The following is a 144,179-nucleotide window of genomic DNA, read 5'->3' as shown; positions in this document are numbered from 1 at the left end:
ACTTTCATCCCTTTCGAACCACTCCTTCTGGGTGTTGCATTTGCTCTGTCAGTCAGTGTATCTTCTGGGCAATGGAGATGATATCAGCAAGCTCCTTGATGTTGGAAGAGATGTGAAATCCAACCGGTTTCCCCAGGAACTTCTCAAACTCTCCATCTTTGAGTGCTCTTATTTCTTCGTCACCAATTTTACGCACTGAGTTCCTTGTTCCTACTGGGGTCATTCCAGACAGATATAAACTGAAGGACTTCGACGCTTTATGTTTGATGTTAATCTTCTGGGATAAATTATCGATGACATTAATATTGTTTTGTAGCTTAGTCGGATCATCTGACAATAGAACAATGTCATCAGCATATGCGAGAATCTGGTGGTCTGAGTTCTCGTTCTGAATACTTCTTATAATGGGGTCAATCACAAGGTTGAAGAGAAGACTGCTCATTGGGTAGCCTTGTCTTACGCCACATTCGATGGAAATGTTCTCTGTGACCCCATTACAAGTCTGTACACGGGTGGGAGAACCCGTATACATATCCTTAATTATCTTCTTCTATTTAGCGCCAGCACCAATTCTATCAAGCGCAGCAAAGATAGCGTCATGCGGCACGGAGCCAAATGCATTTGAGAAGTCCAGCCAAGCTGCCAAGAACTGTCCTTTCTCACATCTTGCTTCATCAAACTTTGTTTTGAGCGTGAAGTTGTGCTCAAATACTCCATCATGAGGCAGAAAACCCTTCTGCGCTGGCGCTAGAATTTTATTGTCCATCATCCAGGTAGTAATCCTTTTAGCCAAAACACCTGAATATAACTTGTAGATAGTCCGCATGATGGCGATAGTTGGTGATGTCATGCGGATCGCCTTTCTTGTAAATTAAGATTGTGACTGACTGCTTCCAGTCACTGGGGATCTTTTCGTATTTCATGCAGATGTTAAATATTCGTGCCAGCAGTGTACAGGCCGGATCAACCATCTTCCAGTGTTTGTAAGTAAGATGGTCGTCCCCTGGAGCTGTATTCTCACATTTCTGAAGGCGACTTTGTACTTCCATAGGCGTGATCCTAGAGATGTTCACGCAAGGAGTATTCTCTGGAGGCCGAGAATTAATATCTGATAAGTCGCTCCTTTTACTTTCAGCTGTTTTCTTGAAGTGAGCAGTCACAATCTCATTCTCAATGTTACACCTCCGCCCATCCTCTCCCAGGATAAGCCGCATAGCTTTCCTTCTATTGTTCCTATAAACAGACTTAATATACTTCGGGTCCTCCGAGTCTTTCTTCTACTGCGTTGAGTCGCCTTGGTGTACAGGGATTTTAGCTATGTTTTGTGCATCCTCGGTGACTTTACGTAGAATCCCTTCGAATCTCTGCCAGTTGTTACGAGAGATTCTTTCCCGAAGTATACTATCAAGTGCCGGAACATGGACGTGGAGAGGTGACTTATCCTCCACGTCAATAACAATGTTATCTTCTTGATCTGGCTGATTGTCACCGACTGGATCTTGAGTAGCGTCATTATCAGCCAAAGGGTCAGAACCCTCTCGAGGAAAGGCGTTCTCCTCGGAGGCACAAGAAGATGGGAGAGTCTGAGACTCAGGAGGTGTACCACGCAACTCCCTCTGCATTAAGTCAAGTATCAGAAGAGATGGAATTATCTGAAATACTGACAAGAAAGTCAATATCAGTGTGACATTTAGAATAATGTCACCGTCATCACCAATAATGATGTCATTGGTGTCACTAGAGGGAGCCGTGGCCGGTCCAGACATTTTCGGCACCGGGTGGCTGTCACTAACACAGCCCTTCTGTGTTGACTGGACCACAGGAACGTTGCCCGACCCGATGTCCACAAGATTGGATGGGCTCGGGATTGGTGCGGGCACAGCTCGAACTACAGCCCGTTCCGTTGCAGGCACAGCAGAAACTACAGCCTGTTCCGGTGCGGGCACAGCAGGATCTTCAACCCGTTCCTCAATCCTCGGTGCGGGCCCAGCAGGATCGTCAACCCGTACAGCAACCACCGGTGCGGGCACAGCAGGATCATCAACCCGATCTGCCACCACCGGTGCGGGCACAGCTGGATCATCAACCCGATCCGGAGCCTGAGCACCACCGCCCCTCGTTCTACGAGACCTCCTCGTAGCAGGTTTCGGGAGAACTACCTCATTCTGGCTGCGCAACTCCTGATCTCGATGCCACTGAAGATGGTTCCTAAGTCCCCCGGTGGTCGGGAACGTCTCCTCACATTGGGTACAGGCGTAGGCGAAGATGGCAGTACTCTCACGAGCACGCCGTACAGCCTGCGGAGTAGAAGATCTACAACAGTGGTTTGTTGGACGAAGGCCTAATTCACGTCTACATTTACAGCAGATATTTATAGTAGATGTGATGCGGATGCCGTGGTTCCGTTCCAGGTGTCTCTCCAGCGACCTCCGCGTGGCCGTCCAGTCCTTAGCTTTGAAGGTGGACCTGCAATTAGACTCAGTACAGTCAAAAAAGTCAGCAGCCGGGTGTCGGACAAACAGCGTAGACCCCCTACGCCGGACAGGAAGGAGAAGTTCTTCATCAGAGACAACATCATGGGCACGATCCTGAGAATCACACATTTATTAATTAAATAAGGCTAAAATAATAATAAAATGTGATACTTATCGGACCGGCGCATACTACAGCTGAGTGAACAAAGTGAAAGGCCGTTACCAAGCAACCTCGTGCAGGCGGGCAGCACTCACAAGTCAAGGCAATGGCTGCCTTGAAAGGCCGGCTGCTAGGTAACTAAGCAACCCCGTTAATTCTCCATCTGTATCATAGTTTCCATGGAATCTGAAATAAAAATGAAATGGCGGGTTTTAAGGGTAAGCGAGTTCCTAAGCAACACAAGTTATCTATGGACTATAACGTAAACAAACAAAATGGAGGACTTAGGGCAATAAAATAAAGCAAAATAACACCCTTAAAAATAAATTAAACCACCACGCACACACAAGATAACACTAAACGCAATAAAGCACCCTTAAAACTACACAAACACTCCCTGGAAACTATGAATAAAGAATCAGATCCCGTATAAAGCACTCAAAAAGCACAGAGCACAACTACACTAGATCTTCACGGAGCTTCTACACTTTGATCTTAGCCAAGAGGCCGAGAAGCGATACATGCATATTTATTCCAAAATGGTACCGAATTGATTCTGAATAGCCTGCTCATGCGCAGTAGGTACCAAATATTATTGGCACACCTAACGTTATACATAAATTCCAGACAAATAAAGGTGATGCCAGGACACCGATATATTTATTGCAATATACATTAGTAAATATAAAGTTCTTCGAGTATAATTGGTTTCTCACAAAAAAAATAACAGTTTACATCAGTTGCTCTACGTATGAAAAACATATTGACATACCTATAGAGAAATTAAATTAAAGACTCTGTAATTCGCAAAAGTCAAGGCAAGTTTAGTAGCCTGTGTGCATACCATTGGTACTGATGACATTTAGTAGACGTCTTGGCATGGAGGGAACCATGTTGTGAGTTTTCAATTTTTTTCTCCATGTGATTCCAAAGATGCTCTATTGGGTTAAGGTCAGGGCTCTGTGTGGACTGAAAACTCTTCTTGGTGCTTTATATAGCACCCACTCCCCCGTTCGAAGGAGGGTATGTTTCGGGTCGTCGTCTTGTTGAAAGTAAAAGATGCCATCAAGACCCAGTCTCTGTGCACTGCTACATAAGTGGCCTCGCAACACATCGGTATATTTACGATGATCCATGAAACCTTCAATAATTGTGAAGTCACCAAGATCAGAAGTTCCCATGTATCCCCAAACCACTATGCTTCCTCCCCCATGTTTTACGGGTATGGTCGCTCATAAAGGGGCTGCTAGCCCAGGGCATGTTGCGATTTGAGCTCTGTACTTCGATCGCACCACACTCTTACATTTCCATCAGATCCAAAGAAGTTAAACTTTGATTCGTCAGAAAATATCAAAATAAACGGTTTCTTTTTGGGAGATCAGACATGAATATGAGCTGCGTTCAAAACATTCCTAATAGTTTGATGATGATGCTTGTTGTTATAAGGGGCCTAACATTGAAGGTCATCGGTTCGCCTAATAGTTTGAGGACTGACCTGTTTGTTGGATGTTGACTGGATGTACGATACAATCGACCCTGCATTTTAAAGGGTTCTTTTACTGCAAGACGAACTATGCTTCGACACTCCCAACATGTAAGAACTCTTGGACGTCCAGATCTGTTGTACCAGTCTCTTGAAATATCTTGATGATTGCCCGCACTGTTGAATAAGTATCAGAAAGTTCTTTACCAATTTCACGGTAACTTATACACTGTGAATGCCTTCGCCTTAGGATTCATCGTGACAAGTGAATGACCCATACACTGGCGTCAGGCATGCAGCTGAACTGTTTGTCAACTCCGATTGCACAAAACTGGTATGCACGGCGCTGTCTATAAAGCTGAATAACAAATAACGTACAGTGTGCCAATACTTTTTTGAGCAAGAGAAACCCCTAATTTAATAGATTACAAGTGTTTATGTTGTGTTTATAAGAAAGCTCATTATACAAATTATTTCTTTTACTGAGTAAGTGTTAATGGTATACATGTAATGTTCCTAGTGTTTATGCAATTGTATTATATCCAAAAAGGTGTCTGTGCCAATAACTTTTGGTGCCAGTGTACATGCTGTTCCAAAAGAAATTCAGAACTGCTTCAGAACTGTGAGTTCCGAATTCATGCTGTTCTAACTACATTCAGAACCATTTTAGAGCCAATGCCTTCAATACGAGGGACTGCATGTTCTATACATACACATTTGACTCGACCAGTAAATGGTGTGACTGCATGCAGTACATCTCATTGGAATAGTGAGGTCTTCCATCATCCATTGTTTAATGTTTCATAAGAATCCGTAGATGGCGATGATATAGTTCAAAATTGCCATTTAGCCTACTAATTCCGACAAACTATTATTAACAATCAGTTGTGGAAGCATTCTTATTCATAGCCAGTTCAAAACTGATTGTTGTAACGAAGTAGTTTATAGCCAGTTCAGAACTGTTTGTTGTAATGGACATACCGTACAGTATTTAATGTAGCGTTAAGTAATGGTTGCAACTTTTTGGATAAAGTTGCCCATAAGTACCTGGCTATCCTCTATCAAATCATTTGTTAGATCAATAAGAAATCTGGCTAAACTGCTACTGAATTCAACATATTGTATGGTCGCTCATAAAGGGGCTGCTAGCCCAGATGAGTACTGTGCGTCGAGAGAAGAACTATGTCTGTATCTGTGTAAGAAACTGGCTTATTAAAATACATAAGGCACAGGGCTTACCCACAATTTACATTAACATCCAGGCTCACTACTTAGGCCTACTAACCGAAGGTTTGTGGATTGAAAACAAAACTGAATGTACTATATCAGAACATCCTAATAGTGAATTTCAAGTTTTTTATTCATAATAGTGACTTTAAATTTTATATTCATAGTAGTGACTTTCAAATTTTATATTGTATCTGAATCACTGCTGGACTCTAGTGTAAAGAGAGTGAGGGTTATATTGAGCAGTACAAAATGTACATGACCAATAGAGCTAGCGCAGGTGTAGGAAAGGATTGGGATTCAGAAGGAAGTCGCAGCCCTAGAGACAATTTTATGTGTTTTCCCATTTTCGCACCAATGAGATGCTGGTTCTCTACCTAACTCAAGGCCACAGTCACTTGCTTTCCACTCCTAGCCATAATGCCATAAGTCCTATCTGTGTCAGTGTGATGTCAACAAGTCATAAAAAAAGAAGGTACAACAAACCAGTCATTAGACCCCCGTTGTAGTGGGTGATATGTAAGTTGCATAGTCTCAGGCTTTTCATAAGGGACGTGCAGATTAATCCCATTCTTTGGGTGTGGGATGTTCTTTCACTGAAAATGTTTATCCCTGAGGTTCAGTTTCCAGGTAAAACTGGAGGTCCTGTGGCTATGAGCACAATATCAACAGTCACCTAAAACTACATACTTGACTATAAAACAGCAATAATAATGTTTGTTGCTCATGTTACAGTGCGACGGCTGTTGAAGTAATCTACGTCCCAAAACCGTCAATACCTTCAGACACTATTTAAAATGGACTTGGAAGTAAAGATCAAGGAGGAACCTATCTGCTTTGATGAAACATCAAATACTTCATGTGTAAGTATTATTTCAGATAACTTGATAGTGATTACAATTATATGAGGACCTTGCTGTCAATTCTTGAGGCACATATATTATTGTATACTAAGCTCAAATTGGCCGAGTATATTTTTTGGGATTACACAAATGCAGAATTTACAGGTTTGGATCTTTTTTTTTGGCACAGAATATCTGAAACCTGAAGAACAAATGGGATTCTCTTCTCTCTTTGCTTGTAACTCTTGTTAGGAAAAATGGCAGTCTGAGTATCTCAGGTTGTGGAGGGCTTGCCTTCTGGTTTCAAGTTGGTATATTAAATCTTTTATCACCCTGATGGTATTAAAGGGGCACAAATATATTTGTCTCTTGCGGGAACGATTTCTGTCATCTTAGTGTGTCAAAACCTAAAAAGCTAGTTTGCACAACATAGAATCAATAAGTGTTACGCTGGTGAGCAGGTAGCCTTCCTTTGCTTCGATAATTTACAATAAGGAGAGGAAGTAATAGCCACGAATTCAAGGACATGACGGGAGGTTTGATCCGCTCTGTGGAAATTCCAGCCCAACACCAACATAGAAAGATTCTAGCCTATCTGATATGATATAATGAATTACACGTTTAGGTCTTAAGGAGTCAAATAATTGAATGGTAAACCAGTTCATTCTAGAAAGTGTTCTAAGAACAACAAGGCAAAAATGTTAACAATGGTAGTATAATAGTTAATTTTTTAATAGGTCTACGTTTAAATGGGCTACACCACAACAAACAGTAGCAAGAAACATTTTATCACTGATTGATTTTTCTAAGGAAACAATCTGACATATGTATACATGTTTCATAGTGTTACATAACATAAGAATAACCAGTTGAACTATTTATAAATATTCTAATGTGTTCCATTACAACAAACATTATCACGAAATGGTCATTATGTGTGTATGTGTTAAGGATAATGTTATATATTGATGATGTCTTATGCATAGATGAATAATGTTAGATCTTAAGAAATGAGGAATATTGATTTATGATGTAGAAATCGATGATGAAGTGAGTTAGTTGGGGCTCTCGAAACATGTACGTGTGAAATAATTGTACAAAATTAGAAACTGATAATATATTGATAGGGCTGACCAAACCATCATCTGTAGTATATTGTATGTTGGATGACATTCATTGTTATGGAAATAGTGGATAGTTGTTCTCATTGGAACCCTGTATTCATTATTTTTCCCCATGGATAGTTCAATGATTGGTTACATAACATTTATCATTTTCAGTGTAAATTAACTGAGCAGGCCCTATTCCTTAAAGAATGAGCACCTTTATCTTACCTACAAGGCCCCAGTAATATTTCCAATCAGTTTGAGATATCAGTACCTGAAACTTAGTGCTGATTCTGGATCCTACCAGTGCTATGGAATTTTCTTCATTAGGTAAAACTACTACAGTGACATTTAGGTTATTGTTCATTATAATATTACTAATTGTGACTGGTCGGTTCCTTTTCGCCTAATATCATGAGGGGATCGAGTATATTAATGCAGTATTGATAATTCTATATTATACTCTTTGGCACCAATAGATTGAAATTATCGTTTGTGTGGGGAGCTATGTCATTATTGATTTTTACTCATCTTTTCTCCTGATTGAAAGAAAAGATTTTATAACATTGATGTTTGACTGTGATAATTGGATTTTTCACTGTCACAATACGCTTTAGGCTTCCTAAAGTGTTGTTTTTGAGATTGTACAGAGGGATAAATCTAGAGGAGTGCTATACTATTCACATGAAACAGTACGTGCTGTCATATTACCACTTTGAGGAGTCTTATGATTCAGACTCTTCATAGGAGTGAAAGCTACTGGGACATTCTTCAGCATCCTCCTTGGCAGTTTCAGATTTCACTGATGTCACTCTTTCCCACAATACACTTCCACCACCCTAGTTAATGGCCTGTCAATCCAGTTCTTCCCATCAGCTGCAACCGGCAACACATCCCCTTCTCCAGTGTTTATAGACATTTTATTCTGCTTGTGGATCAACTGACTTAGGTACTCTTCTCAAAATCTCCTTGATAAGTTCACATAATCCAGTTGGTCTAAATCTAGTATACCCATGCAGACATCATCTTGCAAAATACTTGAAATTGAAAGTTGGTTGAGATCTTCAGGCAAGTAGGTAAATGGATGGGAATTAATGATGACTTCAAACTCACACAGTAGTGTCTCTTTGCAACACAGTGAAGCTCTCCCAAGGACACATCTCAAATTTCTTTTTACTATCTGAATCAGTCTTTGCCACCAACCACCCCACCAGCCTGCTGTGGGAGGGTCAATCCTCTGCTGTATTCCCTGCATTGTTGACTCTCTTTCTGTGTGGTTTTAGTCAGCTGTCCAAAACAAATTATCTGTACCAGTGAGATTTGTTCCATTGTTGTGGTAGACACTTTTGGTCAGCCCCATCGAGTGATGAACTGTTGAAAACTCAGTAAAAATCCATTCGTTATGAAATTGCTCACCTGTTCCAAGTGCACAGCCCTATACACAGCAAATATAAAGAGCATAAACCACTCCTTTCTTTTTACTTTCAGTGTCAAGAGTCCAGCAAAGTCTACACCTCTCACCTCAAATACCACAGCATCTTTTATTCTGTTTTCCGATAGAGTTCCAGAGTCAGCATCCACCTTCTTAGCTTTGTGCCGTTTTTCTTCTCACACATCTTCACACAAGTGCAACAGTAACATGCGAGTGCCAACATGTAATATTCCAACACCCACTGGCCTCTCTCGAAAACCTGAACAGAACAGATGGAATAAGTTCAATTAAGTTTGGACCTTCAGTTACAACTCCCTCTTCCTTTTACTGGATGCGTAAAATATTGCCCTAATTTGCATTGTTGCACTGTCCTTAAATACACCCTGTTGAGGTGGAATGTAACTTTTACAGCTAGCTTCTTCATAATCACTCTCTTCATCAATACCGTCATTAGCCCATTCTTGCAGTACAGCATCATACTCATCAAATTAATTCTCAGGAATGCTTTTGTCAGTCATAGAAAACAGACTTTTTGCTGCAACATCGCTCTGTCATATATTACTTGCATTCCTTGTTGTTTCTCAACTTTTGTGTCAAGAGGGTAAGGGTGTTGGTGAAATTATTCTTAAGGAATTTGAAAGGATGGTAGATAAACTCCATTGTCATAACACAGCAAGAATAAATGAAATTAGACCTGAAATGTTGAAGTATAGTGGGGAGGAAGGGTTCATAAAACAAGCACAGTGCCGATGTGCACATTTGTCTTCATACTCTCCAAGAAGTTGCTCCGTACTACATTTACGTATTTGATCTGTGACTTCTTCATGTTTTTGCAACTATCAACATGCAGTGCTGATCCCTAAAATAATATAGTGCTTCACAAACTACAACTGAAAATATGTACTTTATCCTATACTTCTTCATAACATTGAATTTCCAATTCCCTAAAGTATTATGGTACTTCTTAGACGGCATCCGACAGAATTTTTAAATAAAATTTATTTACCTGTGCATTGTCTTTTACCCTTTTTAGTGTTCAGCTGAAATTTCAACACACAGTGCTCCTTAAAGAGTTTTAGTGCTTCACAAACAGCAACTGAAGGAATTATTTAAACTTCACATTTTATTTACCTGTCTTTTGTAATTTGTGATTGGCTGATGATCACCAAGAATAATGGTCAAAACCGGTACCAATTATAATTAAGTAGGAATGTAAAAATTACATTTCTTATTTTAATAGTATTGAAAGGTTAAACCATGATATACCTTCTTTTAACTTAATAGTAAACTCATCTCAATATGGAACACTATGAAATTATTATCTCTTAATATTTTACACCCTGCTTGCAATATAATCAACATATTCACTATATAAAGAAATGACTACATAATTGGTGACTTAATATTGATCAAGTCTGTCAAAATCAATTTCTTGTTGAATTGTCCGTACAAGACCAAGGTTCAATGAAACAGTACCTTTCAAAAACACTTATTAGAATTACAAGATCTGACTGGTCGATCTGACCAGTAAAAATATGAAAAGGCATATGCTTTTAGTTTTGGGAGTGTTCAAGGACAGGCTTCACTCCCCAGATGCAGGACTTTTGATTTGACACCCATAGGCGACCTGCACATCTTGATGAGGATGAAACGATGATGAAGACGACACATACACCCGGCACCATGTCAGCGAAATAAGCCAATTATGGTTAAAATTCTCAACCCTGCCGGGAATCAAACTCGGGACTCCTATGACCAAAGGCTGTTAACCATTTAGCCATAGAGCTGGACAATCTGACCATTGAGACACTTCCTGTATGCACCTTTGTGTTGACCAGAATTTTGTATCCATCTGTGTTCCACATATGAGAGGATGAATTCCAGGTGATCCTGGCTTAAACTCCATGTGAGGAGGTATCTTAGTACAAAATCCTCTCCCCAGACATATGTTTCTGCAAGACCTTGCACAATTAACAAATCTGAAATGATACCATTATTTCCTTAGAGTTACAGAGGGACGAATAATATTATCAGGATAACTTGTGCATTTTTCAATATCAGAACTGATTTTGGCCTCGTTGGAATATCTGTTTGCAGCCTAGGTTTGGCTACATGTAAGATGGCATGAATTTATTAAATCAAATGCAAGATTTAGGAATATTGCAAACTTAATGGTGCTTTCACAGTCAGTAAACACTTCAAGACCCAGATCACTGCAAATGGTATTAGCCGCAGAATTACTGAAGGTTTATGCAAAATTTATCCTTGAATTAGTTACACTGAATAATGCAATCATATGCTGAACATGGGGCTGGCATTCTTGTGACCATTTGACATTTTGCTTCTCAGTACATATGAAGTCCTGTCACAATGCACAGTATATCTATATTGAGCAAGTGGCGATGCAGTTAGGGTCATATAGCTGTGAGCTTGTATTTGGGAAATAATGGTTTTCTTTGGTTTCCTGTTTTCATGCCAGGCAAATGCTGGGACTGTACCTTAATTATGGCCACAGTCACTTCCTTTTCACTCCTAGCCCTTTCCTACACATCATCATAAAACACCTGTCTGTGTGGGTGCAACGTAAAGCGAGTTGCAATATCCCTGTCAGCTGACCATATGTACCCATACCTTCACAAGGAGCACTGATGTCTGGCATACAGGCCCTCTATGATATTGTAGATAACCTATAGGTTATGGTTCATGTTGTTTAGGGTTTATGACTTCCATATGAGCTGGTCTAGCCTAATCCATCTCTGATGCTCAATGCCTGTTGTCTTCTGGACTGGCCCAGAACAAGTTTGTCACTTGTATTTTGGGTCTCAGTCTAATCCTTGGCTCTTACGATATGAAAGTGACTGAGATACGAGAAGTATGGGTAACACCATTCCTAATACAGCCAGATCCTGTATGAAAAGGTGTGAAATTGACGTTCATATAGCTGGTCTGTGTGTACATTTCAGTGAACATGAGAGACTGGTATGTAACAGCACTGTTTGGTTCGAAGAGGAAAGCAATGGAAAACTACTGTACTCTTCATTTCCTTAGTATGCCTCCTCAGTGACACCTAGCTCTCTATGGCAGCTGATAGCAGTGCTATTGAGGATCCTCCCTGCCTTCAGGCTGAGCATTTCATATACAAGAGGAGATATGGAAGATAAATTTTCCTGCCGAGTTGTATTTGGTGGTACATGATGTGAAAGATAACAGTGAAAAATTTTGAAGTTCTTAATATTTCAGAATTGTTTTCTTTGTAACGAGCTGTTTATTTGACCGGGCGAGTTGGCCGGGCGATCAGGGCACGCGGCTGTGAGCTTGCTTCCGGGAAATAGTGGGTTTGAATCCCGTTGTCGGCAGCCCTGAAGGTGGTTTTCCATGGTTTCCCATTTTCACACCAGGCATATGCTGGTGCTGTACCGTAATTGAGGCCATGGCCGCTTCCTTTCAACTCCTAGGCCTTTGCTGTTCCATCATTGCCATAAGACCTATCTTTTTAGGTGTTACATAAGGCAACTAACAGAAAAAAGCGGATTATATGTGTGTCTGTACATTTTGCTGATCATTTGGTGTTATTTTGGAAGGTTTTAAATTATATAGTTGTTCTAATCTTCAAAAATAACTCTGAGCATTCAAACAGGACATTTCTCTACTCCTGAAGGTCTCTTAGTTGTTGTGCTTTTATGGATATACAACATGAAGATTTTCTGACAAATGATAATGAAGATTTGAAACTGTCTCATTTACTAGAAATGATGAAATGTTAAGCCCACTCGTATATAAATACATTTCCAGATGTGTCTGAAAATTTTGCCTAATATATTAACTTTTCCACAGAACAATTACGATATTATATCAGAAGAGATGCATTTGAAAGGAGAGCCAAAATCAGAGTTGGCAGTACCAAGAGAAACACAGGTGCACACATTTGAAATAATCTAATATTTTGATGACATTTTTCTGATAATGGAAATTTTAATAAACTGCTGAAGAGACTTAATTGAGCAACTCCTCATTTTAAACCAGACATTTTGAAGATACTTGGAAAGATGTATAGTGAGATTTCCAATATTTTGAAACAATTTTCATATTTTCTTCATGTAGTTCAAAATTTTATGCTAGGTAATATTGAAACAGGAAGGCCCGTACTTCAGCTTTGTGGAGAGCATGAATAACGTCAAGGCGTGTACGGATCATGCTTTAGAGAATATGTAAGATGGGTAGTGAAATGTGTTCATATTTAAAGTAGAACTTGCAGTTTATTAAAAAAATGCATAGAAAGTATATCACCTTTTACAGATGAATGGTTTGAATGTCCTCAAAGATGTGGGGAAAGCGTCGTTCTGCAGCGTCGGCGTCGTCCCACAGTGGTTGTTAGCACTTGATATTGAAGGAGACTCGAACGTGGAGTGGTCGTCTGATGATAGTGCAGCGCGGAATAGTTGTTTAGCTTTGTATTCCACTAAGTCCCATGAAAGGAGCAGAGAAATGTAAAACATTCGCACAGAATGTCAGTAGAATCTGACACGACACTTCTCTGCAGGACTGCACTGGAAATTATGGCGAGACACTGTTTACTGGCAAAATAAGTTCAACTATAAATGGTGTTGGATGCACATTTGAAAAAAGAGATGAATTCAAAGTCACAGTTCTGTGCAATAGTCACTGTTGAACTTGAAGTGATAAGCAATGAAAATAATTTGGAACTTTCTGAGATGCGATGGTTTACCACTTCACTCAATCTCAGTGCAAAAGTAGACAATTAAATCCTTCGGACACAGTCTCTGCACTGTTTGTAATGTCCTAGCACACACACATGTAGAATTAAATTAAAGTTTCTGCGGAGACAGGAAAGAAATAATTTATGACACAGTCTTGTGAAAGAGAACCAAGTTCTGTTACGACTCAGTCTTAGCAAAAAGAATCACGTAGTTTCTCAGGGATAAATTTTCCACTGAGGCATATTTTTACACGTAATTTAATACAACTTTTCGGCCGTAAATGTAGACACAGTCCTTTATGAGGGGAATTAATATAGTCCCTTGAAAAGAAATAAAGGTACCGTACTTCACGGATCAGCACAATCCTTGACGGGAAATATTGGCACAGTTTTATGAAAGTAAATGGTAGCACAGTTCTGTGAAATAGATTGACACAGTCTTTTGAAAATAAAGGTTGGCACAGTCTGTAAGAAAAAAAATGTCGACACTGATTTTTCATGACATGACACTGTCTTTAAAAGGAAACAAATTGACACTGTCTATAAAAAGAATTGTACTTTCACTAGGGCACAATTTTATGAAATAGCCGAACACAGTCTCTTGTAGAGGAAACAACTAAAGCACAGTCTTTATGCCATACGTCCTTTAAGCACAGTTTCATAATATAAAGTGATTACTGTACAGCTTTGCTTACACGCGAAGTTAGAGTCCACAGAGAAGGCTTTCAATGCTCGTATTACGTACTTTCAAAGTCCGGTCCTTAGTCGGGTAGAGTAATGAACTGTATCACATCAGCGAGACGACTGGTTCATGACGAAGTAGTGTGACACACTGACACACTCTGGTCTCCTCGAGGCTGGCAACCCCCTTATATGGCTCAAGGTCGGACGGCGAGACTGGAAATATGAGCTTCAACAAAAATTCATATCTCGTCCATCATTCTGCCAATTTTAACGAAATTTTGGGTATTAGCATTTGTTGTACAGGCCTACAAGGTGACATTCTCGAAATTACGATTTAACCTTCTGTTCGTGATGAAATGCCATAGAATCGAATAGAATTTTCGGTGTGACATCACCAAAGACTATCTCATCAAGAGTTTTTACGTGACTTCACAAAGATTTTACTTGTCAATATGAGCACTTATGTTACTTTTATCATAATTCGCAAATTTGGTTTTTCACTTTTGTCTGTCATTCCACCACCATCCCATCCTTCTAGATCCTCTCTCATTTCTCCATATTATTTTACTTTATTTTATCACTATGTCTTTTACTGTTGTAATTTGGTTAGGCTGATGATGGTCCACAGTGGACCGAAACTAGTACCAATTAATATCATTGTAATGTTTTTGTAAAAATATCAAATGATTTTTTAGTATTGAGAAGGCGGAATATTAAAATATTGTATTTACTTTAAGCATGAAATCACTTGGCCTTGGCTGGTGCACTGTAGCAGGGCTTGCTTGCATGCAGTCCATCATGATGCCTGCGCGCTCGTCGCTCGTTTTGATTCCATACAGTCGGGTGTTAGTGCGTTCTTCTCAAGAAATACATGAGCGCGAATGCTTGGAGGGCATTCCCGTTTCAATATATAGCAGTTATTATTATTCAAAATCCGTCCACTGCATGACACCTTGTGGTGGTTTCTTCACTGTTACTGCTACCTTATCCTAACCGGATTTAGGCTACGAGCATGGCTATCTTCCTTTTGTCATGTGCCAAAGAGCTCCAACCCATTTCCTCAAAATTTTCATCCGAGATGTCCGTCTTCTATGCACTCTTTTGCCTGAATTTTTTCCTCAATATATTACTTGTAACAGACTGTTCTTTTTAGGATACATGTGATACATTAGTTTAATTGTCTTGATAAGCTCAGGTCGACAACTCATTGTGTTGGGTACCCCACTGTCTGCAGCCCTGAAGGTGGTTCTTATCGTTTCCCATTTTCATATCATATTATTAATATGCTGTGCCTTAATTGAGGCCACGGTTGTTTTCTTTCTACTAGCTCTTTCCTATACTTGTGTTGGCATAAGACCTATCTCCATTGGTGCGACATGGGAATAACCCACAGGAATTACACAATTTGCCATTATATATCCACATCTTGAAAGTTTGGATTCTCTTTTCTTTTGGTAATATAATATATAGGCCTCTACAGTTTTGAATAGGGTGGAGAGGACACGGCACTTTGTTATTCTCTTTTTGAGCTTTATTCTGAGATCGTTTCAGGATAGGAGTTGCCACATGCTAATGAAGATGGACTCTGCTTTCTGTATCCAGCATTTGATTTCAACACAATGGTCCTGTGTTACTACCTAGATATATCATACTTTTAACTTGTCTGCCTGTATGCTGTACATCAGAATGATTTCTGATGGTGTAGGTTTCCTTTTTACATTGCCGGCCCCGTGGTGTAGGGGTAGCTTGCCTGCCTCTTACCCGGAGGCCCCAGGTTCAATTACTGGCCATGTCAGGGATTTTTACCTGCATCTGCGGGATGGTTCGAGGTCCACTGAGCCTATGTGATTAAAATTGAGGAGATATCTGACGATGAAATAGTGGCCCTGGTCTAGGAAGCCAAGAATAAGGGCCGAGAGGATCCGTCGGCCATGTCCATTCAGGGGCTGTTGTGCCATGGGGTTTGGGGATGGGTTTTGTTGTGTTGATGACAAAGTCACAATCTTTGGGTACAGCTTTTGCAAATGGTGAAGAACACTCATTTAAGTACAGGACAGGAAATTGCTGTAGTGGAAGGTGACAAGGACTAGGTTCGAGCATACATAGGAGAGTATAAGTGAGGATCTTATACAATGCATGCTTTATGAAACATACAATCTCATTGTGAATTATAGTATTCCTGTTAAGAAGCCTTTCATAAATCCTTCCAATAATTATACACATAACTGCACATTACACATAACTCAGTATGTTAATCACTTGATAGAAGACTATGGATCATTGACTGTCACTGTATCTAGGCATACTAAATCTCTTAGAGAATGCCCCTCCCACTGTTTCATCATATTCTCTACCCATGCCTATTTAAATTCCGCTGGCAGTGTCTGTCGTTTTATTACCACTTTCTCCTGCGGTTTCAGTATTGCTTCCATCAATGTCACTATTTCTTTCGATTTCACTTCCCACATTTATGTTTACCATGGTCAAATAAAACTTCTGTTGAAATTACTGATCTTCAAATTTATTTACATTCTCACAAATTTTACTTCCAGTCCTCACTTGTAATAGAAGCAATTTGTTCACCATAAATAATAGAAATGCTTCTATTCTGAACATCATCTTTTGTTCAGAAATACCATTCTTGACACTTGCCCATATCAGCATAATGAGATTCAATTCTGGGTGATATGGAGAAAGCTGTAATACAGTATGACCTTGTTTGGCTTAAATACAGTCTATTTTATAACTGCACTGGACTGGCTTGTTCATCTTAATTAATGAATATAACCGGGCTCTCAGCATGTCCTCTTGGAAACAAATTGCAGTCTCTGTTAACCAGGACACAATTTCTCACATGTTATTGTTTGAAAGTCATCAGTCCAAAGACTGATGTAATGCAGCTATTCATGTGCCCCTATCCTGTGGTGTCTTTTTCATCTCTAGATAACTACTACATCCTACATCTGCTCTGATCTGCTTGTCATATTCATATCTTGTTCTACCTCTACTGTTCTTACTGACTATAATTTTCTCAAAAACCAACTGAACAAATCCAGGGTGTCTTAAGATATGTTTATCATTCTATCTCTTCTTGTCAAATTTAGCCAAATTGATCTCAGCAATTTGATTCCGTATCTCTTCGTTCGTGATTTGATCTATCCAGCTCACCTTCAGTATTCATCTTTAACACTATATTTCAGGAGCTTCTACCCTCTTTTTTCCTGAGCTAGTTATCCTCCATGTCTTTCTTCCATACAACACCATGCTTGTTCAAAAATATTTAAGTAATCCATTTATCACTGTTTGAATGATGCAAATTTGCTCGCAAGCTAAACACAGCAAGTGCCTGCATCCCATGTTCCCTCAGCTGTATTTGCCCTGTTATAGTGTGCAGAGTGTAGCCTCATGGTGATCGTGACAACATGATGGCACAACAACGCCATTTGGACCCTGTTTTGCAGGGTAGAATATTCGGCCGCCTTGAGGCAGGCCCAACACAGACCAAAGTCGCCGTATCTTTGAATGTGCCACGAAGTTTCATTTCCAGGCTTTGGAGACAATTTCGAGACACAGGAGATATTATTCATAGGCCACTACGAGGTCGACCAAGGGTAGCCACCCCACAGCAGATCCGATATTTGGCCTTAACCACCCGACGAAATCGCAATGCATCAGCAAGAAAATTGTCTGTGGAGCATTCAGCTGTCTCAGGGGCGCTGTTTCCTGGCAAACTCTGTACCAGAGGCTCAGAACATCTTGGCCATTTGCTCGACGTCCAGCGATGTGCGTCCCACTCACTCCAGCACAGAGACGGGCCCGTTTACTGTGGAACCATCAACATCGAAACTGGCCAATTAATGGATGGAGGCATATGCTCTTCACAGATGAATCCCATTCAGTTTGCAGAACCATTAATCGCACATTAATCTGGAGAGCACGAGGTAGCCGATACAACCATCGGAACATCGTGGAACAGGACCAGTATGGTGGTGGTGGTATCGTGTGGGGCGGCATCATGGTTGAAGGGCCGTATGGACCTGCACATCTTCATGGGTAGTCCGGGGAACACTGTTAGCTCTTGGAGAGAGAGGGATGAGGTACATGTTCAACTCTTCAGACGTGTGGTTGGTCCACACTTGCAATTAATGGACGATTATGCCGGACCCCACCGTGCTGCTCTGGTGGATGAAATTGTGGAACACTGTTAGCTCTTGGAGAGACAGGGATGAGGTACAGAGGCCACATGTTCAACTCTTCAGACGTGTGGTTGGTCCACACTTGCAATTAATGGACGATTATGCCGGACCCCACCGTGCTGCTCTGGTGGATGAAATTGTGGAACACTGTTAGCTCTTGGAGAGACAGGGATGAGGTACCGAGGCCACATGTTCAACTCTTCAGACGTGTGGTTGGTCCACACTTGCAATTAATGGACGATTATGCCGGACCCCACCGTGCTGCTCTGGTGGATGAAATTGTGGATGGGGAAGGCATTCATCGCATGGACTGGCCAGCGATGTTTGCAGATCTGAAACATATAGAATATGCCTAGGATGTATTGGGGAGCAAATGCATCCTGTCAGCCTCCACCAAGGACCCTTCAAGACCTTCGCATTGCCCATTCAGAAGAAGGGGATTGACTTCCACAGCAGCTCTTGCACCATCTATTACAGAGCATGCCACATCGCTGTGAAGCATGTGTAGCCGTTAGGGGTAACCATACATCCTATTAACAGCATATTTTGTTGTGGAGGACATTGCCGAGTGTTGTTAGTTGTTGGCAGTGGTGTACCTTAACTATTAGAATCTTTTGAAACAGTTTTTTTGGACAAGTTGTGTGACATATGGTTTGTGATTCAGCTTCCGTTTGTTCAGCAATCCGTCTGACATTCCTATCAGGCGGTATGGGCTCGTTAATTGTTATGCTTAACATTTAGATACTAGTGTAGAAGTTTCACTGAACTTCAAGGAGTAATCTGCATGCAGCACAAGACTTATCATTTGCTAGTAACTAAAACTCAAAACTATTTTAGGTTGGTACGGAACAGTTCCGTATGTCAGTGTTCAGTTCAAATTGGTGGCGTAAGGAACGGTTCCGTAAGTCGGCGCCAATGAGTTAATGCCAAGGCTGCTTCCTTCCAACTCCTATCCCTTTCCCAATCCCATTGCCATAAGACCTATCTGTGCCGGAGCACCATGAAGCAAGTTGTGAAAAGAAACTTATTGGGTTGGAACTTAAATAGTAGCAAATATTCAATTACCACTCATACAAAAGATATGAATGTTATACCATGATTTACTGTCCTTTAGAGTAGCATTGTAAACATCTTGTTACCAATGTTGTGGACATCATAGTATATCTGTTGCAGCACCTGTCATGTTGATACTTAGAATGGAGCAGTTTACTGCATGACCAATCTCTGAAACAGTTCTGGAGCGAAGGCCCTGAAGTGGTTCCTTCATCTTGTGAATGAATTCCAGGTCACAACGGCCTAAATCTGTGGACTATAGTATATGGTACAGCAATTCCCAGCCCCATCGACCAAACAAATCAGCCACATTTGCACTGTATGCAGCCGTGCGTTTTCGTGGAGAATGTTGGGTAATACACATTGATGGTATGCTATAGAGGAACATAGTGCATTAGGATAAATCCATCACAGTCATACATGATTATAACAATAACTTTTGTATGGCTGGGGTTCTCACGAACTCTCAATCCTTGTGGTTTCCCGTAATGATGGCATTATTTCGGTGAGCATTTCAGCTTGTGGCTCATACAATTTAGCCCATGTCTCATCCAACATAATGATATTGCATAAGAATGCCTCTTCTTTGTACTTACAATACTCCAAATGATTACGAGCAGCATTGTATTGTAAAATTTCTGCATTTCCCTTGAATCATGATGAACCCATTTTGATGAAATTTTCCTCATGCCCAGAGTGCCTTCTAATATGTAGCACAATCGTATTCGCTAACCCGGTGTCTTGGGCCAGCACACATATCATATGACATCGTCCAGTGTCCATTAACATGGCAAGAACATGCACTTCTCATTCACTGACACTAGGATGACCTGGCTAACACACATCTGCCGCTTATTGTTGTCCCTTGTTAAAGACTTTTACCCACTGTGCCCCTATCCCGTAAGGCTATGCAGTTTTACTGCAAGCTTCTTGCCAGCTAACCCTAGGCTGTGTTCATTATGCCAGTTTCCATGCATGTGATGTGAGGTAAGGTAGGTATTAAACTAATGTGTGCTGTCAGTGACATTATTAGATTCCATTGCATGGTGTCTCATCAGCAGTGTTGTCACTCTTAAAGTTCCAACCATCTTATCTCCCGTACTTCATTTTGCCTTCATTTTCTACAGCTAATTGAGGATCATTTCTGTTTTCATCCACCTGTGGCCTACTTAATCTTCATATAACCATTTCATTGAAGATATTTTATTGATATATCTGGAGAATCGCCTGTTTCCAGCATGTTTCTTCTCATGAAGTTAATATAGATTGTTGTTTAAAGCTTTGTTGTTGTGAACAAATGGGTTTGCCTTTCCGGTATAAAATTGTACATTAAGTTAATATGATTTTACATGTGCTTCGTGGCATATCCATAGATGCAGCCGTTCCTAAAGAGACTCATCTGAGAAGAATTGAGCCTTGAAATTTTCCAGGCAAGTGTAACCCATGTGCTTCGAATCATTGATTTTTGTTTTTTGCAACATTTGCTACACAGAAAAATGGGAATTTCTTCTCTTTTGCTGCTTGTTAATTTCAAAATATATGACATTAGGTATGTTCCTTCAACTGTCATTAATAAGGTTTCAGTTGATGAATTCTGTTGATAAAACATTCAGTGACATTTAACTTAATTGAATCCTTTCACTTTTGTTAGAACAGTGGAAGGTTCACTTGTGAGGAATTAAAGTGTAAGGTTTCTCTCTTTCAAAGAACCCGAGAGATAATATTAATCTAACATTTCATACAAAGTCAAGTGTAGACTACTTCAGTTGAATGATAATTTTTAAAAATGGTTAGGCTGTTCTGGTCATTTTTAGAAAATATACTAGGTGGCTTGAAACTCTCTGAAGACAGTCCTTTTTAGACCAAATCAAAACCTGTGGCTCTAGAGCTCTGATGAACATTAGGGCCTACAATGTCAAATGACCCCTGATCAGCCTGATGGCCTGCAGTTTAAAAGTCGGTGTATGGTGAGCAAAACAGATTGACTTGGCCATTATTCTTGGCTTTTTAGACTAAGCACTCTAACCTCTCTATCAGTTAACAACTTCATTGTTGTCATACAGCCTGACTGGACCAGCAACTAGCCGTCAGAGTCTGACAATAATCTCTGACTTGTCCGAGAACCAGTTCTGTGGCTTCTGGGAATGTGATGTACTTCATATCCATAGAAAACACGGCCAGCATTTTCCTTTAAAATCTGAATGTAAATGTTGTAAGTCTATATTAATAAAGCCTTCAGATTGTCTAGAGTCAATGAAAAGTCCAACAACTGACTATTTGTTGTACGAACTTGAACGTGGTAGGCAAGAGGTAGACCTTTCTCAGGTTAAAATCCAATGTATGTCTATATGACTTTCAGAGTCAGCTGTGGGAACACAAGAAACAAACATGTGACCAGTCATTTAAGAACACATAATAGGATGAACATGATGACAGAAAGTTGTAGGAAGAGGAGAAAAAATTGCAGAGATTATTGTCCTTCAATTTTCTCTCCTTCTTTTGCTCTCCCTTCCATTGCTGTCCTGTTTATCTTATTATGAGTTCCTTTTCTTGTTCATGTTCTTCATATAGTTTTGACTTGACACTTGTTTGCTTGTTTCTTTTTTACATTGGGAGAATAAATTGATATTTTTATTGAGAAACTATGCAGTTTATTTTATCAGCTCTCATGTCTATTTATAAACTTTTATTCTAGTTATCTGTTTACTCTACATTTCTTACTTTGTTTTGCATATTTATTCCTTACAGCCTACCAGCAATATTAAGAATGAAATAACTGTTGATGAACACACAGAAGGTCAGTTGGTCGCTTGTTTCAAAGAAGAAGACAAGTAAGTACTGCTTAGCTTATTTAAATTTCACACATCTAACCCTCAACAATATGGAATTTGCTATTTATATGTTCAATAGCTCCCTCTGCATACAAGAGGTGAAGTGAAGCCCTTGATATCCGAATATCTTGGGTTAAAGGCGAGCACATGTCCATCCAGTTCATTCTCGTATTCTGTCTCCTCTACTTCACTCATGGTCCAAATTTGTTGGTTTGATCATGGCTCATTTGAAGATTCCACAAAATTAAAATAAGTCAGCCTGTAGTATCTGGTGATCAGCAGGCCGCCTAGTTGTCACCAGTCGGTATCTGAGCCAGTACGATGATTATTATCATCCTAGTTCTTTTCTCCATATTGTAATAGATGTTTCTGGGGTGTCTGGTTGACCATGACTTAGCAGCTGGCCATTCTTGCAACATCACCAGTCCTAAGAGTCAACCTGCTGTGTATTAGGCACTTCATTCTGTCCCCTTTGATACCTCTTTACATCTTTATGATTCTTATTTCCAAATCCCTATTTCTTTCATTAGTGGCACTTCGTAAATACCTTCTTTCTGTGATATCAATATAATTACAGTTGCCTTCAGTGGCTTGTTAAAATTCAAAGCCATTAAATATAATGGCTCGTATGATGGCATAGTAGATTTTTATCTTGGTGTTATTAGGTACATATTTTTTAATGTTGTTACAGGTGGAAGAAAAACATCAAAAACCTGCCTGGAATTTTTCTTATATTTGAAGGCCTGATTATTGGCAGTTAGATGACCATGTTCTGATGTACTCAATTTGCTTTCCTTACTCAGAATTTATTCTGACCTTTGAAAATTTGACCTTGGGATCCATTGGCTGAAAATCCAGCAATGAACCACAGTGGCTGGTGTGTTATATTCCATCATCTGTATTTTGCTTTTCCTTCTTCACTTCTGTCACCTAATCTAAACACTGCTCTATGAGATATGTAAGTATCTAAAGGTCAAGTCTTTATTGCTCTCCAACTTATAACTTGGCCTCCTGTTGCTCTTTCACAACCTTTGTTCTTACATCTGACTGTGTAAGTAGTAGCTGATTTCTGCACAGTCAGTGGTAATGTATGGTAGAAATGCAAAACACCACTCACTCACTCACTCACTCACTCACTCACTCACTTACTCATCACAATATTCCAAGAACTATCAAATCATTAAAGCTAAAATAAGGTCATGAATAACCGGTAGGCATCCTATTTGAGAAATGCATCCTGCTACGGTTAAATTAAGAGAGTAAATAAAAGCAAAAGTGGGGTTGATTCAGAGCGAGAGGTTGGCCTTGGCATGCTGAGTGTTCAGGCATGTAGAAAGTATATTCTGTGATAGGAATGTTGACAACACTGCCTCTTGTCCGGTTGTGTTGGATGGAAGTGGAGGATTCAGATGTTTAGTTTTGCAAGAATGCTATTCTTAAATAGGTAAATCTGCAGCTCATCACAACAAAATAACCAGAAGATAGTTCAAGATGGTGGCAAACAGCTCGGAAGTGATACAAGTTCTCTGAGCTTGTGTCGTGTTTTTAATGGTATAAAGTGTAATGACACCTGCAAAATTAGTATTAAAATACTCCTTGACAAACAGAGAATTGTACGCAGATTTAGAAATTAATAAGTGCTTATCAGTAGTATCTTAATTCTTGGGCATATTGTAGACATGACGGTCTACAGTCCACCGTAGGAATGGGTATCAGTCATCTGGGGGTCTGGAGGGTTGCCGGAGGGAGCAAATTTGCCAAACCGCCCGTATCATTTCCCCACCTTGTGATGTGTTCAATTGCTCTTAGTGGAGATGTGGAATTGAACTGAGGACCAAACTCAGAAGTCTCATTCAAATGCCTGTAGAATGTTTGTAATTCTAAGCATCATGCCAATCAACTATTTATGAGATGTACATTTTTTACTGACCAGTCCAGAGAACATGTGCAATGATTAATACATCACCACTGTAGAAATTTAACTCAGGGATACAGACATGGCCATGTTGCAAATGTAGTTCTCAATCTCAGAATAAATTTTGAACATGACATCACGCAGTGTAAATAATGATGTTAGCAACTCAGAATATTGGACTGCAGATAACAGGCCAGTTAGTGTGTTTTACAGCCTGAAATATGTTAAGTGTAAACAGGCCATTCTACCACTCTCGCTGCTTTAGACCCACCAATTTTGTGCAGTAGTGAATCCTGGCTGAATTTGTCAATCTATGACATAGTGGTACCTCAGTCACACATAGTATTTAGGAAACCTCAGGGGAGGATCACTTATGGCCATGAAACACGAATTCAACCATATGCGCTTTAAGCTCCTAGAAAGAAATGCAGAATTTGTTTTGGTGGAAATCATATGATCTGGAAGCAAGTTCCCTTGGGTTCCGTGTACCGAGCTCCAACTCTACTGGTGACATCAATGAGGAATTACTACTTTCTCTAAGCCATGTAAAATGTTTACAGCATTGATTCAAAAGTATCTATAAAGCTGGTGATTTTATTTTGGAAATGTTCTAGCAGCGTGATCGCCCTCACCTCCTGCCTCATTCCATCAGTCCATTAGTAGCAACTTTCGTTTAGAATACTGCAACGCGTTCCTTGAACAACTGATTACTGAACCAACCTGTATAATGAAAACTCTTGTCCTTACAAACCCTCCATCCTCAGTAGTGGAAACAGCAGTAAATCCCTGCTCCTTCGGGCACGTAGCTGTTACAGCTACTACAAAATACAAAAAACCATGAGTAAAGAAATATATTAGAGTAGTCTATTAGTACAAAAAGCTAGCTGGAACTGCTATCGTAAACTTTGTCGCGAACTTACAAGGTAGGTATTTCACAACAGTAGTTGCACGATCAGGGAAACAAATTAAATAAATCACTACTAATTTGCCCAAAAGAAGATCGTGGCAAAACGTGGAAACAGCTAGGCTAAACAGAGGTCAAATGGATAGAAAGGGAAATAATGCTTACTGACTAAAATCATAATTCATTTTCAAGTTACACCAAACTTTATTGAGAGAAGGTTAGATAATAGTAACTAAATTTCAAATTCAGTCGGGCAAAAAAAAGGAATAAAATTAATAAATGGTAATTAAAGATTAAGCTGAAATCCAGAGAGGAAAATTTAAAAGAAATTAAATTAATAAATTGTAATTAAAGATAAAGCTCAAATTCAATGAAGTAAAATTAAAAGGAATTAAATTAACTATACGACCTTCAGGTTCTTTAAAATTAAAAAACATGGAAAAAAAGGAGAAATAATCTGAGCTCACAAAGCAGTACTTTCAATAAATCTTCTGTGAGGGTAAACTAGAAATAGGTAACAACCGAAAGAAATGAATCTAAGAAAGGGGTTCTTAATTGATCACTTTTTCCAAAGCTGGTTTTCACACAATAGTATATTTCAGAGTGAAAAATGTTCCTTAGAAACCACTTCAACTGCAGAACGGGAGCGGTAACATGTGAAATCCATGATAAATAGATTCAACACAAACGAACTTAGGGAAGGAGAAAACAGATTAAATATTTAAGTGATCCACAGTTAGAACAAGTTGCCAACGACCAAAATTATCGACAATTAAATATTAGTAATTCACAACAGCCAAGCATTGGGAGAAATAGAGACGCATTACAGGATCACATCTCATCCCAAGAGCGGAATTCAACAATTTCTCTCATACCGCCCGTCAGCTGTCTGCACATAACAAAGGACAGAGACGGCAAATGTCAAAATAACACGGGCAGTGCCCACACACATGTAAACACTGCTGTCATGGCGATGGGGTCACATGACGAAGGCCCACAAAATGGCTACCCACCCAGAAAGGAAAAAAATACACAGCTGAATGGTGACAAGAAACAATTTCCAACTCTTAATCACTTCCCTGATGTGGATTTTCAGATTATAAGGAATTAACACCTTCAATAACATTACAAACAGTTACACAAAGCCCCAAATAATTAATAAATAATTTACAATTCAAAAAAGTAGATTACAGTCAATTATTGGTAACGACAGAATACTTTTCTCGTGCACGAAGATGATTTGGACAGTAGAATATTATCCTTTTAAGTACTTCATTGAGCCAGACGAATTTAACCTGGATTTATCTGATTCCCTTCTCACATCGTTAGATTTCCTGGTAACAAAAGTGGATGCTTACTTACAGATTGTACTAAAGTCATAGAGAGAAAAAATAAAAAGAAATAGAACGGCGATAAGGACATCACCCCTTGGCGACGTGATCACCCAGGGTCAATTATAACCCACATCTTTTCTTCTTTCTTCTCTTAAAACCAGTTAAAATCCAACAGTAATCGCAGAAGCAGCTCCGTCGTGTCTTCACTTTCAAAACAACAACTATCGCCTATTGTCGTGCGTGCAAGGAGTAAAAGTGAGTCTAGTTCCGTGGTTGCTCCTAGGTGGCAGTACAGTCTCCACAGCATGCCTACTGAATGCCGGCGCTACAGTGGCGGACAGCGTAACTATTAGCTCGCAGCATAAGACACTCCTAGATCAATTTCCATGAGTTGAAATAATTATAAAATTTAATTTTGATCAAAAGATAACTTGACAAGTGTCTAGGTACACTACAATATGCATCTGAATTCCGTGACAACTTTAAGAAGCCAGCTACCCATCGTTACCAAGAAGAACAATCCATAGATCACAAAAGAAGTAGTCAAAATGATATGCAAAGGAATATGCTTCATAGGAAATGGAAACAGGATACAAGCAATCTTATGTGGGACAATTATATATGTCTGAGGAAAACCACCAAGAAACTCACACACAGAGCACACAAAACCTACATAAACAAAGTAAATAACAACAGCGGAGACATTTGTTTATACCTTAATATGGCAAATCAGCACAAAGTGCATTCTACTCTAATGACAATAGTTGCCCTCCTCGAGGCCATTGCCTCAACATTCAGTGAGTAATTTAAAGGGGGCAATGATGAGCGAGGAAAAGTACAAAGATGTACCCAAACACAGCTAAGCCATTACCACTCTCCTCCATCCTTTACTTCACAGAGATCTAGGTAATTAACAGCCTTCAAAATACTGCTTCCGACCTTGACAACATACCTCCAGTTATCTTTTGTGTAATGTGCAGAAGCATTAGCTCCCTCGGAGCTGACCTTGGGACAAAATTTCGGCTACACATTGTACTAATGAGATTAGGGACATTGTGTAAGCCTAACGCATATGATTTACTAATATAGGGGATCTTTGGGACTTGGTGCTGGACTAGGAAGAAGATGGTGGCTACACATTTTGCTTATGGGTCTTGGGTGATGGTGTAACGTTTAATACTAATCGGGGCATAATCGAAGGCAACTTGAGGGAATCAGAGTTGAACATTTAGTTCTGTATAAGATAATGAGTATACATTGTTTATATGGGACGAGGGATGTGGTGTAAGGCCTAACACACTTGAATTGCCTATATGGATGTAATGGAGGTCGATCTCAGAGCTGAGCGACCACAGAATCACTCACTTGTTGATTTTAACTTTTTGAGCTTATACATTTGAGCTTCAGAGACTTCTAATTGCATACCGTAATGTTTACATCACTTAGAGATTAAAGCATTGGCTTCAGAATTTAAAAAGTGTGTTGAAGGATAGCTGTCAACTCAGTGTAGACTAACTTAGGAGGTGAGTGCTCCACTGTCATCAGCCTAAAGGGCTGATTTAAGGATCACTGGACAGAGGTGTTGAAACATTGCAGCATTTTACGTCTTCGTGGACTAACTTCGGGGGGTTTAATTTTAATTTTGTGTGGCTATTTCTAGCCGAGTGCAGCCCTTGTAAGGCAGACCCTCCGATGAGGGTGGGCGGCATGTGCTATGTGTAGGTAACTGCGTGTTATTGTGGTGGAGGATGGTGTTATGTGTGTGTGTGAGTTACAGGAATGTTGGGGACAGCGCAAACACCCAGCCCCGAGCTATTGAATTAACCAATGAAGGTTAAAATCCCCAACTCAGCCAGGAATCGAACCCAGAACCCTCTTAACCGAAGGCCAGTATCTTAGGAGGTGATCGCTCCACTGTCATCAGCCCAAAGGGCTGATCTAAGGATCACTGGACAGAGGTGATGTTGAAACATTGTAGACTAACTTAGGCTGAGTAGCTTAGTTGGCAGAGCACTAGCTTCTTGAGTTTCGAAGTACTGCATGGCCTAGGAATGATAGTCAGAAGTGAACATTAAAACTTAGTAGCATTATGTTTATTTATTTATTTATTAAATGTGGCACCAGCAGAGACACACTCCAATCATAGGTTGCTTTTACAAATTATTTGATACAAATCACACAGAAATACCAAAAAGAGGAAATTATGGAAATACTATGTAAATGAGGTGATGAAATGGATGAAGCAGTATCTCATATACAGAAGTCTATTACTACATTTCAAAAATAAATTTCAACCAAATCATGTAAATAATGTACATATAAACGAATCACTTTGATGTGTAGAATTCTTTTAATATATTTACATATCTGTCATATTCATACACATAGTCAAGATCTATATGATATTTATTAATTAAGTTATTGTATGTTTCACACATATTGATAAATGGAAAGTTCTCAAAAGTACAGTTTTGGAGACTCGAGTTATGAACAATTGCCAAAATCTTAAATATCCTTTTCTAGCCTTAGAGATGAAGCAAAGTATTATCTTCAATTAATGCATTAATAATCTTATAGAGATAAATTTGTTGAGTTATTACATTCCTACTGGCTAGCGATACATATTTAAATTCATTCAACAAAAATTCACAAGGAACTTAATTTCTAAAAGAGGCTGTCTTATATTTTTAAATAAAGATATCTTAAAATGCATTTTTGCACTCTTTCAACTTGATTTTGATAATATTTATAACATGGAGAGCAAGTTATAGATGAATACTGAAGTTTTAATCAGACAATACTATTGAACAAGTAGGTGAGTGCATATGTGTTAGTGAAACCTCTTGAATTTCTAATTAAAACACCCAATTTCTTATAGGAATCATTAACCAGGGTATTAATATACTCTGTCAAAAATAAATTTCATGTATCAATTACCCCTTAGTCATTAATAGAGTGAACAACTTTGAATTCGTTATTAATTTTATATTTATTATTCAATGTATTTATTTATATTAAGTCACAAACAGTTTTCAATGCTCCATGCGTTTAAATAATCTAAATCGCATTGTAGTTTCAACATATCATCAACACTTTTAATCTCTTTCTAAAGTTTCACATCATCAGCATATAATATACCTTGAGAAAATGTAATTCTCTTGGGAAAATCGTTAATATATAAAATAAAGGTTAAAGGACCAAGATTAGACCCTTGTGGTACATCAGAAGTAACATTGTAGGCATAAGACTCAGGTTGATGATAGCAAATATTGTTTTCTTGCACTGAGGTGGAAGCATTTTTAACCAAGGATGGGTCAGACCAAAATATGACAATTTTCTTAAAATGCCATGATCTTATTTACAAAGGAGAAAAATTGAATGTATCCTCCTAATTCAATACAAAAACATAATTCCATTATTAGGTGAAGCAATAAAATTCAAAAATGTTTCAGCATATTTGAGTCATCTTCAGAGAAATAAGAGCAGGGGGTTAAAGTAATTATATAATAAAAGCAAAAAATGTCATGCTACCCACCAACCATCAGGTTGAGGAGAATGCGAGAGAGAGAGAGAGAGAGAGAGAGAGAGAAATGTGCTGAAACATAATGAAGGAACAAATGAAGGGCAAAAGGGACATGGCAGAAGTAAAACAATAAAAATATACCGTACAATATTTACATTTAGGAGGTGCAATAAATAACTCGCTGAGAGAATGTCAGTGAACAAAATATAACTGAGTCCAAAAAGTGTGCTAGCCTCAGAAGAAAACAAATGATGCAGCCGGAAACGAACAATAAGTGCTTGTGTTCAGGTTGTGGACCTCTTAGTCTAAAATTTTTTGTTTGATAACAATCCAAAGAACAGAATGAATACACTGTGTTGAAAATTCAGGCTGACTGTGTTTATATTGTTAGAAATGCCAACACCATGTATGGTTAAAAGGGGAGTGAAAAACTTGAGAAACCTAGTTTGAGAGGAGACAATGTGCCAGATGAAGCATGTGATAAGTGATGGGAAAATGCCGTTGAATTAAAATTTTTTAGAATATGAGCATTCTCAATTTCTTCTCAATTTAGTGGCCCCTTTCTCAAACATTGTTTCCAGTGTGGGCTAGGTAATGTACTGATCTAATTTGTCGAAAGCTTTAGAAAAATCTGTGTATATTACGTCGAGCTGTCCTTGATTATTCAAAACGGCATACACGTATTCTATATATTTTAATAGATTAGTCATAGAGTATCTACCTGGCATAAAACCATGCTGATTAATGTGTATACCGACCCTCACATTATTAAATATGTGCGTGTACATTATTTGCTCAAATATTTAGCTGGTGCAAATAAAATAAAAACAGAGCAATTGTGTTCAATATTTTTACTGTCCCCACATTTAAAAACAGGACACGCTATCTTCCGTAGTTTTGGAAATGTTTGTGTTTTTATCACAATGTTATATAAGGCTTGTAAGGGGAAATCCAACACATGCGAACATGCTTTCAGTAGGTACAGCGGTATTCCATCAACACCACATGACCTTTTAGGTTTTAATTTTTTAATAGCTAACATATATTCCTTTGCATCCACGCATTCTAAAGATAACGGATAATTAACGTATAAAACAGATGTGTCAGGAATATTTTAGATTGGTGGAGGTTTCGAATATAGCGATTCAAAAAAGGTTGCAAAGCCATCGGCTATACTTTTGTTATTACGAAGTAAGATCTTGTTAAAATTTTGCCCTGTTGCAGACTTTCTTTGGTATTTCTTTTGCATTTCGTATAGCTCCAGAAGAGATTGACATCATTTTTGACCTTCCCTTCTAGTCTAGAAATATAATATGCTTTATTGATCATATATTTCGTTACTCTCCTTATCTGGCTAAATACACTGACTGACAGAGCAAATGCAACACCAAGAAGGATTGGTCAGAGGTTTATGCCAATTGCAGGGTAGACTGACGTCACTGAGGTATGTTCATGATGTGAAATGCGCCGCTGTGCTGCGCACGTAGCGAACGATAAATGGGACACGGCGTTGGCGAATGGCCCACTTCGTACCGTGATTTCTCAGCCGACAGTCATTGTAGAACTTGTTGTCGTGTGCCACAGGACACGTGTATAGCTAAGAATGCCAGGCCGCCGTCAACGGAGGCATTTCCAGCAGATAGACGACTTTACGAGGGGTATGGTGATCGGGCTGAGAAGGGCAGGTTGGTCGCTTCGTCAAATCGCAGCCGATACCCATAGGGATGTGTCCACGGTGCAGCGCCTGTGGCGAAGATGGTTGGCGCAGGGAAATGTGGCACGTGCGAGGGGTCCAGGCGCAGCCCGAGTGACGTCAGCACGCGAGGATCGGCGCATCCGCCAACAAGCGGTGGCAGCCCCGCACGCCACGTCAACCGCCATTCTTCAGCATGTGCAAGACACCCTGGCTGTTCCAATATCGACCAGAACAATTTTCCGTCGATTGGTTGAAGGAGGCCTGCACTCCCGGCGTCCGCTCAGAAGACTACCACTGACTCCACAGCATAGACGTGCACGCCTGGCATGGTGCCGAGCTAGAGCGACTTGGATGAGGGAATGGCGGAACGTCGTGTTCTCCGATGAGTCACGCTTCTGTTCTGTCAGTGATAGTCACCGCAGACGAGTGTGGCGTCGGCGTGGAGAAAGGTCAAATCCGGCAGTAACTGTGGAGTGCCCTACCGCTAGACAACGCGGCATCATGGTTTGGGGCGCTATTGCGTATGATTCCACGTCACCTCTAGTGCGTATTCAAGGCACGTTAAATACTCACCGCTACGTGCAGCATGTGCTGCGGCCGGTGGCACTCCCGTACCTTCAGGGCTGCCCAATGCTCTGTTTCAGCAGGATAATGCCCGCCCACACACTGCTCGCATCTCCCAACAGGCTCTACGAGGTGTACAGATGCTTCCGTGGCCAGCGTACTCTCCGGATCTCTCACCAATCGAACACGTGTGGGATCTCATTGGACGCCGTTTGCAAACTCTGCCCCAGCCTCGTACGGACGACCAACTGTGGCAAATGGTTGACAGAGAATGGAGAACCATACCTCAGGACACCATCCACACTCTTATTGACTTTGTACCTCGTGTTTCTGCGTGCATCGTCGCCCGCGGTGGTCCTACATCCTACTGAGTCGATACCGTGCGTATTGTGTAACCTGCATATCGGTTTGAAATAAACATCAATTATTCGTCCGTGCCGTCTCTGTTTTTCCCCAACTTTCATCCCTTTCGAACCACTCCTCCTTGGTGTTGCATTGTCACTGTCAGTCAGTGTATTACCCTAGTATACTCCGAACATTTCCCTTGCTTTATATGGATTTCCTGCAGTTTCAGGTTATTTATTATGTCTTTAGAAAACCATGGAGGATATTTTTTCTTTGTGTGAACATTCTTCATCGGCACCGTTGCACAAAATACGGAGTGTATCTGAGCATAAAAATACTCAACAGCATGGTTAGCGTTTGTAATTTCTACAATCATAGACCAATCCATTTGCTCAAATATTTTATACAGTTGAAAGGATTTAGCCCCTCTAAAGTCAAATAACTGCTTAGATTGTTTAGGTTGTTGTGACACATGGCTATGCTCTCTGTTTAATAGTAGTGTGACCACAATTGCAGGATGAGAACTATCCTCCGTAACTAAGGGGTACTCATCTCTATATACTGTTAATGTGTTAACATTGGTAATTATAAGATCAAGTGTATTTCCATTTGCATTAAGAATATTATTGACCAAGTGCAACTGATAGAAGGACATAAATTCAGCTAAGGATGTATGTGCAGGTCCAAAATTTACAAGATTACTTTGCTCACCAGTAATTAGTGGCAAATTAAAGTCACCAGGTAAAATAAGATCTAAATTTAAAAGGTCCTTATTAACTGCAAACAATCCATAGAAGTCCAAATATGTTGCCAATTTGGTTGCAGGTGGAATATACACTGACTTTATTACGTAGCTGTGACCATTAAATATAAATTTTACACAAACTGCTTCAGTATCGCCAAAATCTAGCACTATTTGCCTTGATACTATAGAACCTTTAACAGCTATTAATGCCCCTCCTCCTTTCTCTGTACCTCTACGATCCATCCTTTACACATTAAAATCCCTACTAAACAGTTCGCTGTTAGCAACATGAGATTGCAGCCATGTTTCTGTAATCAACAAGATATCGTATTCTGATTCACTATTGATAACATAAAACTCCAAAATCTTACTGTTTAACCCTCTTGCATTCTGGTAGTAAATAGTATTTACATTAAAATTATTTTTTCTGAAAATACAACAGCTACACATTTTCATTTAATCCATTCACATCGTGAAGGGTTTTTAGATTAAACACCTGCCGATCACCCTCTCGTTTTGGAATTTAATGTTACCTCCATGATCTAGCCATAGAAAAGCATCTTGCGGTTTTAAATGAGTCATTTTTAACACTGCGGTGTGCAAAATTCACTACAATGGCACCTGAAGCTTGATGCAATTGCCTCTTCAACGTATGACATGCATCAGTGGATTCATTCTTGAACTCTACGTGCTTAACAATTTCATAAACATCCTCATTATCTCATTCAGAATGCATAACATTTCAACAGTGTTACAACGACCGTACTGATCGAATTCATCTAACTGAATTTGTGTGTCTTTTAATTGCTTCTTAACATTAAATATTCAGCTCTCAATTTCTCAATTTTCTCCTTGCATTGATTTATTACTTCCGACTGTTTTTAATAACTGTCGCATTCTCATCCAACTTTACGTGAGCTACCTCCAAACTTTTGCCTAACATTCGCTCCAACTCTACACTCGATTTCTTAACCTCTGCAATTTGTTCCTTCACCTTAAGTAAGTGTTGACAGATGTCCTAAATTTTTGGTGTTGTTGCTAGTTCCTAGCCATGTACACTATTTTGTCTTTCCTTTTCACAACGAGTACACCTCCAAACTTGATTTTGAGATTTTAAGAAATTTAATTCAACGTCTCCTATATTAACACAGTAGCAAATATATCCGTGCTTCGCTACGGTATTTTACTTTGTATACTGATATGAAAGTAAATTGCTGTACACGAAGTGAAAAAGAATTTTTAAATTGCATGTCTCTTCCGTTATCCGAGAAAAAGCATAGGGTAGTCCGCAGCCGTTGTTTCCACGGTAAAGTGCCAGTTGCGGAGTTGTCATGAAAACGACAGGTCCACTTGTCTACCGCAGTTCACTATGCATAACATAAGTCACATTTTGATGGGTAAATTTGTTAATAATAGGGGCACCCTTGCAAGGGGGCACGTGTACCTAATGAAAAAGAGAATCAGGTAAAAGCGTTTTGAAAAAATGCTCCCTCCCTTGCCTTGTGCTAGTCAAATAGAGAAGGGAATTATTCATTTCAATGGTTCACAGGCATTGAAGGAGGACCCCATTCCTACTGCCTGTTAAAGTTGATTTGGGGAGTACTGATTACTACAGCAGACGCACTCCCGCTTACAGTCACTATTGATTTGTAAAGTATTAATTACTATGTCAGACACACCCCTTCTAGATCACTACAATTCGACTTCAGTGAATAAATGTAGGTCGACATACGGATGTATATGCATGTTTACCTTCTTTTACAGAATAACTGCTGCTAAACGGTGCATCATATCGTAAAACGGACTGTACGAAAAGACGCCTCTGGCCTCATTTGGCGATGTAAATGGCTGGCCCTATGATATTTCCTCGTATCTTATCTATTTAACGGTGAGATTATTTTAGAAACGTTGAATTGGGTGAAATTTGTGTAAGGTTTTCACACAGTGAATTACTTTTCAGGTACTTACGCGAGAGATTAAAACATAGAATTTGGCTCACATATGGCTACTGGGTGGGCTATTATTCAAGTAGAATTTGATGATCCCACCTTTCCTATAAGTGAATCAAACCATCAATTATACGTGTACAAAGTGCAAAATTTAGCTAAATCCAGAAATCGAGCCAAATTTAACGTGTAAGGGATAGTGATACGACAAAATGTCATAGGACGAAAGTTGTAGATCACTCCAAATTGAACTGAGATTGTCCCATCCGTTTTCTTATACGACTCACCGTTTAACCACGAAATACCTCGAAACGAATGTCTGCACCGTCATTAGAATTGCCTCCATATTTCTATATTTTCCGGGAGTAAAAAATGAAATGTTGAAACATCTCGTGAACTTTCCGTCAGTTACAGGATAAAAGCTATAATTTTGCCTAATGTCAATTTTCTAACTCGTCTGGGAGATTGTGCTGCCATCTTGATATGGGGAGGGGTTAAATGTTATGACTTTCAGGAAACTATTAAGCCCACGAAACCTATAGTTTATCGTTCCGGATAAATACCACCGACTGTGTTCTCATGCAGATTTGAAACTCCCAGCGTGTCCCCCTCGGAAAATTTTGAGAATTTTGGATTTTTCTAGGGATCCTGAAGTCATCAGCTTGTCTGGTACCAAGTTTTAAGTTTCTAAGATGCCTAGAATGGTCTCATCAATTCGCGTCTGTTTTCATTTTTGTGCCCTAATATGTATAATACAGTATATATAGATCGCGCAAAACTGACTTCCCTTCATTAATATGGGTTATATTTCACCCGCTTCCCTAGTGGTTCTAGGGGCGACTTACTCCCACAGTATGTTTTCCAGGTAGAAAGTCATACTTGAAAGTCATACTGGAAAATACACACGTCCATTATCTCGGTCATCTTGGCAGTTTGTTTTTTCTCCCTTTCTCACCCCTCTGCCAAACGGGGCTGAAGATAGACTTAAAAAATCCAGAGTGTCACTATTCATCTCAGCGACCCCGAAAAGTACGCGCCCCCCTGCCCCTGAGGGTTCCTGTTGGTGTATTACCCCCACGTGGTTTGTCTCCTGATGATAAAAATCCGGAGTGTCACCATTCATCTCAGCGACCTCAAAAACTATGGATTCGAAACTATTTTATAATATTTTGATATATTACATCCCAATCGCCCCACCCGGAAGGGGCTGAACGTGGACATAATATCCGGAGTGTCACTATTGATTTCAGCGAGCCCGAAGAGTATGGATTCGACACTACTTTCAATGATTTTAATATCTCACCCCATCGCCGCCCCCGCCCCTAACGGTTCGTGGGCTGCCCCACTCCTGATACTAAACATTCGGAGTGTACAATTCACCTCGGCGACCCCGAAAAGTATGAATTCGACACTATTTCATTTAATTTCATTTATCGCTACCCCCTCGCCCCCCCATCCGAAAGGGAACTGAAAATCGGAATTTCACTATTCATCTCAGTGACCCCAAAAACTGTGGATTCGAGAGCTTTCCGATTATTTTTATTCCTTGTCTCCCCTGACCCACATCCCGAAGGGAGGTACGGATGGCTTACCCCCACAGTATTCGTCTCCAGATAGTAAGTCGTAAGTGTACAAAGTTTGGTTGAAATTGCTCCATTGGTTTAGGAGGAAATGCGTCATTTACACACACACATACATTCATTTTCATATATAGTAAGATAAGATGAGATTTGCAATGGAACTAACCTTGACAGTTACTACTCTGAACCTTAGAATTTATATCTTGCCTAGAAACAGCCTTCTGACATGCTACACAATAGCTCACGGTGGTGAAGAATTGTATCACGGTCGGTATAGAAATCGTTTGTGTAGGGTCAGGGTAACTGCACCTCCCTACTCTCTGGAAAGAAGTTCAAGTTGGTAGCACTTCACCTCAGTGTTTAGATACGCAGATTCTTCATCAAATGACTTAAACACGACCGGTAATACATCAGTAATTAAGATCTAATACCAATCTAATACGTACATCCGTTCTTCATACCTTAGTAATCCAGCGGCACACAGTTTCACTTCATCATTCAAGCTAGGCACAACCAAGACCACAAAATATTGGGGAGCACTATCATCACACACCCACTACTCAGCCATTGCCATGTTGCCATATCTAGTTTGTATGGACTAACTTAGACTGAAAAAATGTCTACCTTTATTAAGGCCACAGCCGTTCCCTTCCCATTCCTAGGCTTTTCCTATCCCATCGTCGCCTTAAGACATATCTGTATAGGTGTGATATAAAGCAAATAGCAGTGGATACATATATTGCGTTTGCTCCTGGATACTGTATTTGATTTTGTTATCATAATCGTAAAATGTAATAACTTTTGGTTTTCTCTTTTCTAGATTTGGGAACGTTGAATTATTGACTGCAGGTCCATTGGTTACAAGTAACAGTAGGTGCAAGATATTGAAAGATCAAAGTGAGGTAATGTGCATTTTGCCTACTCGCAATGAATGCCACCTACGCATGTTCTCTGGCTCTGATCAAAGGCCAGTCCATTCCGTTACCGAAAGGGCATTCCGTTGTAATGATTCTTGTTTACAGATTTCACAGAAATCGCATCTTCGGCGACACCTGATTACACATGCTGAGGAGCGTCCACATTCCGGTATACAATGCGGTAAGAAGTCTTCACAGAAGACGCAGCTTCGGCAACACCTGTTGAAACATACTGGGAAGCGTTCTGTTCCCTGTAATCAATGTGGTAAGATATTCAGTAGTTTTATGATTCTTCGGCGTCACCTGCTTACGCATACTGGTGAACGTCCATATTCTTGTATACAATGCGGTATGAAGTTTTCACAGAAGACGCAGCTTCGGCAACACATGATGAAACATACTGGAGAGCGTTCTCTTCCTTGTGATCAATGTGGTAAGACATTCTGTAATATTGGGAATCTTCGGCGTCACCTGGTTACACATAATTATGTGCGACGGAACTCATGTGAGGAATGTGGAAAGAACTACGCCCATTCATGGAGTCTTCGGAGACACATTTGCTGCCCATACTGGTGAGCGTCACCATTCCTGCGTCGAATGTTTTAAGAAATTTTCCTACAAGTCGGATCTACGTAATCACATGCGTACGCATACTAGTGAGCGGGCATTTGCTTGTAATGAATGTGGTAAGAAATTTTCTTACAGGTCAAATCTTCGTAATCACCTTCTTATACATACTGGTGAGCGGCCGTATTCTTGTGATGAATGTGGGTATATGTTTGCTCGAAAGTCGAGTCTTCGGGAACACCTGGTTAGACATATTAGTGAACGTCCATTTTCCTGTGATCACTGTTGCTCCAAGTTCGCTCACAAGCGCAGTCTTCGGAATCATCTGTTTTCGCATACTGGCGAGCATCCATTTTCCTGTAATCAATGTGATAAGAAGTTCTCTCAGAAGTGGAATCTTCGGCGTCACCTGCTTATGCATACTAGTGACAGTCCGCATTCTGGTAACTAATCTGCGAAGAATATTTCTGAAAGGAAAGTCCCTTAACAACCGACGCTGGCTCTCACAGGGGTGCGTCGACGTTTTATAAATATAGTGATTATTAATTTTATTACCATTCCTGTCTTCGGAAACATAAGGAAAATTGCAGCTATCCCACTTTTTTGATAACTATGTGTGTAACAGTTTTGGTAAAAAAATCTGAGTTGCCTTGCTTATAAATATTTTACTTGCTTGAAGAAAATCATCGGTTATTAGACTCGTCTGCATCATTGTGTTCCGTGTGGTATTATTTCAGCCATATCTAATACATTTTTTCTATTAATGGATAGCTCCCACATTGCCGTAATGAATGTGGTAAAAAGTTTCTTGAAGAGTGTAAACTGGATCTACGGTATCTTACACACACACACACACACACACACACACACACACACACACACACACACACTGTCATACATCTGCATAACTGAAAACAAATTATCAAATGAAATACTTCAGTGCCTCCTGCTGGGCGCCGTTTGTAAGATAAAATTAATAATGGTGTTGCATTGAAGTTATGCTGCATAATATATCTATCTCAATGGAAGAATTGTGTCCCTGTTGTGGTTTCTGTCGAGTGTTTTTGGCTTATTTTGTTGTTCTGACGTAGTGTTGGTGTTGTCTAGTAATCTTACTATATTTATTTGCTCTTATTAGCGTTATATTTTGAAAGTCTTACGCCCTAACTGGCAGCCATTTTGGAATTGCTAGAATGGCTCCGTAGATAACACTAGGTAGAAAGGCAATTTATTATATATACGTTTATAAGTTCTTTCACTATCAGCCATCTTGTACGGTTTTAAGCACTTGCCACAGAAAGCACGATTCATATACGAACTCTTCACTACGTATCCGGTGTTCCTAGGACCACAAAATCTGCCTTATTTACTTCCGTCTCCGCTATATCTATGTAAACCATCTTTAAATCGTGCAAACCAGCAGCGTCTGTAGTACAGCGGATCGGCCGCGAATGGCGTTTGTTCTCCGTATTAGGGGCGGCCTAAATATTACCTGGCAGTAGGTATCAAATGCCCTCAACGACAGGCTAAGCGACCAGCTGTTTGAGGTATACTTCGTCCCATCTATGGCTATGTCTTCTCGAAATTCGGAACATGCTGGGGCGTTTCCCCTAAGCGACGTGCGCCACTGGTGTCCGTGTGACGTGAGAAATGTGCAAGGGTTACCTTCCCACGGACGGGGTAGGTTAAAGAAGTTAGTCCTACAAGAGTAAGATTTGCTACACGAAATATTGGAACGTTGACAGGCGGACGTTGTGAGCTAGCAGAAATTTTGAAGAACAGGCATGTTGGTATTACCTGCATGCAGGAGACCATGTGGAGAGGTTCCAAGTCGAAAGGGATTGGAGATGACTACAAACTGATCTATCATGGCACAAGCACAACATCTAATGGTGTGGCAATAGTGCTTGTCCTTTGCTACCGCAACAACATCACAAGTGTCGTCAGAGCGTCTCATAGGTTCATGTCTGTCAAGATTGATTTAACATCAATAACTGCCCATATCATATCTTACTATGCACCTCAAACTAGATGCACGGGGAGTGAGAAGAATGAGTTCTATAAGTCTTGACGCCGATCTTGGAAAAATTCCTCCAGATGAGTTCATTTTCCTGTGGGGGAGACTTAAATGGACATGTCTGATCTCAACGGGATGGATATGGGCGATGTCATGGAGGATAATATGGTCTTGGCACGCGATACGATGAGGGATGTCTTATACCCGATTGTGCAGAGGCTCATGACCTAGTTGTGAGCAACAAATATTTCAAGAAAGGGATAACACATCTAGCTACATATATCAGTGGAGGTCATGCTACTCAGATCGATTACTGGATTGATCGACAAAAGTCCTGATGATGGTAATGGATACAAAAGTGATTCCATATAACAGCATTGCCCCACAACAGCGCTTGCTTGTTCTGGATATTCGAAGAAGTGTCGAACGTCCTAAGGCACCTAAAACTAGACCTGAACGTATCAAGTGGTGGAAAATGAATGTCCACAAGAATGAAGACAGCTTTAACCAACTTCTTAGGGAAACCTGACCAGTCAGTTGAGGACGTGCTGGAAAATGCTGCAAAACAGATACATCAGGCAGCAACAGTAACTCTGGGAAAAACAAACGCCGGGAGTAAAAACATTGATAAACAGACCTGGTGGTGGGATGATTAAGTCCAAAAAGGAATCAAGGAGAAAAAGGCAGCCTTTAAGACGTGTTGGAGAACACACCTGGACACTGACCTTCAGAGGGCGAGGAGAAGCAGAAGAAGAAGCAGGGGTAGTGGGGGAAGCAGGGGAAATGTTGTATAGGGTGGAGCTAACTTAGGAGTGGGTTTGTGATAGGCTAGGGCAAACAGAAGGAAAAGTAGGAGGAATCTTGTGTAGGGTGGTGCTAATTGAGGGGAGGTATGTTGGATGTTTTTCGGGATCCGTTTTGATGGCTTTTCTAGGTGAGTCTAATTTGGTAGCCTCTTCTGACAATATATTGATATTCTTTGTTATTTCGTTAATATTCTGGCTGGGGTTTTGTTTCCCATCAGTCTCAATGTAGATATTTTCAAAAATATTTATTAACTTACGTTTGTTTAACGTTCATAGAGTGGTCAAGTCCCTTTCTATTGATGTAAAATTGTGTTTATATTCAGTCATATGAAGACTCATTCCGAGTACTTCCTATGTATTTAGCATGAATATGTTCTTGCTATCTTGTCCTGTTCGCCCAATGTATGAAATGGCACCATTTGAGCATTTAAGCCTATATATCCCGTTAGTGGTTCTCTGCAATTTCCTAGCTCCTAACAGAATGAAGAAATACGATGGCCAAATTTAAAGATGACATGAAAGATGAAACGAAAATATTAAAATGTAGCGTATTCCCCATTCTGCACAGCCTGTAATTACTATATGAGGCATTTGAGTTAAAGCTGACTTGCATTACGCAGAACATTACAGTAAAATCACGCAAATCTATTCATTAACTTCTGAATATTCAGTTGTCTTTACAAGGGTACGACCCAAGGGTCCAGAAAATTTGTATGACAAACATCGATTATGGAAATCATCCATAACCTATATCGTGCCTGGAAAAATCTGGAGTTTTAATTAACATAATTGAGAAAGTAGTGAAAAAATAACACGACACCGAAGATGACAATTTTTTAAGTGTTGTGCAATGAGGTCAATTAAGAGACAAACTCGTAAATTACGGTATTGGATCTTTCCCTTTCATGAAAGTAATCGCAGTATGAATCTTGTTTTGTTGTTAACACGTCATATTTCCTCTGATAAATTACGTACGTACGTAGTTATAAATCGTAATTCCTAACCATGATGGAGACGATTACAGTGACACAGCTATGAAATAGAGGGCCATGTGTACGGGGACCGCAAGAATAAGTTATACGTGTACTTTATCGAGATGTTTCTCCTACTTTCAAGTCTTTTGGAGGGCACTCCCGAGTTCACTACAGCCATTATAGAACCCCCAAGTCTCAGTTTACCTGGAATGTTCGGGCATGCTGTCAAGTGATGATTAACTGAGGACGAGTAATTGAACATTCGATATTTTACAGTGGTGTTATGGATTTTCAGTCAACGTATGTGTTGCCACATGAGGAACCTTCAAATGAGAGAGAACGTACTGTTTTGACTCAACGTTGGATATGATATTATTTATAGGCTGTTTTATATTTAATTAAGAATTTTGTCTGATTTGCTCGCATAAGGGAAATGTTATCAAGCATTTATGTATTAAGCTTTACTATTTAGTTTGGGGTAGCTTTGGGTTGTTGTTGCTTATCAATCCACCACTGCGAGTTAATAAGAGTTTTAATTCAAATATATCAGGTAACAACAAAACAGACCACTCCATCCCACTATAACAGCTAAGAATGCAATGAGATTATGAATAAACGTTTGTATTTTCCTTTCAACACTGTTTAATATTTTGCCAGGCTTAATGGCTCAGACTGTTAAGTTGCTCGCCTTCTGACTCTACTTGGTAGTTTAGATCCTGGAGCAGACCGGTGGTATTTGAAGGAGTTCAGTTACGTTCAGCCTCGTAGATTTACTGGCACGAAAATACACTATGCCCCATGGAGTAGCACTGGGAGTACTCTACACTCAAGGTCTTAACAGGTTCTTCTTGTGGGGCTATTTCAGAGAGTCGCAGGTCTTTGTGTGCGGCTCAGCTAGCTAATGTGTCCATATGAATACGTGTCGCGTCTGTGGTAGGAAAATCGGATTCGGAATCCTATCGGGCGGCCTGGTTTCTGAATCTCTGTGTTGAGGTTTTGAGTTCGTCGCTGTTCAGTCTGTATTATCTACTTTTATAATTTGTGACATGCATGCAACGACCATGACTTTGTTTTGTGTTAGGGTTACACATACTTTAATATGACCTTGAGGTTTCCATTAAATGTACAAGTACGGTTGCTTACATCTATTGTATAATGGAAGGATGGAGATATTCTGGATGGGATACTATGTATTAATTAAAGAAATCCTACCTAAGACGAAACCGAAGCGTGATCCTAAATTTAGACATTTGGAATCATTGATAATGACACAAAGACGGTTGACGTAATTCAATTAATTTAGACCTATTCCGACATAATGCAGTGATCTTGAATTAATTAATCGTCATTTTTCAAGAGCTATTCGAAATTACGAACACATGTTTACATTTTTTCATTAATATACCTAAATCTTGAAATGAATAATTAATTCGAGATCTCGTTTTTAACCTGTACAGTTTGAATGTATCATCTATATGATCATATTCTTTCTTTTTATTTCCATTTTTTGGTTCCCCTTTTTTTGTTTTGCTTTGATACCAGGTTTACATTAGGAGTTCAATTTTACTTGCGTCAAGTCCAGCTAATAACAATGCCCTTTTTTATGTGATACCTATCCTAACTAAAATCAATAATCATCACTTATGCTGTCCTGATGAGTCTCGTCTTGACGCAACAACAGCTACACGCCCATCCTCGCACATACCATCGAGGATCGTATTAACTTAATGCTACTGCATAAAATAAATAACCAGAAACAACACATAAAAGAACGAGTAATATGTACACACAAATGTCAACAAAACATCACATGATATCTCCACTACTTAAACTACTATGTCCATGAAGTAAAACACCTAACCTAACCGATATTATGGCATGTGTCCTCGTAGTTATGTGCGTGGCAGGCTTTCTACACGCCGCAAGCGTATCGTCATCATACCAACTGAAAATCCTGATAACTGAACGTAAATTCCGAATATGGCATCCGAAGTGTCGTGATAATCGATTGAACAACCGTGGCCGACATCGCATCGTAATTAATAATCATCAGCATCACCATCTTAGCCTACACTTACATATGGACATTACAATCTTAGCATTCACTCATGTATGAGTATTAAAACCATAACATTCACTTACACCTGGGTATTACAATCTCAGCATTAGCTTGTACATGAACATCACACCTCCATTTACTTTATTTAACTTCACAGTAACATGACACAGTTAAATAGCACGTTCTACGTAACGAAAGTAGGATGAATTTTCACTATCACATCTCAACTTATTGTATAATTCTCATGGCATAGCACTTTTCACTATTTCAATCACTAAACCTCACGTGAGCTCACCCACGCATCAATAGCATATCACGTTATCACCCCACACTATATTATTTATCAACACAATAACTATCACCATCGCAGGCACTTAATACACTTGGCACTCACAATATTATTATTATTATTATTATTATTATTATTATTATTATTATTATTATTATTATTATTATTATTATTATATTATATATTAATATTATTATCCTCCTCTGCGAACCATGTGACTTTGCCGCGGTGGGGAGGCTTGCGTGTCCCAATGATGCAGATAGCCAAGCCGCAGGTGCAACCATATCGGATGGGTATCTGTTGAGAGACCAGACTAACGAATGGTTCATCGAAAGGGGGGTAGCAGCCTTTCGGTAGTTGCAAGGGCGGCAGTATAGATGATTGACTGATACGGCCTTGTAATAATACTCAACATGGCTTAGCTGTGTTGATACTGCTACACGGCTGAAAGCAACGGGAAACTACAGCCGTAACTAACTCCCGAGGACATGCAGCTCTCTCTGTATGAATGATATACTGATGATGGCTTCCTCCCGGGTAAAATATTCAGGAGGTAAACTAGTCCCCCATTCGGATCTCCGGGTGGGGACTACACGAGAGGGGGCGATCATCACGAAGATGGATACTGACATTCTGCGAGTCGGAGCGTGGAATGTTAGAAGTTTGAATTGCTGTGGTAGGTTAGAGAACCTGAAAAGGGAGATGGATAGGCTAAAGTTAGATGTAGTTGGTATAAGTGAAGTACGTTGGCAGGAAGAACAAGATTTTTGGTCAGGCGACTACCGAATTATCAACACAAAATCAAACAGGGGAAATGCAGGAGTTGGTTTAATAATGAATAAGAAAATAGGGCGGCGGGTAAGCTACTACGACCAGCATAGTGAAAGAATTATTGTCGTCAAGATAGACACCAAACCAATGCCCACCACAATAGTACAGGTCTATATGCCTACTAGTTCAGCGGATGATGAAGAAATCGAAAGAATATATGAGGAGATAGAAGATTTAATACAATATGTAAAAGGTGACGATAATCTAATTGTGATGGGAGACTGGAATGCAGTGGTAGGCCAAGGAAGAGAAGGTAATACAGTAGGAGAATTTGGATTGGGACAAAGGAACGAAAGAGGAAGTCGGCTGGTTGAATTCTGCACTGATCATAATTTAGTCCTTGCCAATACTTGGTTCAAACACCACAAACGACGGCTGTATACGTGGACGAGACCTGGAGACACCGGAAGGTATCAAATAGACTTCATTATGATTAGGCAGAGATTCAGAAACCAGGTGTTGGATTGCAAAACTTTCCCAGGAGCAGACGTGGACTCTGACCATAACTTGTTGGCCATGAAATGCCATCTGAAGTTGAAGAAATTGAAGAAAGGAAAGAATGCAAAAAGATGGGATCTAGACAAGTTGAAAGAAAAGAGTGTGAGGGATTGTTTCAAGGAACATGTTGAACAAGGACTAAATGAAAAGGCTGAAGGAAACACAGTAGAGGAAGAGTGGAGAGTCATGAAGAATGAAGTCAGTAGGGCTGCTGAAGAAATGTTAGGAAGGAAGAAAAGATCAACTAAGAATCAGTGGATAACTCAGGAGATACTAGACCTGATTGATGAACGACGAAACTACAAGAATGCTAGAAATGAACAGGGCAGAAAAGAATACAGGCGATTAAAGAATGAAGTGGATAGAAAGTGCAAGGTAGCTAAGGAAGAATGGCTGAAGGAGAAGTTCAAATAATGTCGAAGGCTGTATGGTCCTGGGTAAGGTAGATGCTGCATACAGGAAAATCAAGGAAACCTTTGGAGAAAGGAAATCCAGGTGTATGAATATTAAGAGCTCAGATGGAAAGCCACTTCTAGGGAAAGAAGACAAAGCAGAAAGATGGCAGGAGCATATCCAACAGTTGTATCAAGGTAAAGATGTAAATAATTTGGTTCTGGAACATGAAGAGGCTGTTGATGCTGATGAAATGGGAGACCCAATTTTGAGGTCAGAGTTTGACAGAGCTGTGAGTGACCTCAATAGGAACAAGGCACCTGGAATTGATGACATTCCCTCTGAATTACTGACTGCCTTAGGAGAAACCAGCATGGCAAGGTTATTTCATTTAGTGTGCAAGATGTATGGGACAGGAGAAGTCCCATCCGATTTTCGGATGAATGTTGTTATACCTATTCCCAAGAGAGCCGGTGCTGACAGGTGTGAAAACTACCGCACCATTAGTTTAGTATCTCATGCCTGCAAAATTTTAACACGTATTATTTACAGAAGAATGGAAAAACAAGTTGAAGCTGAGTTGGGAGAAGATCAATTTGGCTTCAGAAGAAATGTAGGCACACGTGAAGCAATACTGACTTTACGTCTGATCTTAGAGGATCGAATCAAGAAGGACAAGCCCACGTACATGGCATTCGTAGATCTAAAAAAGGCATTCGATAATGTTCATTGGACCAAGCTATTTATGATTCTGAAGATGATAGGGATCAGATACCGAGAACGAAGAATTATCTACAATCTGTATAAAAATCAGTCTGCAGTGATAAGAATCGAGGGCTTTGAAAAAGAAGCAGCAATCCAGAAAGGAGTGAGGCAAGGCTGCAGTTTGTCCCCTCTCCTTTTCAATGTTTACATAGAACAGGCAGTAAAGGAAATCAAAGAGAAATTTGGAAATGGAATCACAGTCCAAGGAGAGGAAATCAAAACCTTGAGATTTGCCGATGATATTGTTATTTTATCTGAGACTGCAGAAGATCTCGAGAAGTTGCTGAATGGTATGGATGAAGTCTTGGGTAAGGAGTACAAGATGAAAATAAATAAGTCCAAAACAAAAGTAATGGAGTGCAGTCGAACGAAGGCAGGTGATGTAGGAAATATTAGATTAGGAAATGAAGCCTTAAAGGAAGTAGATGAATATTGTTACTTGGGTAGGAAAATAACTAACGATGGCAGAAGTAAGGAGGACATAAAATGCAGACTAGCACAAGCAAGGAAGAGCTTTCTTAAGAAAAGAAATTTGCTCACTTCAAACATTGATATCGGAATTAGAAAGATGTTTTTGAAGACTTTCGTGTGGAGTGTGGCATTGTATGGAAGTGAAACATGGACGATAACTAGCTCACAAAGAAAGAGAATAGAAGCTTTTGAAATGTGGTGTTACAGAAGAATGCTGAAGGTGAGATGGATAGATCGAATCACGAATGAAGAGATACTGAATTGAATTGGTGAGAGGAGATCGATTTGGCTAAATTTGACGAAAAGAAGAGATAGAATGATAGGACACATCTTAAGACACCCAGGACTTGTTCAGTTGGTTTTTGAAGGAAGTGTAGGTGGTAAGAACGGTAGGGGTAGACCAAGGTATGAATATGACAAGCAGATTAGAGCAGATGTAGGATGCAATAGTTACGTAGAAATGAAAAGGTTAGCGCAGGATAGAGTGGCATGGAGAGCTGCATCAAACCAGTCTATGGACTGATGACTCAAACAACAACAACAATTATTATTATTATTATTATTATTATTATTATTATTATTATTATTTATTTCACGTCGACTCACATTAGTATCATCACTCGTAACTTCACTACATTTGTATCACTTACCTGCAGAACATCTTCATTGATACCTCGATATGCCGTTGCTTCATGACCATTCTCGTAATCATAGTAAACCTGCTGCAATCGTCATTGGAAGGACAACGTACCCTGGAATTTGCAACGTTCGCAGTCTCCGTTCTTATGTTACATCACTTATCCATTTACCTGCGTTACCTGTGTTAACTTCACAATAAATATGCTGATTCGATGCTAACGCATGTTACATATGCATACATAAACTCGTGTTTCAGTAATTACGATATCACAACATAATATGAACAATGCCGAAGTCGCCTACTGACATAACTAGCCGTTCGCTCACATGATACCATAGCATTTCGAACACCGTGTCGCCAGACGCGTATATGAATTTCTATAGGCCAAATAACATAATATCACGTCGCTCATTTTGCAATTACTATTACGTCTTGACGAACTACTTCAGGACATGTACTGAATATTCACTACTATCTAGATTGAGGATACTAGTAAATGAAATAGAATGCAAATAAGTGCCTCATAAAATAAAATGCAAAAAAGGACATTATTATTAAAATAATGAGTAGCGTCATTGACTGGAAGGGTGTGAATGAGAGACTGTCATACTTGATGATGAAAATTGGCAATAAAACTTATACACTTGTCAATGCACATGCCCCCACAAATGATAAGAACAAAACAGACAAGGCAGGGACAGAGAACTTCTGGAACACACTGGATAAGGTAGTAACGGAAGCAAGCAAGAGAGGTGTCACGATCTTGCTGGGGGATTTCAATGCACAGCTAGGCACTGAAAGGAGATTCAAAGGCCCTGTAGGGGATTACCCTGCACACAAGAGAGCAAATAAGAAAGGAGAAAGGCTTGCAAACTTGTGCAAAAGACACAAGATGAGAATCATGACCACACACTACAAAGCCAAGGCGAGTAAAAAGACAACCTGGGTAAGTCCGGGCAATAGAATTGGTGAAAGGCAGATAGACCACGTAGCGATCCGAGACAAAAACCATGCAGAGATCATGAACACCAAAGTCAGGAAAAACAGCAGGATGGAGTCTGACCACTATCTTACTGAAATTAAATGTAGATGGATACCAAACACAACTAGGAGAAACACGAACACAAACTCACACCAGATCGACAGAGAACTGACGAACAAAAACCAAGATCAGTACATGAAGAATCTGACAGTGGAGAGTAAATGGGAAAACTTAAAGGATAAGGTTAGAGGAGAATCCAAACGATTGGCCACTAATAACATGAGAAGGAAGCATGAGTGGTGGACAGAAGAATGTGAAGAGGCGGTAGAGTACAGGAGGAAGATGTGGGTAAGGTGGCAGACTACCAAGAAGGAAGAGGACCTGTCAACATTCGCGACAGCGAGAAATATGGCTGCCAAGGCGATCAGGAATGCCAGCAGGAAAAGGTGGAATGACAGGCTGGAAGTAGCTGATCATGCGTTTAAGAAAAACAAATCACGATCCTTCTCTAAGGAGATGAAGAGCAGGATAAAGGGTTATGAGGCGAGAGAACCTTTTGTGAAAGGACAAGATGGCGAGTTGAAAATAGGAGAAAAAGATGTATGCGAGGAAATGGCAAGATATTTCAAAGATCTACTGAACACAGAAGCACCCACAGGGAGCATTACTCTACAGTATAGCAGAGACATCAACCAAGGACGAGCACCCACCAAAACAGAAGTTGTGAAGGCAATTAAGGATCTCAAGAACAACAAAGCGGCAGGCAATGATGGTATATGCGCCGAGGAGATCAAATGGGGTGGTCCTGCAATGGAAGAAAGCATGTACAGAATAATAATGGACATCTGGATAAATAAGAAGATACCTAGCGACTGGAAAGAAGCCATAATTATACCAGTACATAAGAAAGGAGACAAAAGAATACTGGATAAGTACAGAGGTATCTCACTGCTAGATATTGGGTACAAGATACTCTCGAGATTATTGCTGAACAGAGTGGAAGCACAGCTTGAATCGACCATAGGAGAATACCAGGGTGGTTTCCGGAAAGGGAGAAACTGCGTAAAACAGATCTTTGGACTAAAGAGAATCACAGAACACAGACACAGGAAAGGAAAAGACACAATAGTTACATTTGTAGACTTCGCAAAAGCCTACGATTCAATAGACAGGAACACAATACTGAGCATCCTACGCGCCAGAGGATTGGATTCTACGACACATGGATTGGTGGGGGAAACATTGAAGGATACAACTGCTAGAGTAAGATACCCGAGTATGTTGTCAGACAGCTTTGAAATTAAGACAGGAGTCCGACAAGGGGATGGGCTGTCGCCAATATTATTTTACCTAGTTTTGGATGAAGTGGTGAAGCAGTGGAGACAGTTGAATAGAACCATGGGAATTGAAGGTGTACATATTGGATATAAGATCAAAAACAATGTCATAGTAGATTGCCTTGCCTTCGCAGATGATATAGTGTTGTTACATGAGAAGGAAGAGGAAGCAAAGTTGGCACTAGCAAATCTAGCTGAGACTGCAGCAAAGGTTGGTCTGAAAATAGCCTAAAACAAGACGAAGGTACTGAATACGAAGACCGATTGGAATGTAAAAGGCCAAGTGGTAGAGAGAGTCGACAGCTTCCGGTACCTAGGTGAGAACATCACGGGTAAAGTACAAAGCAACAAAAGTACCACAGACAGAGCTCAACTGCTGCTGAAACTACGACATGCAGCCATGACTACATATGGAAAGAAGAACCTCTCGAGGAACGCCAAACTGCGACACTACATGATGACCGTCAGGAATGCTGCATTATATGCAACTGAAACGCTGACATTAGGCAAGAGAGCTTGCATACAATTGGAGGAGGAAAGAAGAATCTTGAGACATATATGGGGCACCAAAAAGCAAGGTGAAATTTGAGTACACAGATCAAGGCAGGAACTATATGCGAGTATAGAACCGATCTCAAGTGTGATAAGAAAGAGAAGGTTAGGATTTGTTGGACATCTCATGAGGATGGATGAAAGTAGGCTGACGAAGAAGATATGGAATTCAACCTGCTTAACTGGAAGTAAGTGGATGAAGGAAGTCAGAGAATATTGGGAGACTATTGGCATAAAGGAAAAATATCCACTGATGACAGTACAGGATAGCTCGTGGAAGGTCACAGATGGACAGACACCAGGATCCAGATTCAGATCACGGAAGCCGAGAGAAAGAGGAGGAGTGAGAGAATGAAGAGGTATTGGGAAGAAAGAAGACGTACCGAACAAGTCACTCGTGATCCTCAGGGGTCGTAACGGACCTAATAATAATAATAATAATAATAATAATAATGGGCAATTACTGACTTGGATGGCCAGGGTATTGGGAAGCACTTGGCCTAAGTTATCATTCCTCGTAACCACTCTATCATCTCAGCTGGACACGCCTATGACTGTTTAGCTCTCCATATTCTCTTCTGTACTTGTATTTCCTGAGTATCTTTCTGACATTGTTATTTTACATCCATGCAGATCACACCTGAAAAAGGCTAACGTTAGATTATTCAGTACACACACAATCACTATTGAACCAATAATGCATATACTTCCATTTGTATGTAAATGTTCACGATATACCGACAATTTCTATTATGTATCGCGTTGCTTCCCTTGTAATGGCTTTGCCTTGTACGACTGTAAGTATTTCGTTGTTATTTCACACTATTTGCATTCATTTACTGCGTACATATCACCTGATCACTTCTTTTCGCATTCAATTTCTAGTTTCTGTGTATCAACTTCACACTACCATTACATCGACACCAACAATGAACAATGACCAGGCTTTGTATATCCTCCTATCGTTTTAAAACAAGATATGGAATAACAGAATTACACACTAGACGTGAAAGTTTATCTTACATCTATCGATACCTAGATGTCGCCACCATCCTTATTAACAACTATCGATGTTTTACATTGCATAACATTACCCTGTGTATACGATCTTTGGTTTCGTCTTATTTTATACATTCTACATTTTACATTTAACTTAATTCTAACATTATTTATAAGTATTTACACGTCTTTGCGCTAAAAGATGAAAGCAAAGTCTCTCTCTTCGCGATCACTTCTTCGCGTATTCAACGTTTGTATTTCAGTTCTCTCCTAGGCTGTCCCGGCGCCATGTTTCCGGACCTCGTGCTTGCTGTTTTCACTCGCGCTGTGGCGCATGTTCCACATGGAAACGGGACAATCCTGCGGGAGTAAATTCCGGCAATTTGAAAAACGTAAAAGTATTTAGTGTGAAGTAAAGCGAAACCCTATTACTAAATTGTTTTACACGGACAAATTGTAGTTGTCCCCGGAGCCCAGAGTTGAGATACCAAACCTGCAAACACAATAGATCGTATCTTAACAGCTGGCGACTCTACTGTACTTATAAATATAAACTTTATTCCTGCAATCTTGTGCGAGGAGATTTGATTACCCGGCAGAACTTAGGATTCATAATTCGTCAGATAGGATTTTGTGTTAAGCTTCAGTGCCGTATTTAACATTCAAGCTGACAACTCCTGGAAATGTAGTCAGATGTCGGAGGAAAGAACATGAGCGGTTTCGTGAGAATGGATAAAATGAATACTCGTTTTTTCATCTTGGATTTCAGGAAAAAAATCTGCCACTGCAAGTTTCATACGGCCACTTTGCAGTTATGGTGTGGCCAGTTTTTACACTGAGAAGTAAGTATGCAAGTAGTTCTGTCTGGAAAGCTATTCCCAGCGTGATCTTTTTCTTGTGTGCTAGATTTTTCAGTCTCGTTTTGATTCTGTTGGTATCAGTCATTAAAGTATTCCCATTCCAGCAGCAATTGTTGCAATTTGAGTTATTTATATATTTGGCTAAATGGCTGCTCGGAAAAGAAGGCCTCTTTGTATCGCTGTCCACAAGAGCTTTCCTCCAGTCGTGATGTATCTAGAAAATATATCCATTTTAAAATTCTTTACCCTAGCGTTCAGACATTTTTGATGTTGAAAATTTTAATTTCGGCCCTATTTCAGCACGCACCTCTACGTTAATACAGTAAGTTTTGTGATGAAGGTTTTAGCGTGTGTGTTTCAAACTACAAGAGAGTTCATTCTGTAAACGTAATCGGTTATTCAGCTTGTTTATCAAGACGTGGACACCTTGTCTCCCTCGATCCTGTTTCTCTGCCTATAGGCACCACGTTATACTTGTTCTATAATTTTCTATTATTGTGCACTGTGTTGGCTTTGAGAAATGACATACTTGAAGTAATGTGGAGCTTAAAAACATTCATATTTCGGACAAGCACACGACGGCAGGTCTCTCAAACCAACTGACTCAGTTTGGCACTGCTGCTCGGCTATTTTACTCCTCCATCATATCTGTCACGTTCAGTCTAATCAAACTTGCATCTTTGCTACATACTCAGATAAACCGATGTGGTCCTTTTAATCATTAATGTTAGTCTGCCCTGCAGCACCGATGATAAATGCTGATTCTGTGTTGAAATCCACAAACAAGCACTTGTGGAAATGTAGTGAGATGTAGGAGGAAAGAACATGAGTGGTTTCGTGAGAATGGATAAAATGAACACTCGCACTTTTCATCTTGGATGTTAGGATAGAACATGCCACAGAATGTTTCACACGGCCAATGCGCAGCGAGGAAACGGGCTTGGTTTTGAAGACTGCTAGTTTGGGGTAAGTGTTATGGACGTTGCTCTGGTGCTGGAATCGCTGCTGCAGACGCAGTCCGCTTCACAACAGCCATACGCCAAATACGGCGGTCCTCCCTCTCGGTGGTGCCACGGGGACGTCCGGAGACCGGACTTCTTGCGAGAGTACCTTCTCGTGACCAATGCTGCCAGTTCGCTTCACAACAGCCATACGCCAAATACGGCGGTCCTCCCTCTCGGTGGTGCCACGGGGACGTCCGGAGACCGGACTTCTTGCGAGAGTACCTTCTCGTAACCAATGCTGCCAGCACGCATGCACAGTGGAGACATTCATGCCTAGTCGTTCTGCAATAGTGCGGAAGGAAAATCCACCTGCACGTAGCCCTAGTATACGGCCTGCTTCAACCGCAGTGAGCTGTCCATGCTGGCCTCTTCGTCGCGGTAAAGGCATTCTTGAACCACTCATAGTCACTGTCCAATCTCACAGGTAACTAACGCTCTCGCAGAGTACAGCCTGTAAACCAAACCTGACGTGCAAAGTCATATGGCAGCTACTAGCGCCACGCTAATGCGACTTGCCGGGAATTTGAATCAACTTCTTTTTCAGATGTATAAACACGTCTACCAACGTTCGTTAATGTAGAATAACTCCTTCTTGGTGTTTGGATATTTTAATTCCACCAATGCAATAATAATAGTTTTACGGACTTTTATGTGCTTTTAATGTTTTTGGAGATACACCGAGTGCCAAAATTCCTTCCCTCATTTCTTTACCTTCAATAATTATCTAACAAACGAGACTGGTCGTTTGGCCTCCAGCAGACTAATGAAGGATTGAACCCTTCAACTCTAGCTCAGAAGACCTACACTTTACTGTCTGAATAACTTTGCCTGGCTCACCTTAAATCCCTTGTTTTTCTAACAAAACTGCAAGAATACCTTCCTCATTATCTCGGCTGTTACTATTATTTAGATTGGAGACTGAAAGTTGTGGCACTCATATGCGCGTGATGAAGTGAACTAGGATAGTAAGTAAGAAGAATTACACCGAAGTGCTGACAGAGGGCGAGACAGCAAACACATCCCTATACTTTGTACTAGTAATTGGCGGACATAGGGTTGGTTAATTGGGCACAGGTTACAGGGTACTTTTTACGACTTATTTAGGCTACATAAGAGATAATATTTTCTTCAGATTAACAAGGTATAAATGAAAAACAAAAAATGTTGTGTATTTTTAATATTAGTTTTGTCATTCATATTATCTATTTCAGTTCAATATAACAATGAGTATTACAGTATAACCACAAAATATATATTTGAAGGTATGCCATATTTTACCTCAGATACCGTTATTATTGATTATATTTTTCCTATAAATGCTGCTGCAAGCCTCAACTAATGCTGTATACGGGACTGATAACAATACAAGGTGGTGGAAACGGGGATATACTTGTATTTTGGTATTAGTGATCTTGAAGTGTATATCCATTAGTGGTGGGCGAATTAGCTTGAATCTACATTAGAAAGTCATGTGTTTGCGGTGTTGATTTTTGTTTTAGGGGAAATTTCAACTATGTAATCATCCTCTCTGAACAAGTTAAGTGAGGATAATGTGGTGATGAGAAGGGTGAATATGTGCCTATCAAGCACAGTACCCCTAGGTTATCATAGAAGAGGTTACGTACATGTTATTCATTCACTTCCAGAGACAGATCCAATGGTGAGATGATAATGCAGTGCATTGTTTTCCCTGAAAAGTATACGAGTTTAGGCCTACTTGTCAACGGACTCAAAGTTTCCTACATCCTGAATTTCCACCAATATGACTCGTGTCGTGATGCGGTTCCAAAATATTGTCATATGCCTGTAAGATTTTTTAATAAGTGTAAACATTACTGGTATATTTAAACTAGGAATGCCTATTCTCAAATAATTAGATATTCATTCCAGGAAATTGGATGCATTTTACAGTTGATTTTCATGAGAAGAAATTCGGTAGAAGAAAATGGTTCAGTAGTGAATGAGATACACCTCATTATAGATAATCTCTCATCCTAAACAACCATTAGTGCAGTATACCACTCTTTCAGTTGTAAAAAAGTCAAATCAGATGAATTTTTGAAAGGAATGTATTTTATGTTTTTAAATACAATTAAACTACTATTCTAATATATCCTGAATATCATAAAATACAAAGTCATGGATTAAGGAAGAAAAACTTCATCCAGCTCTTTACCAGGTGGTAATGTCTCAAGAATGGATGTGACATTACCACGCATTAGAGCTATGATTTTGCGCTTAATGAGATCAGCAGTTGATTGCGTATCGCCTGAAATATGAGCGTTACATTGACAATCTCTTCGATAAAATTGAAACCCTGGTACCCCAGGTAGCATTCGTGTCAATGGCTGCTGGCACGAAGAAGAATTTGTCCAACAAATCGCTGTATTTTCTTCTTTTAGCATATTTCCTATTCGCGGGTGCACCTCCAGTACTCAGTGATGAAAGGGGAAGATTGACCTGGGCGAATTTATCGGCACAGGTAAAATACCACATGGCACAAGTGTCATTCCGTCTGGCCTTTTGCCCTCTGAACGGCAGCAGCTAGTGGGGTCACATATAGGAGGAACGTCTGTTGAAATCAGAACACGCAAGATGACATCGTTTATAGTGGAGTGGTGTATGTGTCTGCCTTTACTTTTCAAACAGGAAAGGCCATGGAGGCCACGTCGATCAACATAGGCACAAAAGCTGAGCACCGGTGAGGTTCGCAGACGGCTGCACCCAAACATACAGCCACAGCGATACGGAAATTCTCATTGGAAAAATGAACACCAAGAGAAGGCGATGGTAATGACTGGAGCAATGCAGCAGATTCAGGAGAAGAAGCAGCGAGGAGACGGGCAATGTCATGAAGACTACTAGTTGGCTGCTGCAGAAGCGAGGGGGGGGGGTGACTGATAAGAGCAGCATCCCAAGCAGCTTGAATACTTCTTTTGCCAATATCAGGGGGAATTACGCCGACCAAGCTTGACCACCAAGATGCGCTCTCTTGTAGGGCAGCACCAGGTTACAGGCATCCACCAGATAGAAGATGAGTCTCGACAAGAAGAACAGAAACGTGGAAAGACGCTAAAATGGCGGAATCGCCATATCCGCAGCACGACGAATGCCCAGGCCTTCAGAACGAAGAGGAAGGAAAGACGGTAACCAGGTATTTCCACTCAGGGAGCACTTGAGGAAGGTTTCGCGGCCGGTTTTTGACACCAAATCGAATTCCTCCGTTATTGGGTTCTCACGCCAAGACGGAGAACAACGCAGGAAGTACATCAAACACGGGATGTAGAACGAAGCGCGGAGCAAGAAGAAGGCTAAATTGTGACGAAGCCATGGAAAGACGTGATATAAACGACTTACGTTTCGTTGTCCTTTCAGCCAATATTCTGCACAGAGCTCCAGGTGATAGCGTTGCAGTAACAGGAAAAGTGTTGCATGTTGTTAAAAGACGAATTCCAGGGCGGAAGCATAAAAATTCTCGTACAGTATCTCTGCATTTTCCTAATGAAAGCCAAGAAAACCCACTTCGCTCATAGAAAAATTAAGAGTAGACCAATGTTTGAAGCATGTGTGCGAATTTTATCTAGAGATAAAAGGACGAAGTCAGGTTCATCAACAATGGTACCTTCATCCAAATACCAAATGTTTAACTTGGTATTAATGGAGTTGACAATCGACTGAAGAGTAACTGCAAAAGAGCTGGATCGAGTGGGTCACCTTGTTGAACTGCACATTGAGAAAGTATAATTTCTTCATCACGGAAAAGTCACTTGTCTGTTTGCTGCACTGATATACATACGGATATGTGGAAGGAAGCAACTCAGCATCACGATGGTACTCGTTGAAAGCATTACGAATGTCTAAGTTAACGAAAGCTTTCGGACACTCATGAGGAGACGAGTAATAGATATATGCGTCACGGACTGCAGATTCAGTTCCATTGGCAACTCACACTCCAAATTGGTGGGAGATAAGAAGTCCATAGCAGGTGTACGGATTGTCGACCACAAACGGTACCGACAGCAGCACAGCAGTGTGTGAGGAACCAAAAAATAGTGAAAGAACCTCGAAAGGGACTTTGCCAGAAATCAGGTCAAGTAGACCTCAAGAAGATCTTATGAGTTGCTTCTTACAATTATGCTATTAACATTGGATAAGGTATTTCAGGGCCAACGGACGAAGGCAATCCATTCCATCAGCAGATCCAGAAGTAAAATTAGAGATGGCATAAAAATATTCTGTGGTCGTCACTCCAGGAACAAAAGTTGATGTCTTCGGAGGATCCGGAAGAACGACTGGACTTAAGTTGTTTGGTAGATTCTCACGAAGGTCTTCCAATACAAACGCAGTGACAGTAGAGTCAGAAAGAAGCAACAGAACTGCTCCCCGAACGTCACCGTCGGAAGGTTCGTTCTCCACGCTCTTGACATTGACTGAACTGAGAGAGGAGTGAGACTTCCGATCATGTAAAGAAGAACAGGGTATGGCATCATGGTGGACCTCATTCCAACATCGAATTTTCAGTTCAACTCACCTCATCTGATTTCTGAGGAACACGGAGAGAAGCAAAAGAAAAAATGAGATCATTCCAGGTACTAGTATCGTTGGTATCCACCACACGGCGAACAACTTCGGCTACGGTTGAGCGAGCACGTCTAGACACAAGGCGCAAAACAGGGACACCAGATTTTTAACTGAATAAGAAGCGGACCAATTTTTGATAGTGGCAAATTTTTCAGTTCCGGACTGTTAATACGTACACATCTCGAGAAGCCGTGTCGATGATCCTTCATGATGTGGCGTGGCTCAAAGTACTTCAATATCTAACTTACTAATATGGTTCGTAAGACACCTGGGGCCTACGAAGTTTTTACGGCAAAGCGGACAAGGCACTTCGTTTATACATCTTGACACAGTACTAGCGCTACTTGCATTCCTTGACAAGCCCTAATTCATCGTCCTTCTTGTTGAAAGCGTAATAAAATTCTCCTTCTGATATTCTCATGGTCTAGAAATGCGGCACGTTATGTGAATGTATCCTGACACAGCGCTATTCGAGTGCTAAAGCAGAAATAAAATGGCGCGTCATGGATTGTGCAAGAGATGATTGCGACGATAACGGACAATAGTTAGGGTTTTTGCCAACTAGCTGATGCCGTTTGGTTTTGTATTACTCATCTCTTAGGAGCGCGGCTTTGTAGATGATTGTCTTCCAAGTGCATGATCAATGTCAAAGAAAAGTTAAACAATACCGTATGTCTGCACTTCAGGACTTGAAACAATTGAAAGAAATTAACAGAAATCACGTCACTAATGCCACAGGTAATTTGAATAACACCAATACACGTGAAAAACTAACTTATACACCAGGAATTGACAAATGACACTAAGTGAGCAACCATTAGTTAAGTATTTCGTGTATCAGAGTGATGATATCGTTTATGACATGCCATGTTCACCGCTGTGTTTATTCCATGAGCTGAGTGACTGATATATGATAATTATCTCCTTGAAAGCAACTTGTAACAGCTAAATGTTTTCTCAGCGTTGTCGGTTTTCAGCTTCCCTCGTGACAGTTGAATGTAACTGCCATTAGTGTGCGATCGCTCAAATGAAGTGTTATGTAACGGTTAGACTATGATCAGTAATGTTAAAGAAATGTGAGGTGTACACTGACAGAGCAAATGTCATGGGATAGCGGAGCACTGATGCGCACCACACGCCCCCTGTGTTAGCAGCAGTTGTATAGGAGACCTTGTGAGCAGTGGCTGTGCATGTGACAGGTGTTACATGGAACTTCGTCGTGAGCTGGCACCGTTCGAACGGGGTATGTTGGTCGGTGCCCGACGGATGGGAAGTGCGATTTCGGAAGTGGTGCGGGAATTCAACCGTGTCCAGGGTTTAATGCGGGTGTCACTCTTCACAACAGAAGAACGACCGGCCGTCCAGCCACCCTCGACATCTGAGACGGATTGTCAATAGTGACAGACGGGCAACCGTGCAACAAATCACGGCTCAATTCAACACGTCTCCCAGTGGACAATCCGTAAGAACATGGGTTCTATGGGGTATGGGAGCCGGCGCCGCACACGGGTGCCACTGTTAACCCAACATCATCGGGCACAACGACGCGCATTTGTCGCCAGTCAGTAGGGATGGACACTGGAACAATGGCGTAACGTGATATGGTCGGACGAATCACGATTTCAACTGCAACATGCCGATTGGTGGCACCGTGTATGGCGCAGATCACATGAAGCGATGGATCTTGCCTGCCTCGAAGGTGTGGTCCAGGGCGCTGGTGTATCTGTTCTGGTCTGGGGAGCATTTTCCTGGTATGCAATGGGCCCCCTAGTTGTTCTGAAAGCGACTTTGAATGGTACGCGGTATGTTGAGCTGCTCGGAGACCATCTCCACCCATTCTTGGCCTTCCAGCCCCCAGACGGTTCTGCGGTGTTTCAAGATGATAACGCGCCGCCACATCGCTCCCACGTCGCCCGGGAATGGTTCCACGAACATGCAGCGAAGATCCAACGACTGTCATGGCCACCCAGGAGCCCCGATATGAACCCTATCGAGCATATCAGGGATGTACTGGAACGCAGGCTCCGTGCCATGGATCCTGCACCCACGAACAGACCAGCATTGGCGGCCGCTTTGCAAACGATTTGGTGTCAGCTGCATCCAGAGGACTACCAGGGATTTGTCGACTCACCTTCACGGCGTTTTACTGCAGTTCGCATTGCCAGAGGAGGTTCCACACGCTCTTAGGTGACTATCCCATGACATTTGCTAAGTCAGTGTATACCATTTGTTTAACTGAAATCTGCTTCCTGGGTATTCCTATGCAAAGTAAATTTTACACATTTTTACAACCATACATACATCTTAATTATATATTAGGGGTGAAGCCTCCACGGTGTGAAGAATTATTTAGTTTATTTTCCGGGTTGAACCGTGTTGTTGTTGTCTGTGGACCACTTACAGTTTGCCGACGTTTCGAATGCATTGCAGTCTTCTTTGTCCAGGCGATTGAAATACCCCTACTCAATCCGAAGTTATCAGTCTACCAGTCGCCTTGATAAAGAATACTGCAATGAGTTCGAAACGTCGGCAAACTGTAAGTGATGTACAGACAACAACAAGACGGTTCAACCCCGAAAATAAACTAAATTAATTATATATTGTGAAGCCTTTTAGCATTCCGTCGGCAGGCCTTGTCACATTGGTGACGTGTTTTAGGCCCCTCCCACTATATTTTGGGACCGGCAATATCGCTGTAGAAATCAATGTCCATGGGAATTTATTTCCGTCTTGTATTCAAATACTACCTTCTGTGCGACTTCGTGTTGCTAAATTTTATTTTTATCCTCTCCGCCCTAGGAGGTGTGTTTTATCATTAATGTCTTATGTATTTAATTAACTCGCCACGAGTAATATTGTTGGGTCCAGAGTCTAACTTGGTTCTCGCTTTCTTTCAAACCAATTAGTTAGCTTGGGCAGGCTTGGAGAGGCTTCTGCTTGGTGTGGGCTAGCCTGCCGAGTTGAGAGGACGATCAGCCATGATGCGAGTGAGATGTGTTTGGTGGGCACATAAGTGTCTGGCGTCAGTCTACATTATGAACCCGGGATAAAATCCGTTTGTGCGAGGGTTTTATATCCTCAGAACCATTTACTTACTGGTTAGTTGGAAGGTGTCCTCCTTTTTATTTTTTTCTTACTGAATTCATTTCACCTGGGTGGGTATTACGTTAGAGACGCCAAGGCGTTGCTACTAATCTGAAGACATCATGTAAGTTCACCGTTATTCCAATTTTATTCTTCCTTCTGGGACTGGTCAAATACGACTTCTGGATATTTGTTTTCTCCTCTGAACTGTTTGCATCTTTGGGATCTCAAGGAAGAAATTGTAGCCTTCGTTCTCTCTGTAACTAAAATGTAAAACGGTTTATTATGATTAATGTAGTTGATACCTTCTAAGGAGTTTTGATCGTAAATCGTATGCTGGAAATGTTACTACCTACACCTTGGTAATATATTATTATTATTATTATTATTATTATTATTATTATTATTATTATTATTATTATTATTATTATTATTAATATTTATTAATTGCGTAATTGGGAATACGGTACTTGAAAATTATTTAAACATTAATGGTGTTGAGCAACATAATGGGTTTAATTTATTGAAGGTATAGAGATCACGTGAGATTTCGCCTGGAATTCGGAATCTCAGTTTGGGTTTGGATTCGGAGCTATTCTTTTCCTACTTGTTTAATTTCATTTGCTTGATGCATTTAACTTCTTGTTGTACTCCTTTCCTTCTTAGGGTCTACCCCATTCTTATTTCTGCTTTCGTGATTGGTAATTTCTGGCCTTTATGGGCATGTTATCGTTTCTGTGGTAACTGCAGTGTTGGTGACAGTGACTTTGTTGATTCGAGTGGGTGTGACCTAGATGACTTGACCTGTATTGATCTTGCTTCATCGTGGAGATTTGATAGTGATCCCTTCTTTAATGTTACTTGTTTGGTCACACTTTTCTGTCTTGGGACAGGTTATACGTATTAAGTTATTTTAACTTTTCTGAGACGTGAGTTTGGGATCTGACCTCTGTGATCGCTATTTACATGGTTCTGGTGTAAGCAAAAAGGAAAAAGAAAAGTGCTGAAATCTTCGAATTAAATATAACGTCGAGGTGATCTGTAAAGTAGAAAATACATTTCTTTTATTTTACCGAAGATTTACTACTAGTTTTAAGAATCTAAAATGGTCCTGTTAAATCTTATTTTTCTAAAGGCGGTCCTCATTAAGTCTTTTATTAATTACTTGATTTTAATTAGTTAATTGCATTTTAACTTTGAGGGTAACCTTCCAATTAATGTACTTCAGTTCACTTCTTTCACTTATGTAGTCGTTACTAAGATTTTTATTTATAAATTGATTTTAATTAGTTATTTGATTTTTAACCTAGAGAACATATTTTCCATAAGTGTACTTTAATTCACTTGTTTCACTAATTAAATAATTTTATTACCAAGAAAAAATTTATATCTTTCCTTTCGAGATATTTCAACTATTTTCTACCGTGCTAAATATTTTTAATTTATCTTCGGATAATTGTGATCCCATCTCATCCACTTGCGGTGAGTATCGTGTTGTTTTATTAATTTTTATTTGACTTTGTGTATTTTTGGTATTTCTTCTCTACGTTTGACTTGTGCCAGCAAGCGACGGTACGGCTGGTGCAGCGTCTGTGAATACATTAAGCACCCCCAGAATCTTCTATTTGTAAACAGCCAACGAGCTAGAGCAACACAGAGAGGCTCTATGCCTGACGTCATCGCTCACGGAGGTATTTTCATCAAGAGCAGCCATGTTTTCAGTTGTAGTATGACGATAGATAATGTTCCCTCTTTCCAACTTATCATAAATGATTATTTCTTGTTAGCCTACCTGTTTATCATTTGTCCCTGAGAGTTTATTTTTGTTCCCATCTGCTGTCGGTATGTGATTCACAAAGTTTGCTCTTCAAGTTCTTTCTTTGTTTTCTCCATAATGGTCCTGAAGTCTGTATGTCACTCCCTATGTCTTGTGCTTGTACATTGGTTTGATGTAGGCCTATTTCTGTCAAATGTGCACCAAGCATAGTAAAAACCGTATTTTACAGCTGTTTGTGAAGTTTATGAAGTGTTTATTGTGGGTGTCAGTCGCATTCAAAATTTAAAATTACGCTACAGTTCGTAATGGGCGATTTTTAGGTCACCTTTCACCTAGTAAACCCAGTACCGAGCGAGTTGACCCTGCTGTCAAGGTCTCGCATCTGTAAGCTTGGAGGTGGTGGTGGTGGTTTACGAGGAAGTAAACCTCTCAACACTAATCAAAGGGAAATAACGGAAGGTGTCCGACGCCTCGAAAACTGAAGTTGTCTGCCTTAAATGGGAGATAAAGGCAAAATTACACTGCTGCAGTTTTTAATATTATGGCCATTATTAAACCTAGAAAACTGAAACGTAGCAGCTGAGGGCAGTATACGATAAGGAATCCTACCAAATGTATTCAGTGCCATCACTTATTATTTAAAATAGTTATAATAAATTAAATTAAGAGCTTTGAAAGAATGTTTTGTACCGGTACCTTTTTCTCTTACACCGCTGGCGATAGATATCTGAAATTCAGTGCAGTCTTAATCAATGTATGTACAAAGAAACCGGTGGAAGGGGTATGAAGTAAAGTAGTTTAAAAATCAAGGTATTTAATATAATAACTTTTTGGGCCATTTTAACGATATTTTCATGGCTGTACCAAGGGTGCCCCTTTATGAAAATATCCTTCCACCAAAACCTTTACTGAACTTGAATGTGCAACTGGACAAAATTTATTTTATAATCTCTGATAGTTTCTGAGAAAAATGTGCAGGATTGTGAAAACCTCACGTTCCAAGAGAAATGCATTTAAAGTTGGACACATATCACACTTGAATTTCTTCACTAAAATTCACCACATGCGTATCCTGGGTCTCCTTTTTTCAAGTAGTTTTTCTTTTTCTCTGATGCTCTCGTGTATTTAGGAAATCTAGACATCGTTTCCATTGATGCATCTGCAACAGCAACACGTTTATCATACGGTACTCTTCTCACAAACAACATGAGACTCTTCCAAATGTCAGTATTTAGATCAGTGAATCTTGCAGGAGGCGGTGGCGTATCCATAATGCCAAAAAATAAGTTTGCACCCTCTCTCCGTACTCCAATACGTCTCACTCCGTACACAAATCGAACGTTTACTTCATATTGCCAGTTAGCAGACCTTAAAGTTTTCACAGACTTACTACCTTTGCACTTATCGCACACTGTTTGGAGAATACAAGCAAGACCTATTCGCTTTGCGTCATCAATAAGATGTATACTACGACTTCCAAACTGAGTAAAACAACATGCAATATTTATAGCAGCATAGAGAAGTTCCCAACCTAAAACCACTATTTTGGCCTATGTCACATTTCACACGCTCTTCAAACAGTCCAAGTTTCTGTTTCTGACGGGAGGCATTTGGTGGTGTGGTTTTCACTTGGGGAACGATATTTCCAACATTGTCTCCTGCAAAGTCACCCTTTATTGGTGAAGTAGGATTTCTAACCTCATTTGGGAAACGCGTCTTTTTTCTTGACGTTATAATCCCTATTTGAGTCTTCTAAACTTTCTTAAAACTCCTAGAGGATCATCCCATAGCTGATTAACAAATACACAGATAGCAAAAGTCTTTATATATTTTACTTGATGTTTACATGGAAAGAGTTCAACAATAACAAATCACGTAAGGACAAACACACAGCCTTCTAGATCATTGCTCCAGTCTTGCCTACAAGAATAGTACAAAAAGTAACACTTCTTGAACGTACCTGCAAGAATTGAGAATAAAATTTACAAGCAGGCAACTACTCTTTGTCAGGTGGGCGTAGCAGAAACGCACGTACGTGAATTTTCATTGTTTTGTGGCAGGTAGGTACATTTTTTGCCTCGGAACATTGGGAATATGTTAACGAGACTCTGTGCTATGATAAAATAATTTCTTTGAAAAGTGTATTTTCGTGTCATATTTTGCCTACATCTCCCTTAAGAGGCAAATGCGACGAAGGGAACGAAAATTAAAGACTCTCTTAGTATTCGCAAACCGAATACCGTCGTGGACGGAAAAAATAAGAGTTGACCACCGGAGGTCAGATAGGATAGATGAAAGTGACTATCTGCGCACAAGTAAGTGAAAGTAATACCTGAATTCAGCTAAAGGCCCTGTGGTAGCCAAACTACGCCCCCAAGTGAAGATCACATGGGGCACCTTTTAGTCGGCTGTTACGACCGGCAGGGGATACCGTGGTTGTTATTCTACCACCCCAACACACAAGGGGTGCTATGAGCTTGCATTCGGGAGATAGTGTTTTCGAATCGGACCGCCGGCAGTCCTAAAGTTGGTTTCCATGTTTTCCCATTTTCTAACCAGGCTATACCTTAATTAAAGCCACGGCCACCCGTTTCCAATCCTAGCCCTTTTCCGTCTCTCCGCAGCCGAAAACCTTCCATGTGCTAGTGCGAAGTTAAACAAGCAGGAGGTAGTCCGATACCGTGAGAAGTGTCCAACAATTATAGTGCTACTCATGTGTTAGTGCGACGTTAAACAAGTAGCAAGTAGTCCGATACCGTGAGGAGTGTCCAACAATTATAGTGCTACTCATGTGTTAGTGCGATGTTAAACACGTAGCAAGTAGTCCGATACCGTGAGGAGTGTCCAACAATTATAGTGCTACTCATGTGTTAGTGCGATGTTAAACACGTAGCAAGTAGTCCGATACCGTGAGGAGTGTCCAACAATTATAGTGCTACTCATGTGTTAGTGCGATGTTAAACAAGTAGCAAGTAGTCCGATACCGTGAGGAGTGTCCAACAATTACAGTGCTACTCATGTGTTAGTGCGATGTTAAACAAGTAGCAAGTAGTCCGATACCGTGAGAAGTGTCCAACAATTATATTGCTACTCATGTGTTAGTGCGATGTTAAACAAGTAGCAGGTAGTCCGATACCGTGAGGAGTGTCCAACAATTACAGTGCTACTCATGTGTTAGTGCGATGTTAAACACGTAGCAAGTAGTCCGATACCGCGAGGAGTGTCCAACAATTATATTGCTACTCATGTGTTAGTGCGATGTTAAACAAGTAGCAGGTAGTCCGATACCGTGAGGAGTGTCCAACAATTATAGTGCTACTCATGTGTTAGTGCGATGTTAAACACGTAGCAAGTAGTCCGATACCGTGAGGAGTGTCCGACAATTATATTGCTACTCATGTGTTAGTGCGATGTTAAACAAGTAGCAAGTAGTCCGATACCGTGAGGAGTGTCCAACAATTATATTGCTACTCATGTGTTAGTGCGATGTTAAACAAGTAGCAAGTAGTCCGATACCGTGAGGAGTGTCCAACAATTATAGTGCTACTCATGTGTTAGTGCGACGTTAAACAAGTAGCAAGTAGTCCGATACCGTGAGGAGTGACCAGTACATTAATGTTACTGCAGTGGCGGTGACTAAGGGGGCAAGGGGGGGAGTTGCCCCCACTTTGTAGAGCAAACACTACATTTTGATTCCGTTTTATCCGGCTGAAACTAGGAATTATAGGAATAGAAAACGATTTGTGCAAAATTATTATCGAGAATACGCACAAAATGTCGTTCGTCGCGGCAAACCGATTTGTATAGCGCCACAGCAAGTAGTGGAGACTTCGCAAATGCTACGAGGAAGAGTAACAGGGGTAAGTTTTTGCCAAGGTCGTGGCCACTGTGGTATGATTCACCTGCTTGCCGCGTGCATTCGTCAGTCTCTTTAATATCGTCTGTTAGTTTCTTAGAGTGTAGTCAAATACTAAATGACTTTTTAGTTTTTTAGTCTCGCCGTACTTCTATTTAATTGTAATACGTGTGTAATATTGTATCTTTGGTGAAAGTATAGTATTGAATCAAAATCTCAAAAACCTCTTATTGCCGCACTTAAGTTAGTAAACTGTCGAAATTCGTTTAAAGAGCATCAATAACATACCTTATCGTAGCATTTTTGTTCAGTTTTGATGTGTATAACCCCCTCCCCCGCCCGCTATATCCCTCAAACCGGCTACTTTCTGTTGCCTGCATACTTTTCCCCCAGTTCTAATCCCCAATCGCCGCTACTGGTGCTACTCATGTGTTAACGCGACGTTAAACAAGTAGCAGGTAGACATGATACTGTATAGGCTTATGCCGTAACAAGAAAATAAAGTGAAATTCTTTACGTTTTGCACAGAACTGTGCTCTGCGTCATCAGAAGAAAATCTCGACTGTCCACGAGAAAGGCTTCTTAAACAATGACTTTTGAAATTTAGGCGTGATAATAGAAGTGGAAATGGTACGTTCATTCGCCATCGGATGGCTCCCCGGACGTGGCACAGCGCTAGCGTTCGAAGCGGAAGCTGACCGAACCATCAGAACCAGTCTAAGTGGTTCACATAACAGGTGTACGTAACATGACCTTGACAGGTGTATGACATTGACACAAGCCTGGAATGAATCATCTGGCGATGAGGAATGTACGAATTGGGAAAACACCGAAACGAAATAATAATAGTGAATGGACAGGAAGGGAACTACATACGTAAATTCTTAATGGCTGGCAACCAGGTATTACTTAATTGATAGCAGTGTCCCTGTTGAAGTTGTTAGGATTTCTAAGTATTTCCACAGCTTACCGTATAATCCTGGTTCTGTACTGTCTAATGTGTGTAAGAGCTCCAACATCTTGCAACTAGACATCATGACCCGACGATAAAGCGTGCGCAGCTATTGCCGATTTGTATGGCTGGTTGAGACGAATATTACGTTCATGTTCCTTGGTACGGGTACAAGTGGATCGGCATGTTTGGCTGATGTATACCTTACCGCAAGTACAGGGAGCTTCGTATACCCGAGGATGTAAAAGTGGGGACAATTTGTCCTTGGTTTTACTCAGACTGTGAGCAATATTAGTGGCGGTGCCAAAGAAGGTTTTTATATTGCGTTTGCGAGGGACCCTGGCAACGCGGCTTTTAGTGCCGGGATAACTCAGGACGGGTTCGGCTCGCCAGGTGCAGGTCTTTTTATTTGACTCCCGTAGTCGACCTGTGCGTCGTGGTGAGGATGAAATGATGATGAAGACAACACATAACCCCAGCCCCTGTGCCCGGGAAATTAACCAATGATGGTGAAAATTTCCGACCCTGCCAGGAATCGAACCCGGAACCCTCTGAACAGAAGGCCAGTACGCTGACCATTCAGTCAACAAGTCGGACGGTGGTATTGTGAATGTAAGGCAAGCAGGCATTTCCGTTCACTTCTTCCCTCTGTGAGCTTTGCTTGGTCGTTTCTCTGAGATGCAGGGCTCTATGCATCTGCAAATCGCTGTAACCATTACCCCTGAACGCGACATTGAGCGTGTCCATCTCCACCTGGATATTTGATGGCCCACGAATTCGTCTCGCCCTCTTAGCGAGTGTCGTGAGAATGCATTGTTTTGTGCTGGATGGTGGTGAAAATCTGCATGAAAATAGCGATTTGTGTAGGTAGGCTAACGATAGACGATATGTCCTAAGGAGCCGTCCGCTTTCTTTCTTACTAGAACATCCAAGAAAGAAAGACATCCGTCCATCTCCTTCTACATAGTGAATTTTATTGAAGGATGTTGCTGATTTAGGTGGTTTAGAAATGATCAAGTTTCTCAGGACCTTCTGTTCAGACCATAAATGCATCATCAACATACCTCCACCATATCATAGGTTTGACGGGCGCCGAAGCAATAGCTTACTGGCTTTAATACAGCCACACAGTCTTCAATGGTAGACCACTGCTCTGCAGTAAGGGATGGTGGACTAGTAGGTAGAGATGTTAAAGCGGCTGAAAGAGATTCTTTCACTTGCAGCAACCTCTCCAGCATGTAATATATTGAATTCCACCTCGTTACAAGATCTTTCTTCAGTTTATACTGTGCGACTCCCATTTCTGCTTGAATCCCTCGTAGTTTGTCTGATGCAGTAACACTGGATTTGAAATGGGTTACCAGTGCTCTGCATGCCTTGAGAATGTTGTCCAAATGTTTGTGTTGGTCACTGCATTCTGTACAACCAGGTTCAGGTGAGGAATACCAAGATTGCTCACTGCAGCTTTTATGTTTGCTCCACTGTCGGTGACAACAGCTACAACTTTGTCCATGATATGCCATTCTTCCAGAACTCTTCTTATGACACTTGCAAGGTATACAGCTGTGTGTTTTGTCTCAAGTTCAATTGTTGCAAGTACCTTTGACAGTAAAATGTAATCACTGTTGAAATAATGGGCAGTGATAGTTAGAAAAGATGTTGTGTTTAAAGAGGTCCAGATATCTGTTGTGATCGATACATATGATGTGAAGTGCAGATTTCTTTGAATATCTGCCTTGCATGATTCGTACAGTTCTGGTCAGATGACGTTTGCTGGGCAATGTGTAACGTGGTTCAATTTCATGAAGTAATTTAATAAATATCTTTTTTTCAACAATACAGAGAGGTTGTAAATCTTCAGTCACCATTTCACCCACCAGTGAATCGAGTCTTTTCACTTTTTCAGGAGTTAACTCGCCAAATTTGAAGCTCTTATGGAGTGTAAGCTGACGCGAGCCTCGTTTTGAGATCAGGATTCCTTCAGAATGTTCAGGGATGATCACAGATGGAAGTTGACGGTTGTTGGTCACACTGAGATATTTTTTTCACTAGGATGTCCAGGAGTATTATCTATACTTAATACATCAATACTATCAACATTATCAGATTGCTGAAAAGCAATGAAATGCTTTCGTTTTAAGTGATCCCTTAAATTTTATGTATTGTTCCGGCACTGAAATTCATTTCTGCAAATTAAGCATTTCGCAGAAAATTCTGAAGTTTTGCTAAAATGTTGCCAAACTGCTGATCTATTTTTTTATGTTCATATTAGAGTGTATAAACTACCCGATATACATAAAATACCACACACAGTTTAATTAAAATATCGGCACAACCTGCATTCACAGTACTGTTCAATGCTAAACAGAGAGTAAACCCGCGAGAATTGGTTAATTTCATTGGTTGGGATGGGAAGAAAATTTACATTATGAATTACTGGCATTGTAGTATTGTTGAAAAATAATTAACTTATCAGAAACATACTGACACTTTGCTCTCCAGTTTTTGGGTTGTATGGAGATACAATTTTATAAAATTATTAGGAGAAAATACCGGGAATGTCTATGATTGCCCATGTAATGCAGGGAATAATATTTACGGACCGTCATTGGATACTGTTTAAAATTCGCGCCACCGTAATACTATTGCATTGGTTCCTATCGTTCCCGTGCGTGCTATTGTTTTGAGCGAAGTGGGAGCAACTACAGCAGGAGAATTCAGTATCATATAAACCGAATGAAACATCGAATGTTGTTGAAAACAATCGAATGAAACGGTAGTTTGCGACTATCGAATAATTCCATAGTTTTCATTCTGAATGCCCATCGCTAGGTAGCAGTCATCAGTGTGGTGCACGTTGGAGAGTGGACGTGCTAGTATATTACTCAGTGTGGTGTGCGAGTAGGTTCGTCTTGTTCAGCTTCCTTGGGAGCGGTACGAGGTTTTGTATTATATGTCTTAAATTCTAACTCCCTCCCCACATTATGGCGGAGTCGAGTGGGTGACAGAGTATTGGGGAGGAGTCTGTAGAAGTTGATATTCGTGAGTACTCTATGGAAAATACACTTGTGTTAAATGACCCAACCCCATCGGATCGTCACCGTGCTTCCTCTCCTAAGGTTGATGTGTATGCTCTTAAACCTGAAACGCAGACATACGATGATCCACATAAAGGCCCCTATCTAGTATTTGTGGAGGCCATTGATGAATGTAAGAAATTGGGCAGTATACATCCCATGGCCTTGGAAAAACTTTTTTATGACCGTAAATTTGAGGGTGTTACTCAAATTGCTAGGCGAGCTCGCCATAGGATTCAAATTGAGTTTCAGACAAGCACAAAAGCTAATAACTTTCTCACCAATCCTATCTTAAAGGAAAAAATCTTAAAGCGTTTATTCCTTCTGCGTCACTATATAAGATCGGAGTTATTCGAGGGGTTGATAAAGATTTGTCCGTAGAGGAAATTTGTCAGGTTGCTGAATCGACCGCCCCTATCGCTGGAGCTCAGAGAATGAACCGACGCTCCGTTCAGGATGGCCGGGTCAGTTATATTCCAACTGGCACCATTAAACTCACGTTTCGTAGCCAGACTTTACCTGCTTTCGTTTCCATTTATCGGGTTCGTACCCAGGTCGACCCATTTATCTTTCAACCGACTATCTGTAAGCGATGCCAACGATATGGCCATACCAGAAAAAACTGTAGGGCTCAAATCCCTCGATGTGCCAATTGCGCACAAGATCATGAAACTACAGTATGTACAACTCCTACCAAACTTTGTCTCAATTGTTCCGGGGAGCATTCAGTAGGATCTTTACAATGCCCAGAACATAAACGACAACAGGATATGAAAAAAAAGCAGGCTTTGGAAGTTTCTCCTTTATCCTCAGAATCCTTTTTCACCCCAGTGTCCAATAGATTCAACCCCCTTTTGACCATACAACATTTTCCTCCACTCCAGAAATCTGCGCCGGTTCTACAAAATCAGCAGCCCAGAAAACGTAAATTTACGGCGGCTGTATCATCACCCACCCCGAGTCTGGATAGGTCTCCAGGTTATGATGTTCAGGGATATCGTGAACTCCTCAAAATACCTCCCTCGGCTACACCTGCAATATCTCCCAAAGTCTCTGTATCCGGGACGAACATTTCAGTTCCTTCCAAGCAGGCTGTGTCGCCTGAGACCGCAAAGCCAGAAACATCCCGGGCTTCGAACCCGGTTTTGAAATTAATTCCAGTTATTTCCGACAAACTAGGGGCGTATGCTAAGGCAGCTGAGCACGATGCCACTTGGTCAAAAAGGCTCCTTACTCTGCAGGAGGAAGTTGTGGCTCTTTTAAACAACCTGGAATCTTGTGTTGCTTCACAGACTAGGTCTCCCAGGCATGCCAGTAGTCATGTAACCAAATAACACGAACTCCCTCCGATACTTGCTTTATATCTACCCAATATCCTAGTCATTCATATTCTCGCGGTACCCAATATATAGGCGAGTTAGATACTCGATATCTAGCCGTCGTCCCCTTATTCATTTCTTTTCTGCCACCCACCCAGTCCAGTAGTTTAGATACCTTTATCTCTAACCTCGGTGTTGACCCGGTCTGTTTGTGTTTGGTAGAAAGTCGCCAAGTACCGTTCGCTTTGGCGTGAAGATTAGTCCCCTTGTGTCCTTGTGTTTTTCCTGTGTAGTCGTTTTGTTGTTTCATTCCTTAATTTCCCACATTTCTTACACGTTTGACTTTATTTGTCCGCCTCCTCCATACTTGTTTTTTTTTTTTTTTTAATTCTAGGTTACGTGGCTGGGTATACCGCTCTCAAGCGAAGCCCATAAAATTATCGTGAGAAGACAAGACAAGGTAGCAGTCTATATCTTTCATGATTGTCGTTGGTACGCACGCCATGTATTTTCTGTCTTGTGGTTTTGTGTAATGGTTGGTCTTGGTTGTCCCAGATGACTGTTGACTTCTATCCATGTGCAGTAGTTAGCTGGAGATAAGTGAATTATACCGGATGTGTATGTATACGGTCGAGGAACGACGCACTGTTTATAAATTTGTGAGGGGCCGTATTCACCATTTCCGGTTTACTTTCGAAGTGCTTGGCTTGTCGTTATTTAATGTTCGAATTAATTTGTTTTGTGCTGTGCATCTCGGACATATTGCGGCTGCTTCTGCCGGTTTATTCTGTGGATTGCGCTGTTTCCGTTAATATTTTCTACAGCAGGAAATTGCAGTCTCTTACATTTTACACCGTGTCCAAAGGAGTCTCAATCTTATGCATCTCTATAAGGAACTTTATACCGTACTTTACGTGATAGGAAATAAGGTAAGCTTTATTGTTCAGGTCTCATTTAAACATAAAAGATCAGCGGTAGATAATTCTGTTTTTCAGCCTACTGTAGGGTGTCTACATTAAATATATCTCAGCTACCATTCCTAGCGATAAAACATGCAAATTTGTTCTAACATGGTACCGAATTGATCCTGAATAGCCTGCTCACGCTCAGTAGTATACACTGGCACCGAAGAGTATTGGCACACCTACTATTATATATACATTCCACACAAATACATGTGATGTCAAAACACTGATATATTTGTTGAAATGTACAGTAGTAAATATAATGTTCTTCGAGTATAATTGGTTTCTCACAACAAAAATAATAGTTTACAAAACAAAATCAGTTGCTCTACACATCAAAAAAAGTATTGGCACACTTATACACAGATGAAATTAAAGTCTCTGTAATTCACATAACTCAAGTCTAGTAGCCTTTGTGCTTACCGTTGGCACTGATGACAGCTTGTAGACGTCTTGGCATGGAGGGAACCGTTGCGAGTTATCTCTCGTGAGATCTTTGACCATTCCTCCAACAACACCGTCTGTAGAATAACATTTTCAAACTTTTGTCTCCAAGTGAGCCCAAAGGTGCTCTATTGGGTTAAGACCAGGGCTTTGTGTGAAGTGAAAACTTTTCTTGGTGCATTATATAGTAACCACTCCCACGTTCACAGAGCCGTATGTTTCGGGTTGTTGTCTTGTTGAAAGTTAAAGATGCCTACAAGACCCAGTTTCTGTGCACTGCTACATAAGTGGCCTTGCAACACATCGGTCCCTCCCCCATGTTTTACTGTAGGTAGGGCATGTAGTGATTGGAACTCTGTATTTCGTTTGCACCACACTTTTACATTTCCATCAGACCCAAACTTGGATTCGTCAGAAAATAGCACAGAATTCCAAAATTCAATCGATTTATTGACAGAATCTTTGGCGAACTGGAAGTGTTTTTTTCGGCTAATTTCCGAAATAAATGGTTTCTTTCTGGGAGATCTCCCATGAATATCAACTGCGTTCAAAGTAGTCCTAATAGTTTGAGGACTGACCTGTTTGTTGGATGTTGTCTGGATGTCCGATACAATCGACCCTACATTTTAAAGGACTCCTTTAGTGCAAGGCGAACCAGGCTTTGATGCTTCTTACATGTAGGAACTCTGGGACGTCCAGATCTGTGTGTATTGTTTGTTGTACCTGTCTCTTGCAACTTCTTGATGATTGCTCGCATTGTTGAATAAGTAACAGAAAGTTCTTTACCAAATTCATGGTAACTTTTACCCTACGAATGCAAGAAAACCACCAGGGTGTGGAATGACACGGAATGCTCCTTTGTCTTCAGATTTATCCTGACAAGTGAATGACCCATACACTGGCGTCAGGCAAGCGACTGAACTGTTTGTCATCTCCGATTGCACAAATCTGGTATGCACGGCGCTGTCTGTAAAGCTCAATAACAAATGAAGTACAGTGTGCCAATCCTTTTTTGAGCAGGAGAAAGTCTTGATTGAATAGATTACATGTGTTTATGTTGTGTTTAGAAAATAGTTTAATATGCATATTTTTTCCTTTATTGAGTAAGGGTTAATGGTATACTTATAATGCTCCTAGTATTTATATAATTGTATTATATGCAAAAAGGTGTCTGTGCAAATATTGTAGGTGCAGTTCCAACAGAAATTCAGAATTTCTTCGGAACTGTGAGTTTTGAATTCAAGCTGTTCTAACTACATTCAGAAGCATTTCAGAGCCCATGCCAGCAGCGCGGGTTCAATACCAGGAACTGCATGTTGTATACATGCACATTTGATTCGACCAGTAAATGGTGTGACTACATGCAGTACTTCTCACTGGAATAGTGAGGTCTTCCATCATCCATTGTTTAACATTTTGTAACAATTCATAGATGCCGTTTATACAGTTCACAAATGCTATTTACTAATTCCAACAAACCATTATTAACAATCACGTCTGGAAGCATTCTGATTCATGTATGCTCATTAAGATAATTTTGAAGGAGTTCATAGCCCGTTCGGAACTGTTTGTTGTGACGAAGTAGTTTATAGCCAGTTCAGAACTATTGATAGGAACTGTTGTAATGAAGGAGTTCATAGCCAGTTGGAACTGTTCTTGTAACAAAGGAGTTCAAAGCCAGTTCAGAACTGTTTGTTTTAGTGGACATACAGTATATATTGTAGCATAATCAGTAATGGTTGCAACTTTCTGGATAAACTTGCCAGTGAGTACCTGGCTATTCTCTATCATATAATTTGTTTGATCAGTAAGGAATCTGGCTGAACTGCTACTGAATTCAACATATTGGTTGGAGGCTATGAAAGGGGCTGCTAGCCCAGGTGAATACTGTGCGTCGAGAGAACTATGGCAATATCTATGTAAGAAACTGGCTTATTAAAATACATAAGGCACAGGGGTTCCCCACAATTGTCATTAACATTCAGAATGATTTACATAATTGGTAAGTGTGTTGAATAAGACGGGGCCCACCACTTACTTCCAAAGCTTTGTGGATTGAAAACAAAACTGGATGTACTATATCAAACATTCCTAATAGTGACTTTCAAATTCTATATTGTATCTGAATCTCCGCTGGACTCTAGTATAAAGAGAGTGAGGTTTTATATTGAGCAGTACAAAATGTACATGGCCAATAGAGCTAGTGGAGGGACATGGCACAGGGATTGTGTCTTCACGGTGGCTAAATGTGGATCATTTGCCCTGCAATTTGAGCAAGAAATGAATAGTTTCGAAGGTTTGCTTGTAGAATTTCTTTCTTTGTTTGTTACAGTTGGCTTTACATTGCACTGACATAGATAGGTCTTATGGTAATAATGGGATAAGAGTGGGAAGGAAGTCGCAGCCCTAGAGAAAGTTTTCTGTGTTTTCCCATTTTCATGCCAAGGAAATGCTGGGACTCTACGTTACTCAAGGTGACGTTACTTGGTTCCCACTCCTTGCCATAAGTCCTATCTTTGTCAGTGTGCTGTATATAAATAGTAAAAAAAGGAAGGTTCATCAAACCAAGTCATTAGACTCCCAGTGTAGTGGGTGATATGTAAGTTGCATAGTCACAGGCTTTTCAAAAGAGGTATGCAAATTAATCCCATTCTGTGGGTGTTGGTTGTTCTGTCATTGAAAATGTTTTTCCCTGAGGTTCATTTTTCAGGTAAAACTGAAGGTCCTGTGGCTATGAGCACAATATCAACAGTCGCCTAAAAGTACAGACTTGACTACAAAACAGCAATAATAATGCTTGTTGCTCATGTTTCAGTGCAAGGTCCGTGGAAGTAATCTACATCCCAAGAGCATCTAGACCTTCACACGCTCTTTAAAATGGACTTGGAAGTAAAGGTCAAAGAGGAACCAATCTGCTTTGAGGAAACTTCAAATACTTCATGTGTAAGTATCATTCCAGGTAACTTTATAGTGATTACAATTAAACCCTTAGCAGTCGCCTGAGTTTGACTGGTTACATAACTCTACTTTTATTTGATGTTCAGGAGATGTATGATTATCTTGCTGTCTATTCCTAAAGCTCATATATATTTGTATACTAATCTCAAATTGACTAAGTATATTTTTTATGATTACACAAATGCAGAATTTCCAGGTATGCGCCTTTTATGTGGCACAGCATGTCTGAAAGCTGAAGAAGTGGTTATTCTCTTCATCTCTCTTGGCTTTGTAGCTCTTGTCAGGAAAAATGGCGATCTGAGTAGCTCAGATTGTGGAGGGTTTGCCTTCTGGTTTCAAGTTGGCATATTAAATCCTTTATCACCCTGATGGTATTAAAGGTGCTCAAATACATTAGCCTCTTGCGGGAACGATTTCCATCATCTTAGTGTTTTGAAAACTTTAAAGCTAGTTTTGCACAACATAGAATCAAGAAGTTTTAGGCTGGTGAGCGGGTAGTCTTCCTCTGCTTCAATAATTTACAGTAAGAACAGCAAATAATAGCCACGAATTCATGGACATGATGGGAGGTTTGATCCGCTCTTGTCTAAATTCCAGCCCAACACCAATATAGAAAGATTCCATCTGACATGATATAATGAATTGCACATTTAGATCATAAGGAGTCAAATAATTCAATGGTAAACCAGTTCATTCTAGAAAGTGTTCTAAGAATAATAAGGCAAAGATATTAACTTTGGTAGTATAATAGTTAATTTTTTAATAGGTCAATGCTTAAGAGGGCTACAACAGAACAAACAGTACCAAGAAACTTTTTATCAATAATTGATTTTTCTAAGTAAATAATCTGACATTTAAATAAATGTTTGAAGTGTCACCTAACATAAGAATAACCAGTTGAACTTTTTATAAATGTTCTGAAGTGTTCCACTATGTATTAATGTGTTCCATTACAACAAACATTATCAAGAAATGGTCATTATGTGTGTATGTGTTAAAAATAATTGTATATATTCATGATGTCTTATGTATAGATGAATAATGTTAGACCTTAAGTTATGGGCAATATTGATTTATGATGTGGAAATCGCTGATGAAGTGAGTTGGGGCTCCCGAAACATGTACAAGTGAAATAATTGTACAAAATTAGAAACTGGTAATATATTGACAGGGCAGACCAAACCATCACATGTAGTATATTATATGCTGGATGTCATTCATTGTTGGAAATAGTGGATAGTTGTTGGCATTGGAACCTTGTATTCAATATTTTCCCCCATGGATAGTTTAATGATTGGTTACGTAAAACTAATTATTTTCAGTGTAAATTAACTGAACAGGCCCTATTCTTTAAAGAATGAGCACCTTTATGTTACCTAGAAGTCCCCAGTAAGATTTCCAATGAGTTCGAGATATCAGTACCTGAAACTTAATGCTTGTTCTGGATCCTATTAGTGCTATGGACTTTTCTTCATTAGGTAAAATTACTACAGTGTCATTTGGGTTACTTTTCAAGATAAAAGTACTGGTGGTCACTTGTCGGTTCCTTTTCGCCTAAAATCATGTGGGGGTTGTTTCCATTATTGCAGTATTGATAATTCTATATTATCCTCTTTGGCACAAACAGATTTAAATTTAACTTTTATATGGGGAGCTTGTTCATTATTGATTTTTACTCATCTTTTCTCCTGATTAAAAAGATTTTATAATGTTGATGGACAACTTTGCTAATTGGATTTTGTACTGTCACAATATTCTTAAAGCTTCCTAAAGTGTTGCTTTTGAGATTGGACAGATGCATAAATCTAGGGGAGTACTATAATTTTTCCCTGTTATTGTCAGGAATTAACAGGGGTCATGTGGATAGTGAGATGGTTAAGTACTACATTGAAATGAAAAGTCACCTTATACTGTATTTAAAAACCAGTTAATTGCAAAATTGTTGACCACCTCTTTTTCCACCGTGATATTACATCACTGGTATCACCTGGCCTGAGTGTGTGGTTGTAGGTACTGCAACAGCTGTGTTAATGTTCCATGAAATCTACCACAACTGAAGGAATGTTATAACAACCTTATTATTCTTTTTTATAGAAACAAATTCCTGCAGGATTTCATTAATTATCTTATAAGCAAGTGTACAGGTTTAGAGTGATAGGGCAGGCCATGATGTTAATGTGATAAAAGAATTGTAGTAAATATTAGTTCAACTAGAGTGCTATCCCTAAGACCTGTTAATGGGTGAAGTGCACTGCCATGGTTACAGACATAACCTAGATATGCGCTAATTACATACTGTAAAACTGTTTAGTTCAGTGATCAATCATTATTTTCAGCATAATTACATCAGAGTTTAAATGTTTAGCAGTTTTCAATGATGTCACTGACCCGTATGGCTCTCCACAGCAATAGATAGATAGATAGATAAGAAATGGTTGAGCCCTGTCTTCGCAGAGCTCCACACGTAGGTCTATGAAGACCCTTTGTGCCCCTCACAGCAATAGAATAGTAATCCCCAGTATTGAATGATTATGAATGAGCAGTAGAACACTAGAAGTTCAAAATCTCTGTTGTCTTGTTCAGGGTAAGAATACTAAAATAGTTCAATTTTGCAGTTGCTGTTACCCGTCTGTTAATACGAATGCCATAAGTGGACTAAATTAAAATTTTTTCATATCCGTTTATTACGTAGTATTCTGCACCAAGCCACTCGTTCCTGATACTCGGCTGACAATATTTCTGGGGAAAACACTGCACTAGTTAGAGAAGAAACTGGTAGGAGAGGATAAATTTACATGGAAACCTGCATCATACTAGTCCATGGACCATGAGCCATGCATATTGATTATTTTGGCAGCATTTTCTTTTAATTCTCCATTTCAGGTGTAATAATGATACCTAAATATTTTTTACCTTAGGGGTCTTGCCTTTTTTGTGTTGTTGTTTGAGTACTATCTATCTATCTATCTAGGTATTCTGCCTTATGGCAGGTCTTGTCATGGGATGAACCTCTTCCACTGTTGCCTGTCCTGCGCCAAGTTTTTCATGTCCGAATATTTATTTCCTTGGATATTGTCCAACATTTGATATTTTTTCCTTCCTCTTCCTCGTTTGCCTTTCACCATTCCTTCTATTCCTTCTTTCAGTAAACAGTCCCTCCTCAAACAATGTCCGATCCAGTTCATTTTTCTCCTTCTAATGGTTTGTAACATACTTCGTTCTTCTCCAACTCTTCGTAATACCTCCTCATTCCTTACCCGGTCTTCCCATTTCACTCGTTCTATTCTCCTCCATACCCACATCTCTAGTGCCTCCAATATTCTCTCATCTTTCTTTCTCAATGTCCAAGTCTCTGCGCCATACAGCGCTATGCTCCAAATGTAACACTTAGCAAGTCTTTTCCTCAAATCTTTGTTTAGTGGTCCACAAAATAATTTTGATTTTTTCCTAAAGCCTTCTTTTGCTATGGCAATTCTTTTCTTAATTTCTGTTGTACAATACATATCATCTCTGATCATATTTCCCATATACTTGAAGTTACTGACTTGCTCTATTTCTTCTCCTCCTATACTAATATGACAACTTCTACCTTTTCCTCCAATTATCATACTTTTGGTCATCTTCTTATTAATTCTCATTCCATATTCTTCTAGTTTCATGTTGAGTTTATCTAACATTTGTATCATTTCACGTTCGCTTTCTCCCATCACAACTATATCATCTGCAAATCTTATACATTCTACTCTCCTACCTCCAACACAAACTCCACTATTTCCATTAAAACTTTCATTGATTATTTCTTCGAGATAGATGTTCAACAGTGTCGGTGATAAAGAGCAGCCCTGTCTTACACCTCTTCCTAATTCAATTTCTTCACTCAACTCATCTCCTATTCTCACTCTTGCTCTCTGGTTTATATACAAATTCTTTATTAGCCTTTTTTGAGTACTTGTAACTGAAAAACTACTGGCTGTATTTGAACCCACATTTAGAATCCTCTTATCGATGGATAGTTTTTAGGTTCAGTATCATTTCAACATCCTTGAATTAACTGGGGATTTATGCGAAGACTGAAACAGTGATTTTACTCTCCCAAAAAATATACATGGCCAACCTTATTTGAAATCTACCAACCTTACTGGAAGTCTGTTTGTAAAACTTCCTGCTCATGTACACTATTTTGATAGGAGGATTAATGAGGGAGATGTGTTTTCAGAATGCCTTAGTCTTAACTCCTAAAGCACCTAGCCTGTGTGAAACATTCTTTCTACCTGACAGGAACTTCACATTTATTGTAAATCACTTAGATTGAATATTTTTTTATATCCACATGAAACAGTAGACGTGCTGTCATAATAGCACTTTGAGGAATCTCATGAGTCAGACTCTTCATGAGAGTGAAAGCTACTGGGACAGTCATCAGCATCCTCCTTCGCATTTTCAGAAGTCACTGATGTAGACTAGTCACCTCACCTGACAATGTTCTCAACCTCACAAATCGTCCAACTTTCCCATGATACACTTCCAGCACCTGTTTTAATGGTCAGTCGATCCAGTTCTTTCCCATCAGCTGCAACCACCACCACATCCTCTTCTCCAGTGTTTGTAGACATTGTATTCTGCTCCTGGATCAAATGACTTAGGTACTCTTCTCAAAATCTTGTTGCAACTGTAGTAGAAATCAACATCTCCTTGATAAGTTCACAGAATCCAGTTGATCTAAATCTAGTTTTCCCATGCAGACATTGTCTTGCAAAATACTTGAAGGTGAAAGTTGTTTGATATCTTCAGGCTTCTCAGGCAAGTAGGCAAGAGGACGGGAATCAATGACGGCTTCACACTTCCACAGTAGTGTCGTCATCTCTTCACAGCACAGTGAAGCTCTCCCGAAGACACATCTCAAATTTCTCTTTACTATCTGAATCAGACTTCGCCACTGACCACCCCACCAGCCTGCTGTGGGAGGGTTAATCCTCGACTTTATTCGCTGCATTGTGGACTCTCTTTCTGTGTGGTGTTAGTCGACAGTTCAAAACAAATTATCTGTACCATTGAAATTTGTTCCATTTTTGTTGTAGAAACTTTTGGTCTTTCTCATCGAGTGATGAACCGTGGAAAACTCAGTAAAAATCCATTCGGTATGAAATTGCTGACCTGTTCAAGTGCACTGCCCTGAACACAGCAAATGTAAAGAACATAATCCACCACTTCCTTTTTACTTTCAGTATCAAGAGTACAGCAAGGTCTACACCTGTCACCTCAAATACCAATAGAGTTTCTTAATCAGCAACCGCCTTCTTAGCTGTGTGCCGTTTTTCATCTCACACATCATGACATCATGGTCTGGCTTCTCCTTCATCCTTGTATAACAGAAAATCTTTCACACAAATGCAGCAGTAACATGCGAGTGCCAACATGTAATGTTCTACCACCCACTGGCCCCTCTCTAAACCTGAACACAACAGAGGGAATAAGTTCGATTAAGTTTGGACTTTGTCATACCGTCATTCAGTGACAGCTCCCTCTTCCTTTTACTGGATGTGTCGATTATGGGCCTAATTCGCATCGTTGCACTGTCCTTAATTACACCCTGATGAGGTAAAATGTAGCCTTTACCTCTAGCCCCTTCATAATGTCTCTCTTCAACAATACCACCTTTAGCCCATTCTTCCAGTACAGCATCATACACTTCAAATTAATTCTCATGAATAATTTTCTCAGTTATAGTACACAGTCTTTTTCTGCAACATTGCTGCGTCATATATTACTTGCAATCCCTATTGTTTCTCAACTCTTGTGTCAAGAGGGCAATGATGTTGGTGAATTTACTCTTAAGGAATTGGAAAGGGTGGTAGATATACTCCATTGTTGTAAAGCAGCAGGAATATAGGAAATTAGGCCTGAAATGGTGAGGTATAGCAGGAAGGAACGGTTGAAATGGCTTCATAAAATAAGATTATAATGCAGTGTTAGTAAGGCACCTTCAGATTGGATGAATGCTGTAATTGCACCTACCTATAATCCATCAAAGAAAAAGGAATGCAACAGTTATCAAGGTATCTTAATAATCAGTATACCAGACAAGGTGTTCAATGGCATCCTTGAAGGGAGGGTGAGATCAGTGATTCAGAGGGAGTAGGATGAATAGCAGTGAGGTTCCAGGCCATAAAGGGGCTGTCAGGATTGTATTTTTTTCTATTAGCCAGAATTTTGAAAAATCTTTGTTGTTCGTAGTTTACATAGATCATCTGCTAAGAGGTAGAAAGTGGCAATAAGGTGAAAATTTAGTAAGCAATCTGGCGTATGCTGACAACTTTATCTTAATGGCAGATTTTGCACAAAGCCTGCAATCTACTGTCTTGGAACATGAAAATAGGTACAATGAGTATGGCATGAAAATTAGCCTTTCTAAGACTAAATTGATGTCAGTAGGTAAGGCATCCAAGGTAATTGAATGTCAGATTGGGATGTGAAGTTGGAACAGGTAGATAATTTCAAATATTATGGATGTGTGTACTCCCAGGTTTATAATGTAGTAAGTGAACTGAAATCAAGCTAATGCAGTCTGCTCACAGTTTCAATCAACAGTATTCTGGAAGAATGAAGTCAGCTCCTGGACGATACTATCTTAACGTAGGTGTTTTTCAGACCAACTTTGCTTTACGGGGGTGAAAGCTCGGTGGACTTAGGATAACTTATTCACAACTTAGAAGTAACAGACATGAAAGTAGCAAGAATGATTGCAGGTAAAACAGGTGGGAACAATGACAGGAGGGTACTTGTTATGAAGACATAAAGGCTAAGTTAGAATTGAACTGAATGAATGAAGCTGTAGTCATAAAGCGAAACGTGGTGGGGTCATGTGAGGTGAATGGAGCAGGATAGTTTACATAGGAGAATGATGGAGTCGGTCATGGAGGGTAAGAGGAATACAGGGAGACCAAAGCAATGATGATTAGACTCGGACCGAGCTCGATAGCTGCAGTCGCTTAAATGCGCCCAGTATCCAGTATTCGGGAGATAGTAGGTTCGAACCCCACTGTCGGCAGCCCTGAAAATGGTTTTCCGTGGTTTTCCATTTTCACACCAGGCAAATGCAGGGGCTGTATCTTAATTCAGGCCACAGCCGCTTCCTTCCCACTCCTAGCCCTTCCCTGTCCCATCGTCGCCATAAGACCTATCTGTGTCGGTGCGACGTTAAGCAACTAGAAAAAAATTAGACTCGGATTTTAATGATTTAAAAATCAGAGATATAGAACTAGTTTGAAATAGGGGGATTGTTGTGGTGATTTGTACATTCACAGAGGCTTGCAGACTGAACACCAGAAGGAACAACAGTCTATAATGAATATATATGTATCTATTAATTTAACAGGGCATTTCATAATGTGCTCATGGGTAACAATTGCATTAGCACAGAGTCTATGTTTGCCGCTATTGGCAGGATGGCCTGAAGATATCTGGAAGATTCCTCTGTTCTTTATGCAGTACAAAATACTAAATGCATTCTTACATACAATCACCAGTTTATTGCCTTATTACATGATATACAAAAATGCTATCTGATTTGAGTGTTGGTTCACTTTTAGTTCACCTCCTTGATGGTGATTTTTGATCAGTCAGCCCCATTACAAAAGAGTCTTGCTATTTGAATAAGAATGGAACTAAATTTTCAAGGAATGGTCCTTCTCATCTTAATTTAGCCATTCAGAATGTTGTTAATAATAATAATAATAATAATAATAGTGGCCTGTTGCAGATTTTTTTAACTGACACCTCTAGAAAACATGCACTGAGGCAAAGAACAATAAATGTGTCATATCTTCCATACTGTGCATCTCAACCATGATGATAAGTAAAGGATATGTTTCATGTAGACTCATTACGCTGCACCATTCTACATGTATCAGTGCTTGTGCACTACAAAGGAATTATACCTTTATAGGACTCTATTAGATCCTCATATTCAATACAAGATATGAATTGCATTATTGGGGTGTCTGTGTTTTCCCCTATCGGCAGCTTGGCCTGAAGTTATCGGTGAAGTTATCCAGGAGTTTGTGTTGATTAGGAGGATGTAATAAAGTCTTTTAGGTGTATAATTCATTACTGCCAGGACGAACATGAGCTGATGTTATGTAACACTGCAAAAGTCGCAAATACTGCACATATTTAATTAATTTAATTTAATTAACACACTATTGAGTCAAAAGAAGATATATGATGGTTCAACCTTTCAGTACTATTAAAATTTTTACATTCCTACTTAATTATAATTGGTGTTAACCTTTATTCTTGATCATATTTTGTTTACCTGTGCATTGTCTTTTATACTTTTTACTGATCAGCTGAAATTTCAACACACAGTGCTCTCTGAAATGCTTTAGTGCTTCACAAACAGCAACTGATGGAATCATTTAAACTTCTCATTTTATTTACCTGTGCATTGTCTTTTATATTTATTTGTGATTGGCTGATGATGGCCAAGGATAATGGTCGACACCGGTACCAATTGTAATTAAGTAGGAATGTAAAAATTACATTTCGTATTTTAATAGTATTGAAAGTATATAATATATCTTCTTTTATCAAAATAGTGAACTCACCTCAATATGAAACACTATGAAATTCTTATCTCTTAATATTTTACATACTGCTTGCAATATAATCAACATATTCACTATATAAAGAAAGGACTACATAGTTGGTGAATTAATCTTGATCATGTCTATCAAAATACATTTCTTGTTGAATTCTCTGTACAAGACCAGGGTTCAATAAAACAGTACCTTTCAAAAACACATATTACAATTACAAGACAGGTTGATCTGACCAGTAAAGAAAATTAAATTGCTTATGGCTTTCAGTGTTGGGAGTATCTGAGGACAAGTTAATTTTGCCAGATGCAGGTCTTTTCATTTGACGCCAGGAGGCGACCTGCGCGTCTTGATGAGGATGAAATGATGATGACGACAACACATACACCCAGCCCCCATGTCAGCAAAATTAGCCACTTACGGTTAAAATTCCCGACCCTGCCGGGAATCGAGCCCGGGACCCCTGTGACCAAAGGCCAGCATGCTAACCATTTAGCCATGGAGCCAGACAATCTGACCATTGAGACACTTCCTGTATACAGCTTTGAGTTGACCAGAATTTTATATCCATCTTAAACTCTATGTGAGGAGGTATCCTAGTACAGAATCCTCTCCCCAGACATACGTTCTGCAAAAACTTGTACAATTAACAAATCAGAAATGATACCATTCATTGCAGTTATTTTCTTAGTGTTACAGAGGTACGAACCATCAGTTAACATAATATTATTAGGATAACTTATGCATTCTTCAATATCAGTACAGATTTTGTCCTGGTTAGAATATCTGTTTGCAGCCTTGGTTCACTTACCCGTAAGACGCCTTGAATTTATTAAATGAAATGCAAAATTTAGGAACATTGCAACCTGAATGGTACTTTCACAATCAGTAAACGCTTCAAGGCCTAGATCACTGTAAAATTTAAGGGTATAACCCACACAATTACTGCAGGTTTATGCACCTAAGGAAATGTTTATCTTCTGTCTCACCCACTCTAAATTATTTCTCCTTAATCTATAACTAGTGTGCAGGCCTTTCACTTCCTGTAATAGTACCAAGTTCTTCCAGGTATTTCACCTCAGTAATATTTCCTTGGTCTGGAGCACTACCATCTACAAAAACCTGCATTTCTGCAGCATCAAGGAAAGTTAATGCCTTTTGCTCTAACTCTGCTGGATGTGGAAATAAACACTGGGGAGTTCAGTCCAACAGACTTCATTCCTACGGCTATTAGTCGCAATCCCATCACAGCTGCTGACTATATGATTTTTTTGTATGAGCCCTCCACAAACTGGTATTTTTGAGCTCCTGTTCAGTGTTGCCACCATAAAGTCTAATACTTCCTTGTCCACTTCATACTCACCGGTGTCTAAGTATACCTGAGCTAAGTCACCATGACACAAAACTGTTTATTGTCCCGCACCGAGTTCTTAACAGCCGTTTCATTAAACATCTGAGTTCCGAGGATTGATTGTGAACTAACTTCTAACTGCTAACTTCTTCTTTCTTTAAAAAGTCTCCTCGTGAAACCTGGACTGCCATCATTAGATGTTGCCCAGTGAGAAATATTTTGAGGATGTGGTGGTGTAAAAATTTCCTGAGGTACCGGTAACCATAAAGATACTGGGGATATCGATGCATGGTTGGGTTGGCCTGAAGCCTGACAAGGTCTTGGATCACCTCTTGGAAATAGCTACCCAGAACATTGAGACCGGAACCATTATGTTTCTTGTGAAGACCTTCAATGATTTCTTGCTGATGGAAGACTTTCCTCCTGTTCCTCTTTGTTTGCTTTGCTATGATTTCAGCCGTTTTATTTTTCTGGTAGCCTGCTCCAATTACTGCTTTAATTAGGGATGGGGCAAAAGCTTTAGATTTAGTCATAGGTTTGGTGATTTAAAAAATAACATTTTAAAACAGTGTCACCCAGATCACTACAATTTTAAGTTGCATCATAAATAGGAGCAGCAAATGGTTTGGAAGAGATAATTTATATCTGTTTAATAGTCTCACTTAAATTTTAACAGGTGGCATCTGGTGGGTTTTCTTGGTTACGTTTTATTGGCAGTGAGCACTCTATTTTTCCTTGTTTGCAAATGTGAGGGAAAATAAAATGCTTAGAACCATGTCATGTTTGGCAGAAATAGCCACTGGTCATTTGATACATGTACTTAACTTCAAAGTATGCGGAGCATAAATGACTTTACTGGTTGGGATAAAATTTCTTTTTTCATCCTCACAACCCATTGTTGAGTTAATTCCTTGGTCTTTGAAAAGGAAATCAGAAACATGGTCACTGAATAATAACTCTGTCTCACAGTACTTCCTCTGTTTAAACATTAAAATGGGTTTAATATGAAACTGGAATTGCAAAAGCAATGTCAGTTATAATTCAGTAACACTTAGTTAAAACAAAATGTATTCTTGGATTAGTTACACTGATCAGTGCAGTCGTATGCTGAACATAGGCTGGCATTCTTGGGACAACAATCTGACCTTTTGCTTTTCAATAAATATGAAGTCCTGTCCCAAGGCACAATATATCTATATTGAGCAAGTGGCCATGTGGTTAGGGTCATACAGCTGTGAGCTTGTATTAGGGAAATAGTGGGTTAAACCCACTGTTGGTAGCCTTAAGGTTTTTTCCATTTTCCTCTTTTTGCGGCAGGCAAATGCTGAAGCTGTACCTTAATTAGGGCTGTGGTCAGTTTCTTTCCACTCCTAGCCCTTTCCTATCCTATCGCTGCCAAAAGACCTATCTGTATCGGTGCAACGTAGAGCAAGTTGCAATATCCCTGTCAGCTGACCATATGTACTCGTGCCTTCACAAGGAGGACTGATGTCAGGCATACAGGCCCTCTATGATATTGTAGATAACCTATAGGTTGTGGTTCATGTTGTTTAGGGCTTATGACTTGATGACTTCCAAATGAGGTGGCCTGCTCTAATCCATCTCTGGTGCTCAATGCCTGTTGTCTTCTGGATTGGCCCAGAACAAGTTTGTCACTTGTATTTAGGGTCTCAGTTTCATCCTTGGCTCTTACGATATGAAAGCGACTGAGATATGAGCAGTATGGGTAACAGCATTTCTAATACAGCCAGATCCTACAGGAAAAGGTGTGAAATAGCTGGTCTGTGTGTACAGTTCAGTGGATATGAGAGACTGTTATGTAACAGCACTGTCTTGCTGGAAGAGGAAAGCAATGTGAAACTACCTTACTCTTCATATCCTTAGTTTGCCTCCCCAGTGACACCTTCCTCTGTATTGCAGCTGATGGCAAAGGTTTTGAGGATTCTCCCTGCCTTCAGGCTGTACCGGGAACACCGCTACGACAGAAGTTCGAAGTATGTTTGTTGAACTTCGCGCGAGATGGAAGGTAGGCAGCCCGCCAAACGCAGTGACGTACCCAGCGAGTGACGTGGCTGCAGTAAGCCAGCTCGCCGCTACCATATATGGTAATGATCCAGCTCGTCCTCAAAAGTACATCTTTGAGCTAATTTATCGCTATTTTGACACTGCCATCTTAAAGGCCCTTACAATAGACATCATCTGTTCAGATTTCAAGAAAATCCACCGAGTATTATAGAAGTTATAAGGGTAGATAGTACCCGAGTTCTAGACACTTCCATGCGAACGTGTATAAAAGGAAGACCACCCGACCTACGAATTCAGTGTCTGTCACTCCGCCGTCTCTGTGACACGGGTGACAAGAGAAGTGTTGTGCGTGTCGAACTTCTAGTCGACAGTCTGCGAAATCCAAGTTCGGTATTTTCTCTAAGTGTTGTATCAAGACTTTGCCATATTCTTGAAGTGCCTGAATGGGACTTTGTTTTCTGCGGACAACGTATTGGAACTTTGTCATATTGAAGCATTGGGACTTTGCTTTCCTTTCGTGTGTCGTGATTGGACTTTGTTTTTTTTCTTAAAGTGCCATATAAGAACTTTGTTTTTTTTCTGAAGCGTCTCATTGGAACTTAGTTATTTTCGCCGAGTGTCGCGATAAGACTTTATTATTTTCTTAAGGTGACATACTGGAACATTGTCACGGAACTTTATTTTCTTCGAGTGTCGTGTTGGGACTTTAACATTTTTGCACATTGGAACTTTGTTATTTCTACACATTAGAACTTTGTTTTTTTCTTAAGTGCCACATAAGGACTTACTTATTCGACGACGATTGAATTTTCACGTGTGTTGTGTATCACATTGAACTTACGCGAACTTATACTTTTGAATCAATTTCTGGAACATTGAACTTAGGGGACATTAAACATTACGTTTAATTGTGAAATATGCAATGCTTTCCAAGTGCTGCACAGGGACTTATGTTTTGATTCTTAAAGACTGTGACAATTCGGAATACGCATATCGCATTTCCCTAAAGCCTAGAACTTTCCAGTATTTTAAGTGATCCATAATTTATGAAGTCAGACTTTTTCTTTCAAATATTATTTTCTTTAATGGCTATTCACTTCGCTTATTAATGCAACAGGACAGTTTCCGAGTGCTACTTATTCAGTTCATTGCCAATATGTTTTCAACCTTCAGAACTGTGCATTTAGGACTGCAGTAACAGTAATCCTCTAGAACATCTTGACTTACAGTGAGCTTGCCTTATGAACTTGCATTTCTACCAGTACTTGTTCTTCGAGTGATTATTCTAGAACGTTTTTGCAGTAATCATAATTAAAAAGGTCATATCTGTTCAGACAGTGTCCTGAATGTGTGGAGTGCCGTACAGGAAATTCAGGTGTGAATTACGTCTCGAATCGAACCCAGGAACGCGTACCAATCTTCGAGACATTCCAGAACGTTGAGACTTCCAGAACGTCGAGACACTTCCAGAACCTCCAGACGTTCCAGAATTCCTCATCCGAGCAGGTGTGGTCCCTGCCCGGTCGATGTCCAGCACCATCCCAGGACTTGGAGGTACCAACCAGCCACGACATTTCCACGCTGCTGTATGAAGGTGATATGAACTTGCTTTTGATGATCAATAAACTCAATTTATCAAAATAATTTCTCAATTTGATAACTATACCCCTCTCTGTACCAGCTCCAATGATAAAGCCACAACTGAGATTAAGCATCATGCTCGTTCATTTAATATCAAGCGCCTTAAAGATATGAACACATTTTTACGGGTACAAGGCGGAGTACTTCATATACAAGAAGAAATTTGGAAGATACATTTTCCTGCTGAGTTTTATTAGCTGGTACAGGATGTGAAAGATAACAGTGATAAATTGTGAAGTTCTTAATATTTCAGAATTCGTTTGTATATAATGAGCAGATTATTTGACCGGGTGAGTTGGCCATGCGGTCAGGGGCACGCAGCTGTTAGCTTGCATCCCGGAGATAGTGGGTTCGGATCCCACTGTTGGCAGTCCTGAAGATGGTTTTCCGTGGTTTCCCATTTTCACACCAGACAAATGCTGGGGCTGTACCTTAATTAAGGCTGTGGCCGCTTCCTTCCAACTCCTAGGCTTTTCCTGCCCCATTGTCGCCATATGACCTATCTATGTCGGTGCGACGTAAAGCAACTATAAAAAATTTAAAAAAGCAGATTATATGTAAGTATGTCTGTACATTTTCCTGATCATTCAGTGTTATTTTCAAACGTATTATATTGTATAATTGTTCTGCTCTTCAAAAATAACTCTGAGCCTTTAAATAGGACATTCCTCCACTCCTGAAGTTCTCTTAGTTGTCATGCTTTTATGGATACTCAACATGGTGATTTTCTGACAAATGATAATGAAGATTTGGCACTGAAACTGTCCCATTTACTAGGAAATGATGAATTGTTAAGCCCACTCATATATAAATATATTTCCAGATGTGTCTGGAAAATTTGTCTAATATATTTACTTTTCCACAGGACAATCACAAAATTATATCAGAAGAGGTACATTTGAAAGAAGAACCAAAATCAGAGTTGGCAGTGCCAAGAGAAACACAGGTGAACACATTTGAAGTAATCTATTATTTTGATGACATTTTTCTGATAACGGAAATTTTTACAAACTGCTGAATAGACTTAATTGAGCAACTTCTCATTTTAAAGCAGACATTTTGAAGATGCTTGGAAAGATGTATAGTGAGGTTTCCAATACTTTTAAACAATTTTCATATTTTCTTCATGTAGTTCAAAATTTTATGCTAGGATATGTATAGCAGCTATTATTGTTCAGAGTCCCTCCACTGCATAGCATCTTGTGGCTGGTTTCTTCATGGTTACTGCTACCTTATCCTAACCAGATTTAGGCTGTGAGCATGGCTATCATCCTTTCGTCATGTGCCGAAGAGCTCCAACCCATTTCTTCAAAATGTTTATCCAAGATGCCAGTCTTCTTCTGAGTCCTCTTTTGCCAAGATTTTTTCCTCAAAATTTTACTTGTAACAGACTGTCGTTTTTAGGAGTCCTCATAATGTGATACATGTATTCCAGCCTCTTTAGTTAAATTGTCTTGATAAGCTCAGGTCGACAGCTCGTTGTGTGGTGTACCACACTGTCGGCAGCCCTGATGATGGTTTTTATTGTTTCCCATTTTCATATCATTAATATGCTGGGGCTGTATGTTAATTGAGGCCATGGCTGCTTTCTTTCTACTTGCCCTTCCCTATCCTCTTGTCTGCATAAGACCTATCTCTGTTGCTTCAACATGGAAATACCCACAGGAATGACACAACTTGCCATTATATATACACATCTTGAAAGTTTGGATTCTCTTTTCTGTGGGTAATAAAATATATAGGGCTCTACATTATTTAGTAGGAAGGAGAGGACACAGCAATATGTTATTCTCTTTTTGAGCTTTATTCTGAGATCGTTTCAAGATAGGAGTTGCCAAATGCTAATGATGATGGACTCCGCTTTCTCTATCCAGCATTTGATTTCAGCACAATGGTCCTTGTCTGCCTGTATGTTGTACATCAGGAAGATTTCTGATGGTGTAGGCTTTTTTTTGTATTATTTTTTTGCCGGCCACGCAGTGTAGGGGTAGCTTGCCTGCCTCTTACCTGGAGGCCCCGGGTTTGATTCCCAGCCAGGGAAAGGTTTTTTACCTGCATATGAGGGCTGGTGGATGTTCCACTCAGCCTATGTGATCAAATTTGAAGAGCTACCTGATGGTGAGATAGTGGCCCCAGTCTAGGAAGCCAAGAACAATGGCCGAGAGGTTCCGTCGTGCTGACCACACGACACCTCGTAATCAGTAGGCCTTCAGGCTGAGCAGCAGTTGCTTGGTAGGCCATGGCCCTTCAGGGGCTGTTGCACCATGGGGTTTGCAGTTTGGTTTATTTTGCTTTATGTCGCACCGACACAGATAATTCTTATGGTGACGATGGGACAGGAAAGGCCTAGAAGTGGGAAGGAAGTGGCCATGGCCTTAATTAAGGTACTGCCCCAGCATTTTTCTGGTGTGAAAATGGGAAACCATGGAAAACTATCTTCAGGGCTGCCAACAGTGGGGTTAGAACCCACTATCTCCCGAGTACTGAAGATAGTTTTTGAAGCAGTTTTCCAGATGGAGTGGAATACTGCACTTTTTACATAGCCACCTCACTTCGGGCCATATTTTATGACCCTAGCATATTTTGCATGGCCTAGATGGATGTTTCTTCTTTCTGTTTGAGGAATAGGCACCGGAAAATGTCCCCATACATTTGCCTGAAGTCACAGGGGCTGTGTTGAGTAGGCATTCTTTCTTTTGTTGTCCTAGGCAGGAGAGCAACACTCTGCAACAATTGCTCGCAAATGCTGTGAGAAATTTTGTATAGTGCAGCCACCTGCCAGTATCCTTCATGAACACGATGTATGAATTGAAGTTAGCCATATCTAATAGGTACTTCATTATCTTTTTTATGACCCTTGATAGTCCATTGCGTTACGGGAAAACATGCAAGGACTTGCTCTTGATGATATACTGTATTCATTTTCCTTGGAGTCTTTCACCACTTCCTCTCCTTCACCTCATTTTCTTTGAAGTTTCACATCAAGGTCCAAGTCCTTATCAACAGTTGAAAGTAAATGCACATCCTTTCTGTCTTTCCATTTTATGGTGAGAATATTATTAGCTGTCATACTAATAGCCTCACCTTTCGTCAGTTTTACTGCGTGCAACTCTGGAGGCACGTTCTTCCTGTTACAGCATATGGTACCCACAGCATGAGTTCCATTCTCCAACAAGGTGTGAAAAAGTTCAAGAGATTTATTGTTATTTATCGTACGGCATATATATACAGAAACAGGAAAGCAATTACATTATATTTTAATGTCCAAAGTTGTTATCCATTCTAGAGCCTCTGTATTGGCCTCTAGAAAATAAAACCAATCTCCAGGGTAGGCTCTTCTGCTACACTCCTTTGCAGTGTGTTCGATGGTTTGAAAAGGTGCACCACAGTCACACACGGAGGATTGTATCTTCCCCATTTATACAGGGATGCAGCACAGACTCCATGACCACATCGAATCCTATTAAGTATGGTCCAAGTTCTTCTTGGAAGATCAGACCTCGAATTAGGTGGGAAGAAAGGCCAGAAATGTTCACCTGTTTTTGAGATCCATTCTTCTTTCCACTGTACATAGGGGTTGAAATTGTCTTCTGTGAGCCTCTGAGCAAACTCAACCGGTGGATGTCTAGATTTCAGCCGGTTCCTCTGAAGGTCAGGAATATTGGAATGGATGGGCAAGTCAGGCTTCTCATTTATCTTGGAGTATTCTCTCAACAGTGCTTGTGCTCTACGGAATGAAGGAGGCATGATGTTGCTCAAGACAGGAAGCCACTGGGTAGGAATTGATCTTATTACACCTGAAATAATCCTCATTGTGTTGTTGAGTTGAGTGTCTACAAGTTTCACATGGCAGCTGTTGATCCACACAGGAGAACAATATTCTGCCACAGAGAAAACTAAACCAAATGCAGAACATCTCAAGGTAGTTGCAGAAGCACCCAGGTTGTACCACACAACTTGTGCAGAATGTTGTTACGACTCCTAATCTTTGTTGCTGTATTTACTAGATTTTGCCTGAAGGACAGTGTCCGGTCTAATGTTATACCTAAGTACTTTGGGTAGTTATTGTGCCTGAGGACCTTACCATTAGAAGACACTTGGAGAGTACAGCTTGCCACTTTGTTATTTAAATGAAAGCAGGACACCTCAGTTTTGCTGGTGTTTGGTTGGTGTCGCCATTTCTGAAAATAGTCACTAAGAATGGAAAGATCATCAGTTAAAATGTTTACCGTTTCTTTCAGGTTACTATGGCTTGTAGTTCAAGCTATATCATCAGCATACCAAAATTTTCTAGAGTTTGTTGGTGGCAAGTGTGATACATACAGATTGAACAGGAGAGGAGCCAAGACTGATCCTCGAGGGAGACCATTATTCAGTCTTCTCAGCTTGCTAGTCCTATTCCCTAGAACAACCTGAAAGAGTCTACTATTAAGCATGTTTCCAATTAATTGTTCTGTGGTTTTGCATGGTAATACCTGAAGAAGTTTGTACAGCTGCCCTTCTCTCCAAACCGTGTCATAAACAGCAGAAAGATAAGAAAAAAAACAGCAGAGGTTTTCAACTGTTGCTTAAAGCCTGTTTCAGTGCATGTTGTGAGTGCAGGGACTTGGTCACAACAGCTACGATTCTGACTAAAATCAGCTTGGTCAATAGGAATATGTTGATTAATTACAATGTTAATTCCATTGTATAGTAGTCTTTCAAGGAATTTATAGCAACAAGTGAGAAGAGTGATTGGTGTATAGCTTTGTGCTATATCTTTTGGTTTGCCAGGTTTCAATATGGCAAGGATTTTAGTACTCCTTAGGAAGAATACCTGTCTGAAGTATGTGGGTAAAGAAGCACGTCAACCACCTTCTCGCATTCCGTCCCATATTTAAGATAAATTCAGGATGTATTCCATCAAAACCTGGTGCCTTACCAACTTTCATGTCCTTTATTGCTGTATCAACCTCATCAATCATGAAGGCTTCAGAGTACTCGAAGAGGTTGGAGAGGTACGTTTAAGCATCCTTAGGTTCTTTTTCACCGTTTTTGTATGTTTTTTATCTCTAGTAACCCTTGAAGTTAAAACAATATGGGAGGCTACTTTGTTTGGTGAGATAGTTGCCTTCTCTCTAACTCCTGTTGAGCTTCCTCCAAGTTTTCTTAGTAAGCTCCAGGCTTCTCTACGGGAATGAGAGAAATCCCTAACTGTTGCTGTCCATTTCTGTCTACGATTTTCATCTAGACTCCGTAATATCTCCTCACCAGTCATATGGGCACCTGATTCAAGAAAATCTTTGTACACGGCATCGCTCTGTTCACTTCATCCAGGATTATATTATTTCCTGTAACCTCTTGGGATGTGCTTTTTGGCTACAGATTTCACAAGCCCTTACAATTCTCTGAACTATTATGGCTAGTTGCAGGAATCTGTCTGATGCATATGTCCAGCTCTTCAGAGAATTTCCTCCAGTTTGCCTTTTTAAAGTTCCAGCGTGGGCATGGGAAAGATGTAATTAAGGGAACAGAGATGCCCATCTCAAGGAAGATTGGTCTGTGTTGACTATTAGGGAAGTCCCCCAAGACTTCTCTCATCATGGGTAGAGGGTTGCCTACGGAGTCATGTGTGACGAAATAGAGGTCTGGGTTGGACTCTCGCTTCCAAACAGCAGATCTAAACGTGCCCTTCTCATATGCATCAAATATAAGATGTACATTTTGGTCTTCTGACCATTCTACTAAAGCTATGCCTTTATCGTCATTTCTTGCATATTTCCAAGTTTCATGGTGGCTGTTGATGTCGCCAGCATAGATAGTTGGATGACTTGCATCTGGAAAAGCTTGGGTTGGCCAGCAGATGGCTGGAGGTGTGTGGATATTTACGATGGTTACATCTTGCAGTTTTATTGTTACAGCATGAATATTATTAATTGTACAAAATGAGATGTATTCAACCTGCTCCAAGTTCTTACAGGCATATGAAGCAATACCATATACATTACCAAAGGGTGCACCAATAATATTATAACCAAAAATCTTCCCTCTCTTCCTTAACTCATCTTCTGTAGCAGCATGCTTTTCTTGAATGAGTACCAGATCAGTGTCATTATTACGTAGCAATTTTGACAAAACGTCACACTTAGATCTACTGATACCTTCAGTATTTAGTTGGTAAATTTTAATACTATGTCCATGCTTTAGAGTCAGTTATTTCTTAAAAGAGCTGTTGAGTGGATTACTTCATACAGTTTTCATCTTTGCTGGGAGATCTTTAGAAGATAGGTCCAGCAGCCAATGTTGTTGCTTCCTTAGCACCACCCAAGGGTCACATTTAGGGCTTTTTAAGGTTTAACCTATGGACGTGAAGCAACAGTATACCCCCAGTTCAGGAGAGACATACCAGTTATCAAGATATAATATATGACCTTGGTTCAAGTTTGTTTCCATTAGTTCCAACACTGCTGCTTTTGTTGCTGTAATAACCCCCTGTTTGCCTTGTATGGTATAAATTTTGAACTGGGAACAGTATCCAGAAGAGATTATAAATTTTAATATCAAACCTGGCTTTTTTTGAAAGATTGTATTGCGCAAATGGGAGTCTACCTAGAAATTTTGTAACACTGTAATCAATACCTATATCTCTGTCAAAATTGTAGATATTCTGAAACTTTTTTTTGCAAATTTGAAACTGGTCTGATTTTTCTTAGACGGTCATTTGGATCTGTAAATGTATCATCAGAGAAGTGCAGAAATTGTGAAATTTGACAGAATGGTTCAAATGTCATTGTCTCTGAAAATAGTGTACTTTCTGAACCTTCCCGTTAGACCAGCACAACTTGAGTTTAGGTTTTCTTACCTGACTCATGAGAATCATCAGCAAAAAATACACTTTTATCACTTCAACCATGCAAGGATACCATTTACTGTCACATTTCAGATTTTTTTCTCATCAAATTATTCTTCTGGAAAGCAGCATAGTCATTGGTTCCTATCGCAATCATTTACCCAGAACTCATCCCCAAGAAATTCTGAACACACATCTAATACAGTCTTCTCAAAACAATGGCACTGAGACCAGAAACACCAGTGAATGGAATTGTTTTCAGTGTATTGGAAATGATTGACAAATTCCATGTGGAAGGTCCATCCTGTAAAGCAGTCAAGCCACCTCCATCTTCGTTTACATCGTCCATGCTGCCATCATCACTAGAACCATTGTCCCTAACACTATCATTATTAGTGTAAGAAATAGCACAGTCTTCTGAAGAAAAATCATTCTCATTATCATTTTCTAACCACTTGAAAGTATCTACATAATCATCAGCCATGTTTGTTTACTAACAAGCAAAAGCAGATAGCATTTTGTTCTTTTATACAGTATTCTGAGGTCGGGGAAGGGTGGATTCCATTGACACTAGTGTCCAAAAGTTAGGCATAAGTTACAAGTAATCAGGGGAACAGGAAATATACTGCAAAATGGCATGACATATGCACGTATTCAAAGATGTAAAGTACATTTTTGTATCCGTATTGAACTGGGATCAGAGAGATATTTTTTTTTTAAGGTTCAATCTCTTTAATACAAATTATGAGTTGTATAAGATATTATTTACAACATTTATTTAATAATGGTACTAGTTTTGACATTTAAATGTTATCATCAGCCATAAAGTACATTAATCACACAATTGAGGAAGGGCATGATACTTAAATTTGATGTTATGATATATAAATATATACATAGATATTTAACAATGAAACATTAAAAAGTTTTAATATGTTATTGACGTATAAAAGTCTTCTGAAATGCTTATTTACACTGTGTGCTGAATAAGAGAGTTAAAACTTATAGCAATTACTTGATACACTGTTTTTGTCGATCTGTTTATATGCTAATACTCAAATCATCATGTCATATTTATGGTTGCATTTGAATCTTTGGCGATAATTTGTCCGTCGTTTAAGACTCTTGTTATTCAAATGTTGTTAAAGTGAAAACGTAATTTTATTTGATAACACCTTGTTTATGTAAAGAACTTGTAGAAATATGCGTTAGTATATCTCATTATACTTGTCTCGAAAGGCCTGTTGTGTTTGTTAAAATTATACTTTTTTTGCTACTTGCTTTACGTCGCACCGACACAGATAGGTCTTATGGCAACGATGGGACAGGAAAGGGCTAGGAGTGGGAAGGAAGCCTTAATTAAGGTACAGCCCCAGCATTTTCCTGGTGTGAAAATGGGAAACCACGGAAAACCATTTTCAGGGCTGCCGACAGTGGGGTTTGAACCTACTATCTCCCGAATACTGGATACTGGCTGCACTTAAGCGACTACAGCTATCGAGCTTGGTTAAAATTATACAATGATGTATTGATAAAATTATAAAGTAAGAAATGGTTAATTGTAATTGGTTGTCCTTTTGTCTTCTCTTCTGATGTAATTCAGGTGAACTAAAATTTCCCAGTTTAGTCGGAAGGATATGAATCAGCCTGAAGCAAAATTTAAACAAAGAATTACGAGTATTAAAATATAATGGGCCTGGACAAGTTAAAATGTGATTAATATACAGTATATGTGGCTCACCTTGGACAGCATGTTGAGAAGCTACAGTTTGTGAGAAGGTACGGGCTAATACTGATGGGTGGAGTGTAGTGTGGTAATATATATCTGGTGGGGAGAGGGGAAGATGATCGGAGGAGGGGTTTGTCCTGTTAACAGTGTGGTGGGGGTTTGTAACGTGATAGGGTATTGTGTATCGTGCTAAATATTGACCGTCTATTTGGAAGATCGACACAACCAAAGACTTTAATTCAAAAATCAAAGGGAATGTTAGTTTTTTCTTAGATTTCGTTCAGGTTCAAATTGAAGTTGAAAAACTGATCCAAGTGATTAAAGCATGCCTCTGTGACATTGAGAACATGGCCTTTGTTTACATTCATATGAACGTCTAAATCCTATTTTATGTTACTGAAGTAATGCTTGAATGTCTTGTCTGACTGCCGGGTATATATTATGTTTTATGGCATTTACATGCTCCATGTATCTGATTTGAAGCTCCTCCCAGTCTGTCCAATGTATGAGGACTCACACTTTTGACATTGGAATCTGTAGACACCTGATTTTTTAATAAATGTAAGTTCTATTAATTGAGCTAGTATTAGATATTTATTTATTTATTTATTTATTTATTTATTTATTTATTTTATGCCTTTGTATGTGGCGAAGTTAGGGCTCACGGCCCTCTCTTACACTTAACCACTACGTACATTACATAATCACATACTTTAGTAAAATAACATTAGCAGACCCTAGGAGCTACTTAAATTTATGGAGTAATATTATAACAGATTATAATTGTTATTCTTAATGATTAATATTATCTAGCCTATCTACATCACCTAACAATAGTTCTAAATCATAATTGCACTCATACACACTAACATTCATATGAGCTGGTCACGTATTTAAGAGAAAATCTCGACAAGACCGTTTAAATGAGACTGTTGAAGTGCTATTACGTATACTGACAGGGAGTGTGTTCCATAGCCTTGCCCCAGACACTTGGAAAGAGTGGCTGTATACAGATGAATGATTAACAGGTATCATAAGGGTAGAAGTCGATCTGGTATTATGTCCATGGAAAGATGAGAGGAAGTTAAAATGTGAGGATAGGTATTCAGATGTAGATTCGTTCAGAAGTCGAAACATTAGTGTCGCAGTATGTAAATTCCTTAGTTGATCAATTTTCAGCCAGGATAGCTTCTCATAATAAGGGGAAATATGTGTCCTAAAGTTCAAAGAAAATATAAATCGTATGCAAGAGTTCATTGCCCTTTGAAGTTTCATAGTTTGTTCTGCAGTTGCACCGGTTAATACAACATCACAGTAATAAATTATTGGAAACATGAGGGTTTGAATAAGTTTTATTTTCATGCTGTGCGGAAGAATGGATTGTTTCATTTTTAGGGGGTGAAGAGATGCATATACTTTTCTGCAGACCCTTGTTATATGGTCATTCCAGTTTAATGTGTCATTCATGACAACGCCTAGGTTTTTTACAGACTTTTGAAAAGGTATAGCTTCACCACAGAGCATGAGGTTAGGCTGCTGTATGATGTTTAGCATATTTAAAAGTCTAGATTGTCCTATTATGATTGCTTGCGTTTTCTTCGGGTTAATTAATAGGCAGTTATCTTTAGCATACGAGCTAATTGAATTTAAAGTCGAGTTCATATGGTGGATTGCTTTGTCAATGTTAGGGACCTTAAAGTGTGAGTATATCTGAAGATCGTCGGCATAAAGATGATAGTTGCAGTCGTTCAGATGAGAAGAAATGTCATTAATATAGATTAAGAATGAAAGAGGTCCAAGAATAGACCCTTGGGGAACGCCAGATAGCTTAGTCCTCCATTCTGTAGTCTTCATGTTTGATACAACTTGCTGTCGTCTGTTTTTGAGGTATGAGCCCAAGAGCTGAATAGCAGAATGAGCCATGTGAAGTTTTTGTAACTTAGCTAACGGTATGTCTATATTTACAGTGTCAAACGCACTGCTAAAGTCTAGAAGGATAAGTATAGTCAGTTTTCGTTCGTCCATAGCCCGTCTAATGTCATCCGTGATTTTGATTAGTGTAGTTGCAGTACTGTGTCCTTTGTTAAAACCAGACTGTAAGGGATCAAGTACAGAATGTTTTTCCAAGTATTTAACAATTTGTTTATGCATTATCTTCTCCAGAAACTTAGAAAGTGCTGTGAGGATGCAGACAGGTCGGTAGTCAGATGCATTGCTTGCAGGAGAGATTTTTGGGACAGGCACAATGAGTGCATCTTTGCATTTAATTGGGATTTTGCCTGAAGTAAGACAGGTATTAAGTAAATGCGTAAAAATGGGCAGTATTATGTCGATTATGTAAGTCACAAATGAAATGGGAATTTCATCAGCTCCTGTTGCGTGAGATTTTATTGAATTAACTTCCCTTCTTACTTCATGTTCTGTAACGATATCAAATTCGAATGCAGGACGGACTGGGGATTGTTGCCTTAATATATTGTCAATGGTGTTTTGTACTGTCGTGTCAGGAGTTAGACGTTCCGTGGAGAAATATGTATTTAGCTCATCAAGGGACACCTCGGGATCAGTATGCTTCGCAAGTGGTTTGCCAATACCCAGTGACCGAAGTTGTCGCCATGTGGAACCAGTGTTAATGTTTTTGTTTAAATGCTGGAAATAATTAAATTTGTTATTACGAATTACAAGCTTAATTCGGTTTCGAAGAACACGGTACTGCTCATGTACGTCAGCTAGTTGAGTCTGCTTATAGCGTCGATGTAGTGCGTCTCGTTCTTTCATCATAGTCTTAACATCAGCAGTCAGCCAAAGGCAGGGTGGACGTGTTACTCTCACAGAACGCTTTGGTGCATGTTTGTTGTACAATTCATGTAAATAGGAATTAAATATTTCCACTTTCTCGTCAATGTCACTCTTCATCATTATGTCATTCCAGGGGCAGAGTTGTGCATCTTGTCTCAGTTGTATTAAATTCATCCTTTTAAAGTCTCTAAACGTTACATGTTTCGGTCCGTACTTCGGCACGCGAAGAGAGTATGCTAAGTATATGAGGTCATGTTTAGATATGTCAGGAACAGATACTTGAGCGTGGTGAAGGATTTTTTGAGGGTTATTTGTTATTACTAGGTCTATGAATGTATCAGCAGAAATAGTGGAAGTATGGACATGGTGGGTGGGTTTAAGGGGTAATATAGTCATGTCACACGATTTAAAAATATTTTGTAGTCGTGAGGCGTCGTTGTTCAGAGTTAATAAATTGATGTTAAAGTCACCAAAAAGTATCACGTGCTCGTATGATTGTAGCAGTCTCAGTAAGCTGTCTTCTAAGTCATGGAAGTCTCGCACTGCGTCAGGAGGCCTATATAGTTCTCCTACAAGTACTTTTACAGAATTGACAAGCACCTCTACGAACATATATTCAGGAGCCATTTTTACAGCAGGAGTAGACGTGTGAACAACTTTACTCTTGAGCATTGATTTACAATATAGGGCGACCCCACCACCCCGTCTGTTCGTCCGATCATGCCTGTGAACATCATAGCCCGATGTGTCAACCATGCTTGCGGGAATCGAACTACGGAGCCAACTCTCGCTTACAGCAGCGATATGAATTGGACTGTCTTCAAATATCATCTTCAGTTCGTCGAGGTGAGCAACGATGGATTGGCTGTTGACATACGCACACAACAGGGCGCGATTAAATGACATCAGTTCCTTCTCTAAAATGGTATGGGTAGAATAGGAAGTAGAAAGTGTTGAGGAACGGTCAGTGGCAGGTCGTGTCCTTCCAGACGTATGTTCCGGTGAAAGGGCTGTGGAGGGAGAGTGTTGGGGGTCTGTCCTACAGAGGAATGCTGGGGGGTGAGGGAGGGAGCAAGGAGGGGGACTTTTAATAGCCCTTCTCAACTCAAGCATGCTAACGGAATGTGAAACATGCGGCTTACCTTAATTTCCTCGTACATACAGTGGCCAGCTGATTCACACAAACACACACAAACACACACACACATTCACAATTATTCACTAAATTAAAAATAAATTAACTACACAGGATGCACATTGTTCATATGTCGCTTTCACCATATTGCCTGATTAGTGAATGTAATTCCGCGAGTGAGTTCACTTGGAATTTCTTGCCGGATACGTGAATGATTATCCTTCCGTCTTGGCTGTATGTGTTGTGCAGTCCAAAAGTGTCTCGTGCCTTATTCAAGATGTCCTTTCTCAGCCTAGTGAGGGATTCAGTTATAAGTAGTTTGGAGCCTTTCAGCTGTCGCTTAGCGCGCCAAACTTGATCCCGCTGGTGGTAGCGGAGGAATTTTATTATGGTAGGTCGATTACCCTCAGTCACTAGTCCGCAGTCGATCTACGTTGGCGTCCCAGTCAATGACAGCGATCGATGGAGTCCATGGACAGTTCGATTTTCAGGTTATCACGGAGAGTTTCAATGACCTTTCCATAGATGTCCTCATTAGGCGTTTCACTCACTCCATGCAGAAGGAGACAATTACGCCTACTGTACTGTTCCGCTTCGTCACTCCAAGCCTCCTGAATTTCCAGTCGTTTCTCGATATCTTCGACATTGTCTTTCAGAACAGAGAGTTCAGCACAGATGGAATTTCTAAAAGTTCGGAAGTCCGCTTGAAGCACAGTCAGAACATCGCTGGGGTTGGTAGCACTGCCAGTGGGAGCAGACATGGCTTCCTCCAGGCGGGCTTGGAATTGAGCCATTTGCTTTTCGAAGCCTGTAATTCTTTCCTTCACTTCTTTGAGGATCATAGTTGCACACACGATGAGATGGTATCCTAAACTTTCGAATTACACTCACTCGCGATTACGACTTTATAGCTGTCTTACGATTTAGGCAGGTGAGTTGCGGAGCTTACTTACACGCTTCTAGCTCTCAGCCTATTATCAGTTTGACTGCGATTTTTGTGTTACATTTCTTCAAAATATTTGTAATGCTCTTAATATCTTCATTGAAAATAAAGGTTGAATAATGATCAGGTTTAGTTTTCTCTAATACTTAAAGTTGAATTTAAGTGATATCTGCCTTTATTGATAATGTGCTCTATAAATGCATTATCATACCTGTTATATTTAGCTATGGAGCGAATAGTACTTAATTCTTCATTAACATTTTCTTTATTTAGCAGTATACAGAATGCCCGATCTACCATACTGCTGTAGGTAGCACATTTGTGTCCTTTGGGATGGAAATAATCTTTCATGATGGTAGTAGCGGTCTGTGTCTGTTTCCTGTAAATATTGTATTGTATAGAAGAAGGAAGTCTGTTTAACAAGAGATCTAGAAAATGTATGCTTCCATTTGACTCAGATTCCAGAGTGAACTTTATCTGCAGATCAATATTGTTTAAATTGTTAAGGGTGGAGCCTGCATCAGTAATTCTTTCTTCAAGGATAACGAGAGTGCCATCTACAAACTTGGTTCAACATTTTATGTTCGCAAAGTTACTATTGTTATTAATTGCCACATGGTCTAAATAGTCCAATGTATATTTCCTGTAATATTTCTGAAGCCGGCAACTCCATAGCCAAACCATCCTGCTGATATATGGATTTATTAAAGCAGAAGAAATTATTTTAACTACTAGTTTCAAAATTTCCATGAAATATTGGATGTGGAATTTGCTGAGATTACTATATTTATTTAAATTATTTTGGATAATAGGAAAAAGTTCCTTAGTATTGATACTCAGATACATATTTGTTATGTCAAAAGAATGCAATGAGTTGAAAGGCTGTATTTCAGAGCTATCTAGTTTTTAATTAACTCAATGGTATTTTTCACAAACTTATTCAACATAAAATTATAATTCCTTCTTAGAAATTTCTGGATAAATTGTGTTAATTTATGCAATCGTCTTGGCCTATAATTGATGATGGGGCGTATGGGGATGCCAGCCTTATGGATCTTAGGTAAAGCTTTTGCTACTGGCAGTGTGAGGTTGATAGTTATTAGTTTCTCTTCTCTTGTTCTGTAAATAAACATGATGTACTATTAGGGTTCATTTTAGTAGACGTATCTGTTGGGGTCGGATCTTTTTTAGTCACTGTAAAAGAGCTCTTATTGAAAAATTCTGTGTTTTTTCAGTGTAATCTGTTTTTTCCTTTATTACTGTCTTGTTTCCTTTACCTGCCGCAGTGACAATGAGGTTCTTGTCTTTAATTTTCTTTTTGAGGTTTTTACCTGTTCCCATTCTACAAAATGTTCTTGGGTTCTATTGTTACTAGTAGGTAATGTTCTTCTTTTTGATACATGAATTTTGTTCATTTTTCTCCTAATATTGAATCTGACCTTATCTGGTATTTCCAGGGTCATTTTATTAACAGCTACTTCCGACTCTATATTATTAGCCCCAAAACAGCTCGTATTAGACGAAAAGGATAATGCGACAAAAAAGCGGGAAACAGAAAATCATAACCATTTAAACAACTTGATTTAGATATTTCACCTTCTCGTTATAAATTTGTCAAAAACAGTACTGTTAGAGCAGGAAAACAAGATACTAGAAAAGGTCGATACACAATTGGATGAATACAATTATAATCAACACCACTACCAAAATGATTATAGACTCGGAAGTAGCTGTTAATAAAATGCCCCCAGAAATACAAGATGTTACTAGTAACAATAGAAACCAAGAACAGTTTGTAGAACGGGAACATGTCATAAACCTCGAAAATAAAATTAAAGGTAAGAACCTCATTATTATTAGGGCAGTAAAGGGAACATGACAGTAATAATGAAAAAACAGATTACAGCGAAAAAACTGAAGAATTTTTAAAGAAGAGCTCTTTTACAGTGACTAAAAAAGATCCGACCCAACATATAAGTCTCCTAAAATCAAACCTAAGAATACGTAGTTCTTATTTAAAGAACACAAGAAGGCGAATCTAATAGCTATGAACCTCAGACTGCCAGTCGCGAAAACTTTACCTAAGATCCATGAGGCTGGCGTCCCCATATGCCCCATCATCAATTATAGGCCAAGCCCATTGTATAAACACAATTTATCCTGAAGTTTCTAAGAAAGAATTATAATTTTCTGTCGAATATGTCTGTGAAAAAAACCATTGAGTTAATTGAGAATCTAGATGGCTTTGAAATACAGCCTTTCCATTGGTTGCAGTCTTTTGACATAACAAGAATGTATCCGAATATCAATACTAAGAAACGTTTTCCTATTATCAAAAATAATTTTATTAAATATAGTAACCTCAGTAAATTCATAGCCAAGATTTCATGGAAATTTTTACACTAGTAGTTAAAGATAATTCCTTCCATTTTAATAATTGCATATATCAGCAGGATTGGCTGTTGGGTTGCTGACCTCAGGGATATTAGCGGAAATGTACATTGACTATTTAGAGCATACAGCAATTAATAACAATAGTGATTTGCGAACATAAAATTTTTAACCAGGTTTGTAGATGACACTCGCGTCATCCGCGACAAATGAATTACTGTTGCAGGTTCCACCCTTAACAATTTAAACAATATTGATCCACATATAAAGTTCACTCTGTAATATGAGTCAAATGGAAGCATTAATTTTCTAGATCTCATATTAAACAGAATTCCTTCTTCTAGAGAATACAATATTTACAGGAAAATGACACAGATATCTACTACCATCAAGAAAGATTTTTTTCCATCGCAAAGCACACACATGTGCTACCTACAGCAGTATGGGTGACCGGGCATTCAGTATACCACTAAATTTGAAAATTTAAATAAGGAATTAAATATAATTTGCTCCATAGCTAAATATAATGGGTATGATAATGCATTTACAGAGTGCGTTATTAAGTTGGGACGTTTAAGAAATGGTCCCAAAATCTCAATTTTCAATTTATCTTTTATTTAATGGTAGAACTCATTGGCAATATGTTCCCAAAGTTTCAAGGATGAAATTGCATCCGAAGTGCCTGAAAAATAATAAATAATTGTGTAACGCGACCTTACTGCCACGCCCATTACTTCAATACTAGCTCGGTGAAGATCGATTCCGTGGTTTTCTTTCAAGCAAACTTGCACGGGATACATCTAGAAGGCTGTGATACGTACTCTTTGGTTTTATATATCATCTATGACTGTGTTCCGCATCATAGAAACAATACCAAACCAGCTGCTTTGTTTATGAAGAAGCAATAAATTCTTGTTTTGCCTTCTGCTACTGACGGAGATTTACGCTTGTGTTCGATTCTTTCATCATTCAATAATGCTATGGTCACAAAGAGTGTATAGAAGACTGGATAAACTGATTTTACAGAAGTTAGTGAACGCAAGACATGAGAAACAAACCAGGATTGAGGTTAGGCCCGAAGTAAGGACTGTATTGGATACATATTTTACATGGTGTAAACAGATGAACAACCCATTCGTAATCTGTGCCACATTAGCTGCTGTAGATATCTACAGACCCCTACATCCACAAGCAGAGGCTTCCAAAATGTATCCTAGATGTTGTCAAACCCACTTACAGGTTTCTGGCCAATCCTGAACTTCTCAAAAGTGTGTTATTTGCAAAACCCAAATCCAAATTAATCTCTAAATTCACTCGTAAGGAAACGAAGCCCTACAACCACATTTTCATCTGCTACAGTTGTCAGAATTGCAACGTATGATACAGTTCTTGTATTTAATGGCGGGAACTTAGTGAGGATGAAGGTATTAGAAATTATGGGCTGTAATGTTGGAATTTTCACTCAAGATTTCTTGAGAAAAATAGATTTACAGCGCCTCTCTGCAGCTGAAATGTCAGTTGAAGACCTGGTAAAGCAAGGAAGGTAGAAAACAAGAAACCAAAAGAGAAGTCTTGAAGGAAAGGAGGACATTCAGTACACTTCTGGAGCCTTTTCATAAACAGAATTGAAAGGAAGAAATAAGATCAACTTTAAAATGCATTTTCTCAGAATCACCATTTCCGTTATTAAAGTACACCTTTCTCAGAAACTAGAAAAGATAGAGCCATGATTTTTGGCATCTCCATTGCTGTGTGTATAGCAAACATATACACAGGGCCAAATTTTTACATCATTCCTGTACACCGAGATATACAACAAGAAATATAGATTGTTTATTGGTATTTTTTTTCAGTTTACAAAATAATTAAACATAAAATTAACTAAATATCCTAGTATTTAAAAATGCTTCTGTGGAGTGTTTCTATATATATATTAAGGTTACACTGTACAATTTTTCTGACAATTTGTTGAAAAGTGTATGAGAAAATGGTACCTTTGTTGATCACGGGGTCATAAAATTTATAAGTTGCAAAACGCTTCAATTTAATTTTGCTTAAGTTATGAAAAATAGTGAAGAGATGCATTTAACCATTCTTAACCTCTGTACTAAATTTGAGTTATGTACCCTAAAAATTGTAGATTTTCGGAATGATTATATTTGCACATGTATTTCATGCACCCCTCCCCCTTAATAAACGCAGATATCGCTTAAATTCAACTTTAACTATAGAGGAAACTAAGCCTGATACTTATTCAACCTTTACTTTCAATGAAGATATTTACAGCATTACAAATATTTTGAAGAAACATAACACTAAAATCGTATATCAAACTGATAATGGAAATACGGACATCATATATAATACCAGCTCAATTAATAAAACTGACATTTATCAAAAACGGTGTCTACAGATTCCAATGTCAAAACTATGAGTTCTCATATATTGGACAGACGGGGATTAGCTTCAAAATCAGATACATGGGACCTGTAAATGTCACAAATGTAATAGATACTCGTCAGTCGGACAACACATTCAGGATTTCAAGCACACCTCAGTAACATAAAACACGATTTAGAAGTTTTTATGAATGTAAACAAAGGCCTTGTTCTCGACGTCACAGAGGAATGCGTCATTCACTTGGATCAGTTCTTTAACTCCAATTCGTACCTGAACGAAATCTCAGAAAAAACTAACATCTCTTTAATTTTTTAATTAATATCTTTAGATATGTCGATCTTCCCAATAGGCAGTCAATATTTAGCGCGATACACAATATCCTACCAAGTTACAAACCCGTACGACATTGTTCACAGGACGCGGCTTAAACTCCTCTTCCTATCATCTTCTCCCCAACCCGCTCCTCCCCCTCCCCCTCACCCCATCAGACATAACGTACCTCACTATACTCCACCCGTTAGTATTAGTCTGTTCATTTAAACTTAGCTTCTCAACAGGCTGTCCAAGGTGAGCCACATATACTGTACCGGGAACAGCGGTCTGGAACTAAGTCCCCGCAATTACAGCTTAAACTTCGTGCTACGCGCCGGCTCAGCAGCAGAAGGCAGCCAGGTACAGCGAGCAACCTGTGTGTGTGACGTAGAGTGGGTTGACGTCATAGCCTGCCTCCCGTGACACAGGAGAGAGCCTACATCAGCATGTAATGTTCGAAAGGTTGTTCGGTTAATAACTTCTCTCACAGCAATAATTGGGTAAAATCCACATCACTATGTAGCCCCATATTTTGTCTCTATTCCTACAAGGTTTGCTAAAAATCCGGCAAGAAACAACGAATCAATCAATGAATATTCAAGATAAACTTAAATATTATAATTAAGTGGTCCGCCTATTCAATACAATATATAATTTATTATATCTAGTACATGTTTCGTCCCCTAAGGTACATCATAAGCTAGTAACAAATTAACATTAATATATCAGAAATAAATATTAAAATTGGAAAGACACATTAAAATTTTTGACATTTAAAACAAGATCTTCGAAATTTTGTTAAAATTGCAAGTCATAAAACAGATAAAACAGTTAAACTGTCCATATTTCTCTTGTTGATGTTCTTAGAAAATACCAGTGCTGATTATAAAATCTTAAAATATCACTTGTTGTAAATAGCACACTTAATTTGTATCTCTTGGCGAAAGATTTGTTAAAACCTAATAAGCATTCCTTAGATGGTATAATAAAATTTAAATGCTTCAGAATTTAAAGTCAGATCGGGGCCGTGATGGTAAAGTTCTGTGTAGCAATGGATATAATCTTATCTGAAATAAAATAAAAAATAATATATGTGTAAGTAACGTGAAATGGAAGATGAAATAAATATAGCGCAATGTAACTAAATCGTATTACTTACTCCTTATTATTGGCCCCGATATGCGGAGAAGGACTCACTTCTACCGAGGTAACTGTGCATCTGCTTTAAAACAAGTACTGGTAGTAGCTACGCTGAGCAGGAAGTGTGGAGGGGAAGTAGGAGAGTGTGTCCCAAGTTGAACAACCTCAGTGTCACCAAGCGTGTGACGTGTTAGAGTCTGACGTTTCTTCCTAACTTTCGCTTTTAATAGTTCTTCATATAAAATGTTATACTTCTCAGAAAGCTCATTGATATTTGTTGGATTGTTTCTCTGGTCCAGATAAATGTAGATTTCCCCATATATGTTTAATAAATGGCCTTTATTTACGGTTTTCAGTATTTAGAGGTCATTATATATGTTTGTAAACATGTGATTAGAGTCGGTCACGTGTTCGTTCATGGCCGAATATCTGCTGTATTTCTTGGCTCTGGTATGTTCCTGATATCTTATAATGAAGTTCCTACCTGTTTGTCCTATGTAACTTTTTAAACAACTAGCACATTTCAGTTTATAAACACCCGAATTATGGAATTTATTATTATTATTATTATTATTATTATTATTGATATGAGTGTTATAAACTAATTTCGAGTTTGTGTTGTTAGACCTAAAAGCGATTCTTAAATTACGTTTTTTGAATAGATTCATAATACTATATATTTTACTGTTATTATATGTAAATACGGCAAATTTCTTATTACCTTTTTCTTTTTGTTCTTGTATTAATGTAGTCTTAGGCTTATTTTTCATTTTATTTATAATCTTGTTTACAAAAGAAATCGATACTATATACCATTTAGCATACAAGAATGGCTATAATAAAGAGTTTGTAAACAGGATTATAAATAAAATGAAAAATAAGCCTAAGACTACGTTAATACAAGAACAAAAAGAAAAAGATAATAAGAAATTTGCCGTATTTACATACAATAACAGTAAAATATATAGTATTACGAATCTATTAAAAAGATGTAATTTAAGAATCGCTTTTAGGACTAACAACACAAACTCGAAATTAGTTCATAACACTCATATCGTTAATAATAATAATAATAATAGGGAGAAGAAGAATAAATTCCAAAATTCGGGAGTTCTCTTACCCTCCATAACAGAGTCCATTAATCTCCTAGGCAACCTATCCTCCTCCATTCGTCTCACACGACCCCACCACCGAAGCCGGTTTACACGTACAGCTTAATCCATCGAGTTCATTCCTAAATTAGCCTTTATCTCCTCATTCCGAGTACCGTCCTGCCATTGTTCCCACCTGTTTGTACCAGCAATCATTTTCGCTACTTTCATGTCTGTTCTAACTTATGAATAAGATATCCTGAGTCCACCCAGCTTTCGCTCCCGTAAAGCAATGTTGGCCTGAAAACAGACTGATGTAAAGATAGTTTTGTCTGGGAGCTGACTTACTTCTTACAGAATACTGTTGATCGCAACTGCGAGCTCACAGCATTAGCTTTACTACACCTTGACTCAATCTTACTTATTATATTGCCATCCTGGGAGAACACACCACCTAAATACTTGAAATTATCGACCTGTTCTAGCTTCGTATCACCAATCTGACATTCAATTCTGTTGAATTTCTTACCTACTGACATCAATTTACTCCTCGAAAGGCTAATATTCATACCATACTCATTGCACTTATTTTCAAGTTCCAAGATATTAGACTGCAGGCTTTCGGCACAATCTGCTATCAAGACCAAGTTGTCAGCATAGGCCAGACAGTTTACTACATTTCCACCTAACTGAATCCCTTCCTGCCATTTTATACCTTTCAGCAGATGACTCATGTAAACTACAAACAGCAAAGGTGAAAGATTGCAGCCTTTTCTAACCCCTGTAAGTACCCTGAACCAAGAACTCATTCTACCGTCAATTCTCACTGAAGCCCAATTGTCAACATAAATGCCTTTGATTGATTTTAATAATCTATCCTTAATCCCACAGTCCCCCAGTATGGCGAACATCTTTTCCCTTGGTACCCTGTCATATGCTTTCTCTAGATCTACGAAACATAAACACAACTGCCTATTCCTCTCGTAACATTTTTCAGTTACCTGGCGCATACTGAAATTCTGATTCTGACAGCCCCTCTTTGGTCTGAAACCACACTGGTTTTCATCCAACTTCCTCTCAACTACTGATCGAACCCTTCCCTTCGAAGATGCCAGTGAATACTTTGCCTGGTATACTAATCAACGAGATACCTCGATAGTTGTTGCAATCCTTCCTGTTCCCTTGCTTATAGACAGGAGCAGTTACTGCTTTTGTCCAATTTGAAGGTACCTTACCAACACTCCATGCTTATCTTACTACTCTATGAAGCCATTTCATCCCTGCCTGCCCACTATACTTCACCATTTCAGGTCTAATTTCATCTATTCCTGCAGCTTTATGACAATGGAGTTTATTTACTATCCTTTCCACTTCCTCAAGCGTAATTTCACCAACATCATTTTTCTCCTCCCCATGAACTTGGCTGTTCGCAATACCAGCAGGAAGATTTCCTTCTACATTGAGAAGATATTCAAAATATTCCTTCCACCTCTCCAGTGATTCCCTAGTATCTTATGAGTTCATCCTGAGTTACTCAAAACACTGTTCCTTTCCTTTTTCCCTCCCTTCCTAAGATTCTTTATTACTGTCCAGAAAGGTTTCCCTGCTGCTTGACCTAGCCTTTCCAGGTTCTTACCAAAATCTTCCCAAGACTTTTTTTTGGTTTCAACATATGTTTGTTTCGCTCTGTTTCTTTCATCTACGTACAAATCCCTGTCTGCCTCGGCCCTTGTTTGGGGCCATCTGCTCTCACTTCATCATTCCACCAAGATGTTCGCCTTTTCCTATCTTTACACACAGTTCTTCCTCGGCATTCCCTTCGTGTTTCTACTACAGCATCCCTGTATGCCACCCATTCAGTTTCTATATCCTGAACCTGCTTACTATCTACTGTTCGAAACTTCTCACTAATCATATCCATGAACTTCTGTCTAATTTCCTCGTCCTGGAGATTTTCCACCCTTATTCGTTTGCAAACAGATGTCACGTTCTCTACCCTAGGCCTAGAGATACTTAGTTCACTACAGATCAGATAGTGGTCTGTATCATCGAAAAATCCCCGGAAAACTCATACATTCCTAACAGATTTCCTGAATTCGAAGTCGGTTAAGATATAGTCTATTATGGATCTGGTACCCCTAGCCTCCCATGTGTAGCGGTGAATAGCCTTAATCTTGAGGAATGTATTCGTAACTGTTAAACCCATACTAGCACAGAAGTCCAGAAAACGCTTCCCATTTCCATTAGCTTCCATATCTTCCCCACATTTACCAATCACCCTTTCATATCCTTCAGGTCTATTTCCAACTCTCGCATTGAAATCGCCCATTAGCACTATTCTATTCTTGCTGTTGACCCTGACTACGATGTCACCCAATGCTTCATAAAACTTGTCAACTTCATCCTCATCTGCACCCTCACATGGTGAATACACTGAGACAATTTTCGTCCTAATTCCTCCAACTGCCAAATCTACCCACATCATTCGCTCATTTACTTACCTAACAGAAACTATGTTGTGCAGTGGTATTCCTGATAAAGAGCCCTACCCCATGCTCTACCCTTCCCTTTCTAACACCCGTCCAGTACACTTTATAATCTCCTATCTCTTCCTCGTCATCTCCCCTTACCTTAATATCACTTACTCCTAGCACATCCAGGTGCATCCTATTTGCTGACTCAGCTAGTTCTACTTTCATTCTTCCATAAGCCCCATTTATATTGATAGCTCCCCATCGAATTCCATTTCGTTCGCCAAGTTGTTTCCAAGGAGTCCCTCGCCTGTCAAATGGGAGTGGGACTCCGTTACTCCCATAGGTCGAGGTTTGCTTAAAATGTTCTGAGCTTGGTAAATTCATGAAGCAGGATGCTACCCTACTTACACATAGTCCAAGTGAGAATATCTACTCAAACGGGTTATGAATCACCGGTGGATTGTATAGCCCTAGCCGCCAGAGCACAAGGAGGGCCATGACTCAGAATATGTCCGAGATGCCCACTCCCATTCCACAGCAACTGGTATCCCGACTCTCAGGACCACTTACTAGGCTACTCAGCCGTTGCCCATGGTTCACGAACTAGGATGTGACTACAGTAACCACACCATGAACCATGTAAATATTTTAAGTCCATATTAATAATGCCTTCAGATTGTCTAGAGTCAATGAAAAGTCCAACAACTGACTATTTGTTGTACGAACTTGAACCTGGTAGGCAACAAAGAGATCGGCCTTTCTCAGGTTAAGATCCAACGCATGTCTATCTGACAATCAGAGTCATCTGTGGGAACATGAGAAACAAACAAGTGACCAGTCATTTAAGAACACATAAAGGATGAACGTGGTGACAGAAAGTTGTAGGAAAAGAAGAAAAGAATTGCAGAGATTATTGTCGTCCTTCAAGTTTTTCTTCTTCTTTTTCTCCCTCTTCCAGTGCTGTCCTCTTTATCTTATTATGGGTTCCTTTTCTTGTTCGTGTACTTCATATAACTTTGACTTAACACTTGTTTGCTTGTTTCATTTTTATATTGGGAGAATATTTTTTTATTTTCATTGTGCAATTATGTAGTTTATTTTGTTAGCTATGTCATGTCTATTTATAAACTTTTACTCTAGTAATCTGTTTACTGCACGTTTCTTACTTTGTTTTGCATATTTGTTCCTTACAGCCTTCCAGCGATATTAAGAATGAAATAACTCTAGATGAGCACACAGTAGGTCAGTTGGTCGCTTGTGTCAAAGAAGAAGACAAGTAAGTACTGTTTAGCTTAATTAGATTTTACACCTCTAATCCTTGACATTATGGAATTTGTTATTTATATGTTGAGTAGCTCCTTCTGCAGACAAGACATGGAGTGAAGTCCTCGATATCCCAATATCTTGGGTTCAAGGTGAGAACAGGTCCATCAAGATCATTCTCGAATTTTGTCTCCTGTACTTCAGTCATGGTCGAACTTGTTGGTTTGATTATGGCTCATGAGAAAATTCCACAAAATCACAATAAGTCAGCCTGTAGTATCTAGTGATCAGCAGGCCGCCTAGTTGGCACCATCAGAAAATTATTAAACAAATTAATTTAAAACACCACCTAACCGAACCTTTATATTAATTTGTTTAATGATTAGTTGATTGAATTCATCGATGCGGTCATGAAGTGTACAGTTTGCAATACGAACACTATCCAAGCAAGAAATAGTGCAAACATCTATCTAAAACTAAAGATGAAACTTGCAAAAGTAAGTTAGGATGCAATATTTTTAAAGAATGTCTTAATAGCTACCTGATTCCAAAATTTTTAAAAGGGACGCAAAGAAACAACATACATTCTGTATTCCAAATTACAATACAAAGAACAATCAGCCATCTTTGGATTAAAAGAGAAATCAAATTTATGTACAGGGAGAAATCGTTCCTTAACAGGGAACTTTATTAAGCGCACCTTTCAGCTTCAACAAATCTAGTACCACTAGAATGGGATTCCGTACAAAAATACAGCAGTGATAAAATAGAGAGTCTAATGGAAAAGAAACAGTTCACATTAAATAAGAAACTAGAAAATCTAAAAAACAATGCACCAGCAAAACAAAATACACCACAGCTTAAGGCATCCTTTAATAATGAAAGACTCCCACAACGTTCACAGAACAGAAATTACAAATGTTAGGAAAAGGGCCAAATCCCAATTGGCATAGTGTCAATAAAGTCAAGGACTAATACAAACATTAGCAGAAACTGAATCGGCCATACAGACCCTACCAATTGATATTCAAAACGATCTAAGGTGCGAAGCTAGGAAAAATATTCCCTCTGTAATTAAAGGATTAGAATCGATTTCCGACTATTAAAAAAACATAAAATTAGACAAAGTAATGTAGTTTTAACAAAAGCCGATAAAGGTGGAACAGTTGCAATAATAAACAAAACCGAATACATTAAGAAAATAGAAACCTTTTTCCATAACAACAAATTTAAGGTCATGAGGAGGACACCACCCTAAAAATACAAAGGAACTTGAAAGGAATACTAAAACAAAGTAACTTCCTCTTAAACAACCAAGAAATACAGAAGCTCATAAATATGAACCCAGGACTTCCCAAAGGAAGGGATAAGCCTGAACTACATAAAAACGATGTTCCTATTAGACCGGTAATTAACTTTCGTAAAACTTGCACATACAAAACATCTCAATTCATCCATAAGTTTTAACTCAAATTACGCTTTTTCACCAAAACGTCGTTAGAAAACTCCAAGGAGTTTTACAAGCTTGTTAAAGACTAAATTAACTTCCTCCCACACAAGAAGCTCCTTTGACATTAAAGATATGTATACTAATATTCCCATAAAAGACACCATTAAGATTATAAAAAGGAATCTATTGGAACACAAACGCTTTAGGAAACTTGAAATACAAAATGTTATGATTATCTTGGAATTCGTACTTAACCATAATTTATTTTCTTTCAATAATAGAATAAATCAGCAAGATGGACTCCCTATTGGTGCTCCGGCTACTGGGATTTTAGCTAATTTTACCTCGATTACCTAGAACGCACTCAGAGAGTACTCCACATTAAAGGACTAGATCCCTGGCTGCACTATGTTGATGACACTTATGCCATAATAAATAATGAACTTGATAACAATCACAACATTCTAAATACCTTTAATAACCTAGACCCTAACATTAAATGTACTGTAGAAGAACAAGAAGGCATACTGAATTTTGTAGACATTCGGGCAATCCAGGAAAACAAGAAGTTCCATTTACGAATACACAGAAAACCCACTTTTACACCGACCACAATACAAAGCGAATCCTTGCACCCTATTTCACAAAAGAAATCTGCTTGCTATAGCGTCGTAAACAGGGCCTATGAAATTCCATTTACAGAAAAAGACAGGAAGGAGGAACTAGCTCACATCTGCCAGCAAGCTCTTTTTAACGTTTATAGTTTGAAATTCATCAATAAAATTATTTCTAAGTGCAAATATCAGCAACAAATAAAATTAAAGCAACAATCGGAGAAAGCGAAGGGGTACATGAAATTCACCTTTAATAACCCGAAGCTTTACGAAATAACAAACTCGTTTAAGAAACAATGCATCGAAGTAACATACTCAACTAACTACAACACGGAACATAGACTCTTCAATCATAGCAAGGTCAATAAACTTAAGGATGACGAATTTCAGTAGTCCGGCATTTATAAGTAGATATGCAATCAGTGTAAAAAAACATATGTAGGACAATGTGGAGAAGCCTTACAATTAGATATCAGGAGCATGTTAATGCAGAGAAGTACAGGAGATTATCTGCTATGGGAGCTCATATGAAAGAGGCAAGCCATATATTCAATAACATCAAGCAAGATCTTCAAATCCTTAGTAGGATTAATGAAGGAAGTCCTATGAACAACCTAGAAAATATCCACATTTTTTTCGACAAATTAGAAAACAAAGAAAGAATTTAAATGAAATGAATGACCAACATAACCTCCTATATGAGCATGTAATTGAATACATTGAATGGGTAAACAGAAGACAAATAAGACAAAGAAGTAAAATAACCAAACACAATGTCTTTCCGATGTCAAACTAAATTAGAACAATTTCGTTGAACGACATTTTAAAATTCTACGTACTTTCTGCTGCTTGCATATTGTGAGGCAAGCTGCCTAAATCTGAAGACCGCTATTTGACGCAACTCAATAGAGAAGTCACCATAAGACCATTGTGTATTAACAGTTCAACACAACCTGGTACTAAAAATAAAAGGCAACTTTATAGGAGGATAATCAACACACACACAATCAGTAAGAGACTTGAAGACTGTTATACACATCGATTTTAACATAAGCAAGATCAAGCCACCTAGTGCTTTTACTAAAAGTGCCCATACAGACTTTTTAAGATTTTTTAATATGTTCAATTAGGAAATAAGTTTTTTAATATTACCGTAGACGCATATTATAATTAAGTAATTGTAATTAAGTAACTTTTTACACACCACGTCACTAAAATCCTCCACACTTATTCCCCCTTTCCCCTCCCCCCCCAATTTCAAGTGATTTAAGCAATAGTTGTAAGTTTCCATGGGAGAGTAATTTAAGATTTTAATGTACTTACTAATCAAAATGTTTCAGCTAAGATATTTAAAGGCAGCTTAAGATGACCACTAAATTGTTGAAACATGTTCTGTATATGATAATGTTTTTATAATTGTGCCAAAAGGCAAGAAATAATGTATCAGGTGGCGTTTTAAATTAATTTGTTTAATAATTTGTTGATATGATTCATTGATATGGTCACGAAGTGCACAGCTTGCAATAGTTGGCACCACTTTTTATCTGAACCAGTACAATGATTATTAATATTACCATCCCAGTTCCTTTCTCCATATTGTAATAGGTGTTCTTGGGGTGTCTGGGTGACCATGGTTTTCCTATTGGCAATTCTTGCAACATGACCAGTCCAGAGAATCAACCTGCTGTGTATTAGGCACTTGGAATCTGTCTCCGTTTATACTTCTGTACATCTTTATGATTCTTCTTTCTTTCATTAGTGATATTTCGCAAATACCTTCTTTCTGTGATATCGATATATTTACTCTTGCCTTCAGTAGCTTGTTTAGTTTCAAAGCCATTAAATATAATGGCTCATATGATGACATAGTAGATTTTTATCTTAGTGTTATTAGGTACAAGTTGAGGAATAACATCAAAGACCTGCCTGGAATCTTTCTTATATTTCAAGGCCTCATTATTTGCAGTTGGATGATCATGTTCTGATGTACTCAATTTGCTTTCCATACTCAGAATTTATTCTGACCTTTGAAAATTTGATCTTGGGATCGAGTGTCTGAAAATCCAGCAATGGTCCACAGTGGCTGGTGTGTTATATTCCATCATCTGTATTTTGTTTATTCTTCTTCACCTCTATCACCTCATTATAAACACTGCTCTATGCAGTTTGGAGATATTTAAGTGTCTAAATGGCTCTCCAACATTTAACTTGGCCTCCTGTTGCTCTTCCACAATCTTTGTTCTTACATCTGACAGTGTAACTAGTGGCTGATTTCTGCACAATCATGCGCAATGTATGGTAGAAGTGCCAAACACCATTCACTCACTCTTCACAATATTCCAAGAACTATCAAATCAATAGAACTGAAATATGGTCATGAGTAACAGGTAAGCAACCTATTTGAGAAATGCATCCTGGTACGGTTAAATTAAGTGAGTAAACAAAATTAAAAGTGGAGTTGATTCAGAGCGTGAGGTTGGCCTCGGCATCCTCAGTGTTCAGGCAGGTGGAAAGTATATTCTGTGATAAGAATGTTGGCAACACTGCCTCATGTCTGGCTGTGTTGGATGGAAGTGAAGGATTGAAATGTTTAGTTTTGCAAGAATGCTATTCTTGAATATTTAAATCTGTAGCTGATCACAACAAAATAACCAGGAAATAGTTCAAAATGGTGGCAAGCAGCTCTGTAGCGATATGAGTTCTCCGATTTTGTGTCGTGTTTTTATGGTATAAAGTGTAATAACATCTGCAGAAGTAGTATATAAGTACTCCTTGACAAACAGAGAATTGTATACAGATTTGTAAATTAATAAGTGCTTATTATTAGTATCTAAATGTGAGATTAATTCTTGGGCATGGTGTAGACGTGAAGGTCTACAGTTCACTGTAGTGTGGCACACCAACAATCGAAGAAGGGGTCAGTAAAAAAAATTACAACATCGCAGCCCAGGTCTTCGACTGTCAGCACTATCAGCGTGCATTCACGCCAACTACGGAGGTAAGGGCCTCGATCAAACACAAACACAGAAAGGGGAAGCGATGGAATCTGGGAAAAACCAATAGGTCAGCGACCATAACAGAGTGTGGAAGGAGCTAAAACGATAGAGCAATTGACACTAATAACAGTCACCGTCACACTTAAAAGACCAAAATTTAATACAATATAAGAGACGATAAGTCGGGTGTATAAAACAAATTAAAATCTATTAAATTTAAAAGGAAAACTAATGGCAAGGCTTGTTTTCAAAGAATGACCACCAAGCGTGGTCACCAAGTTAGAATACCTACAACCTCAACCATTTTAAAAATTTCACTAATATTTTCAAGATGAAATCAACTTGAGTTTGACGTTGAAGTTCTTAACAAATTACCTTTCGAGGTCGAACCCTTTCCTTTGGAGGAAGATATAAAGATTTTTAAAGTCATTTATACTTTAGGTGCACCTGTCTTGGTACGCGCGCCCCTTTCAATTTACAACCTTTTGAAATTTCCAAATTGTTATTAAACAACTAAAAGCCAACAGGCATTAATACATTTAAAATATACATGGTTTGAGATCCCTCAGTGAACAGGAAGAGTTTCAAATGAAAACATCTCTCCGCGTCCCCCAACAGAACGATAATGTCCTAAAGTAGCATTAAGGTAGGTGAAATTAAATTAAGAGAGAGCCCACATCAAGAGAGAAACAAATAAATGATTGTATGGAAACCATTATAATGTAACACAATAATACTGAAGTAATTAACACTCATCTCGTGACGCAGTTCATCACACCAACGGCAAAAGTACATCACACAACAACGAATGTCCGCACAACTCAAATATTGTTACAACATTGACTTACACCGCGACAATGCAAGCAAATCAAACCGTTATCAAGCAAATAAAAGACGGAAGCATACCAACAACAATGCAGTTAAAATGGAATGTAGCTTCAGAACCGTAGCCATTAATTGACATTTAAAGGAAGGAAAATTTAGTAATAATAATAATAATAATAATAATAATAATAAGGAATAAATTAATTTAAAAAATGGAATAAAAAGCAACCCAAAGCACGCTTCAGTATTCACTAGGGTTTAAATTAATTTTAAATATTCAGTCACCCTTATGAGGCGAGAGGTACAACAGACTACACACACATTTACGTGTCACAGCTCCTGTTAAAAGAGGAGGTCATTTGAAACCACACTGTTTTCGTGGCGCGAAAGTATGTCCATCAATAGAAATTATTCACTTGTTTAAATATAAAATAATTGGTAGGGCATATTTACATTGGCGGAATTCAATAAAAAATGCGTCGGAATATCATAGACAACATCAAGATAAGACAATCTAACGATCACAAGATCGATATAACAATGCATTCAAGGCAAATAATATTAAGAAAATTAGCAACTTCATTATACTTCAGAAGGATCAAAATATAATGAATCTACCTAAAATTTTACCTTAACAAAATATAATTATGAGAGAGTGTCCAACAGCTAATATATTTATCCAGTAGCCTGGAAACAATTCTATTTTATTAATGCCTGGAAAACCATCTTTATCACATCGCCAAGATGCAGCACGATATTAATATTAACCCTAGCAGGTTTGGGAGTAAGAAAACCATAAGAATGTTTATGAATCCAGCACATTACTCTCAACTAGATTTTATTATTATTATTATTATTATTATTATTATTATTATTATTGACATTTTTAATACCTGTCTTTCAAAAAGATTCACACGAAAATCTTCTCAGAGTATAATTTAGTGAATAAACATTGCTCTCCTGTAAGTAGTAAACTGATGTGTTTCACAAGACATCTCCCAAAAATATTAATTCAAAAACATCGACGACGGTAGCCATGTTGGCGTTTTACTCACTGCAGAAAAATGCACCGTAGCTTACATGGGAAGTCTGTTGGAGTTAATATCATGCTAGATGGTCACTTACCAGTCTGGCGACAACAATTTTGAAGTACTCACTTGTACCATTTCGTTCAAAATATTCCTAAGGATAACATTATGATCAGCTGCAGTCACTCCGAGTCACCCATAAAGTTGCATTCCAAATTTTCACACAAATTTAAATTACCTCACTACCAAATAAAGAAAACGTAAATATAAAAGTATTACACTGGCCTACGCCTTCCTTTCACAATCACCTCACGGCGGATTCAAATCATTCTTGCCTGCCATAGCGAATGGCAGCAAGGCAAGCGACATCACGCCTGCACTCGTTGAACGCTGGAACAGAAGTCAGATTTTGAATAACAGCAGCTAGGGAGCGTCGTGCAGAACAGTCGACGGTCAAGCAGCGGAGTTTTCCAATAGCAAGTTCATACGCAAGAACGTACAATAAAAGTCCAGTGGCGAAGCAATTGCCCACAGTTATATTACCATCTACACCAATAAGAACCTTAAACGTTTAACAGTTAATCATCGCAAAGTTGCGTTCCATTGGGCAGGCTAAACAATAGTTTCCTTTCTCTTTTTCTTTTAAATTCCACACGAACTGATTTCCAGTGTAGCGGTAATTCCATATAGTCCTCATAATTTTACCGCTACAGTGGGAATGGGTATCAGACGTCTAGGGGGTTGGAGGGTTGCCGGAGGGAGCAAAATTTCCAAACCGCCCATATTATTTCCCAACCTTGTGATGTGTTCATTTGCTCTTAGTGGAGATGTGGAATTGAACCCAGGACCAAACTCAGAAGACTCATTCAAATGCATGCGACATGTGTAATTATAAACATAATGTGAATCAGCTGTTTGTGACATGTACAATTTTTACTCACCAGTCCAGAAAACACGTGCAATGTTTAATACATCTCTACTGTAGGAAATTAACCCAGGGGTGGAGACATGGTCATGTTGGAAATGTAGTTCACCTCAATCTCAGAATCTTTTTTTTAACTTGACATCAAGCAGTGTAAATAATGATGTTAGCCACTCAGAATATTGGACTGCACATAACAGGACAGTTACTGTGTTTTACATTCTGAAATATGTGAAGTGTAGACAGGCTGTTCTGGCCACTCTTGTTGTAATTGTGTGCATTAGTGAAACCTGGCTGAATTCGTCAATGTATGACATAGAAGTGGTACCTCAGTTATACATAGTATTTGGGAAACCTCAGGGGGAGGATCACTTATTGCCATGAAACCCGAATTCAATCCTGTGCTTTTTGAATTGCTGGAAACAATGGCAGAATTTGTTTTGGTGGAATTCATCTTCTCTGGAAGCAAGTTCCTTTTGGGTTCCATGTACCGAGCTCCGAACTCCACCGGTGACATCAATGAGGAATACCTGCTGTCTCTAAACCATGAACAAAATATACAACATTGATTCAGAAGTATCTACAAGGCTGGTGATTTTATCTTGGAAATGTTCTGGCAGCGTGTTTGCCCTCACCTCCTGCCTATTCCCATCAGTCCGTTAGCAGCAACTTTCGTTGTAGGATTCTACAACTTGTTCCTTGAATAATTAATTATTGAACAAACCTGTATAATGAAATCTCTTGTCCTTACTAACCCTCCAATCCTCAGTACTGGAAACAGCAGTAATCCCCTGTTCCTCCGAACACCTAGCAGTTACAGCTAACACAAAATACAAGAAAACACCAGTAAAATAATATATTAGAGTAGTCTATTACTACAAGAAAGCTGGCTGCGAACTGCTATGATAACTTCTAAGAAGCAATCTACCCATCGTTACCAAAAAAAGGCTTCATAGATCACAAAATAAATAGTCAAAATGATATGCATAAGGAATATACTTTACAGGAAATGGAAACAGGATACACGCAATCTTATGTGGGACAAATATAAATGTGTGAGGAATGCCACCAAGAAATTCATTCACGAAGCATACAAAAACTACATCAACAAGATAAGTAACAACAGCAGAAACATAAGTTAATACCTTAATACGGCACATCAGCACACATTCTACTCTAATGACAATAGTTGCCTCCCCCGAGGCCATTGCCTCTACGTTCAGTGAGAAATTTAAAGGTGGTAATAATGAGCCAGGGAAAAGCATGAATATGTACCTAAACACAGCTAAGTCATTACCAGTATCCCTCTCCATCCTTTAGTTCACAAAGATCGAGGTAATTAACTGCCTTCAAAATACTGCTTCCAAACTTGACAACTTACTTAAAATTATTTTTTGTGCAATGTGCAGAAGCATTAGCTCCCTCGCAGCGGACATTGCTACACTTTGTACTAATGAGGCTAGGGACATGGTGTAAGGCTTAATACGTATGCTTTATTCATAAAGGGGAAACATTGGGGACTCGGTGCTGGACATGGAACAAGATGTTGGCTAATGAGACTAGGGCCATGGTGTAATGTTCAATACTGATCCTGAGGGAATCGGAGTTGAACATATAGTTCTGCACAAGATAGTGGGTATACATTGTTTATATGGGACTAGGAATGTGGTGTAAGGCCTACTACATTTGAATTTATTATATGGACGTAATGGAGGTCACTCTTAGAGCTGAGCGACCACGGAGTGACTCACTTGTTGATTTTAACTTTTTGAACTTATAGATTTGAACTTTAGAGACTTCTAATCGCATGCCATAATGTTTACATAAATCGTATGGGACATGGAATGTCGAATGGAATTTTTACCGCCCTTCAAAAATCCGAGTACCTCTGCCGTGTTTGAACCCGCTATCTTGGGATCCGGAGGCCGACACTCTACCACTGATCCACAGAGGCAGCTTGTTGAGAGATAGCTATATAGTCTAACTTAGGACGTTAGAGCTCCACTGTCATCAGCCTAAAGGGCTGATCTAAGGTTGACTGGACAAAGGTGATGTGGAAACATTGCAGACTAACTTAGGCCAAGTAGCTTAGGTGGCAGAGCACTAGCTTTTTGTGTCTTGAAATACTGCGTGGTCTAAGAATGATAGAAGTGAACTTAAAATCTTTGTGGCATTATATTTATTTATTTATTTATGAAAATGTGCCACCAACAGAGACACACTCCAATTATAGGTGGCTTTTTCGAATTATTTGACACAAATCACACAGAAATACCAAAAAGAAGAACATATGAAAATGCTATGTAAATGAGATGATGAAATGGATGAAACAGTATCTCATATACAGAAGTCTGTTACTACATTTAAAAAATAAATTGCAAATTAGTCGTGTAAATATAAAATCACTTTGTCGACCACAATTCTTTTAATATATTTACATATGTGTCATATTCATACACAAAGTCAAGATCTATATGATATTTATTAATTAAGTTACAGTATTGTATGTTTGACACATATTGATAAACGGAGAGTTTTCAAAAATACAGTTTTGGAGAATGGAGTTATGAACAATTGCCGACATCTTAAATTTCCTTTTCTAACATTAAAGCATTACTCGTGAAGCAAACTAGTATCGTCAGTTACGGTAATGCATTAACATTCTTATAGAGAGAAACTTGTTGAGCTATTGCACGCCTACTGGCTAGTGATACATATTTAAATTCATTCAGCAAGAATTCATATGAAACATAATTTCTAAAAGGGAATATGTTATATTTTTTATAATGAAGATACCTTAAAAAGCGTTACTGCACTCTTTCAACTCTATTTCAATAATATTTATAGCATGGAGACCAAATTATACATGAATAATCATGTTTTGATTGGAAAGTACTATTGAACAATAAAGTGAGTGCATACGTGTTAGTCAAATCTCTAGAATTTCTTATAGGAATCATCAACCGTAGTATTAATATGCTGCTTGAGACTAAAGTTTCTTGTAACAATTACCCGTTAGTCATTAACAGATTGAACAACTTTAAATTCTTCGTTATTAATTCCATATTTTATAATTCAATGTGTTTTTCTTATTTGAAATCTGAAGAAAACAGCATTTTCTTGATTAATAAATTTCATGATGTTCCGTATTGATATCTATAGTATGTCATAGAAAGAAAGAGATCCACCTTATCAATACAAAATTTAATATTGTTATTTAAAACAGGACCGGTTTCGACTTATTACAAGTCATCTTCAGCTGTCATTTACATTCACATTAGAATACATGTTCAAACAGGTGTATCTTACAAATAAACATGTCGTGTTTGATAGACATTAGATAGTATGTCTAGAAGTGAAATTCTGCTTCTTATATCTAAGTTTAAAGGATCAAAAATATTAAAAAGATATCTATCTTTAACACATTAAAAAATTACAACACATGATAAAATTTGTTGTTTACACCTGACCTTGAATATAGCATTACCGTTCAAGTTTAACTAATAATAGTTCTTAAAAGGACTTTTATATTGCATTGTTTTTAGTCGACTAAATATGCTTAAATGTAGCCGCATGTGCTTATACAGATACTTCTTATTAGGCTTAGACTTCGTCAAAATGAGTAATGTGAATTCAAAGCTGAAATTACAATAACAAAGTGAAGTGCGTTTGAATTAATATTGAATGACCTCTTCAAATATATACTGGGTAAAATACATTAAAATCAACATAAAATAATGGTACATTTCAATATAAGTTAAAAAGTAAGAGGCAGTCCTGCAAATTTGTAAAACTTCATATGAAGTACTGTTCTTCATGTGTACATGCCAAGTTCAAATGGGGCACTATTGGCCACTATTTGCTTAAAGTCCAATCACTATAAATTTATATTGTCTGGTTGAATATACAGATTGAAGATGAATGTGCTGCTGGGGTTATGAAAGCTGTTGTTGTAGGTGGTTCTTTTTCGGTCTATGATACTTGCTAACTATCTGTAAAAAGTAAATGAAATCAGTTAGAAGCGCATTAGAATGTTAAAGTGTTAAACTTGTGTGTGTCTGTGTGTGTATTGTAGAGATTACTTACTGTCGTGAGATGATTGGGAAGTGTATCGCTTGGCAGCTTGGCGTGTACTATATCGTGAACTTGTGGTATTGGTATCTGTTCGCGTGAGGGGAATGGAGGGGTGGGGAAGGGGAGTTGCTAATTGTGTAGAGGTGGAGTTAGTTGTGTCTTTCTCCTGCGCTGTGGACTGCGCGTGGTGTTTATTGACTGTTCTCAAATAATAGTTTTTTATAAAAGGGATAATTTTATTAAATAAAATATTGGTTTTTTCTGTGATTTCATTAATATTATAATTAGGGTTGGCATATTGGTCTATTGTTATATATAGTTCTTCAGTAATATTGAGTAAGGGTCCTTTGGGGTTTGTGCTTAATATTATCATATCATTATCTATATTAGTAAAGTTATGTTTGTAATCAACCATGTGTTGTCCTATTGCCGAAAAATGGTTGTGTTTTATGGCATTGACATGTTCGTTGTATCTGATAGTAAAGTTTCTGCCTGTACGTCCTATGTAGCTTGTTAGGCAGTTATTGCAGCGGATACAGTAAACTCCAGAACGAAGGTATTTGTTGTTATTGTTGATAGTTTTTGTGTTATGTATGATGATGTTGCTGTTATGTGTAGTCCTGTAGGCTATTTCAAGGTTATGTTTTTTGAAAATGTTGGTTAACGAATATATGTGCGTGTTATTAAATGTAAAGGTTGCGTAGTTTTTCTTAGGTTTGTCTATTTTTGATAATTTAGTTTTGGGTTTTGATTTGAATTTATGAATGATTGAATTGACTGTATCTTTCTTGTATCCATTTTTTCTTGCTATTTCTTGGATTAAATGTATCTCTTCATTAAAATCTGTTTTTGAAAGCGGTATGTTAAAGGCTCTATACACCATACTGTAATATGCTGCTTTTTTATGGGAGCTAGGATGAATGGAATCTGTTGCTATTGTGTTTATTGTATGGGTAGGCTTGCGATAAATTTTGAAGGATAAATGATTGTCTTGTCTAGTAATGGTCAAATCGAGATAGTTCAGTTTGCAGTTGTTTTCTGATTCTTTTGTAAACTGTATATGTGGGTCTATGGTGTTTAATGTGTCTAACAAAGTGTTGTCATTGGTTATTCTATTATCGATGATAGCAAATACGTCATCAACAAAACGGCACCAAAAGAATATTCCGTTTATTGTACTGATTGAGTTGTATTCGAGGTGGTCTAAATATATTTCAGCAATTACACCGGAGGCGGGAGAACCCATTGGTAAGCCTAGTTGTTGATAAATTGTGTCATGGAACTTAAAAAAGTTGTTATTGACGGCAAATTCTAAAATTATTATGAATTCCTCGATTTCTAAATTACTTAGTTTACTGTAAGTTTTCAGGTTGGATGAAATTATATCTATAGTTTTTTTAGTGGGGATATTGGGGTACATATTGGTAATGTCATAAGACGCTAAGGAATGGTATCGTTCTAGTTGTAGCTCTTTAGTTTTGTTGCAGAAGTCTACTGAATTGTGTATAGTTTTATTGGCTTGAAATGAATAATGTTTTTTGAGGAATTTTTGGATGAATTGCGATAATTTATATGTAGGACTTGCTCTGTAATTTACTATGGGTCTCATTGGTATGTTGTCCTTATGTATTTTTGGAAGAGCTCTTGCATTCGGTAGTTGGGGGTTCATAACTATGAGATTTTGTGCTTCAGTTTCGGTAAGTAGTAGGTGCGTGTTTTTAAGTAGAGTCTTGAGATTTCTTTGTATTATATTTGTAGGGTCCTTGCGTATGATCCGAAATGTGTCGTTATTGAAAACTTCTTTTGTTTTTTGAATGTATACATTTTTGTCAATGACTACTGTGGTATTGCCTTTGTCTGCTTTAGTTACGACCAGATTGTTTTGTTTTATCTTGTTGTTTAGTCTATTTATCTGTGTTATATTAATTTTTTTATTGTGTGAACTATTTTCTTGTAATTTCTTAATATACTGTGGTAGTCTTTTTGCGATGTCGTGTTTTACTTCATCTCGTAGGTCATATGGAATTTTCTGTAATGCAAGTTCAGTTTCCGCGGTGGTAGTTGTGATATTTTGTAAAACTGAGGTATTGCCCCAATTATGTTTCGGACCTTTACTCAAAATTTCAGTTTCTGTTTCATCGAATACTGTATTCGTGAGATTTTTGATCGAAGGATGGAAATTATGTTCAATGTCAGAATTAGGTTGGGATGAGGTAATCTTATTTATATTAGGAATCATGGGTTCCGTTCTTCGTGTCTGTTTTAAAGACTCTAATTTTTTATTAAGGTTGTTTTGTTTTTTTATGGCTAAGTTCTCTATTTTGTCGTTAGTGATACGTTGAAAGTGATCCCAATAACTATATGGCAGCTCTTGGGATACTCTCAAATGTAGTGGATACAATTCATTGTTCAAATATTGTTTTTTACGGTAAAAAAACTTGATTTCCGTTTTCAGCCAGATTTTGTTAGTTTTATTTAATGTGTTTATTTGTAAGATACACCTGTTTGAACATGTATTCTAATGTGAATGTAAATGACAGCTGAAGATGACTTGTAATAAGTCGAAACCGGTCCTGTTTTAAATAACAATATTAAATTTTGTATTGATAAGGTGGATCTCTTTCTTTCTATGAAAACAGCATTTATTTATATTAAGTCGCAAACAGTTTTCAATACTTCATGCGTATAAGAAATCCAAATCATATTGTAATTTCGACTTATCATCAACATTTTTAATTTATTTTTAAAGTTTCACATCATCAGCATATAATAAATATTGAGAAAATCTAATTCTGGTGGGCAAATCGTTAATATTATAAAATGAAAGATAAAGGGCTGCATCAGAAGTTACATTGTTTGCGTAAGACTCATGTTGATGATAGCAAACATATTGTTTCCATGCAGTAAGATAACAGGCAAGCTTTTTAACCAAGGATGCGTCAGTCCAAAACGCGACAATTTTCTAATTAAAATGCCATGGTCTAATTTAAAAAGGAGAAAAAATAAATGTATCCTCCTAATTGAATACAAACAATAATTCTATCATTAGATGGGCCACGTTCAGTGAAATAAGGGCGGGGGGTTATAGTAATACAAGCTAAATATGTGCTAAACAACATAATGAAGGAGACAAGGCGGAAATAATACAATGACAATATACCGTACAATATTTACATTTAGATTGAGCAATAAATAACTCGCTGAGACAAATTCGGTGAAAAAAGCTTAATATAAAATATAATTGAGTCCAAAAAGTGTGCTAGCTTAAGGAGAATAGAGAAATGATACAGATGGAAACGAACAATAAGTGCCTAGTTTGATTACGATCCAGAAAACAGGATGAAAACCCTGTGTTGAAAATTCAGGCCGACAGTGTTTCTTTTGTTGTTGTAGAAATGCCAACACTATGAATGGCTAGGAGGGGAGCGGAAAAACTTGAGAGGAGACAATGTGCCAGATGAAATGCATGTGATAAGTGATGGAAAAACGCCGTTGAATTCAAAATAATTAGAATAGCAGCATTAATTTCTTCTCAGTTTAGGGGTCTCGTTCTCGGAGATTGTTTCCAATGTTGTCTAGTTAATGTAATGATCTAATTTGTCGAAAGCTTTTGAAAATCTGTGTGTATTACGTCGACCTGTCCTTGATTATTCAAAGGGGCATGCACAAATTGTATAAATTTTAATAGATTAGTCGTAGCTGATCTACCAGGTATAAAACCAAGCTGACTAATATGTATGGCGACCCTCACATGCTTAAATATACGCGTGTACATTATTTGTTCAAATACCTTAGCTGGTGCACATAAAATACAAACAGGGCAATAGTTTTCAATATATTTACTGTCCCCTCATTTAAAAACTGGTCACACTTTTGCTATCTTCCGTACTTTTGGAAAGGTTTGCGTTTTTACCACAATGTTATTTAAGGCTCGTAAGGGGAAATCCAACACATTTGAACATGCTTTCAGTAGGTACGGCGGTATTCCATCAACACCATATGGCCTTTAATTTTTAATTTTTAATAGCTAACATATTCCTTTTCATCCACGAATTCTAAAGATAACGGATAATTAATATATAGATCAGATGAGTCAGGAATATCATAAGTTGGTGGAGGTTTCGAACATACCGATCAAAAAAAGTTCGCTAAGCCATCAGCTATACTTTTGTTATTATTAAGTAAGATATTGTTAAATTTCATGCCCTGTTGCAGACTTTCCTTGGTATTTCTTTTGCATTTCATATAGATCCACAACTGTTTGACATCGCTTTTTATCTTCTCTTCAAGTCTAGAAATATAATTCTTATACGCTTTATTGATCATATATTTCGTTACTCTCCTTAACTGGCTAAATATTACCTTACTATACTCTGAATATTTCCTTGAGTTTCAGGTTATTTATTATGTCTTTATAAAACCATGGAGGATATTTCTTCTTAGTGGGAAAATTCTTCATTGATACAGCTTCACAAAATACGGAGTGTACCTGAGCGTATAAATACTCAACAGGCTGGTCAGCGTTTGTAAATTCTACAATCCTAGACCAATCCATTTGCTCAAACATTTTATATATTTGAAGAAAATTATCCCCTCTAAAGCAAATAACTGCTTAGATTGTTTAGGTTGTTGTGAAACATGGCTATGCTCTCTGTTTAATAGTAGTGTGACTACAATTACAGGACGATAACTATCCCCGAAACCGACTTTCAACCTGTTAGGTCGTGTTACGTACATTTAGTATGTTATGTACAAAACAAAAATTGCCAACCGGACACCAGTGGAATCCTAACCCACAACCTCCCGATTTCGCGTCGGTTGCTCTACCAGTTGAGCTATGGTGGCCTAGGCCATCCTTGTTCTGTTGGAAAGTATCTAAGCTACAGGTCTGGTACTACTGCCATCAAACTGTGGAGTGTGTTTAATTCGCCCGTTGAGGGCCACGTCGATGAATATTGAATTTTCACGACCGCATTGTAATCGAAACCGACTTTCAAACTATTAGGTCGTGTTACATACATTTAGTACTGAAACATGGTAATTTAGCTTGGTTTCCAATGTGATTTTACCGATGTCTCCAAGAGTAGGTATCTGACTGTTCCAATAGAATATGTATTTCGACGTTCTTTTCTCGGCGAGACCTTTGCAATATCTTCTCCGTGAATTAAATGTTGTGCAATTTATGCCGGTGAATGAAGAGATGTAGGAGGTAATGGAACATTTTGAATTTGATTCCTTTGTATATTATCGGTTTTCTTTTCCTTTTTTATTATGGCCGACCGATACCCATCTTGGTACTCGGGGCGAGAATGGCATGTGTGTGAGTTGACAAGGTGATGATCTACGCGTGACCGTGGGGTCACAAACGTCCTACTGTCATTTGCCCTAGGTGAGCTATATATCTACTATTGACGTGAGACCTTATTGATGAAATGTTGAATTGCACTCTACGAGTTGCCTTGGTTTTATTTACTCGCACCAGTCTGCCGGAATTATTTGCCTTTGGGGGCAAAAGGATCGCGTGATTGAATGAATGTGTAGATGAATGAGCTGAGTGCCAAGATGACGTATCGGTCTGTTGAATTAATGCCTATTCGTTCCCTATCGCGTTTCTTTTTCTCATGGGTGCGAAGTCTTTATTTTTTTGGTGGCGTCCTAGTCGTTTACGACCTTGAGCTCGCCGTATAGGTTTTTTTTTCTTTCATAGCCATAGGCTGGTCCATGTTACGCTTATTGTTTTGTTTTCCGTTCATTGCTCCATGGAGCATTGTCTTTGCCTCTCTTGGATAATTTCCTTTGTCTGGCAGTTCTCTGATTTTATCACTTTATTATTTAATCTGCTCCTTGGCGTGTGGGTATCGATATGAGAGAGGTATTGTTAAATAAATGAAAGAGAAAAAAGGGATTTGATATAGATAAATGACTCCCACGCTTGAAATTGAGTTTCTATTCCTCGCCGAAGAAAAGATCGAATAAAGATTGAGTAAATGATATCCAGCTCGCAGTTTTGAGTAGCGAGGTCAGTGGTTGAATAAATGCTAACTGCGCGTAGAGGCGCGCGGCTGTGAGCTTGCATCCGGGAGATAGTAGGTTCCAATCCCACTATCGGCAGCCCTGAAGATGGTTTTCCGTGGTTTCCCATTTTCACACCAGGCAAATGCTGGAGCTGTACCTTAATTAAGGCCACGGCCGCTTCCTTCCAACTCCTAGGCCTCTCCTATCCCATCGTCGCCATAAGACATATCTGTGACGGTGCGACGTAAAGCCCCTAGCAAAAATAAAATAAAAATAAATGCTAACATCTCAAGAGTAACTGTGCCCTATGCATGAGGTCACGAAACCTTGGTACGATTGTCTTTTGGGCTGACGCCGAGTATGTATGTATTACCCTGTTATTATTACTGATTATTTCATTAAATTAATCCCTTTGATTTACGTTACATTACAATAAATTCTCATCTATCATTTATACGGATTTTTACTCGAAGTAGTGTTAGTTGCTAGCTTGCATTGTTTGAGCAGAATAACGTTTTCAACTCAGGGCTGTGTCTTTCGCCCTTCCTGATCGGGGATCCACGGCTAATTTGTTTCCCTACGATGGTCGTGATTCACTGTGTGTCTTCTTTAGGTAGGGTGGGTTTGGCTCAGTACGTGTTGAAGAGATGTTATGTACAGAACAAAACTGGCCAGCCGGACACCGGTGGGATCCGAACCCACAACTTCCCGATTTCGCGTCGGTTGCTCCTAGCCTCCTTCCCTGCATTCTCCGCCATCGCAATTTGTTGTTCTCACGGTTGTGATAATGGTGGGGTATTTCCAGACACCATGGACGATTTTCGCGCAGTCGTATATTTCTTACCGATGGTGTTCCCTGCTTGATTCTGTTGAAATTGTTATGTTGCAGCTCATAGTTGCTTTACCATACTACTCACCTTTCCAGTACTATATTGTCTACTAGCAAATGTACCCGTGCTTCGCTACGGTATTCTACATTGTATACGGATATCGAAGTAAATCCTGTGCGTGCAGTAAATAAGATTGTTTTAAAATTGCATGTCCCTTAGCGTTATCCGAGAAATAGTGTGGGGAGGTCCCCATACGTCGTTTCCAATGTAAAGTGTGGGTTGCGGAGATGTGATGATAAAAGCAGGCTCACTTGCCTACTGCCATTCACAATCGAGTTGGGAAGTTTACATTATAACTGCAGGCCCCATTGCCTACTGCGCGGTCACAATCGATTTGGGGAGTTTTCGTTAAAACGGCAGGCCTCCTTTCCTACTTCCAGACAGATTCCACTTGAGGAGTTTTTATTATAATAGCAGTCAACTTCCCTACTACCAGTCAAATTGGGTTGTTTAGTTATCATTATAATGACAGGCCTTTTTTTCTTCTGCCAGCCAGCTTACTGCCAGTCACATTATGTTGGTGAGTTTCCATTAAAATAGCAGGCCACTATGCCTAATGCTAGTCACATTTTAGATGGATACACGTGTTTATAATGGTGGCCACCCTTCGCTACAGCCAATCGCATTCGGGTGGGGGAGTTTTGTAGAAAATTGCAAGCTCACTTTCATTCTGCAAGTCAAATCGAGATGTGAATTACTCATTACAGTGGTAGGCCCCTTACTAATGCCAGTTACACAGGAGTTGGAGGAGGACACCATTCCTACCGCCAGTCAAATTCGTTGTGGGGAGTCCTGATTACAATACCAGACACACCCTTTCTCGATCGCTACAAATCGACATCAATGAATATGAATAAATCGACATACGAAAGTATATGCATGTTGAAATTATTGCAGACCTTCATTTACAGATTAACTGTTGCTAAACGGATTGTACCATAAGACGCAGTATTTAGTGGCCTAAATGGCTGGTCCTATGATATTTTCTCGCATCTAATCTATTCATGGGTCAGATTGAGTTAGAGACGCTGAATACGTTGAAATTTGTGTAAGATTATCTTACATTGCATTACTTTTCGGATAATTATGTGACATAGCATTTGGCTCACATATGGGTATTGAGTGGACCAATGTTCATGTAGAGTATGATGATTGTATCTTTCCTGTAAGTGATTGAAAAAATGAATTAGGAATGTAAAAGGTCCAAATTTTCTTAAAATCAAGATATTTAGACGAAGCTAACGTATAAGGGATACGGATACGACGAAAAGTCATAAGACCAAGGTTGAAGATCACTACAAATTGAACGGAGATTGTGACATCCGTTATGAGAAACGGCTTCCCGTTTATTCTACGAAATACCTCGAAACGAAGGTCTGCACCATCATTAAAATTGACTCAATATTTCGGTGTTCTTCGGGGATAAAAAGTGAACAGTTTAACGATCTTGGAAGTTTTCTGTCCGTTACAGCCTAAAACGTATAATTTTGCCAAATTTCATTTTTCTTGCTCGTCTGGCAGACTATGCCGCAATCTTAATTTTGGTTGAGGGGAGTAAAAGTTAGGACTTTCAGGGAAGTACACCAAAAATATGCAGATGGTCATTATTACCCCTCAAATGTGTAGCTGTATGAAAACTTCACCAAAATAGTCAATGTACAGACACATACAGTCGTTACGGTTTTATTTATATAGATAGATAAGGAATCTGCTCCACGTACAACACCTTTTGGGCTAAGTCCGCTTTACTTAGCCTGCAAAACCGAACGTTCATGATATCTGATATGTCCTGTAGCAAAATTCACATGAGAAAAAATGTTTTCCAAAAGGATTTCCATTAAGGATTGTAGATTTCCATTATTTCGGATGTACATATTTTGAGGCAGTGCAAAATCATGGTTTCGGTTTCAGATAAACCCCCAGTAAGTTTAGGTATTCGGCAATAATATTGGCCCTAAAACCTTCTCAAGGACAGGTGGCTTCTAAATATCAAGTTTGGTAGAAATATATTCAGTGGTTTTCAAGTTACAAGAACTCACACAATCAAACAGATAAACAACCAGACACCAAAGCTAAGAAATATGCAGATGGTCATTATTACACCTGAAACAGATAACTGTACGGAAATACCGCCAAAATAGTCATTGTACAGCCAGACGGTCGTTACGATGTTATTTAGATAGAGGGCAGATAAGCACGAGCACGGTGTTAAGTGCAATTCTTCATTTCGAGATTTACTGCTCCTAAACGGTACATCATACCAACAAACGGTTTGCTCCCCCAGACGTCCCTTTTATCGATCTACATGTCTGGTCTTAAAAAAATTTCTCGTCTCTCCCATATTGATGTGTTCCATTGAGTTACGATACTTGAATGGGTTGAAATTTGTGTAATTTTTTTTATTATTTTACCTTATTTTTTACATAGTTATGTGGAAACTAGAATCATGAAATTTGGTTCGCATATAGCCATTGGTTGTGTCAGTGTGCGTGCTAAATTTTATGACTCTTGCTTTCCTATAAGCGTGTCAGTCTAAGTAACATACGTGTAAAAAGCACAACATTTACGAACAATCGAAATATACAGCCAAATCTACCCTATAACGGAGAGAGAGACGACAAAATGTCGCAGGACCAACGTTGTAGATCACTCCAAATTGAACGGAGATCATGTCATCCGTTTTGTGATAGAACTTACAGTTTAGCTGCGAAATACCTCGAAACGAAGGTCTGCACCGCCAATAAAATGCCTCCATATTTCGATATTCTTTGGCATAAAAAGTGAAAAATTATAAGATCTTTAAAATTTTCTGTAGGTTACCGGCTAAAACGTATAATTTTGCTTAGTTTCAATTTTCCAACTCGTGTGGCAGATTGTGAGGCAATCTTGAGTTTGGGCGAGGGGGGTAAAATTTAGAGGACTTTCAGGAAACTATAGCTAAAAATATGCAGATGGTCATTATGACCCCTTAAACGGATATCTGTACAAAAATTTCGCCAAAATTGTCAATGCAGAGGCACAGTGTCGTTACGATATAATTTATGTAGATATATAAGGAATCTGCTCCGTATATAACACCTTTAGGGCCATGTCCGCTGGACTTAACTTGAGAAACCTATCTTTCATGATAACTTCCTTATTAATCCTCCTGTCGAAAAATGCACATACAAATGTTTAGAATTGATTTCTATCAAGTTTGGTCTATATCCAGTCAGGTTGGTCTTGTACGTTATATATTGTGGGAGAGTAAACTCACCATTTCGTTTCCCTATAAAACCCCAGTCAGTTCCGGGAATTTGAAATGGTATTGACTTTAAAACCTACCCTTGGACAGGTGGATGCTAAATATAAAGTTAGGTTCAAATATCTTCAGTAGTTTTCAAGCTGTAAGAAATACGCTTTACACGCACCCGCTCTTGCGTAAAGTCTGGTGGGATTTGTACCGAAAAACGGTCCGTTAATGATATCTCCCTTATTAATCCTGTTATCGAAATGATCCGCTTGAGAATAAAGGTTTAGAAATTAATTTTCATTAAGACAGGCAGATTTCCATTAAGTTTGGTTGTGTACATTCTGAGGGAGTGCAAAATCACAGTGTTGGTTTCGTAAAAACCCACAGTCATTTCAGGGATTTAGAAACAATATTTGCGCTAAACCCTACCCAAGGACAGGTGGATTCCAAATATGAAGTTTGGTGGAAATATTGTGCCCTACTGGACTCTGAAGTTCCGGCCAGGCGAAAGCCGGTCCCGAACCCAGAGTACGGTAGTGAAAGAACTCTCACAAACGTGAGCTAGTGCACATAGTCTTACCTGAACATAATCCTCTTCACTCAGCCGGATAAGCAATCTTCTCAGGGATAACATGGGTATAACGGGGCAACAAGAGATAAACACGAGGATATGTGACTAATCAGGTAAGAGTCGGCTAAATTAAAATAAAATATCTAACAGAAAACATCGCTGCATTCAAAGTTTAACAAATAGGGATTTATTACATAAAATTGAATTATTTACAAAGGATAGAGCTTTTCATTATGACAGGGTAAAATAACGCTGAGCCGATGACAACCAGTTCACCGCCTTCACGAAAACAGCTGTGCTGCAACAAGCATGTTACAATAGTGTAAGTAACGAAGTTTAGAAAGATGGATATCTGCTTAAATACTCATAAACAGTGATTCCCATAAAATTTACAATGCCTCGCGCCGTCGAACCCCGGTGCTAACAAATATCACGACAAAATGTACAATGACCTGACACGGTCACGAACCCTAGTCCCATGACGAGTAAGGCGTATAAAATACATATGCAAACAATATAAAAAGGACACACCCAACATATACACGGGTGTCAATATCAAACGGGCCAGTGTTAAAAATTAACGTAGAACAAATAGGACATAAAAAGATCTCTCCCTGCTTTCAAAACATGAAGGTCGTTTCTTCCCCCCTGGCACACTTGACAAACTGCAGACGACAATAACCAATTCTCAAGCCTGTGACGTCAAGCTCAATGACCTCCACCCTCACCACTTCACTCGCGGCAGTCCCCCTAATTTATGAGCTCATCTGGGGCGGCAGGCTAAAATCTCGCCTTTCAAAAGAAACACCTCACGTAATCTGCTGCTAAAGCCCTCCTTTAAATACACCTGGGCTATCTGCCCTCGTCTCAATATCACCAGCAGTATCGCAAATCTTACTTATGCCTCTCATGGGCTAAATCTTGGTGCTACAAAAACACTAATCATTAAGCGATAGTCACATGGCCATACTAGGCATCTCCAAATACATCCAATATACTCTCAATTGTGCTGGGCTCTCTCATATCAATCGCAAATCTTAATTCTGCCTATCATGGGCTCATATCTCTTAAATATTCGGACTCGCTTGCTCTATCAGTGAAGCTGGGTGGATTTACGGGTTCATTCTGGTCTCAACTAAACGAATCTACGTCTGCAGAAACAAATGCCTAAATGCGATTTAATAAAAATACCTATCTGTTAGACTAACCTCCTATGACCAAAGGAGTTCGATCAGACCCTTGAAAATCACACGTACGTTAAAATAATACAATCGAAATGAAATACACACGCTAACAAGGAATCTACAAATATCATCTACCTTAATGTACGGAGTTCGAGCTTGAGGCCTAGCTCTAATTACAAGAAAAATTCCTACCATAACTAATCTGTTGACTGACGGCCCCCATATTCCTATGTAAATTTAAATGACATGCTTGAAACAGAATTGGAAAGCTCTGACCTTATGTTATCGCTGACATAGCGGAGCGGCCCTCCCTGTGGACCACTGAATCTACCACATCATGATAGACTGCGGCGCTGGCATCAGATACTGTAGACCACTTGGAGACATTCTTTCTTGTGTGGCGCCTTCGTACAGCTCCCTCTGTAGTTGGAAGGTGTCCCCTTCGATGTCGTGCTGATCAGGTGCTCCCAACGTTCCTGGATCGATGCCCGTTGTCGTGTTGGCTTCAGCTCCTGGTTGTGGCTTCCTTGCAATGATGATGTCAAACACTCGTTCTGACTTGATGCTGGGGTAACTGAAAATAAATTCATATATATACAGACTGTCCAAACTCGATGCCTGTCTCCACTACTATCGTGTCTCAAACGTCACATTGACCAAGTCTCGTTCAGAGTTTTAAACCTGGTACACAGTTTCTGGTCCCTGTTATGTCGTTCCTTCACTCGGACAACATGTCGTTTCTGAATTCCTCTCCTGAGCCAATCTTAATTCTAGCAGTTCGTCAGTCATAACATGACCTCATAGAAATATGAAGCTACTAGTTCATTAGTCTCTTATAAGCAGTACCTCATTTCCCCATAGCATATTCTCACAGGTAAAATCTTAAATTCAGCTGAATATTCAAGTTGATTACTTACTTCCTCGCAGATCTAGCTGTATTCGTCGTCTGTGCAGCTCGAAGACAAAGCGTTGTTCTCAGTACCAACATGCAGTATGACGACTCGTTCAAGCGGTCTTCTTGTCCAAGAATGAGCCTGATATGCCAGGCGACCTTATTTTATAATCCCGTATAGCGTCATCAAGCCGCTTGGTCGCGTGCAATCCGCGCGCGCCCGCGAAATTTTTCCCGCACTAAGTATATCATGAGCTCTAATTAACGAATGCATTAATGAATGCAGCCCTAATGCATATCAAAATCAAGCAGAAATTATACAGGTTGCAATTCTTGTCTCAAATCCAATGCAACTCCTCCGTAACCAAAGATATTAATTTAATTCTTTCTTCCCTCCTAATATAAGTTTTGCCGGGATCTGGGAAGCGTCCCCAATCTTCATCAGGAGGCTTGGCTTGGGACATAACTCCTTTTAATGAGTTTCTGGAGATTTCTCATAATGACGCTCGCGCTCACTTCACACACGAACGCTTCTTCTGGACTCCTTTATAACATTTACTGTAAGACACTGGCTTCGTGGGTGGCCTCGTGTGATTCCAATATCCAGTACTCAAATTAATACAATTGTCCCAATGAACAGTATGGTTCAATATATCCAGTAGTTTTCAAGTTATATAAGAGCAGACAAGGAGACAAACCGACCGACACCAAAGTTAAAAATTATGCAGATGGTCATTATTGTTATACCGGCTGTACACCTCTACGCCGCACAATTTAATTTTCCGCCTTAAAGTACTTCTCTACTGGAGAAACTCTGAACTTTAACAACTGAATTAATTCAACAGTTCCTCAGAAGATGCCACTGTGTGTATTTCGATTTGTTTTTGTTTTTTTGTTTGATCAAGAAGTGTGGACTTTCTCTGACAGATGTCTCTACTAAAAAACTATGATCATGCACCCTGGTGCGAAGGGAAGGAAATTTTTGAAGAAGTTCTGTATTGGAAAGTTTGTCTTTACTAAATTTTGTTCTTTCATTTTTTGGGTTGGCAATATTAATCTTTCTTTCCGCCAGTTTTGAACTCAGCCAATCCCGAATTTCTTTAATTAATTTTTGACCAATGGTGTCTTTCTTCTTCGATGTTGATGTGTAACTTTTAGCTACCCAGTAAAGTTGAGTGGGTGTGTCTTAATTATTCATGAAAGGTCTCGAATCTTCCGCGAGGGTTTAAACTGCTGATTTTCACGGCTCTTGGCCACTCGAACAACATCTAGCTCAGCGTGTGGATATGTAGCAGGGGACGGGAAGCGCCTCTTTCTTTAGGCAGCCGTTCTTCAACAAGGTAATTGCCGTTTAACATCTTTATTTCTTGCTAGCTCAGCAGTTTAACCCTCGGGACAGGTCCGAAAACTTTAATATGTAAACAATCCATTGAAACATATAATATCATTCCGGTCTTTGTAAAATTTTCATGTAACTTTAACTGTAAATCGGGGATAGAGAGTACCTTACCCTCTCGAGCTCCCCTTCATCTTGAATTTGAGGTGACTACGTTTTTGTAACCGTTCCTATATTCCTTCTTAATGTGTTAAATTTATTCTGTATACGTGTCACCTCCATAGTATGGAAATAGCCCCTGCTGATCGGCCTAGCACCACTTAGGTTTTAACAAGCTTCATGTAGGAGTGCAAGTTCACGCCTCCATTAATCTTGGTATTTTGGGGCCATTTAATTAATTTGTTCTTTTTCCACGAAGGCCCAGTAGATTGGGTACGAGATACCCCTGTTTATAATTGTAAGTTGTGTCTTGAAGGCAGTGAATTCTTAAGTCTAGGTAATGCCTTTAATACATACATACATACATTATCATTATAGACTGGTATGCCTTTCAGCGTTCAGTCTGCAAGCCTCTGAGAATTTGCTAAACGTCGCCACAATCCTCGATTTGCAACTAGTGTTGTGGCCTCATTTAGTTCTATACCTCTTATCTGTAAATCATTAGAAACCGAGTCTAACCATCGTCGTCTTGGTCTCCCTCTACTTCTCTTACCCTCCATAACAGAGTCCATTATTCTCCTAGGTAACGTATCCTCCTCCATTCGCCTCACATGACCCCACCACCGAAGCCGGTTTATGCGTACAGCTTCATCCATCGAGTTCATTCCTAAATTAGCCTTTATCTCCTCATTCCGAGTACCATCCTGCCATTGTTCCCACCTGTTTTTACCAGCAATCATTCTTGCTACTTTCATGTCTGTTACTTCTAACTTATGAATAAGATATCCTGAGTCCACCCAGCTTTCGCTCCCGTAAAGCAAAGTTGTTCTGAAAACAGACCGATGTAAAGATAGTTTCGTCTCACAGAATACTGCTGATCGCAACTGCGAGCTCACTGCATTAGCTTTACTACACCTTGATTCAATCTCGCTTACTATATTACCATCCTGGGAGAACACACAACCTAAATACTTGAAATTATCGACCTGTTCTAGCTTTGTATCACCAATCTGACATTCAATTCTGTTGAATTTCTTACCTACTGACATCAATTTAGTCTTCGAGAGGCTAGTTTTCATAACATATTCATTGCACCCATTTTCAAGTTCCAAGATAATAGACTGCCGGCTTTCGGCACAGTCTGCCATTAAGACCAAGTCGTCAGCATAGGCCAAGCTGCTTACTACATTTCCACCTAACTGAATCCCTCCCTGCCATTTTATACCTCTCAGCAGATGATCCATGTAAACTATGAACAGCAAAGGTGAAATATTACAGCCTTGTCTACCTCCTGTGAGTAGCCTGAACCAAGAACTCATTCTACCATCAATTCTCACTGAAGCCCAATTGTCAACATAAATGCCTTTGATTGATTTTAATAATCTACCTTTAATTCCATAGTCCCCCAGTATGGCGAACATCTTTTCCCTCGGTACCCTGTCATTTGCTTTCTCTAGATCTACGAAACATAAACACAACTGCCTATTCCTCTCGTAGCATTTTTCCATTACCTGGCGCATACAGAAAATCTGATCCTGACAGCCTCTCTGTGGTCTGAAACCACACTGGTTTTCATCCAACTTCCTCTCAATGACTGAACGCACCCTCCCTTCTAAGATGCCAGTGAATACTTTGCCTGGTATACTAATCAATGAGATACTTCGATAGTTGTTGCAATCCTTCCTGTTCCCTTGCTTATAGACAGCAGCATTTACGTTTGCCCAATCTGAAGGTACCTTACCAACACTCCATGCTTAACTACTCTATGAAGCCATTTCATCCCTGCCTTCCCACTGTACTTCACCATTTCAGGTCTAATTTCATCTATTCCTGCTGCCTTATGACAATGGAGTTTATTTACTATCCTTTCCACTTCCTCAAGCGTAATTTCACAAACATCCTTTTCCTCCTCCCCATGAGCTTGGCTGTTTGCAACACCACCATGATGATTTTCTTTTACATTGAGAAGATGTTCAAAATATTCCCTCCACCTCTGGGATCTATTACGAGTTCACCTGAATTACTCAAAACACTGTTCATTTCTTTTTTCCCTCCCTTCCTAAGATTCTTTATTACTGTCCAGAAAGGTTTTCCTGCTGTTTGACCTAGCCTTTCCAGGTTATTACCAAAATCTTCCCATGACTTCTTTTTTGATTCAACAACTGTTTGTTTCGCTCTGTTTCTTTCATCTACGTACAAATCCCTGTCTGCCTCGGCCCTTGTTTGGAGCCATTTCTGATAAGCCTTCATTTTACGTTTACAGGCTGGTCTCACTTCATCATTCCACCAAGATGTTCGCCTTTTCCCATCTTTACACACAGTTGTTCCTAGGCATTCCCTTGCTGTTTCTACTACAGCATCCCTGTATGCCACCCATTCACTTTCTATATCCTGAACCTGCTTACTGCCACTGTTCGAAACTTCTCACTAATCATGTCCATGTACTTCTGTCTAATTTCCTCGTCCTGGTGCCTTTAATAGGCTTGAAAAATTGAGAGTGGCCCAGCTCTTTCTTGGGTTTGAAAAGTGCCTCTGAGAGGCGTGATATTACTAGGCGGGAGCAAGTGCTCCATGTTATGAGGGGTTTTCTGCCCTTTGGTAATATGTTGGTTATAAGCTGAGAGCTCTGGAATTGAAAAAATAGGGCTTGTGGCCCAGATTGTTAAAATCAATCTAAATCTCGGCTTTCTTGGTCTTGTACCCGATTTGACTTGTTGTACTCGTTAAGTTGTCAAATTCTATGTAAAAATTTGTTAAATCTTGTGGTCTGTTGAAAATATAATCTTTATTTAAATTTTAAATTTATCTTTCAGACTTGTAGTTTGACCCATTCCAGCCCGCACCTTCTTTTAGCTCTGCTGATCCACCAAAACGCGTTAACAAGTGGTAGCAGAGCGTGGTTGAATGGGTCTCATTTTAGCCCCTTTTGGCGGCTAAACATTGCTTTTGTTTTGAACTCTAACAATTTCTCAGTCGCTGGAATTTTTCGACTTTTCTAAATTTGTAAAGTGTATGTCATCATGTCCGGCCCTCGCGATGTCCTTCATCCCGGCTCTTTGCGAAAGGAGGAATTGATTTACGAATTAACTATTAGAAATGTTTCATCTGGAGGCACGGTTGCGGCCGATACCACCAAGCTT

This window comes from Anabrus simplex, chromosome 10 (genome assembly GCF_040414725.1).
Source record: "Anabrus simplex isolate iqAnaSimp1 chromosome 10, ASM4041472v1, whole genome shotgun sequence".
Taxonomy (NCBI): domain Eukaryota; kingdom Metazoa; phylum Arthropoda; class Insecta; order Orthoptera; family Tettigoniidae; genus Anabrus; species Anabrus simplex.
The sequence above is the reverse complement of the archived record's forward strand: the minus strand, read 5'-3'. Positions refer to the sequence as shown.